The 144,179-nt window shown below is 41.1% G+C and overlaps 1 long non-coding RNA gene across 1 annotated transcript; it reads left to right on the top strand.

The window, feature by feature from the left end:
• Positions 1-41,927: 41,927 nt before the first annotated feature.
• On the top strand, positions 41,928-107,532 carry LOC134351338 (uncharacterized). The gene is made up of 3 exons (XR_010019127.1): positions 41,928-42,007; positions 97,809-97,895; positions 107,437-107,532. It is a non-coding gene; the product is annotated as an uncharacterized LOC134351338 (long non-coding RNA).
• The last annotated feature ends 36,647 nt before the right edge of the window (positions 107,533-144,179 follow it).

Raw genomic sequence — 144,179 nt, 5'->3', positions numbered from 1 at the left:
TATGAAGAAAGACTGGATGAACTGGGCTTGTACTCGTTGGAATTTAGAAGATTGAGGGGGGATCTGATTGAAACGTATAAGATCCTAAAGGGATTGGACAGGCTAGATGCAGGAAGATTGTTCCCGATGTTGGGGAAGTCCAGAACGAGGGGCCACAGTGTGAGGATAGATGGGAAGCCTTTTAGGACCGAGATTAGGAAAAACTTCTTCACACAGAGAGTGGTGAATCTGTGGAATTCTCTGCCACAGGAAACAGTTGAGGCCAGTTCATTGGCTATATTTAAGAGGGAGTTAGATATGGCCCTTGTGGCTACGGGGGTCAGGGGGTATGGAGGGAAGGCTGGGGTGGGGTTCTGAGTTGGATGATCAGCCATGATCATAATAAATGGCGGTGCAGGATCGAAGGGCCGAATGGCCTACTCCTGCACCTATTTTCTATGTTTCTATGTTTCTATGTTCTTCACAACAGTGTCCAGTAAAATTGGTTCCGATTCTTCAGAAATCCCAGAAGATAATACCTTTATTCTAGATTTCATGACATACCATTTCAAGGAGGGATATCAATTTGACAGCAAAGGCTATTTTCATGGCTTCTAAAGTAATTATTTTTGTTTCTCTGACAAAGTTATTGAAGTTGTTAATAATCAAAGGATTTAAGAATGTCAGGTCAGCTGATGTAAAATTACTACACTTGTGAATTATATCGATGACTTGTTAGATTTATTAGAAAAATCAGTAAAACAAATGGCATGAATAAAGGCTTATCACTGGAGTTAGACACAAGCATACTGTATCTGTCTCTCCCAGATTGATTGATGTATATCAATAAAAGCCCAGTCTCCAGGATAGCTTCCATTTCAAGTCCCGTCTTTCAGCTGTTCCCCTTTGTGAAACATGACACCCCATCAGAAAGTCATTATTTTGTGTAATTTTAAATAATGAAAATGCATTCTGTATTTTAATTTATTTTTCTGAGGTTTCCATTTTCCTCTCCCTTTTTCTACATTACCGCCAAAACATGATCTTTTGGCCATCAAGAATGAGTTATTTTTATTTCAGATGAGTTTGTTGCTCTATGTCACATTTTCCCTAAGACTATAGGACAAATGTTATTTGGCCCATAGAGTCTGCTCCTCCCTTCTGCCATTTATTATCCCTCTTTAACCCCATTCTTTTGCCTTTTCCCCGTAACCTTTCACACCTGTACTAATCAAGAACCTATCCCTTCTGTTTTAAATATACATAGTGAATGAGCCCCCACAGCCATCGGCGGCATTGAATTCCACAGATTCACCATCCTTGGCTAAGTAATCTTTTTCCTCATATCTGTTTTAAAGGGATGTCTCTCTATTCTGAAGCTGCGCCCTCTGGTCCTAGACACCCCACTATAGGACACATCCACCCTGTCTAGGCCTTTCAAAATTTGATAGGTTTTAATGAGATCCCCCCCCCTCATTTTTCTAAACTCCAGCAGGTACAGGACCAGAGCCATCAAATGCTTCTTATATGTTAACTCTTTCATTCCTGGAATCATTCTCCTGAACCTCCCCTGGACCCTGTCCAATGCTACCACATCTTTTCTTTGATAAAGGGCCCAAAGCTGATCACAATACTCCAAGTACGGACTTGTCCAGTGCCTCATAAAGCCTCATCATTAAACCTTTGCTTTTGTATTCTAGTCCTCCTGAAATGAATACAAACATTACATTTGCCTTCCTTACCACTGACTCAGCCTGCAAGTTAACTATTAGGGAATCCTGTACAAGGACTCCCAAGTCCTCCTGCACCTCTGATTTTTGAACTTTCTCCACTTTTAGAAAATAGTCCACACCTTTATTCTTTCTACCAAAGTGCATGACCATGCACTTCCCTACATTATATTCCCCCTCATCTTTCTAAACTCCAGTGAGTACAGGTCCAGAGCCATTAAATGCTCCTCATACATTAGTAAACCCTTTCAATCCCTGGGATCATTCTCATGAAACTCCTCTGTATCCTCTCCAATTCCATCACATCCTTTCTTTGATAAGGGGCCCAAAACTGCTCTCAATATTCCAAGTGCAGTTCGACCAATCCTTATAAAGCCTCAGCATTACATTCTTGCTTTTATATTGTAGTTCTCTCAAAATAAATGCTAACCTTCCTTAACACAGCTTCAAATCAAGCAAATGAAAGGAACTGATGTAGCTGTCCTGTGTACGACTCTGACATTTAGGGCAAAATTTATTAATTAACTGAATTGTGGGACACAGATTTTGACCTCATACTTCAAAAACAATTGACATCTGGACATTCCAAGATAACAAGGCAAACGAAGGTTGTCCAACCTGCCTTCACTGTTCAAGACTCACTTGGAAATGAAAATTGATTTCCAAGGGGACTTTGCTTGCTGCCCAGGAGTAAGCACAGGATTAATTCACAGGCTGGGTGTGTGGAAACTTTTGGGCAACAGTTTTAGTTTTTGATGCCCAAGTCAAGAAGGCACAAGAAGAGCTTCCAGATTAGTCTCCAGTTGAAAATCAAATAAAAGAATCGTAAGTTAAGTCACTGATTAAAATTTGGTATAAACACATCTTAAAAACAGTATGAATTCAGACATTACTTTTTAAACAGAACTGATTGGCAGGAACAGAACACGTTTCATTCACTGGCGCTGACCTTCTTGGTATATTTAATATGGAAAAGTTTGTAAGGCAATGAATAAAGAACAGGGAATGGGAATGATGGGATAGTGCTTTCAAAGACCTGGAATAACCGTGATAGGAAGAATGGTTCTTCAATGATTCTATTCTGGGAAACACATTGACACACCTAGTAAAGCTGATGCCTTATATCTCTAGTGACCTAGCTTCAAGACTGACCTCCAGTGCTACATGTGTGGAGTTTACACGTTCTCCCTGTGGATGTGTTTCCGCCAGATGATCTGGTTTCCTCCCACAACCCAAAGATGTGCAGGTTTGTAGACTAATTGCCTCCAGAGTGTGGGTCAGTGGTAGAATCTGGGAGAGTTAATAGGAATGTGGGAAGAAGTATGATTGCTCTGTAAACTGCCATATCCCTGATGACTGGAGGTGGCTCTTCTTTACTTTGTAAGGAAATACTTTGAGGAAACACAGTGCATTGAAACCTAGTGACTTTCCATTCCAACTTGGAGTTCAAATCTTTTTGCCCTATTACAGGAAGGATGTTGAAGCTTTGTAAAAGATACAGAAGAGGTCCACCATGATACTGCCTAGATTAGAGGGAGCAGAGAGGTTAAACAAATTTAGGCTGTTTTCTCTGGAGGGTCATGAGTGAGGAAATACCTGGTGGAAAACTCTGAGAGATATAGTGGTGTAGATAGAATCTTTTGCCCAGGGTAGAAACATCAAATATTAGAGGACATACTTTTATAGAGAGAAGGGAAAGGTTTAAGGGAGAGGTGCAGAGCAAGATGTAAATAAGGTTGAAAGAGTACAAGGAAAATTTACAGCGATATTGCCGGGAATGGAGGACCTGAGTTATAAGGAAAGATTGAATAGGTCAGAACTTTATTCCTTGGAACATAAAGACTGGGGGGAGATTTGATAGAGGTATACAAAATTATGAGGAGTGTGCATGGGGTAAATGCAAGCAGACTTTTTCCACTGAGGTTGGGTGGGTCTACAATGAGAGTTCATGGGTTAAGAGTGAAAGATGAAAAGCTTAAGGGGAACATGAGGGGAAACTTCTTCATTCGGGGGGTCATGAGAGTGTGGAACACACTGCTAATCAAAGTGGTGCATGCAAGCTCAATTTCAACGTTTAAGAGAAGATAGGTAGGTACATGGATGGTAGGGCTATGGAGGGGTGTGGACAAAGTAAATGGCAGGATACTTGGTAGTGTGGAGGAGCAGAGGGATCTCGGGGTACATGTCGATCCCTAAAAGTTGCCTCACAGGTAGAGAGGGTAGTTAAGAAAGCTTATGGGGTGTTAGCTTTCATAAGTCCAGGGATAGAGTTTAAGAGTCGCGATGTAATGATGCAGCTCTATAAAACTCTGGTAAGACCACACTTGGAGTATTGTGTCCAGTTCTGGTCACCTCACTATAGGAAGGATGTGGAAGCATTGGAAAGGGTACAGAGGAGATTTACCAGGATGCTGCCTGGTTTAGAAAGTATGCATTATGATCAGAGATTAAGGGAGCTAGGGCTTTACTCTTTGGAGAGAAGGAGGATGAGAGGAGACATGATAGAGGTGTACAAGATAATAAGAGGAATAGATAGAGTGGATAGCCAGTGCCTCTTCCCCAGGGCACCACTGCTCAATACAAGAGGACATGGCTTTAAGGTAAGGGGTGGGAAGTTCAAGGGGGATATTAGAGGAAGGTTTTTTACTCAGAGAGTGGTTGGTGCGTGGAATGCACTGCCTGAGTCAGTGGTGGAGGCAGATACACTAGTGAAGTTTAAGAGACTACTAGACAGGTATATGGAGAAATCTAAGGTGGGGGCTTATATGGGAGGCAGGGTTTGAGGGTCGGCACAACATTGTGGGCTGAAGGGCCTGTACTGTGCTGTACTATTCTATGTTCTATGTTCTATGTTCTATGACCCAGTGCAGCTTAATAGGAGTAGGCAGTTTAAATGGTTTGGCATGGACTAGATGGGCCAAAAGTCCTGTTTCAGTGACTCTCAATTATTTTACACCGACTTGTAGATGCCTGCAAAGAGCTGTCTGGGGTAGTGGTGGAGGCAGATACAGTAATGGCGTTGAAGAGGATCTTTAGATAGACACACCACACACAAGTATGCAGGGAATGAAGGATCATGGATCACGTGCATGTAAAAGAGATTTAGTTTAATTTGGCATGGTGCTTAGTGCAGTTATTGTGGGCTGAAGGGCATGTTCCAGCTCATACTGTTCTATGTTCTATAATTATTCACTAATTATCAATCAGAATCATCTCTGAAGCTCATTTTTTCCTAGCTTTTCAACTCTGATGGAAGTGTGGCGAAGTACTGGGGAGAATTCCTGAGATATGTATTTTGCAACACTTAACAATCCATATTCTGCTGACACTGATCCTGAAGCTGCATAAATGCAAAACAATAATTCGGTATTCATCGACCATATAGAGAAAGCTCACTGCCTGTAAATGTGTTGTCTGGTGCTCAGTGTTGACATTAAATCTAAATGAGCTGTAAATTGGGGATATTAAAGTGGGGGGAAAAACTCATTTATCACCCTGACAGATCTACATTGTAATTACCATGAAGCTGCCTCCAAATCAGAAAGGACAGCTCCCATGTCACTCACCCAGTCACACACTTGCTTCTATTTATCTAATCATATCTTTCCAGGGTCTCTTCACATGAATATTAATATATCAGCTTGTCACATCTAGTCAGGTGTTAGTTTGAATCCTTTTGAACCTTAAACTATATTACCATTGTGGAATGAATTTACTCCAGGTCAGAGTGCTTTATGCTTTCACTCAGGATTTACTGTCCTTGGGGTCTGTTCTATGTAATTACCAATGCACCACATATACTGCATTTTGATGTGTGGCAGAACAAAAGCAGGAGATTTGATTTCATTTGCATTTGATGCTAATTTCTTGATTCTAAGCTAACTTTAAATTTGATAGAAAAGGGGTGAGAATTTTTAACCCTGGCATTGATTGGAGAAACATGTCTGCTGTGTAATCTTCACAAATTTTCTTGTTGTCGGAACACAGGTGGGAGGATACCCGTGTAGGGGTGTTGTGGTACACCACATGTTGGGATGGAGGGTCAGGCTAAAGGCCCAGAAAGAACATCCTCAGCATGTCAATTGAGGTTAGCACATCTGCTCTGCAACCACTATTGGAAAAAATTGTGGTCCGAGTTAGATAGGTGGTGATTTGATAGATATGGTCCTGTAGGTTTGCACTTCATTTGTCCTCATGTCATTTGTACTGTTTATTGGGGAATTTCTGCTGGAAATTCCTAATTGGCCATCCACAATTCGGCAGGGATTCTATCAAATTTCCTGGAATTAAAGTTCAAATGTGGATGCATGCTTACAGTCATGCATTCAGGGACAGGAATGCACTGGGTAGTAATTGTCTGCCTGCCTCCATCTGCTGAGATCAAAATTTTACAGGAACAAAGAACAAATCAAAGGCATGGCAGATTCTGCTGTGGATTCAGTCAGACCATCTTGTCAGAAGACAGTACACAGGATACACATAGATATTCTGGATTCAGGAGACTCATTGTCCCAAACCATTATGATTCAAAGTACATTTATTATCAAAGTATCTATGCAGTATACAATCCTGAGATTTGTCTTCTCAGAGACAGCCGCAAAACAAAGAAAACCATAGAATTTGTTTAAAGAAAAACATGAAGCCCCTCCCCCATGTGCAAAAAATACAAATTGCGCAAATGGCAAAAAACAAGTGAAAAACACAGAATATAAAGCACAAAATCAAAAGACTCTGGGCATATTCAGTTGAATATAGTTCAGTTCAATCTAGCACTGTGTCGTTCATGATCTGCAGGCTGCCCCGATCAAAATCGCACAAAATAACAACAAAATAAAGGAATGACCAGAAAAGAAACACATCATAACATGAACCACAGAGTCCAATCCACAAACCATGTTGATTAAATCTTCTCCAAGACCCAGGATTCTGGCTCAATCCTCTGACAGCATCAAGGGAGAGAGAAACCATTCGAACACAGGGACCTTTCTCCGGGAGCAGTGAGAGAGAGGGAGAGAGAGACCGTCACAAGCAAACAAATTCCTCCAGCAGCACGAGCGAGAGGCTGGTAGACAGCGCTGAACACCTGCTTATCTTCCGCTTTCACCTCAATGATTTCAATCTTCCTTGATGGTTTAATCGGCAAGGTCGCCAAGAAATGGAATCGATAATGAACGTTCTCACTGCCTCCAGGCTTCTTGTTCTTGAGTTGCACACCGGCTCGAAACCTCATAAAACATCCTCGGAGACAGCTGTGACGAGAATACACATAAAATTAAGATGTTTGCTGGCCTGGGCTAGCATCAGTGGCATCAGCAGTTGGTCTGCCACCTGCCCTCAGGGGAAGGAGAGATAAGGAACAATGGAGCAGCGTCTGGAGATGTGTAATGAAGGGACGTGGGAGAGAGAGCTGTCGGGAGCGGCTTCCCCTTTGAACCCTGAACTGTTTGAAGTGGTGGACAGGCGATGCCCCAGCAGGGGGATAAAAAGGGACAGGTTCACTAAGGCAGAACACACACGACATCCGAGGTAACGAGACCCTGGAAGCGGTACGCCTCTCACGAGTCGGTGAGAAGTACCAGACAACGCACAGGGTGGAAAGGTACGATCAGCGGGAACCCGGTGTGTGTCCGCCCTTGCCTGGGTGCCGGGTTCACCGCAGAGGATCGACCGCATCTGGAGGAGGGGTCACAGTCGGTGACCTCAGGTGACATCACCAAGGACCCGCCCAAAAGCTGCTTGTGAGCCATCTCGCCGGTCTGTGAGTGAAGCAGTGTCTGAATGATCAGTTGTTCCTGTTCTATCTCTCTCTTCCCTCACGTTGTCCATCGCCATGGCAATGATTACTGCGCACTGAGCTACTAAACTGGACTGAACTTTGAGTCACTTTGAAATTTGGTCATTTACCCCTAGACAACGATAGAACTTGATTGATGCTGTGATCTTAATTCTGTGCACATGTGTGACTATCATTGCTGAACTGTTGCATTTATTATCCTTTCGATTACTGTGTTGCTTGTTTCTTTAATAAAACTTTCTTAGTTCTAGTACTCCAGACTCCAACTGAGTGATCCATTTCTGCTGGTTTGGCAACCCAGTTACGGGGTACGTAACACAGCAAAGCGCCAGATCGCTCAATCGGCCTGAAAACACACCACCAAAATGTAGATCTCAAGTTCCAGCAGTAGCAGAACCACATTTGGAAGAAAGGGAAGTTTTAAAAGATGTGAAAGAAGTAGTTTTGTGAACTGTCTGGAGAATGTCACCCTTGGTCATGTTGTTCACTGGCACCATCTTCCCTGAGGACAGGCAATAATTAATGTTTAATAATCATAGAAACATAGAAAACCTACAGCAAAATACAGGCCCTTCGGCCCACAAAGTTGTGCTGAACATGTCCCTACCTTAGAAATTACTAGACTTACCCAGAGCCCTCTATTTTTCTAAGCTCCGTGTACCTATCCAAAAGTCTCTTAAAAGACCCTTTCATATCCACCTCTACCACCATTGCCAGCAGCCCATTCCATGCACTCACTAATCTCTGAGTAAAATCTTACCCCTGACATCTCCTCTGTACCTACTCCCTAACACGTTAAACCTGTGCCCTGTTGTGGCAACCATATCAGCCCTGGGAAAAAGCTTCTGACTATCCACAAGATCAATGCCTCTCATCATCTTCTACACCTCTATCAAGTCACCTCTCATCCTCCGTCGCTCCAATGAGAAAAGGCTGAGTTCACTCAAACTGTTTTCATAAGGCATGCACCCCAATCCAGGCAACATCCTTGTAAATCTCCTCTGCACCCTTTCTATGGCTTCCACATCCTTCCTGTAGTGGGGCGACCAGAACTGAGCACAGTACTCCAAGTGGGGTCTGACCAGGGTCCCATATAGCTGCAACATTACCTCTTGGCTCCTAAGTTCAATTCCATGATTGATGAAGGCCAATACAGCGTATGCCTTCTTAACCACAGAGTCAACCTGCACAGCTGCTTTGAGCATCCTATGGACTCCGACCCCAAGATCCCTCTGATTCTCCACACTACCAAAAGTCTTATCATTAATACTATTAATACCCAATTAATAGCATTAATAAAGTCATATAAAGACATGTTATATTTTCTTCAATCTACTCTGGAATCTAGTTCAGTGATTTCTCAGTAATATTTTTAAAAACTCAATGATAAAAGAAGCAACCAGCTACGTTTGGGAATAACAGTTTAAAATTAACTAAACTTATGACCATCCAAAAGCTGAGTATGGTTTGATTAAAAATGTACAATTAAACTTTTTTTGCTGTTCTCTCCATTTTGTTCTTCTGTTTGTTAATGGTTTTATGAATTTTTCCTTACCATTAAAAGGCATTGTCTCATTCAGTTTGAGTTGTTGCCTACAACCATATTTCCACTGTAGTTTCATTCCAGTTCTGGACACTCATGGATTGCTGCATACACTTCCAGAACTTAAACTGTCCAGCTCACTGGCACTGCACCCAGCAATAACTTCAGGTTTATTGCCATAGGCATACATACCCAGTGTATAAATGCAATGAAAATTAGCTTCTTGCAGCTGCACAGTACTTTACAGACATGACAAATATAAGTTACCTCAAACTAAAATTAATCTAAAATATACATAACATACAATTGAATGGAAGTTTAAAAAACTGTGGATGTCAGATATCTGAAATAATAACAGAAATTGAAAGGACTACTCAGCTGGTTAGCATTGTGGAAGGAGAAACAAATGACATTTCAGATCCAAGATTCTTCACCAGAACTAGGAAGCAGAAAAAAACAAATTGGTTTTCAGACGCAGAGGAAGAGAGGAAAAGGCTGTTTGGAACAAAGGGAGTTTCTCTGACAGAGACAGACCCATTGGATTAATGGAGGCAAGTAGGGCAACAGTTAGCAGCAAGTTTTGCTTCATGCCTCTGCAAGGCTATGGTACACGCCCAGTCGTCCAGACAAAATGCTAGAGAAAGAACTGAGTAAAACTGATGACAAGTGAAAGTGGTTGATTCTGATAGAGACAGAAAGAAAGTTCAAATTTCAAACTACATTTATTACCAATGTACGCACTTTATACAACCCTGAAATTTGTCTCCTTACAGGCAGCCACAAAATAAAGAAACCCAATATTACCCATTAAAAACAAAAGAAGACCATCAAAGCACCCAGTGTGTAGAAAGAGAAAAAAGTACATTGTGCAAACAATAGAAGCAAACAAACAGCGTTCAGAACTGAAGTTGACATCGCCAGGCATCACTGCAGTCGAACCAGACGTCCACTAGTTGCAGGCCACAGCCTCAGTCCAGCACAGGGAAAAGCAAACTTCACAGAGTGGTGAGCTGAACTGGACTGCCCCTTGTCTCTGACTCTGACACCCTGACCATTTCAATCTGGCCCAGTGCTTAAGTCGTTCGGACTCTGGGTCGTTCCCTGCTCTCTGCCATGTCGATACAAACTCAGGCTTGGGCTCACTTTCCACCACTTCAATTTGGTCAGTACTTGATCTTTCTAATTCGGCTCAGCTCTTAAATCGATCAAACTTCGGATCTTTCCTCGACTTCGCCTCGCCTCAGCTCCGCCGCATCACCAGGCATCGAATTACAGTACCTCCAAGTCCTTTTCAGTGACTTTGGCTTGTTACTTAAGTTGGATGATTTAATATAGAGCCCTGAAAGAGGCAACATGCTCAGATGGAAAAAGGGCTGATGCTCCTCCAGCTTGCATTGGGCTCATAACACTGCAGGAGGCCACGGAGATAAAGGCTAGATGGGAGTGTGATGGGAAGATAAGGTGGGAGACACTCCTATGAACTAATTGCAGATGCTCCCTGAACCTTCATGCAATCTGTGTTGCTTAATATTATTGAGAACCTCAGGGAAATCTGGTTAGAAGTTAGATTTCCCCCCGTTTAAATAAATCAGTATTTGTGTTTGGCTGATATCCAGAGGGATCAGCAAAAAATTACAACTGGGAGGATGATTATCTTCCATCCCCAGTGTGTGAAGCGATGTAATATTTCTTTGGAGGAATAGGAAGGTCACTTACTCCTTAGAACCAAATGGGGTGGAAATGGAGTGAACAGAAACCACTAAAAGTGACATAATAATTGAAAGGGACATAAAATGCACCTTTCTGGAGCTAAAGAATAAACAGCAGTATTTTTACAGATATATTGGCACCTTAGTATGTGCAATTTAGTTTCCATTATTCAAGTAGGAGACAAATTATGAAGAAGGGCCAGCAAAACAATTAAGGGGATAGAAAGGTTGAAGAGTCCAAATTTAAGGGGAAACTCGGTTCATATTTAAGGGAGAAAGACAAACAGAGAGAGATAACCAGACAGAATAAGGATCCTGTGACATGTAAACACAGGCAGTGGTTGGTATGGTCCTGTAAGCTCTTTGTAATGCTGTACAATCTCTGAAATCCAGTATTTCATCTGTTATCTGCTTTATTGTTCCATACAGTCTATGCTGATAACCTTTTTGAGATGGCTCTTTCTTGTGCAACAGGATGCAATTCAGCTGTCTGATTAGGTTTTCTTTTTGCTTCCAAAGGTTGCCATATTGCACCATACACTATAAATTATTTTCCTGAAACACAAATAGGTTGATAGTACTTTTATGCTCAAGGAAATTAACGGTTAGTGTGTTCAACCTTCTTCCTTTGTTGATTTTTAGGCCAACAACTATTAATATGTACTGTAAGTTAAATCACTTTTTATTGTCATTTTGACCATAACTGCTGGTACAGTACACAGTAAAAACAAGACGTTTTTCAGAACCATGGTGCTACATGAGATAATACAAAAACTACACTGAACTACGTAAAACAACACAAAAACTATACTAGAATACAGACCTACCCAGGACAGCATTAAGTACACAGAATGGTGCAGGCATTACAATAAATAATAAACAAGACAATAGGCACAGCAGAGGGCAGTAGGTTGGTAGTCCAATGGCTTGGGGGAGAAAACAGCTACATAAATAAACAGCTGAGTCCGGGATTCCATCCGTTTCTGTACTCCCGCCCAGTATTTCGTTGGAATCAGATGCAGTCCAATTAATGTCCATTGGAGAGCAGAACCGGACAGGAGAGCCGGCCGGCTAGGGCTTGCTTTTTTCCTGGCACAGACTCCTGCCCGCTCGCCTCGCTTCCGCTTCCTCGCACACCACTTATGACATCCCCACCTCCGGCCACCGGCATCAGGCGACTCTGAGGACTGCAGGCCCGATTCCCTCAGCAAGCCGAGGTCGTGCAATTTAACCAGCAGATCTTCATGAAGGTTTATTTTTGGGCGATCTAAGGAAATCTGCAGATACTGGAAATCCAAAGCAACGCAGAAAATGCTGAAGGATCTCAGCAGGTCAGGCAGCATCTATGGAAATGAACAAATAGTCAACGTTTCAGGCCTTGACCCTTCTTCAGAACTGAGAAGGAAGGGGGAAGATGACAGAATAAAAAGGTGGAGGGGAGGGGAGGAGGCTAGCTGGAAGGTGATATGTGAAGTCAGGTGGGTGGGGAAAGTCAAGGACTGGAGGAAAAGGAATCTGGTTGGAGAGGAGAGTGGACCATAGGAGAAAGGGAAAAGGGAATGGACCCCTGGGGAAGTAATAGGCAAGTGGGAAGAGGTAAAAGGTCAGAGTGGTGACTGGGGGGAGGGAGGGGAATTTTTTTAACCAGAAGGAGAAATCGATATTCATGCCATCAGGTTGGAGGCTGCCCAGATGGAATATAAGGTGTAGCCCCTCCACCCTGAGCATGGCCTCATCTTGGCACAAGAGGAGGCCATGGACCAACACGTCGTAATGAGGATGGGAATGGGAATTAAATTGATTGGCCACCGGGAAGTTTCACTTTTGGCAGATGGAGCAGAGGTGCTTGATGAAACGGTCCTCCAATTTACAATGGGTCTCTCCAATGTAGATGAGGTCACATTGAGAGCAATGGACAGAATAGATGATCCCAGCAGATACACAAGTGAAGTGTTGCTGTAAGATGCCTAGCTTATTAGAACTGCTCTCAGTTACAGGATGTGAAAAGTTCAAACTAATCCTGCACAGGCTGCCTCACCACATTTGGCCATTGTAGTTTTGAACTGGATATGAGAGTAGAAGAATTAGCTTTGGCTGGGACAAAAATCAGTGTTCCCCCCATGCTCACTCTCACAGCTCCCACTTCCTCTCAGCTGAGAAAGACTGGGCACTGGTTTGAAACTCATAATATATCAATGGTGACACCTGTTTCAGGACTCCAACTCCAGTTGTAGGTTCTGTTCATCTTTACTGGATTGATTAGTTTAAAGTTTAAAGCAAATGCAAGTCAATGAAAATGGTGATCCTTTGTGTCATTCTAATGGGTGTGTGATGTACCTCAACAAAGTTTGAAATAAGGCACAGGGCCCTAAACCAGTCGTGGTACTTAAGGCGGGCAGGCTTAAGAAATTTTAACATAATCCTACTTGGGATTAATATTGAGCAAGTATGATTGCTGGCACCCAGAGTTTGATTTATCTTTGAAGCCCTAAAACACTGTACAGATATGGGATAAAATGCATTGAACAACATTCTGGTGGTAATTTTTGTTGTTTCGTTCCACACCTCGTGGTACATCGGGCGATATTCCTGATTGTTTCTTTAGCATTTTTTGTCTGCTTTTACGAGGCCAAGTTGCTAGCTCAAGGCCCAACCAAGCATGGATGGAAAGCGTGCAAGGAGGCGGCCAGATTCGAACCCAGGACCACTCTCCTCGAAGTCCTGTGCGGATGCCACTACATCACCAGCCGGCTAAACATTCTGCTAATGGTGTTAGAGATTGTTTTGCACATCAGCCAGATATCCCCGTGGATACAGCATTGTTAACAAAATAGCTGCAATGTGGTTGAGTGTAGATGCAACAACGCTCAAGAAACTCACATCATCAAAGCAATTCTCTTGATTGGTACCCAGTCTACCACCCTCTATATCCACACTCTTCATCACAGGTGCATTGTTCATATAGTTTGCACCATATATAAAAATATTCTCGATTTACTTGCCAAGGCTGCTTTCACCACAGCTCAGTATCCCACCTTTACCACCACATAAGATAAGGGCAGTAGACACATACAATTAACTTCAGGTTGGTCTCTATACCATAAGCTATACTGACTTGTAAATACATTGCTGTTTCTTTATTGTTGGTCACTTAAACCTGGAACCCTCCCCCCCCCAAACAGATTTTAAGAGCACCTTCATCAGAAGGACTACAGGGGTTTAGTTTATCATTACCTTCATATGTGTAGGTAGGAATGGACAATAGATGCTTGACCTTGATAGAAATGATTTACCAATAAATAAATAGATAAATAGATAAATAAATAAATAAATAAATAAATAGATAGATAAATAGATAGATAGATAGATAGATAAATAAATAAATAAATAAATAGATAAATAAATAAATAAATAGATAAATAAATAGATAAATAAATAAATAAATAGATAGATAGAGAGATAGATAAATAAATAAATAAATAAATAAATAAATAGATAGATAGATAAATAAATAAATAAATAAATAGATAAATAAATAGATAGATAGATAAATAAATAAATAAACAAATAGATAAATAAATAGATAAATAGATAAATAAATAAATAAATAGATAAATAGATAGATAGATAAATAAATAAATAAATAGATAAATAGATAAATAGATAAATAAATAAATAGATAAATAAATAAATAAATAGGCAGATAAATAAATAAATAAATAAATAGATAGATAGATAGATAGATAGATAGATAGATAGATAGATAGATAGATAGATAGATAGATAGATAGATAGATAGACAAATAAATAAATAAATAGATAGATAGATAGATAGATAAATAAATAAATAAATAAGGTATTGTATCTGGACTCTCTCTGGTTTTCTGAAGACCTGAGTCATGTGTCTTTCTTCCCATTCCCACAACTGTGATCATCAGTCTGGCCTCCAAATCTCTGAAGCCCCCTGGCCAAGGTCAGGTTCACTCACTGTAAAATTCCCAGTACCACTAGTCATAATGCATTTAATTTTCAATTTCAACAGCACATCTGTCATTTTAACTCTCCACCTTTTATTTTCTAATCAATCCACAGGTTTACCAAAATGTTGTCTCCAATCCCACATACTTCACATTTTCAAACAAATGAGTAGCCACTGTTCTTTAAACAAACTTCTACCAAAGAAATTTAAATACTTTCTCCAGAGGTGATGAAGCAATAGAAATAAAAAAAATGAGACTAATCAGCAGAATTTAAAGTCTTAATGATGATAAATAAGAATAATTGTTACATATTTTCAGAAAGTGACTAAAACTCTTAAAATGCATGGCATTGGTATGGGTTTATTATTGACACCTTTACCAAGATGCAGTGAAAAGTTCGTCTAGTGTACTTTTCATACAGATCTGATCATTACACAGTGCATTGAGGTAGTACAATAACAATGCAGAATAAAGTGGAAAGTACAGTCCAGGTAAACAACAAAGTCCAAGATCATTGATTGTGAGGTCAAGAGTCTATCTTATTGTACAAGAAGTCCATGCAAGAGTGTGATAACAGTGGGATAGAGGGTGGTAGGTGCTTTCAGATTTTTATGTCTTCTTTTCAATGGCAGCGGAGAGAAGAGAGAATGTCTGGGGTGAGTGGGGTCTTTGATTTTGCTGGATGCTGTACCAATGCGGTGAGAACATAGACAGTGCAGAGGGAAGCCTGGTTTTTGTGATGTGTTCACAACTCTCTTCAGCTTCTTGCTGCCCTGTACAGAGCAGTTGCCAAACCAAGACCTTATACATCTAATTTAATGTTTTCTATGATACATCAATAAAAATTGGTAAGAACAGGTTCTATGATTAAGGAACCCTTACACCGATATGTTTGTGTTTTCTAGAACAGAATTGCTTCTTATAGAACTTCCATTTTATACTTCAGATTTCAATAATCAAAATGCCCATAATTTAATCAACAGTCATAGTGGATGTCAAATGAGATACTATGACTTATTACTTAAGTTAAAGTAATCCCTGAGAAGAGGTTGAGGAAATAATCCTCAAGAGATTGAGTTTCATTTTAAAATTACTTATCTAAATTGTATGACTTGTTTATTAAATTGAAGTCAATGGAATAAATCTTTTTAAACTGAAAACTTAAGGTGAAACTGAACTCAGTATTAGAAGTATTAAGGACGTGAAATACTTCCAAAGTAGCAAATATTCTGGGAAGTCACTTTTATTGATAAATGAATTTGTGGGCAACATTTTAGAACTATGTTTATGAGAATTAGCTCACAGTTAGTTGGTATCTTTTCTATTTTAACTGAATTCAGCTTAATGTGAATCATATTTTTGATTGCACTAAATGTTATTGTTGCACATAATTCATTCAGCTATCCCTTCATCTTTCCAGGTGACGAGGGACTGAGAGAAGCTGGAGGAGCCCAGTGGAATTGGACCTGGCACACTGAGGAGTATTAGGTCAATTTGGATGGCAGAGTGGAGATATGTGTCTGCCAAAGGAGGTGTAAAACACTCCTTCCCACTGCTAGCCTGCAGGTCACTCTTACGCAAGGTATAGACCTGGTTTCATGTGAAGACATGAAAGCAGGTAGTTGATGGTCATATGAGCAGCTGGTGCATATCACAAGTCCTGGTTATGCATCCACTAATGTCATGCAGACAATCTCTGAAGAGTATTGACAATAGCTGGGGTCACTTGTCTTGTAAAGACACTGTCTAGAAGAAAGCAATAGCAAACTACATCTGTGGAAAAATTTACTAAGAACAACCATGGTTACGGGACCATGATCACTTACATCATAACGACATGGCACATAATGGTGATAATGATTAGGTCAATAGCACTACTGGGGTAGCATTCTGTCTGCCTTCAGGCCAACTCTAGTCATCCTCCTTCATTTTTTCACATTGCTCGTATCGCTTTTTCAGGAAAATCTTCTATATATTCATTGATGAATTGCACAACAAAAGCGGTTTCTTATATTGATACATATCTCATCTTGTCCTCTCTAGGACAGCTGATGTCCTCTTCATGGTGCATTGTTTAAAAATATATTCTCATGTGCACTTTACCTCATACCAAATGCATTTCATTTTCTAATTGATCATGTTGTCATTTACAATATTTGCGCTATCTAGGCCATCTTGACTACTTCCTTGATTTGTATTTTGCTCAGTATTTCTCCACGTGTACATCTGCTGTTAGCTATTCTCCATGGTTTGGATATTGTCGTAGCTTTGTAAGTCTGTGCACACTTTTCATATAGGACCTCTTACTTTGGGCTGGATTCCTGATTTCTGCAGTTTACCTGATCTCTGATGAGTGAGTCCTTTAAATCTGTGAAATTATCTAGCAGCAATTAGGAAGCCATCAAAGAATTCTCCCTGCTTCTGGTTGCGTGTAAAGAACCACAGAAACATTTTTTTCTCACTCCTAGCCAAGTTGCAAAATGCTTGTAATGTATTCTCTAGGGTCTCATTTAACGGCTTTATACTGCAGTACTAACCTCTTCCCCTGTGACCAATGAGTTACAATCATGTTTTTTTTTCATCTGGTTAGGTTTATGTGCCAAAGGCAACACAATACACAACATACACTCTTCCTTCAATGGCTTTATCTTTTAAGCTAGTTGCTTGCTTGGAAAACGAGTGGTTGTGTATCCTTAATTGTTTGATCTACCGTCTTCTGTCTTGAATCACTCCAATTGTAAAAGTCCACATCTCATTTTAACTGAGAAGAATTAAAACAGGATTTAGCATTCCAATAACCGTTAGCTTAAAATTTCAGAGCTTCATCAAGCAACATATCACTAACATCATTATTCAGTATCTTTCTGTGTACTACTGTGTTTTGCACCCTGGTTCAAAAAAAAGATGTCCTGTTTCTATATACATTGTATGGTTATATACATTATATACATGCATATAGTTAAATGACAATAAACTTGACTTCTCCAAGATACTGGAAAATAGCAATTCAAATTGATCACAAGTATTTTTTTAATTACAGCATTAGACAACATCACTTAATCTGTTTTTTAATTTTTGGAGTGGCAGACAAACTCTGAGATGTTCCATATATTAAATGATGTTGCAACAACTGTATATTGCATTATATAATCCTTAAAGTGTTAAAATCTTAAAACTGCAATGAGCTACCATACAAAGGCCACAACATCCAGGACATATGCTTATGTCGCAAAAATGAATTAAAAAGTCGTGCTGCAGAGGAAGAGGCCCTTCTGGACTATCCAGTGATGTCTATCTACACCAATCCCTTTTGGCTTCATAAGCCTGTATACCTTTCATAGCCAAGTACTAGTCCAAATGTCTCTTAAATTTCAAATGTCTTCAGCAGCTTGTTCCAGATAACTACCACCCTCTGCATGAAAAACATACCCAAGATTTCCTTTAAAGTTTTCCCCACATACTGTAAAATAGAACCCTGTAGTTTCAAACTCCCATGGTCTGGGAGAAAGACTCTAACTATCTATCCTACCTATGTCCCTTATAATTTTATGAATTTCCAAAGGTCACCCTTCAGCCTCCTATGTTCCAGTGCAAATAACCCCAAATTATCCAATCTTTCCTTCTAACTACAGCCTGACAATATCTTGGTGAATCTCTTCTGCACTTTCTACCAGGCTTTTAATTCCTAAAGTGCATTACCTCACACTTGCCAGGATTAAGTTCCATCTGCCACTATTCTGCCCAAATTTCCTGCTGTATCTTTTGACAGCTTTCTTTCCTTTCTACAGCTCTGCCAATTTCTGTGTCATCAACAAAATTATCCCCTACATTCTCATCCAATATATCTTGAAAGCAACAGAGTTTCCAGAATTTTACCTTGTCCTTGACAATTTTGCCAACGTTGACACCCTTTGAATTCCAGATAGATGACATCTGATTGTATGGAAGAATCAAAACCAAACTACTACAGAGGTACTATACTCTAGTAAAGAAAAGTTGGAAAATCACAGCAAGTCGGGGAACATCTGTGAGTTTTGATGAAAGATCATTGCTCTACAATGTTAACTCTGGTAATATCTCCACACATGCTACCTGAATTACGTTTCCTGTTTCTAGCTCACTTGGTATGAATTTCACATTATGATGTTTTACTCATCTGGGTGCCTCTTCTAAAATGTGAAGATTGTCTTTCTTGGCTGTAGTGGCAATGAAAGCCCATCCTAGTTACATATGAAATGGTCTTTCTTGTGGGATCTTGCCCATTACTGACTCACTTGGAAATTTTATATAAGAGCAGAGATCCTTATGCTTATTTATGATGAAGTAATTATGACTATCTTTGCTTATATTTAAATGAATGGACACGTGCAACAAAGCTAACTTGGTGAAGAATCTGCCTTAAAGATCTAATAATGTTAGACACTGTGTGCATCATTGATCATCTGATCAGTGCAGACTCTAGCTACCTCATTCACCTTGGTGTTACCATTAATGTTGTGGCTATTCACTTTGACTTGTTTCTACTAGACCATTCTTTGCTTTGTCTAAACCTTCTTCCTCCTGACAGTTTAGTGAATACAATACTGTTTGAAATATATGCCATTTGAAGTTGAAATCAAGCTTGATACATTTTTTTATTTTTTAGAGATACAGCATGGTAACAGGCCCTTCTGGCCCAATGCGCCCACGCCACCTATTTACACCATGTGACCAATTAACCTATTGAACTGAACATGGGATGAAAATGGAGCACCTGGGGAAAACATGAATATGGTCACAGGAAGAATGTGCAAACTTCTTACGGACAGTAGCGTACTCAAACATGGGTCGCTGGCGCAATAATAGTGTTATGATAATCGCCCTGCTACCGTGCCACCAATGCCACAAATGTACCCTTTGTAGCTGGTTATACAAGTATAAGCATCTTTAAAGATTTTTACACTGTACATGTTTATGGAAAGCAACACTCACAACACGCTGAAGGAACTCAGCAGGTCGGGCAGCATCTGTGGAAATGATGAGTTGATGTTTCGGGCCGGAACCCTCTGTCAAGACTGAAGAGGAAAGGGGCACAGGCCCTATGAAGAAGATGGGGGAGGGAGGCCTTATGAAGAAAGTGGGGGAGAGTGGGAAGGCGAAGGCTGGTAGGTTCAGTTGAAAAACCAATAATTTGAAAGACAAAGGGGTGGGGGAGGGGAAGCAGGGAGGTGATAGGCAGGAAAACAATGGGTAGCAGAAGGAGGTGGAACCATGAGGGAGTTGATAGGCAGCTGGGGGATGGGGCAGAGTGAAATAGGGATAGAGGAAGGGAGGGGGAGGGAATTACCGGAAGTTGGAAAGTCTGTTCATAGGGCCTCTGCCCCTTCCCTCTTTAGTCCTGATGAAGGGTTCTGGCCTGAAACATCGACTCTTCGTTTCCACGGATGCTGCCCAACCTGCTGAGTTCCTCCAGCGTGTTGTGAGTGTTGATTTGATCCCAGCATCTGCAGATTATTTTGTATTTACACGTTTATGGAATAGCAATCCAAGCATAAACACATTTCTCCGTTTGACATGGTTTACTCCTGTTCAGAAGACAAAATATGGGTGCTCCTCAAATGTAATTTTAGACGCTGCTTGTGGTACCTTATTGGTACAAGTAGAAAACACCTTTGCTTAGCATAAAAGCAGTGAGTACTCTTCATAATTGCTCCACTGGTTGCAAAAGACGCTGGGATAGTTTGAAGTTATAAAGATGTATCTTGGTATATAATTTGTCAGCAGATTAATGGGTTACTTTTTAATCTGCCTCAGCCTTAGAATCTGCAGTCTGTGCAGAGGCACTCCATCAATTCACCTAGAAAATCTATTGACATCTCAGCTACACTTATACACAACAAGAACACACAGTCAGGGGAATCGTGTATCAGTGGTGCTAATACTCCACACTCAGGCATACCAATAGGGAATAATGTTAAAAATAGGAAAGGATGCAACAGAGTAAATAAATTGTAAGAGTTGTACACAACTTTGATGGCGATACATCCACAATTAACTCCATTGACAAGGATCAGGGGATAATGGAGAGTAACATTTCTCCATGCAGAAGCTACTGCAATGAAAAAGCAATTAGGATGAAGCAAGAATTTGGAATAAGAACATGTTAATTAGGAATGCATGATTGGGGGAGGTTTAATTTTACCTCTTGGGCAGTAAACTGGTAGCTTACCTATCCAATTATCTGTTCCCCAGTCATGGTTGGTAATGAGTGCTGATTAGGCAATCGCAGGTATGCAGATGTCAGTTTTCCATGCTGGAAAACTAAGGGTCATACATTCGCACTTCTTTACACTCAGATATTCCTGGGGTTGAACTGGGTCCACCATGAGCAAATACTTGGACATTTGTAAGTAGGATTACAACTTTGTTTAGCAGGTCCATCTGAAATTCTGAAATATAAAATTTATTTTATGCTTTCATGATGCCTCATGACTTATTCTTCATGTTTGATCTAGATATTTAGCAATTTGACCACAGGGAAGATTTATGTGAACGCACATGCAGCAGAAGTCATTGGACTGCAGTCAGAAAATACTGGTCCTCTCTCAACAAGGAACATGTCAGACTCTCCATTTTTGTTTCAGCCTTAGAAGATCAGCTAACTTAAGATGGGGATAATACTTGGGATGTTGGCTGGATGGTTTGATATTTTATACGCTGTGTCTTTTTCACTCATTTTTTACCATTTGCACAATTTTTTCTATTTTTTGTGTGTTTTTGATGTTTTTCTTTGAACGGGTTCCATGGGTTTTCTTTGTTTCGTGGCTGTCTGCTGGAAGAAGAATCTCATGGTTGTATACTGCATGTGTACTTTGTTAATAAATATACTTTGTATATTTGAATGTTCCTAATTTCTATAATTCCAAGACTTGAGCATAGTAATATCTGCCCAAAAATTGAAAAAGAACTGCTTTGCAACAAAAAATCAGCTTGAAGGAGAAGAACATTATGCCTATTTCTGCGAACTTGACACTCTTCTGGCAGTTTAATTCCTGCCCTATTAGTTGAATTTTTGTTTGAGTGTTCATGAAAGTTGTTGGTGTAAAACATGCCCCAGCATCACCTACAGAAATTCAACACACAAAATTCACCCCAGTGATATTTTCAAACTCACTAACCTTATTTTTTTTACACAGGCTAACTTGAACAGATGGCAAAACGCTCTATACAAGTATTTAAAGAGAATGAGAGTACCCAAAGTCATGGTGACAGAAGAGACTGCAGATGCTGGAAATCTGGAACAACACCCAAAGGAGCCGGAGGAACTCAGTGAGTGAAATGGCATCTATGGAGGAAAATGGACAGTTTACATTTCAGGTTAAGACCCTTCATCTCAACTGGAAAGAAAGGCAGAGAGCAAGGATCAAAAGGTGGAGCAAGAGCTGCCAGATGTTAGGTGGATCGAGGTGATGGAGAATAGGCAGCTGAAGAATGGAGGAATGATGTAAGAACATAGGAGATGATAATTGGGAGTGACTAGTGGCTGAAGGAGATGGAATCTGATGCAGGAGGACAACGGACCAAGGAAGGAAGGTAAGGTGATGGGGAGCGAAATCAGTGGGAGGAATGTATGGGTGATGGGCAGATGGAGAGTGAGGGGAGGGGAAAGATATTGACTGATCGGGGCCAATGGGATCAGGAGGAAGAATAATAAAAAGAGGGGAAGGGATAGAGGAGGGTGATTATAGAAAGTTAGAGAATTCGGTGTTCAGGCCTCGAATCAGCAGTTGACAGATATTTTGGTACGGGAACAGAAAATGGAATTAAAACAGTTGGCCACTATGAGATCCTGGCTGGTGCTGCTGATGGAGAGAAAGTACTTGATGAAATGGTAAGGAGTTGTGAACACAGCTCTGTCTATCAGATAAATCAGCCTCCTCTCCACTGACTCCATCTAGTTTCATATATTTTAAAAACTCATAAGGCAAACATAATAAATTACTGTTAAATAACTGTCTTAAGATGAAATGGAATTCAATTTTTCTAATGGTAGGCTCAGTAGATTTAATTTAAATAAAGGTTGTAAATTGATATTAATTAATGCTATTTACAACATGAAAATTTTTTTGCATTGTTGAAACAGTGTGCTGTGACAACGTCAGGATTTTCTTTTATTACAAGAGAAACAAAACCTCTCACGGAGCCAACTATTGATGGGGCACCGTCAGTACAGATATCAACACAGTTCCTCCAAGACAGACATTTGTTTCCAGACATGAAGACCAAATATTAAATATATCTTGTTTCAGGAAACTCTTTGCAATAGAAAACATTTTCTTGAATTTCACCATCATTTACAAATTTTACAAATGCTACAACATGACATTTATTGGTGAAATCTATTGACTCATCAATCTGGATAGAGAAGCTGTTGCTTTTCAGTTTATCACACAAAACCTCTTCAGCATTATGTGACAGGTCATCAATACATCAACTTATTGTACTGTTCAAGAGTGAAACCCTTTCAATTTCTCGTACTGTTGCAGCTGTATAGGACCCTGGTCAGACCACATTTGGAGTACTGTGCTCAATTCTGGTTGCCTCACTACAGGAAGGATGGGGAAGCCATAGAAAGGGTGCAGAGGAGATTAAAGGATGTTGCCTGGATTGGGGAGCATGCCTTATGAGAATAGATTGAGTGAACTCGGCCTTTTCTCCTTGGAGTGACGGAGGATGAAAGGTGACCTGATAGAGGTGTATAAGATGATGAGAGGCATTGATCGTATGGATAGTCAGAGGCTTTTTCCCAGGGCTGAAATGGTTGCCACAAGAGGACACAGGTTTAAGGTGCTGGGGAGTAGGTACAGAGGAGATGTCAGGAGTAAGTTTTTTAGTCAGAGAGTGGTGAGTGCGTGGAGTGGGCTGCTGGCAACGGTGGTGGAGGCGGATACGGTAGGGTCTTTTAAGAGACTTTTAGATAGATACACGGAACTTAGTAAAATAGAGGGCTATAGGTAAGCCTAGTAATTTCTAAGGTGGGGGCATGTTCGACACAATTATGTGGACTGAAGGACCTGTATTTTACTGTAGGATTTCTATGTTTCTATGTTTCTACTGCATCTTGTCCTAACATTTTACCCACTATAATTTTACATTCTGGCATTATTAGGTTCTCACCAACTGTGTGACTTTTCCTTTTATGGGTAATAAGTTCTGCTACTAAATAAATGGCTCCTGGACTCTTTTTACTGACTGTGACTTCATTAATGAAAGCCTTACTCTGTTTGTTTTGTGATTCCAATAGCCGTTTAAAATAATCAGCACTGTTATAGGTCATATGGTTGTGATTTGTAGTTAAGTGTCTTTTCAATTTTGCTGGAGCCATTGCTGCATTTGTAAGTTGTTTGCCACAGACTAGGCACAATGGAATAGGACAACTTGGATCACCAGTCTGTGTAAAACCCATTGATAAGTAGCTTTCATTGGAAAGACAGACTTTTTTTGTGTCTGTTATTGCATAATACAAACAGCATGATAAATAACTAAATGAGAAAACTGCAAAAAATATGAAAACTTCACGATACAATTCACTTCTAACCTACACAATCCACCTTTTGCAATGTTTACAACAACAACAAAGCGGCAGGCCAGCAGCTAATTTGCGGCATGTAAAAATTCCTTCTTTAGAATAAAAATTTCCCTTTAATTTTCTACTACTCTGGGAGAGTTTGTCTGCTCCCATAAGCCAGTCAGCGGCGCAACAGGGGAAGTTGGGGGAGGTAATTTGGGAGGGAGAGGATGACATCACCGTCGGAGTTGGGTGAGTCTATTCGTGCTCAGGAAACGCACCTCATGCTCCACAACAGCCTACCATCCTCCCCTCTGTGCAGCACCAATTATCAACAGCCTCCCCTATCTTTCATCAAAAATTGAGAATGGACTCAAGCAAATAAACACAGTCCTACTGCACACTGCCACACTGGGCTGAGAGACCTCAAACGAGGTCGCGAGTGGGGCTGCTCGGTTACTGGTTACCACTGCAAACGCTAGCACGGCGCAAAGTTCAAAAAACAATGTTTATTTTTAATCACGATCTCTTGCGGAACCTCTAGCGATCTCTCACGGAACCCCAGTTGAGAAACCCTGGTCCATACTCCTGTTATCAGATTCTATAACAGAACTCTTGTATGATAAATAGAGACTTATGATCTCTCAGTCCTCTTCACCAAGGGCCTTGCACTATGGCCTTGTTCTGTAACTTTAACACTATATATTTTCCTCTCTTGGCACGCAAACAAAAGCTTTTCACTGTAAATGTAAAAATAAGAAACAAATGAGCAATTACCAAGAAAGGAAGCAACTAAAGTAATGTTGATCCCTTAAAGAATGTGCTGGGGAATTAATAATCAGAAATAAGGGAACAGCAGAGAAATTAGCAAATACTTCATACATCTCTGTTAGGATAAACTAAAACAATTTCAATAATTGTTGAAAATCAGTATATAAGAGGGAAAGAGACCTTCAAGCAATCATTACACTGGGCAACAAAGATTTTGCTTCCTGAATACTTTTGGGTGTATCTTACGGATTTGGGGTTGCTAGTCATGAAAATCACAATGAAATATCCCTATCATGCACCATTGTTTTAAAGTCGCCCATATTTGTTATTTCAATTCATAATTCAAGCCAATTAAAATATTGCCAACAATGTAAGCCAGAAAGTTTTCTATGTTGTTCAGGTATGCCTGAGCATGCTTAGGCAGGGTGGATGCTGCTTGGCAGGACAGGTTTTAGCAAAACAGGACACGGAGCCTTTAGAAGGCAGCAAAGATGCCATGATGCACAAGCCAGGATTTACTGGTAATTGTCAGTAAATATAAAGTATCAGGCAAATAAGTGGAACGAAAAGTGGATAAACATCCAGAGCCCAATGATTTGCAATCTACGGTTTAAAGGAAGTCAACGTAAAGACAGCGCATACAGTAGATATGCTCTTCCAAAATTCCCTAGATTTGTTTGTCCAACAAATTGGAAAGTGATGAATGTAACATTTATATTCAAGATCAGAATAAGATAGTCTATTGAAAATCTGTTATTTGGGAAATGCCTGAAACGGGTTAAGGAAATAGGAGTGGCAAATAGAGAAAATCCTAATAACGGCGGTATTTAAAGAGACAGCTACATTCTTCGTCATCCGCACGGTCTCTGGATGCATGTCCCCTCAACTTCATGTGGTGTTTGCTGCTCTGCCCATGGAGGTCCGTGTGAAGATCACCCTCAGCTTCCTAGCCACCGAAACAGTCTGGGGTGCTTTTTCTGATCTCTACTGCCTCACACAGTTTGCTTGACACTGTGAGGAGAGGGGAATACTGTGAATGGTAATAACAGGCAAAACTCTGCTCATGGTAATGAAACACAATCAAACAACTGCCCTGAGCAGGATGATACCAACCAACCGTGGACGCTATCTGAATTATTTAGCAGAACTGCCAAGAAACTAGGCAGGATGTTTAATTTGTCCTGCAATACATTATCTAATCATCCATTAGAATTGACTTAGAATAGACCAAACAGGTGTTCAAACAAATGAATCTCCATCCACAAGCATGGTCTTAGCCAGACTGAGAACAATGCAGTGGGGTGTGGTTTAATCTGTCATCTCAAGCCATTATTACTGTTAAGTGATTATTGTTTGGTCCATGGGGGGGCGGGGTTAAGGAGGAAGTAAGGGTTGGATTGATTTTAGAGCAGGGCAGGTTAAAAGATTGGCACAACACTGTGGGGTGAAGGGTCTGTACTGTGCTGTAATGATCTATGTTCAAGCAGAAGTTACTTAGTTTTCATTTGGTATCGCATTTGGGGCTGACATGTAGGATGAAGGGCCTTTTCTGATGCTGTATTGTTCTGTCCTTCTTTACTCATGTCTGTCTTTTGTTGGAGTCTAGCTCCTGCAATGCTGATCGTCCTTCCACATCTTGTTTCTTGTGATCCTGCTTCATAAATGACTCTAACTGGTGTGTTTTTTTTAAGGCTATTCATCATTGGAGAGTATCACAATGAGGATCAGCCATGCTTCAAGACTATGTTCATGGAAGCATATTTCCCAGAAGGGTAACTAACAGAACTGCACAGCAAGAGCCAAATCTTGTCCAAGAGACACAAATTCAAGAGACATTATTCAGGGAGCTTAGCAAAACTTGGCAAATACTTGAAGGACTAAGTTTCACACTTGTTATGCTTTGGAACTCCAAAACAATAAACTAAATAAAAGAAAGACACAGGAGTTTGAAATGTGAGTCTAACTTTAATCGAGGTGTGCATGTATCAAGTGGAGGTGTCACCACGTATGCAATTTACATATAACCCTTAATGAATTATTTTAAAAAATACTTAATGAACATATTTACAATATTACTCAAATATTACTGCAATATTAAATACACAACAACATTTTGTACCCTTCATTTGAAATTTGAAGGCAAAAACCAAACTTTTGATTTGGATGTAGGAATTGATGACTTTTTAGCCAAGTTTGCAGGCAATATGAAGATAGGTGGAGGAGCAGGTAGTGGTGAGGAACCAAGGTGTCTACAGGAGGACTCAGAAAGATTGGGGAAATGGGAAAAGGAAGTGGTGGATGGAGTATAGTGTAGGGAAATGCATGGTCATGTGCTTTGACAGAAGGAATAAAAGTGAGAAGAAATGGGGAGAAAATTCAAGAATGAGAGGTGCAAAGGAAAGTGTAGATGCTATGATGTGATGTACCATCCCCAACAACACTCCTCACCTAGTGTCACCATCATTTTCATCTAGTTTAAAGCATATAAAGCAGTTTAAAGCTAACAGCATTGTGAAGGACCCCACACACCCTGCATACAAACTCTTCTCCCTCCTGCCATCTGGCAAAACGTACCAAAGCATTCAGGCTCTCACGACCAGACTCCTCAATTCCCGGAGTCTAGTCTGACACCAACCTACACACACACACACACACACACACACACACACACACACACACTCAACTGAACACCACTCCACTCCCTTTGCAATTTTTGCTCATTTTTTTCTCAATTCCTGCTAAAACATTGTTTACATTTACGTCATTTATTATTATATTGTAATTTGTCCTTTACTGGGCCTATTGTCTTGTTTATTAATTATTGTACTGTCTTGCACTGTTTTGTGCACTTTATGTAGTCCCGTGTAGGTCTGAAGTCTAATGTAGTTTTGTGTTGTTTCAGGTAGTGTAGTGTAGTTTTGTGTTGTTTCACGTAGTCTAGTGTAGTTTTGTGTTGTTTCACGTAGTCTAGTGTAGTTTTGTGTTGTTTCAGGTAGCACCATGGTCCTGGAGGATCATTGTTTCATTTTTACTGTGTACTGTACCAGCAGTTATGGTTGAAATGACAATAAAAGCGACTTGACATGACTTGATATAATCAAAAACGTTTTATTGCTAGTTAGTTCTTCAGAGCTTTCTAAATATGTTCAAGATTCCGAGTAAATAATGGTAGTGAGTATAACAGTAAGGAAATTATGAATATTGTTGCGGTGTCTTGGTGATAGAGAATGACTGTTGTTATTGGAAGGTACTTGGACAATCTCCCATAATGATAAGAATAATTCATGATAATACTGACAAAATCAAAGTAAGTGCTGGGAGTTTGACACTCATAAGTGCTACCAAGATCATTTGTATCTGAAGCAGCATTATGGAAAATATGGAAAGGCTTCTGGCTATCGAGATCAAACAACAAAATCTGAGCTATCGGTTCTCTTTATGTGATGTTCATATGTGCAAAAGCTACAAGCTTATATGATACCTTGAAGAAGCTTTGCAGATGGAAACATTTAGTGCTAACAGAGAGTAGATTCAACATTGTAAGAGCTATTGCAAATTGCATCACATCAAAGTGACCAATGTTACTGTCATGGTCTGGTCTGAAGGCCGCATTCCGATTCACGGTCCAGTCCACTGACTCCGGACTCGGGTCTTTCAACTGTCCCTGGTTTCAGTTGGACTTAACCATAAGCACCTGATACTCATCTTGGGGTGGGAATATAAGTGGCCCTGGGATCGAGTGTGGGTGCTGGGTCGTCTTGTCAGTCTCCCCTTGGAGCAACCCACTGGTGGAAGGCTAGTGCAGTCATCGAGATATGGATTTGGCTGCTCCATAGCCTGCTGAGGTTACCGGCCACCTCGAGTCTTGGAGCCACCCCAGACCTAGCTCCCTTCCTGTCCCTTGCCTCTGTCAGGTAAGCCAGGCCGTTTGCTGTTACCCTGCGCTTGGTTCTGTCCCTCGCCTCCATCGGGTAAGCCAGGCCGTTTGCCGTTACCCTACGGTGGGTCCTGTCCCTCCCTGTCCTTGCCTCTGTGGGGTGGAGTCCCATGTCCTGCCCAGGAGTCCTATGTCCTACCCAGGAGTTGCCTCGGAGTACCTTTGCCCTGTCATGTCCTTATGTAGCCTCCAAGAACCGGAGCCTCCAAGAACCCAAGCCGCCTTGTCACGTCTTCGCCTGATTTTGGGGTCCGAGCCGAGTCAAGATCCAGGTTCTGGGTCCTTGTCCAGTCTCTGGCTCGGAGTCCACGCCCAGGCTCCTTGTTCCCAGTCCCTGGTCCTGGTCCTGCTTCCCTAGCCTAGTCTGTGTTCCTGTCCCTACTCCTAGTCTGCGTCCTGTCCCTACTCCTAGTCTGCGTCCTGTCCCGTCATTTAGCTTTGTCTGTTCCTGTTCCTAGTACCTCAGTATCTGTGTCTTGAATTTGGGTCCGCCACCAATGCCCCCTTATGACAGTTACGTGTCCACAGTTTCGTTTTCCTGGGAGTCCATAGTTTCGTTTACTGTGGGCGTCACGAGTCCCCAGTTTCCTTTTACTGGGAGTCCACAGTTTCGTTTCTGTGAGCGTTATCTTATGACGTATGTCGACGGTATAAAAGAAATGTGGTCATAGTGTTGAGGAGGAGTTGAAGGAAAGAGAGAGAGTGAGTGAAGACTGCAGACATCGAGCTATCAAGGAACAGCTCACGATTGAGAAGGGTAAAGTCTAATGCTTAACCATACCCAAAGGATTGGGTTAATCAGTGGCACACTGTGCATTGTGGAGACGTGTCTGTCCTTCATACGATCTATGGGTGTGGATTTCATGACAGTCACTTTGTGAAATTGCTCTTCGTGGACGTCGGAACAGTATTCCTCGGCTGGGATCTTCGGTAACTGTTTCCTCGTTCGCTAGCCGTGGAATCTTTGGAATTCGTCGTGATCATCTCATTGCTGCACTGTGAATCCACAAGACTCTCTTCTCACCTACTTCATGAATTACTGGGACTCTCTGATCGTGATTGAGTAAGATTTGTAAAGGACGGGTTCTAAGTTTGACTGTAAGGGAGCTATAGACACATAACACTATTAACTTCTGTTTAAGAAAGTAGTTTATTTAATTTTCTATGTTTTTGAGTAGATGTAAATAAATATAGTGGTTTTAATACTAAAACCTGACTCAATTTGTCATTTCTTGCTGCTGGTATGTTACGAAATCGTAACACCAACAAGACGGCAGTATTGATTCTCAACTGGCTGTCTGAAGAAAATCATCAAGGAGGATAGCTACTTCCTGAAGCAAGTCTTTCCAGGGCTTTTATGGAGGTTTTATTTCTATTAGGAACAGATATTTTCAAAGATGAAATGATGGTGCCAGAATCTGATCCCACCAAAAGAACCTTAGCTTTCCTGCTTGATAGAAACATTGAGGAGACTGTATGCAAGTCCTTAACATTGGAACATTCGGAGTTAACAAGGACTTAAAGGGCCATCAAAAAGTATGGGTGCATATTATTTGGTAACTGAATAAGAAAGCTTGGATAACTGGAACAATTTCTTAACAATGATTTTTTTCTCTGTACTGGCCCTGCTTGAAAAGAATATCATTGCAAAGAGAATCTTGGCTTCAAGATATTGCATACTTTAGGTAATGCTATAATCATCTTATCAACTTTCATGAATTTTCCTAAAAAATGAAGGCTGTATATTTGCCACTGACTACAGACCATGGATCAAAGTTTAGTAGCAAGACTCAACGCTTATTGTTTACATTGGACCTCTCAGCTCAGATGGTGAAGATAAACCAAAAATTGGGAAATTTCGGTGTCTGTAATACAGTATTCTCAATGAAAATATTCCCAATTCATTGAATAAAGTAAAGATAGCAAGGATGAAAGACATGCAGCAAAATTCATGAACTGAAAGTGTCAATAGTTTCAAACCATTAGATTATGTTGTCCATGAAATTCAATGACAACTTGTCAAGGGAACCAAGCAAGTTGAAAAGATGGAAGAAGCTATTGTAGTGGGATTGCTCAAATTGCACGGAAGATGATCCAAACAGAGAATGCATTTCCAAAGTGAATTCAGTAATCAGTGATGACTTTCAGTGTTAGAAGGATTTTAAGAACAGAAGTTAAAATAAAGTTACACACATCAATGTTGCTGGTGAACACAGCAGGCCAGGCAGCATCTCTAGGAAGAGGTACAGTCGACGTTTCAGGCCGAGACCCTTCGTCAGGACTAACTGAAGGAAGAATTAGTAAGAGATTTGAAAGTGGGAGGGGGAGGGGGAGGTCCAAAATGATAGGAGAAGACAGGAGGGGGAGGGATGGAGCGAAGAGCTGGACAGGTGATAGGCAAAGGGGATATGAGAGGATCATGGGACAGGAGGCCCAGGGAGAAAGACGGGGGGGGCGGGGTGTGGAGAACCCAGAGTATGGGCAAGGGGTATAGTCAAAGGGACAGGGGGAGAAAAAGGAGAGTGAGAGAAAGAATGTGTGTATAAAAATAAATGACGGATGGGGTACGAGGGAGAGGTGGGGCATTAGCGGAAGTTTGAGAAGTCAATGTTCATACCATCAGGTTGGAGGCTACCCAGACGGAATATAAGGTGTTATTCCTCCAACCTGAGTGTGGCTTCATCTTTACAGTAGAGAAGGCCGTGGATAGATATGTCAGAATGGGAATGGGATGTGGAATTAAAATATGTGGCCACTGGGAGATCCTGCTTTCTTTGGCGGACAGAGCATAGATGTTCAGCAAAATGATCTCCCAATCTGCGTCGGGTCTCGCCAATATATAGAAGGCCACATCAGGAGCACCAGACGTAGTATATCACCCCAGCTGACTCACAGGTGAAGTGTCGCCTCACCTGGAAGGACTGTCTGGGGCCCTGAATGGTGGTAAGGGAGGAAGTGTAAGGGCATGTGTAGCACTTGTTCCGCTTACAAGGATAAGTGCCAGGAGGGAGATCAGCAGGGAGGGATGTGGGGGACAAATGGACAAGGGAGTCACGTAGGGAGCGATCCCTGTGGAAAGCAGAGAGAGGGAGGGAGGGAAAGATGTGCTTAGTGGTGGGATCCTGTTGGAGGTGGCGGAAGTTATGGAGAATAATATGTTGGACCCGGAGGCTGGTGGGGTGGTAGGTGAGGACCAGGGGAACCCTATTCCTAGTGGGGTGGCGGGAGGATGGAGTGAGAGCAGATGTACGTGAAGTGGGGGAGATGCGTTTGAGATTGGATGGTGGAGGAAGGGAAGCCCCTTTCTTTAAAAAAAGGAGGACATCTCCCTCGTCCTGGAATGAAAAGCCTCATCCTGAGAGCAGATGCGGCGGAGACGGAGGAATTGTGAGAAGGGGATGGCATTTTTGCAAGAGACAGGGTGAGAAGAGGAATAGTCCAGATCGCTGTGAGAGTCAGTAGGCTTATAGTAGACATCAGTGGATAAGCTGTCTCCAGAGATAGAGACAGAAAGATCTAGAAAGGGGAGGGAGGTGTTGGAAATGGACCAGGTAAACTTGAGGGCAGGGTGAAAGTTGGAGGCAAAGTTAATGGAATCAATGAGCTCAGCATGCGTGCAGGAAGCAGCGTCAATGTAGTTGTCGATGTAGAGAAGGAAAAGTGGGGGACAGATACCAGAATAGGTACGGAACATAGATTGTTCCACAAAGCCAACAAAAAGGCAGGCATAGCTAGGACCCATACGGGTGCCCATAGCTACACCTTTAGTTTGGAGGAAGTGGGAGGACCCAAAGGAGAAATTATTAAGAGTAAGGACTAATTCCGCTAGACGGAGCAGAGTGGTGGTAGAGGGGAACTGATTAGGTCTGGAATCCAAAAAGAAGCGTAGAGCTTTGAGACCTTCCTGATGGGGGATGGAAGTATATAGGGACTGGACATCCATGGTGAAAATAAAGTGGTGGGGGCCAGGGAACTTAAAATCATCGAAAAGTTTAAGAGCTTGAGAAGAGTCACGAACATAGTAGGAAGGTATTGAACAAGGGGGGGTTAAAACCGTGTCGAGGTATGCAGAAACGAGTTTGGTGGGGCAGGAGCAAGCTGAGACAATAGGTCTGCCAGGACAGGCAGGTTTGTGGATCTTGGGTAGGAGGTAGAAACGGGAAGTGCAAGGTGTGGGAACTATAAAGTTGGTAGCAGTGGATGGGAGATCCCCTGAGCAGATAAAGTCGGTGATGGTGTGGGAGACAATGGCCTAGTACTCCTTAGTGGGTTCACGATCGAGGGGTAAATAAGAGGAGGTATCCGCGAGTTGTCGCTGTGCCTCGGCAAGGTAGAGGTCAGTACACCAGACTACAACAGCACCCCACTTATCAGCGGGTTTAATAGTAAGGTTAGGATTAGTGCAGAGGGAGTGGAGAGCAAAGCGTTCAGAAGGAGTGAGGTTGGAATGGGAACAAGATGCAGTGAAGTCGAGACGGTTGATGTCCCGTCGGCAGTTAGCAATAAAGAGATCCAGAGCAGGCAGAAAACCAGAGCGGGGTGTCCATGAAGAAGAGGAGGGTTGAAGACGGGAGCTAGTTCTTGAGTAATTTTTCGAGAGAGGCAGGCAGATTAATTCTGGAAGAAAATGGTACCAGCGAACAAAATAACCAAGGGCAACATCCTCTAGGTGGTTCATGAGTTACTTCGTTCACATCTTTTTCTTTCCAATATGGTTCTGCTACTGTTGGAGCCTGTGACCTACAGTTTGATGATGTGGTTTTGGGCCGATTGAGCGATATGGCACTTTGCTGTCTCTGAGGGGCCAAGGAGCCTGGAGATAGGGCGTGAGCCCGTAATCGACTGCATTTCTTGCCAATCTTACGGATTAAAGCGCTGAGGAAGATAGATCTTACTGAAACGAGTGCGGAAGGTGAGCGAGCATTCAGCACGGTCTACCTGCCTCTTGCGAAGGTGCCTGCGTGTGATGGTCTCCCTTTCCCTCTCTCTTGCTGCTCCCAAAGGAAGGAGTCTGTATTCAAGTAATCTCTCTCTCCCATGAAGCTGTTGGAGGAACTGGGTCTTGGGCAAGGTTTAATCGATGTGGCTTGTGGATTAAGCTCTGTAGTTCATATTAAGATATGTTTTCGGTTTCTGGTTGCTCCTTTTTTAGTTGCTATTTTGGGCGACTTTGAACTGGGGCAGCTCGGTAACGCACACTGAGCTGAACTGAATATGCCTAGACTCTTTCTTTGATTTTGTGTTTTTTCTTCTGTGTCTTTCGCTCATTTTTCACTGTTTGCACAATTAGTGTTTTTTTTGCATGTTGGGAGGTTTGATGTTTTTCGTTGGACAAGTTCCAAGGTTTTCTGTTTTGTGGCTGTCTGTGAGGAAGACAAATTTCAGAGATGTATACCACATGCATAAATTTTCTTTGAATCGTTGATCTTTGAGAACCCAGAAGTGCACAAACTTTCCCCTTTGATCTATCAATTTCACTGCTTGACCCTTCACTCCACCTCTACCTAAAAAGCTCCACAAGCATCTCAGATCAATGTTCATTTACTTAAATCTATATTGCTAGCATCTTTATTATATTATTTTGAAATTTACTTCATTCAGCAATTTATGGTATTGTGCATGTACAATATTTTAACTAAATTGATTACTTTTTCAATGAGAAATGTCCAAGAGAACTTTACTTCAGTTTATACATTAAGTCTAAAGGAAACAATGGATTTATTTAATATCCTTTTGAGTAAAATTCACTTCTGAATAACAAAATTGCAATATTAAAAAGGAAGTACTGTAATGTAAATGACATTGCGATATCGAAACTGGAATGATATTCTGATACTTAAGCTAGACAAGTGACAGATAATCAGTACACTAAAACATAGAGAATAAAACCTTCATCCAGATGGGTTGCATCAAAACACATTAAATGTAATTACGGAAGAGCTAGTAGGAATACTATAATATATTTAATTTAATAATGTAATCTACTACAATAGCTCTAGGGTTGAGGGATTTCAGCTCCAAGTTTTGACTGGAGCAACTGAAGGTGTTCTCAGAGCAAACAAGAAGCAGAGAACCAATTTGATAGTAGTGTAGGATATAAAATCATGACTATATTAGAGAGAGTACATAGAAGGAAGCTGTTTTCATTAGTGTATGGTTCATGGACCAGGGGCTGCATGGTTAATAGTCTGGGCTAAATTTACAAAGTAGGATGTTAGCAGTAAGTTTTTTTAGACAGTTTTTATGAGCTAGAATTCATATCCTGAAACAAGATAAATCAGTGTCTTCAAAAGGGAATTGATAGACATTTGCAGAACCTGGGGATTAACAATACCCTCTGCAACTGAATCTTTAACTTCCTGACCATAAACCATGATTATTAAAGATGGGCAGCAACACCTCTACCATGACTATTCTCCACACTGTGCCCCACAATGTTGTGTCCTTAACCTTTTCCTCTATTCACTGTATACTCACGAATGCATAGCCAGATTGTGCTTTAACTCCATTTACAAGGTATCAGGTGACACCTCCATAGTGGGATGTATCTCAAATATGTCATAAGATGGTGGCTGGGAACGGACCCAAGTGCAAGACACAGACACTGAAGTACTAGGGACAGGACTAGGATACAGGGTGAGGGCTAGGACATGGACACGAAAACCGGGAACCCGGAACAGGACTGGACAAGAGAGCTAGGAGCCAGAGCTTGGACTCTGAGCCAGAGACTGGACAAGGACCCAGAACCTGGGTCTTGCCTCTGGCTCGAACTCCAGATCTATGCAAGGACGTGACTTGGCTGGCAGGCAGGACGAGGCTGGAGTCTTCAGACTTGAGGCGAGGCTGGAGACAAAAGACTTGAGACTAGAGACTTGAGGCGAGGCTTGAGAGTAGAGGCTTGAGGCTTGGCTTGGGGTGAGGCTTGGCTAGAGGCTTGGGGTCTTGAAGCTCCTCCTGGGCAGGGCGCGGATCTCCACCCGACGGAGGCAAGGGACAGGAAGTGACCGAACCCACCACAGGGTAATGGCAACACGGCCTGGCTTACCCAATGGAGGCAAAGGACAGGAAGGGACAGAACCAACTGTAGATAACGGCAAGACGGCCTGGCTTACCCGACGGAGGCAAGGGACAGGATGGGACAGAACCAACCGTAGGGTAACGGCAAGACGGCTTGACTTACCCAGTGGAGGAAAGGGACAGGAAGGGAGCTAGATACTGGATGCCTCCAGGACAAGGCTTCAGGCAATGCAAGGCGAGACAAGAACTTCAGGCAAGGCGAGAATTACTGACAATACAAGGCGAGGCTTCAGGCAGGGGAAGGGATACAAGGAGTAAGGACAAGAACAATCCAGCAGCCACACACTGGTCTCTGGAGGTATTTATGCAGCCAGCCCCAACAAGCATCAGCTGCCTCAATTAGTGCTCAACAGGAACAGAAACAGGGTAGACAGGAAAACCTGGAGCAAGGGTCGATGGACCGGACCGTGAACCGGAATGCGGACTTCACGGACCGGACCATGACAGAATAATGATGAGTCAGTGTACTGGAAGAAGATAGGGAGCAATGTAGTATGACAACATTACCTCCTTCAATGTCAGAAAAACAAATGAGCTGACTATCGACTTCAGGAAGGAGGACAGGGCATACGTCCCTGTTTTTATCAATAGTGCTGAGGTTGCTTGAAAGTTTCAAGTTCTGAGGAGTTAACATTACCGATAGCCTTTCCTAATTGAACCATGTTGATGTCATGGCCAAGAAAGCTCACTAGTGGCTCTAATTTCCTCAGGGGTCTATAGAAATATGGTATGTCCCTTTGACCCTCACCAATTTTGATCAGTGCACCACAGAAAGTGTCCTATCTGGATGAAAAACAGCTTGGTACAGCAACTTTTCTACACACGTGGTGTCCTATCTGGATACCAGTTTGAGATGAGAAAAAATAAATAATAATAAGAACAATGTTAATCATAATAAACTAATAAGTAGTAGGAACCATCACAGACTTTATGGACCAAATTACAATGACCTCTGTTGTAAAAATTCTATGTTTTTGTTTCACAATTTAAAGGCTATTCAGATCACTGTCAAAGTCAAAATTTGTTGATTATTTATACTTGCTCCGGAACTCGTGAGGTAGTTAAACACCAATGATTTTGTTGGATCTGGAGTCATATATATAGGCAGGACAATTAATAATGGCAGATTTCACTTCCCATGCTGCATTAGCGGTAGGGAAGTTCATGGGCATTCAAACAGTGATTCAGCATCACAAATAATATATTTATTTTTTAAGTTTCACATTTATTCAATTACTTGAACTTGCTGTAAATCTCCCAGTTGCCATGGTGGAATTCAAATTCACATCACTGACTGCACAGTAGCTTATCCACGATGCATTATGTGTTTATAAACTCAGAGAAGAGTCCAGTGTTTGAGGACTGACTGATAGCAAATGGGACTCATATAATTACAAATGATTTTAGTCCAGTTTACTGTAGAATATACACATAATAATAAAATCTTTACTGAAAGACATAATAGAGAATCACTTGAAGCCAGAGCATAATAAAAAAGTATAATATTAAAATGGAAGCAAATGCTTTGCGCAAATGTCCTAAATTTATTGAACTGTTATAAGCATATTAGGAATGAAACAAGGTTTCAAAAGATCTTCACCACCTTACGTGACAATTAATACACACATTGGAGAAGTAGGAGAATGGATAGCTAGCTGGATCCAGAACAGAAACTACATTATGGGAACTGACGTCAGACTGGTGGAGAGTGGGAAAAGGTGTACTGTGAGATTGATGTTGCAACCATTGTCATTCTTACTTCGATAAGTGAAGATGTTAGGAGTCAAAAAAATAAGTTCAAAACCCATGGCTGACACCGACCCATTTATTTATAATGACACAGAAGGAGGCCATTTGTCTCATCAGGTCTACAGTGGCTTCCAGCACAGGAGTTTGAGCAGTCACTTCCCCTCTTTTATCATTGTAATCCTGCAACCTATCCTCTCTCTCATTGACATCAACTCCCCTGTGATTCCCTTGTCACTTACCTGCTCCACAGAATAAATTAGAGAGGCCCCTCACCCTTGGAGAATGGATGCATAATTCTCCAATCCAGTTCAATGCAATGGTCAGAAAATATGGACACGGATGGTAACATGGCCCTGTAGTTCTGGAAAATAAGTGTGATGTAGTTGTAAAAGTGTACACGATCATTGACAAGTTATCAAATGAAATGTCTCATTATATAGGGACATCTGCAAAGGAATAAAATTCAGAAAGCGAGAGGTTATGATGAAATTAAAAATAACCTTGGTCAGACAACAGTCCTGGTCCTATGAGACTGAATCTTCCTTGCCCAAATTAGCTGTTTGCAATTGTCACCAGTTTTGGATGGAGTCTGTGTTGCATGCCCGACACCTCCTGGGCTCCAGCAGGACTTTGAACTGTGCTCTCAGAAAGCCCAGACCCTCGGAGCCCTGAAAATCTTGACAAACTCACTGGTGTTCTTTGGGGATATAATAAGCACACTGGATAAAGGGGAACAGATGAAAGTTATTTACTTGGATTTCCAGAAGGCGCTCGATGAGGTGCCACGTAAAAGACTTATACAAAAGATAAGTATGCATGGAGTTGGGGGTAATGTATTAGCATGAATAGAGAAATGGTTAACCAAAAAAAAGCAGAGAGCTGGGATACATGGGTGTTTCTCTGGTTGGCAATCGGTGGTGAGTGGTGTGCCGCAGGGGTCAGTTCTGTTCACAATATACATTAACGATCTGCAAGAGGGGTCCAAGTGTAGTGTATCTAAGTTTACTGATGACACTAAATTGAGTGGAATAGCAAACTGTGCAGAGGATACAGAGAATCTGCAGAGAGGTATAGGTAGGTTAAGTGAGTGGGCAAGGGTCTGGCAGATAGAGTGCACTGCTGGTAAATGCGAGATCATTCACTTCGGAAGGACGAATGGAAAATCGGATTATTATTTAAATGGTAAAAGATTGCAGAAGGACTTAGGAGTGCTTGTGCATGAATCGCAAAAGGTTGGTTTGCAGGTACTGCAGGCTATCAAGAAGACAAATAAAATATTGGCCTTCATTGCTGGAGGGATTGAATTTAAGAGCAGGGAGGTTATGCTGCAACTGTATAGGGTACTGGTGAGGTTACACCTGGAGTTCTGTGTGCAGTTCTAGTCTCCTTACTTGAGAAAGGGTATACTGGCTTTGGAGGCGGTGCAGAGGGCATTCACCAGGTTGATTCCAGCCAGTCTGCCCAGATCAAAATTACACAAAATAGCAATAAAAATAAAGAGTAAGCAGAGACCAGAAACACATCATAACATGAGCTATAGAGTCCAACCACAAACCACATCAATTAGACCTTGCCCAAGAACTAAGACTCTGGCACCATCCACCAGCAGCATCAAGAGAGAGGACGAAAAGGACCATTCAACTGCAGACACCTTCCTCTGGGACCGGCAAGCAAACGCAAGAGTGAGACCAAGCAAATACAGGCACCAGCTTCTGCAATAAGTAATGTCTACATACCTATGTTTTAAATAGCTGGCCCCTTATCTTTAAACTATAATCCATTGTTCATCTGGTGAAATCATCGTAACGTTTGCTCCCTCATGCCTTCTTAAGATCTGATAAATTTCAATAAGGATCATTCTTCTAAACTCCAAAGAACACAAAACAAACCTATTTAGCTTCTCTTGATAGGAAAATTGCTTCATCTCAGGAATTAGTGTAGCAAATTTCTTTTGAACTGCCTTGAATGCTGCCACATTCTTTCTTCCACCTAGATCTCTTTTGACCAACAAAGTGACTGCTGTGGAATTGCCTAGCAGAGCTCTTCAAAGTTATAAAGGAATTTGTTCACACTATTCTGTGTGAGAGAATGCAAAACAAGGAGAAATAAATACACTAGACAGCAACATTTTTCATAAGTATTGCTTCCTCAGAATCTTTTTTTGTTTATGATAGACCGCTTGAAGCTGAACACAAATATAATTTCAGACCTTTTGCGTCATGTAGGACTTTGAAGAAACAAGAAATTAACTTTTACTGAATATCATGCAATTAATTGCATAACAGTGCTGACGCTTTGTAATAGTTCATTTAACCTAAAAATGTTTTGTTGCTGGTTTTCATTTGTACTCAGTGTCTGAGGCCTCTTGTTTATGTGTCCAATAATAATCAGCCAGCATTGATGGATTCCAGTTGCCCTGATATCGTTTCTCCATGACTGCAATGTCCTGGTGAAACCTTTCACCATGCTCATCACTGACAGTGCCAAGATTTGCAGGGAAGAAGTCTAAATGGGAATACAGAAAATGAATCTTAGTGACATGTTGCACTTCATGGTTTTGTTTCTTTGAAGCATGTTGTCAACCAGTTGCACGTAGTTTGGTGCTCTGTCGTTGCCAAGAAAATTTTCAGCAACATCCTTGAATGCTTTCCATGTGATTTTCTCCAGTCCCACTGGAAGTTCTTCATGTTGCCTGCCATGACCTGTTTGATTTGAGGACCAGCAAAAATTCCTTCCTTAATCTTGGCACCAGTTATTCTGATTTGAATTATGAACTTAAATAACAAAAATAGGCAATTTCAAAAAATGGTGCATAATTGGGAAATTTCATGGTTTTTTTCATGATCAGCCCAAAATCCATAATATATCCCCAAAAGAATTCATGAAGCAAAATCTTTGTTGTCCAGTGACATAAGCTAATCACTATAATCCAAAAATGAATTCAGATGAAAGAATAGTTAAAATGTTGAATTAACATGGACAGATGGAGTAACGGAAACAGAGCACAGAACATGGAAAAGTGTAGTACAGGAAAAGGCGCTACGGCCCTCATTTTTATGCTCACCTAATAAAACTGGTAATTAAACACCTCACTAAATACATCCCTTCTGAAAGCACAATGTCTCTGCCCCTCTGCTTATCCACGGCCCTAAGAACCCCATAATTACCTCTATTTTATTGCCTCACTACCACCCCAGCAGCGCATTCCAGAGACCCAGCACTCTCCGTGTAAACAACTTGCCTTGGACGTCTCTGTTGGAGTTACCCCTCTCACCTTAGATGCTGTGCTCTCTAGGATTAGACTTTTCAACCATGGGGAATAATACTAGCTGTCTACTCTGCCTAGGGCTTTCACAGTCTTATCAGGTCTCCCCCCATCAGTCTCCCCACTTTAGTGGAAACAACCCAAAGCAGTCCTACCACTCCCTGTAGAGCACGCTCTCTAATCCAGGCAGTATCCCGCTAAACCTCTCATGCATTCTCCAAATCCTTCACATACTTCCAATAATGGGGTGACTGGGATTGAATGAAATACTCCAGATATGGCTGAACTTGAGTTTTAAGATAATGCAACATAACTCTCTGACTCTTAATCTTAGTGCCTCGACTAATAAAGTCAAGCATGCTGTATGCATTTTTTTACCAACTGATCAAACTGTGCAGCCACTTTCATGGAATATATGCTTGAATCCCAAGATCACTGTAGTGGTAAAAACTCTTCCGAAGTCAAAACAAGTGTCACTAGCCCTCAACTGCCATGGGGTTATTATACTTTCATGATGCATCCTTAGCTCCAATGAAATGATTGTTCCAAAGAGTCGAATTTCTTATTTCAGTCCTTTAGTAGCCATTAGTAAACACACAGTCTTGACGTGATTCAAGATTGTCAGCAAAGATATGATCTCCACCAGTCGCAAGCCACAAACTGCCATGAAATCAGCAAGAATATGTAATTTATTCCCTTCACTTTCACCAATCCCCCTGTGCTGCCTTAAGTCAGTTATTTTATTTGTCATTTAGCACCCTTTGCTGGTAGTTTTGTATAGCAGTCATTTAGGTCATGTGATCTGTGTCTCTAGTTGATGACATCATCAGTAGGTGTCGAGACAGTTCTCCATGTAGAGCTGAGGGACAGCTTGTGCCTTTTCATTCGACATCATCCTGATGTTCAGGTCTTTGAAAGCATCGTCGGTATGTAAAAGTAATCTTTGGGTTTATTATTTATTGATGTATATGCATATTTCCACAAATCAGAGATATTTGAATGGTTTGTGTGCAAATAAAATACAGATGGAATATTCATGCAGGCCACATGTTCTGGCTAACCTGTAGTGAGAAAATGTGCATAAGATACATTGTATGTAGCAATATCTTGCTTACCAGTGGCCTATCTTTATGATATATTTGGTACTTATATGTATACAGTATCTTGTGTATTATTTTGTATCATTTGTGATATACTTAATGCCTGCCTTTTACTTAACCATAATGGGAATTTGGACACCTTTTGATTGTATGTTTTTCTTTCTGTCAGTTTTACCCTACTGCCAGTTGCTATATTAAAGAAAGTCAACTTGGAACGTCTTTGTCAGTGTGATGATTGGGGATGGAGTTTATCTGCCTGTCAATTCATGCAAGGCATGTGAAGAGGACAGGACACCCCCCCCCCCCCCACTAATGTGACTAGTTACCATAATAAACATAATAAATGCGTAATACAGTGTATGTGGCTTCTACAATCCCTTTGCACATTGTTACTGTCAAGGGTTTTGCCGTTGACCATGTACTGTTCTATTACATCTGGGCTCTCAAACTGCAACACCTCACACTTCGTCAGATTAAGCTTCAACAGATAAACCTGCAACAGATTTATATCCTGCTGTATCCTTTGGTCATCTTTTGCACTGTCTGCAATGTCCCAATCTTTGTTTAGAATAGACACAGTTAGGAAGAAGATGAAAAGTACATGGGGGGGGGGGCAAAAGGAATGTAAGGTTATGCTGACAGGATTAGATAAGTTCAAGTGGGAAGAGAATCATATGATGTAAAAACACTGACAAAGATCATTTGGGCCAAACAGCCTGCTTCTGTGCTGCAATTTCCATGAACACTGTGTGATACCTAAAAGCGTACTCTCCAAAAATTCACCTCAACTTCAGTGTAATTAATGGAATGAGAATGAATTTCAGAGGCAGACCACAAAGTGGTGACACTACTCTGTAGCTAGTTTAGAGCTACTGTGTGGGAATGTGTTTCCGGACAACAGTATCATTCTCATATTCAGAACAAACTCACTCTATTACCAGCACACTGACTAGTTAGACTTCACATCAGTATGTTGTGATGAACAACTTAACTTGGCTGACTTGGTAACAATGTTGTGTAATTCAAATTTATCATACAATTTCACTTCCACATGGGGGAGGCGCGGGTGGCTGGGGAAACCTAACTTCTACTAGGAATTTTCAAGTGGTTCTCATTATTTGACTTTGTAAGTCATTGGCCATCACCCTCAATATTGTTACTGGTTCTTAGGAGGAAACCAAGGCGGTCATTTTCCAAATGTGTTAATAGGAGGGAGCTTTGCCAATTATCTGTTCTGTTCTTGAAATCGTCTATGCACAGTGCATGGGAAACCAATTGTGACAAGGCTATGAATGCAGCTCCTCATTTACTTCAATCACAGTGTCAGTGACCTTTTCTTACTCAAGCCCTATGGTTAATTTAATAGCCCCTCAGGTACATTAACCTACCACTTAAGTTAATCGTTTCACTTTGACTTGTATGTTTTCTACCTGATTGATCTAGCCTTTTATTAATGTTTTTACTTGTTCTTCAATTAATGTTGAATAGAAGACTGCATCCAGTGTGTCTTTCTTGCTTTATTGTCATGGTTTTGTTCAAATTTTCTCCGAGCTTTTGAAACTAACAGTCAGTTTCCATTGATAGATCATATCTCCTACATGTCAAAACTACCCTACAGTTGTGTGTAGTCACTGAGTCCTGCGAGACTTGATTTTCTTACTGTCTTTGGTATAGGGAATGCACTACATCATTAGCAAAATGAATGCAGGCTAAAACCAAATCAGCTTTACTTAGATATTGAATACACAAAAGCAGTGTTACTAAATATGCAATACTAGAATAATGCAAGTGTGTCCTGACAAGGATTGAGGTATCCATCTCTGAATATATGTCCTAACATAGCTTGAAAGATTTACTTCATTTCTAAAAAGATTCTTCTTTTGACCTTTACAATGAAAATGGAGCAATTTTTTTACATAAAGTTCAAAGTTCAACATTTATTTTATTATCAAAATACATATACAGTATATGTCACCATATACAACCCTGAGATTCATTTTCTTGTGGGCATACTCAGCAAATCTATAGAATAGTAACTATAACAGGATCGATGAAAGATCATCCCAGAGTGCAGAAGACTACAAAATGTGCAAATGCAAATATAAATAAATAACAATAAATAATGAGACATGAGATAACGCGATAAAGGTCCTTAAATTGAGATCATTGATTGTAGAAACATTTCAATGATGGGGCAAGTGAATGTAGTTATCTCCTTTTATTCAAGAGCTGGATGGTTGAGGTAACTGTTCTTGAACCTGATGTTGCAAGTCCTGAGGCTCTTGTACCTTCTAGCAGATGCCAGCAGCAAGAAGAGAGCATGACCTGGATGGTGGGGATCTCTGATGATGGATGCTGCCTTCTTATGAACACGTTTCATGTAGATGTGCTCAATGGTTGGGAGGGCTTTACCCGTGATGTAGTGGTCCAAATCCACTACCTTTTGTAGGATTTTCTGTTCAAAGGCTTTGGAGTTCTCATACCAAGGTGAACTGAGCAATCAAAGCTATACTTTAATTTCAACCCTTTAGATCCACAGGCATAACTCTTGGAGAGAAAGTTACTAATGTCAGAATGTTACCACATACCTGAAACCGGAGCAGCAATATGGCTCAACGTGACACTGATTGTTCCATGGAAAATCTGAGCAGATGAAAGAAACTCACCTCAAAAACAATTTTAGACATAAAACACATCCTAAAATAAATTATCTCTCAGATGTACTGGAAAAAAAATCAGTATCACATTTAAATATTACAGCCTTCCAATAAAAACTGCTTTCAGTTTGAAAGCAGTTTTAGTTCAGATCTTTAATTTGAGCTACTGCCAAACCTGACACCGTTTTGAAGTGATTCTGCCTTAGTGCCAAAAATATGATGTAACAGAACAGCTGTGAAAAGAACAGTGTGCAATGAATTGTGAGTCACTCTGTCTAATGAAAGAGCTGGATCCACAATGGATGGAAACATCACCACCAACTCAGCTCTGTCACCCCAGTCCTTAGCTTAGGCAGGTCTGAGCTCTCTAGTGCGCTAGAAGTTTGGCTAACAGCATGCAGTGAGATATTTAATGGCTAAAAACGAAAGTGGCACAGAGAGACTGAATAAAGTCATGATAAAAATCAAAATCAGCATTCATGTTTTAACAGGGGAAAGCACCTGCAAGCGAAGCTGGTGGGTATCCTTCCTGAAGTTCTTCATCGAGTGATGGAAAGCTTGCTAGAATATATTCTATCACTTTCAGGAAAAGAGAATGAAGGGGAGGTGGAAGGGAATGTAGCATGAAGGCTGGCAGTGGAAGAAGAGTTTTAATGATGTGGCATCCTAGAATTGAAATAGGTGCTCTAACACCATTACAAAGGAATGGGGATATGCATATTCTGGCAGTATTCTGGACTTAGAGTACATAGCAAAATATTAACTTCAGCAACCAATCTTTAGACCCGAATGTGGATTGTAGATTAAATTTTAAATTCAGTCCTAGATAATAGGTTCCTAGAGCTGTGTACAGCAGTTAATTGGTAAATCGGACAATACTGATAAACATTCATTTTGGGTGTTTGGCTGTGGCTGTGAAAAAGGAGGCGCGAAAATTATATGTAATTCAAAGGAAGCATTGTAGATAAATTGTAAATATAGAATTGTCCTTTGAGCTTTAGTATATAAAACGTCATGAAATATTGGGAATAACATGTCTCTTTCTCTGAAAGAATCTCAATATGATGCCTGCTGCTCATCCTTGTTGAATAAACCACTTCTGTATCCACTAGCTTCTGTATCTCTCTGGTGTCTTAGTTCACATTTCAATAGCATGTAAGCTTATCCTGCTCACAGGTTTGACAGAACCAGATTAACTCTGACTCACTAAACTTCATGGTGAAAAATAGCTGATGTATGAAGGTGGAGGGGGCTGAGGAGGGTCACAGGGACTCCATGATGGTCACCACTGCACTCATTTGGTGATTAGGAGACTGTTACATGAGCCAGGACCTTTCAAAAGCAGCATGGGACTCTGCTCTCTCAGTTAGACCTTATTGCTGAGGGAATGGATAAATTACTGTAACACTTCCACTACGCTGGATGAACTCAGCAGGTCGGGCAGCATCAGTTAGAAACGATGAGCCGACGTTTCGGGCTGGAACCCTTCGTCAGGACTGAAGAATGAAAGATGGGGAAGGATTTGAAGAATGCTTGTAGCTTCAGTTGAAAGACCAGTAATTTGAAAGACAATGGGGTGAGGAAGGGGAAGCATTGACGTCATAGCCCTGAAAACAATGGGTGGTAGAAGAAGGAGGCGGAATTGCATCTGGTGCTTCCGGTGCAGCCTCCTCTACATCGGTGAAACCCGACGCAGATTGGGGGACTGCTTCATTGAACACTTCCACTCCCTCTGCCACAACAGGCAGGATCTCCTGGTAGCCACCCACTTCAACTCTGCTTCCCATTCCCATTCAGATATGTCCATACATGCCCTCCTCTACTGCCATGATGAGGCTAAACTCAGGTTGGAGGAGCAACACCTCATACACCGTCTAGGTAGTCTCTAGCCCCTTGGTATGAACATAGAATTCTCCAACTTGCGGTAATTCCCTCCCCCTCCCTTCCCCATCCCTATTTCACTCTGCCCCCTCCCCCAGTTCCCTCATGGTTCTGCCTCCTTCTTCTACTACCCATGGTTTTCAGGGCTATGATGTCAATGCTTCCCCTTCCCCACCCCTTTGTCTTTCAAATTACTGGCCTTTCAGCTGAAGCTACAAGCATTCTTCAAATCCTTCCCCATCTTTCATTCTTCAGTCCTGACGAAGGGTTCTGGCCCGAAACGTCGACTCATCGTTTCTAACTGATGCTGCCCGACCTGCTGAGTTCATCCAGCGTACTGAAAGTGTTGCTTTGATCACAGCATCTGCAGATTATTTTGTGTTTAGGATAAATTACTGTGGTGGTCAATCCTAAAATGGCAATAAGTAATCTGAAGTTGAATAACAGCTAGCTTATATGTGATCTTATTCTACAGCACTGCAGTTAATTCATAAACATCCCCACCCACAAACCACTGTGTTGTTTCATAACCATGATACTAAATAAAATTATGTATTAGAATTGAATGGACTAGTGAATATTGATTCAGCCTTTGATCCTGGACGTGGTAAAATTGGTCCTAGTCCAGTTGACCTTGCAAATTCCTCACGAACACCTGGAGATCAGGACCAGAATCCGCATCGGATTTAATATTACCATTCAGAGATCTGTTGGTAGAGAGGAAAAGCTGTTCCTGAATCACTGAGTGTGTGCCTTCAGGCCCCTGTACCTTCTCCCTGATGGTAGCAATGAGAAGGGGGCATGTCCTGGGTGATGGAGGTCCTTATTGATGGATGCCACCTTTTTGAGGCATCGCTCCTTGAAGATGTCCAGGATGCTGAGGAGGCTAGTGCTCTTGATGGAGCTGACTGAGTTCACAACTTATTTCCGTCCTGTGCGGTAGCCTCCCCCCATACCGGATGGTGTTGCAGACAGTTAGAGTACCCTCTATGGTACATATGGAGACTGCTGCCCATGTTGCAGAACTCCCACAGACAAGCTTCAGCATTCTTATGTTGTCATTCTTATGGCATCAACTTAGGAACAGACACCTTAATGAAAATTACTGGGTATGTCTTGTCCCTTCAGACCCATCAATGGTTTTGTGTGGTGTTATACAGGCAGAATTGAATGAGTCTGGGAATCCTCAACAATAACTCCAAGCCCCTTTCTTTGTATACAGTGAAACATAGCCAAGGAAATCTCCGTCACTGCCATCTCTCAATGCTCCTCCATTTTGAATGATATCTGAAGAAGCATTACGAGTAACAAGGACACAAAATGTACACTGGGCACAGGACAGCACCTGTGTCCACTGCTACCTGAGTCCAAGAACCTCACTGCAGGTTGTCATTTCATTTTCCTGAACAGAAATATGTCCGGTCCTTCATTGTCATGGAACATTCCTGTACAATAAAAACAAAATTAACTTTATTCCAGTAACTACTTTCCCACTGACTACTCATCAGTTAGATGACTTGTTACTATATGCATCTTAAAATCCCCAAGGTCAGACATTGGCAACAGGCAATAACTAGAAAACAGAAAATCGATGCTCAGATTAGACTTGAGCCATTAACCCAACCTTTAACCCTGACAAATAAAAGACTGCAGACCATAAACTCTGTTTATTACATGCTGTAAGACATAGCCAGCACAAAGCCATTCATTTACCCTGCACAGGTTTTCAGAATAATAGCAGACTGTTATATGTTAAAGTGACACAATCATTTCTGTGATTGCTGACCCATTCATCAGAACACACATTTGTTCTGGAATTTTCATTAGAGAATTAATTAGATTCTAGAATGAATAAAAAAACACCTTGCAAAGTAAATTGGCATGAACACAATACCTCTGTTTGCATTAAAGGTTTTCATTACACCTAATTATTAGTTATTTTCACATTTGGAGTAAAACTATTTTGAAACTTCTGAAATTTCAATCCTCTAAATTTTAAGAAAGGGTAAAGTTGTGAAAACCCCATTTTCAAAATTAAGGTTAAAATCTGACAATTTTTGATGGTTTCACATATTACTCTAAGAATATTTTTCAGGAAATATACATTTCACTTAACACCAAAGGTGTGCTAAAGAAGAAAGATTGATACATATATATGGATAGATAATATATACCAGCAAATTTTAAATTTAAAACACATTGGAGAAGACTTTTGTCTGAGTTCTATAGCTAGTTATCTGGTGGTGTGTATCTCCCAACACTAGAAAATTGGTATTATTTTTATTTCATTATTTCATTGTGCTCCTAGAACTGGGTCCATAGTTGTGGTGCCTGGCAATGTTCTGCAGGGTTTTGAGGCTTGGAGATTCAGGATGAGAATGTCATCCTTGGTCCCATGCTAAAACAGTGATAAGAGCATTAGCCTCCTTAACTATATTCTAACTATCTAACAGCTGTAATGATCAGGGTGATTCATTAAATGACATGGATTCAGTTTCAGAATTCCCCATTCACATCAAGAACTAGTAGATTAGGTGTCCATAAATATGCTACTTCATTTATTTTTAAACCATTTATCCTAGGAGACATGAGCTAACAACTTGAACTGGTGAAGCTCTTCTGGTGTACACATTTCCATAATGCTCTGGGGGGGGGGGGTTCTTCCCAGATTTGGACCAAAACAATGACGAAGGAATGATGATATGTTTAAGTCAGGAAAGAGTGAAACTTGAAGGGGAACATGTTCCCATGCACCTGCTGCCCTTTTCCTTCTTGGTGACAATAGATGTTGGGTTTGGAGGTGTGGTGAAAATAAGGCAGTTGCACGACCACTGTGCAGGTGTAGGTGGCACACGCAGCACGTAGAGACGGACGGAATGAGTGCCTTAAGTTGGTGGCTGGACGCCAGTCATTCTGAAGGGACAGTAGACATAAATGAAAGTTGAATTCTTTCCAGAGATCAAGACTGACATTTGCTTCAAGGAAACCTGAATAATATTTTGAAAAGAGAATGTTTAATATATTATAAGCCCTTCCAATGAGGATCTTAGAATCTTTAAAAGGTAAATGTCACAAATATTTTATTCTGTCATCTAGTCAAATGCTTTTTCACCAGGGGTTGACTTTTCCTGAGTTTTTACTGAAGATAATTTTACATTACATATCTGATTTTGAGGAGTTTTGATAGAACAAAGCCTGTAATCAGAAAGCTCTCAATGACAGAGGGATCTAGAACTGAGACTCAAAATAACAAATCATACCCTTCTGACTAAGACAGGGGTTCCCAACCTGGGGTTCACAAACCTCTTGCTTAATGGTATTGGCAAATGGCATTAAAAAAAGGTTGGGAACCCCTGCACTAAGATCAGGAAGACATTTCTTTCTCTGAGAGGATTGTGAATCTTTGAAATTCCATCAAAATGCACTACTTTCTATTAATCAGAATTGAACTTCATGTCCCAATTAATTTCCTGGAGAGTGCCGAGTCATTGCAATATACTCAAGACAGGAGAGGAAGATTTTTAGACCAGATCAATCAAGATTTGGAAAGTGAGCAAGAATATGGAGTTGAGGTTATGATCTTAATGGAAATGGAGGCGGCTCAAAGGCCAGCATTACCCACTCCCTCTCTTATGTTCTTATGTTTTTAATACCTTTCTCTCTCGCTTTGTGGTATATCATACAAAAACCAATGTCCAAACAAAGATTTATATTTTTAAATTCATTCAATTGAACATTAGCTCTAATTCCCATCCTGTGGAAGACATGTTGCTCTAATTCCCTTCCTTCTGGTTCACTATCTCTCCTTTCTCCATTTTGATTGTCCTTAATGGAAAGGATTGCTAACTGGCATCAGGACTGAGAGTAGAGAGTGGGAATAAAGGTCAGCCCCTTGCACTGGAGTTCAATGCAAATTTAACACAACTTCCATACACTGCAGTTCTACACTTCTAGAAATAAGGTGTTTATGGTCTTTTTGTGATTTGTGCATTTGCTGTCCGAGTTCCTAATGTTGCTCTATCCTATTAGACTCATCGCCTTTTAAGTTATAGTTGGTCTTTCAATTCTTCCTATCCAGATACACGACTCCATTTATCTGTAATGAAAATCATATACCTATAAATCACCTATTCAATGTTTACTAATGTGCTCTTGTAATTTGCTGCAGCCCTATACTTGCTTACTATCCATTATGCTGCTGGCGGCGTTCAAGGCTTCCTTCATCACGTCAGTAGCATCCTCTCAGTTTTCACTACTGTCAGTTGTGCAAATCCCAGGTGGAGATTCAGGAATACCATTACAGTCAGATGTAGAAGGGTTGCTAGCACTGAGCTGAGCCTCCCTCACTCCCCTCCCAAAACCTGGAAGAATGGTAGACCACTCTCAGGCTGGCCTCTGCACTTCGACCTGTTGGGCATGGGTGACCCGACTAAGAGCCAAAGCATAAAGTCCTGACTCCAGCCAACGTCGCTCTCTCGGTCACTGAGGCACACAAGCCTCTAAGCCACGACAAGTTCGTGGTCCTCTTGGAGGTGTAATACCATACAAAGTTGATTATCCCGCTCAGTTCTGAGAACTCATAATTTGAGATAAAATAAGTGAAAGTTTAGAAATTCTTGAGTTAATCAAGAAGAGCCAGCAAGGATTTGTTAAGGACACTATTTAACAAATTTCATTATGTCTTCTTTTGAATAAATGACTAGATGGATATAGAGATTGCAATGGATGTTCTGTAGAGTCATAGAATTTTAGAGCACTACAGTACAGAAACAGGCCATTTGGCCCATCTAGTTCAGTCATGGTTCAATCCATCCAGGCCATGCCAGCCTGGTTTTCTGCCTGCAACTGATTTTCAAAAATATATGTTCCTTGGATCACCACAAGAGGGTTGCTCAATAGATTATGGCAGCACGGGCAGGAAGTTCTTAATAGAAATAAATTCTGGCATGAATGTGTGTTCCTCATATTGAAAAGGTTATAAGTGATGTACCCTCTATCTCAGCATAATCTTCATCACCGTTTCCAGAAAATAGCATGATTGGGACTGAGATATATGAGAGGACAGACTCGATATCTGTCAGCATAATTTGGAAATACGGCAGGTAGCAAAAGATTTAGAAGATTTGGACAGATAAACAAAATGGGTAGACAGATAGAAGTTTCAATTTAATGTAAGTAGTGAGGTTATTGAATTTGTAATAAGCTTCTATGAATAGAATTTTTAATACAGATGTTGGCCTGGTTTAATTGAACACAGATATAATCTGCAATTCTCTACTTAAATTGACAACAGCATTGCTGTTATTAGATAAACTTCCTGCTGTATTCCACAAATTGTTGGTGCAATCATCAGATGCCTATTACCTAATAACATAATGTTTTTTAAAATTCAATTCATACTGATGATGGAATTGGATCACTTATCTCATTTCATTTTATAATCAATAAATGTTTCTTTTTCGTTTTATCTTCGTTCCATTTCACAAGTTTGCAAGAGTCCAATTTGTGCAGCTGTTTTTAAAATTCCTTCTAAAGAAGCTGAATTCAATGCTAACATTCACAGTTGCTTTATTTCACCAGCAGTCTTGCCCAATCTATATCTATTTATTTTGAATTTCTCTTCCTATTTCTTTGTCTAATATACAGTACACCCCATTTTTGACCTTCTTTCTTTTCTCAAATGACATAATAATTAAGTGAGGGCCAAGACACAGAAATCTAGCCAACCATGGTCAAACCTGAGTTTCAACATCTATCCAGTAGATATTGCAAGTGAAAATCATCAATAGTACTCAGGCAAATGAAAGTTTTTCTACCTTCCACTGAGGATAAGACCTGAGCCAAACTGTTCAGTGTCCTAACAGCTCCCGGCACCAACAAACAGAGCAAGGTTTCAGCCCCAAATCAGAGAGTGTGAATACCCATCAAATAACTGGGGACAGCTAGACTCCATTGATTTAACCTGTCACAATGTAACTTGCAGATCACATTCCCTGGAGTTTAACTAATAACAGCAATTAGAATGCTTAATAAAAAGACTTCTCAGTCATGCACTTGACTACCAGAATGTGACGGGTTGCAAGTTTTTCAAAATGCCGAAAGCTGGAATAACTTACAAAGGTTGAGAATCGTTGAAACTGGTTACATCTTTATAATCCTAGATGAAAAAAAACATGTTTTATGGAGAGAGAAAGCTAGTGGGCCATCTGTACTGCTGATCTTTTCTATCTTAATCTTTAAACCCCATCAATTAAATAAGAAAAATACACAAACAGTGTCTTAGTTTTGGAGCAGCTTAAAGTACATACCATAAACACAGCACCCTGGTAACCAGAGCAACTGATTAACTATAAAAAGTAAAAAGATGTTACAGGGAATTCCCTTGATTTATAACCTATGTTTTATTTCTGGTAGCCAGGGTTAGACTGAGCAATGCCTGCAGAAATAAAAGAACAAAAGAAACTCAATTCTGAATCGTAAAAGCAAGCCATAAGTAATGTTAAATCTTATATATCCGGGCATAGGGATTGGGGGATGCAGCAGAGCTGTGGTACCAAGAATAAAGAGAAGCTGCTTCATTTAACAGCAAGATCTGTTCCTGTTTTAACTTGGTTTCCCACCTGGAAAAGGTCAGATTTGCATGTTGACTGGTGATGCCAATTTATCACTGGACAGTTGCTGCACAGAGGAACATCCACAAACTTCTGAAGAACAGAATTCACAGAAGATATATCACTTGGGCACGGTAAGGGTATAAATTCACTCTAAGGAGCACACTGCAGCCAAATGCTCCTTCCAAAAGTTAGTTGAGGAAATATATTCAGTAAAATAGAAGGGTCCCCAGTTTATAGATTGAGCCATTCTTGACTTGTGTAATAGCAACAAAGAGTAAAATGTATCATGCATCAACAGGGTCACCTGTCTCATTGTTGGTCTACACCCTATTAGATACATTCTTGTTTTCTCTCTCCGTTGCTTTCCTTGAACTTAAAACATACTTGATTTTTCTCACTAAGGTCATCAAAAGATCATTGACATGAAACATGAACTCTGTTTTTCCAACTCAACAAGAACTACCCATCCTGGTAACTCAACCAGAAACAAGAGAAAATCTGCAGATGCTGGAAATCCAAGCAATACATGCAAAATGCTGGAGGAACTCAAGAGGCCAGCCAGAATCTATAGGAAAGAATACAGATAACTTTTCGGGCAGAGACCCTTCATTGGGACTGAAGAAAAATATGCCATCCCCTTCTCTCAATTCCTCCATCTCGACTGCATCTGCTTTCAGGATGAGGATTTTCATTCTAGAACAAACAAGATGTCCTTCTTCTTCAAAGAAAGGGGCTTCCCTTCCTCCACCATCAAAACTGTCCTCAACTGCACCTCTTCAATTTCACGCATGTCTGCCCTCACCCCACCCTCCTGTCACTCCACCAGACTCCACATCCAACACACAATTTTTCGTAACCCGCCATCTCCAACGGGATCCCACCACCACCACATCTTGCCCTCTCCCCACCCCTTACTTTCTGCTTTCCATGGGGATCGCTCCCTACATGACTCTATTGTCCATTCATCCCTCCCAATTGATCTCTCTCCTGGCACTTATCCTTGTAAGTGAACAAGTGCTACATCTGCCCCTACACCTCCTCCCTTATTACCATTCAGGGCATCAAAAAATCCTTCCTGGTGAGGTGACACTTCACCTGTGAGTCTATTGTGGTCATCTACTGTATCTGTTGCTCCCATTGTGGCCTCCTATATATTGGTGAGGCCCAACAGAGATTGGGAGACTGCTTCACCGAGCACCTACACTCTGTCTACCAGGAAAAAGTGGGATGTCACAGTGGTCACCCATTTTAATTCCATTTCCCATTCCTATTCTGACATGTCAATCCATGGCCTCCTCTGTCGCGATGAGGCCACACTCAGGTTGCAGAACCCTTATATTCCATCTGAGTAGCCGCTAACCTGATGGCATAAGCATCAATTTCTGGAACTTTCGGTAATGCCCCCCCCCCACCCCTTTTCATTCCATTTTCTCTCTCGTCTTATCTCCTTACCTGCCTATCATCTCCCTCTGGTGCTCCTCTCCCTTTTCTCTCTTCCATGGCCTTCTGTCATCTCCTATTAGATTCCCCGTTCTTCAGCCCTGTATCCCTTTCACCAATCAAATTCCTAGCTCTTTACTTCTCCCTTCTCACCCCCATCCCTGTCTCACCTCTCACTTTGTGTTTCTCTCTCCCCTCCCCCTACCTTCTAACTCTGAGTCCTTATCTTTTTTTCTTCAGTCCTGCTGAAGGGTCTCAGCCCAAAACGTCAACTGTACTCTTTCCCATAGCTACTGCCTGGCCTGCTGAGTTCCTCCAGCATTTTGTGTGTGTTAACCTGACCAGTTTTCTCTGTTTTTATTTTGGATAGATATCTTTCTAATGGTGCACACTGAGGAGAAATAAAATGAAGATGTGTATAACCCAGGGAGAATAAGTACAAAGGACTAGAAGGAGAGATGGTGAGCAAGGGGATGTCAATAATTGGTAGAATGGATAAAGTGGAGCTTTTCTCACCCAGAGACTTAGGAGTCTAGATCTGGCTGCCTGAATGGGAGATAACAGCAGAAATATTGATCACATTTAAAAACCACTTGGATACTCACTGAAAGAGCCATCACCTGCGGTGTCCTGGATCTACGGAGAGCATAGTGGTACCTCCCATCTCCAGTCACCCAGCTTCAGTCCTAACCACTGAGACTGCCTGTGTGGAATCTGTACACTTTCCCTGTGACTTTACTAGTATTCTTCTGGTGCAAAGATGAGCTGGTTGGTAGGCTAAAGGGTTACTGTAAAATGTTGTTATAGCAGGTGGATAGGGAATTGATGGGCATGTGAGATAGTAGAATTTGGAGGGAAATGAGTGGGGTGAATTTAGCCAGTGGGTTTGCACAGAGCCATTGAGCTGAATGGCTTTCTTATGTTGGGTAGAAAACGAGGAGGAGTGCAAGTTGGAAATAGTGCTGGAAGTTGGAACTAGGTTGAGTGACCGCTTTTCAACTGATATGGCTGCAATGGGCTGACTGGATTCCTTCATTTCTTCTGAACGTTCAGGCTTACTGAACATCAGTGATGTGCTGGTTTCTTACTGAGCTGACCTTCTTCATGTGTGAATCCACAGACATAGACAAGTGATCTGGTTATAATGAGACAGCTGAGCAGTGGACACATGTACAGGTTGCTCAAACTTTACAACAGTGTTCACCAGTATTCATTGAAAAGAAAGTACCCTGGATAAATTTATTCACTTCCCAGTCCAGAAACATTGAGATCAATTCCTAGCCAACACTCTGGCATTCACTAAGAAACAGAGAAAAAGAAATCTGTGAACCTTTGATCTTCAGTCTGCCTTGTCACAGCTTCTATACTTTCTCTGTAATTGTTACATGTTATCTCTGAATTCCCTTTTTCTTTGTCTGGAGAGATCTGTCTGGGTGGCATGCAAATTAAGGCTTCTCGCTGTACCATAGATCCAGAGTCATAGAGCACTACAGAACAGAAACAGACCTTTTGCCCTATCTAGGCCATGCTAAACTATTATTCTGCCTAGTTCCACAGACATGCACCTGGACCATAGCTCTCCATACTTCTCCCATCCATATACTTACCCGAACTTGTCTTAAATGTTGAAATCAAACCTGCATCCACCACTTCTGCTGGCAACTCATTCCACACTCTCACCACCCTCTGAATGAAGAAGTTCCCCCTCATATTCCCCTTAAACATCTCGCCTTTCCCCCTTAACCCATGATCTTTAAATCTGGTGGTACATATAACAGTAATAACCTGATTTCAATTCCAAGTATATTCCAAAGTGGATGCCCTTGTATTATCCTGCATTGCCCATTCATCCAGATATTCACTGTCACCTTTTACAATGTCTTGCTCCCAAAGAAATGGGATATGAATAGTGTCACCAACGGGCGTGCATATATTGCTTTCTATTCCTTCCTAAATACCAGCGGTGTAATGGGTAATCAGTAAATATTTCTTATCAGAGTAACAAAATAACAGAAGATGTGACCCAAAAGAATTTTTGTCTTTTCTAGTCATGTCCTGCTAATTTGTGTATAAATTCATTATCCTGACTCTTTGTCTTCTATTCCCTAATGAATACCTTATTACTATTAATAGGTTATCAATAATATCAATAAATGCTCTAATTAATGACCACTTCAGATACTTCCTTGAAGCATTCAATTATTTTTGTTAGACATCACTTTATCTTGAATAATTCATGCTGCTTCTTTGATTTCTTCATACTTGGCCTAATGCTCATTCACTCAAAGTTTGAAACAATTATTTCTTCACATCCTTCTCGGAACATGCTGATTGCTGAATCATCGAGTTTTGGTGAATTTTCTGCATGGGTGACTCTCGATTCTTCAACACTGATTGATTCACTTGTATCACTTCTACTAAATTGCTCCCTTTGTGTTTTTTAATATTTTATATTCCCTTGTATCTCTAGTACTTTGTTCCCTTCCTTCACTGTGAATATTGGTACAAGGTAATTTACTAGTAAGGCTGATTTATAATTACATTATCACTACCGCTCCTTTTCTGGGGCTTACTTTTAGACAACCCCTCATTCTTGTTAGACCTTCAGTGCTGTCATTGGCATCTTCTCAGAATCTTAGTCATCTTTTCCCTTGCAGTTCTGTGTATTTCTTAGAGTAGACAGAGATATAAACTACTTCCATTCAACACAGAAACAGGCTATTCTGCCCACTGGGTCTCTGCAACCCCTCAAGCACCCATTTACAGTAACCCTACATTAATTCCATTTAGTACTACTCACAACCCCACATTCCCATCAATTTCCCCAGACTCTACCTCACCTACCTAGTATAGCAAATTTGCAGCAGTAATCTAGCCTATTACAGCCCATTACATCACAGCTCAGGATGTGGAAGTTAACTGAACCACCTGGAAGAAGTCCATGCGATTATAAAAAAGAACTTGCAAACTACATGCAAACCAAGACAGTCTAAAGAAAACCTGGTCACTGAGTCAATAACAGTTGCAACAATATGCTTAATCTACTGTATCTGTACCAGTCCATGGGATCAGCACTTTTCTTTATGATTTATTTAATTCCTGTCATTTGATTTAATAGCATCTCTCAGTTCCCTTGTTGTCGGTATCGTTAGTTGATAGGTTATTCCTGTGCCACTCGGTTAGCCAATCCCACATGGGAGGAGTTTACATATTGTAGACACAGCATTATCAATAAAGTTCAGTTGAATATCCTGCAAGGTAGGTGTCATGGAGTGCTCTGTGCTACCCTTCAATATTGAGCACAACATGGTGTCAGAAGTGTTTGATCATCGATGAATCAGTGCCACAGACCAAGTGAGATCCCAACAAGAAAGAATTTACAGCAAGACTGTTTTGTTCCGGAGATTTATCGACAAAAACTGCCTATGTTAATTTGCGAGTTGGTATGCATCATAAGGCCAAGCTGAGAACTGGCCAGGGTTGCTAGGCAATGCCTTCTAACTGTACCCAAAAGCGGATACATTGTAATAATCTTTGGGCCACTAGCCTGGGGAAGTACACAGAGACCCAGACACAGCAGAGAAGTCAGAGAAGACAAACTCTCATGGAGTGAAAAGAATACTTCAGTAGTCCAAAGAAATAAAATAATAAATAGACAAACAAACAGGAAAATGGAGCAAATACAGCATCTGCAGTATCTATGTCTACTTACCTAATAAATCCCCCAAATCATTTGATTTCTCTAAGCCACAGGAGTTTGAGAAATGCTTCAGATGCTTTGAGAGATGTTGGGTTGCAAGCAATCTCACTCAGGCTTCGGAAGAGCATCAGATCAGCACACTAATATACTGCATGGGTGACAAAGCAGATGACATCATAAGTGGATTAGGACTGACTGACGCTCAGGAAAGGTTGTACAAAATAGAGTAGGGCAAATTCAAAGAATATTTCAGAGGGAATAAAATTGTGACACATGAGAGGAAACAAGGTGCAGTTAGAAAGACTACTTAAAGAGGAGAAAGTAGAGCTCAGTAAAAAAGAACAAAACAGACAATAAAACAAAGACCAGCTAAAATGTCCAACTGCAGGAGATGTGACAGGTCAAAGATATCTGTCCAGAAAAAGAAGTGAAATGCCAACAATACAACAGAGTTGGCCTTTATGAAAGCCAATGTCACTCAAAAACAATTCTTCACCAGGAGGTCAAAGAAGACCATGATTCAGATGAAGAGAGAGCTTATCTTGCAGTTCTAGATTGAAATTGACAAGGCTGGTGTACTATGGTTCAGTTGCAAAATGAGACAGTGACATTCAAAATGGATACTGGGGCAGATGTCACAACCATCCCCGAATGTCTGTTCACAAAACTGGCAAAGAAAGCAGGTAGTGTGCTAAACCCAACAAAGAAAGTGCTCAAGGGGCTAGGGAAACATAAGCTCAGTGTGAAAGGAATGTTTACTGCTTTAATCCATAAAAATGAAAAACAATTAAAAGGCATGTCTATGTTATTCAGAATCTCTTCTCACCACTAATGGAATGATATGATATCAAGTTGAACCTTATTGCAAGATTGGATTCACTAAACATTGTTCTGTGGCAGGAGAAGAACCTGGAGTTGTTCACAGGCTTGGGGGTACTGAAAGAAGGGTACCTTATCCAACTGAGATCAGGAGTGATACCCTACTCCCTGATTACAGTGAGGCATATACCAGTCCCATTGAAAGTCAGAACTTAAAGTCAGAACTTAAGAGAATGGAGGCACTTAACATCATAACTAGAGTGAATAGACCTACTAACTGGTTTACGAGTATTGTTCCGGTTTCCAAGACAAATGGCACAGTGAGGATTTGTGTGAATCTAATAAAATTGAATAATATGGTGAGGCATGAGAAGTTTATCCTGCTCCGTGTTGAGCACACATTGGGTATGCTGGGTGGAGTAAAGTTCTTCACCAAACTGGATGCAAACTCAGGATTATGGCAGATCCACTTCACTCCTGAGTCACAGAAGCTCACAACCTTTATCACACCATATGGACAATGTCTTCAAAAGATTCCCTTTTGGCATCTCAGCAGCCCCTGAACTATTCCAGATGAGAATGAACCAAATTTTGGAGAGACTGGTAGTCTTCCACATGGATGATATACTCATCTTCGGAGGCTGAAGTGAGGAACATGACAAAAAAGTGGAAGCTGCCATGGAGAATCTGAAATAGGCTGGAATCACGCTGAACAAAAATAAATGCAGATTTGCAAAGTTGGAGAGAAGTTCTTAGGCCACCCACTGTCCTCAGAGGGAGTGCCACCAGATTCAGACAAACTGGCAGGAGCTCAGAACATGGAACAACCTACGAATGTAACAGAGATCTGCTATTTCCTTGGCATGGTAAACCAGATGGGAAAGCTCATTCCAGATTTGGCAGAGAAAACAAAGCCACTACGTGACCTCCTGCCTCAGAGATGGGACGCACCAAAGGAGAAGTCATTCTCATCTCTTAAAGCAGAGTTTCTCACTCTGCCATCTTTGGTGTTCTTTGAGCCAAACAAAGCAACCAAGGTCTCAGTAGGTGCCTTTTCCTTTGCCCCAGGGCAGTGCTCATGAAAACTGCAGTTGTGTATGAAAACCAGTGACATATACATCAAGAACACTGACTCCTACTGAACAGTGTTATGTTGAAAGCAGTTATAATGTTGAACATGTCCCCAGAAAATCTTTCACTGCACCAGACTCTGTCGAGGATGCCATGCAAAAGTGAGTGGATGGAAGCTGAATCCGCCTTCATGGAAGATACCAACATCTACTTAGCTCAGGTACATGAAAGCTTTCCTGCATCACAGTGTAAACTGGACGAAATTCATGCTGAGTTGAAAAAGGACCAACCTACAGCAAGGTTGTGCAATTCTATGAGCATGAATGGCCAGCTGTACCAAAGGGAGCTCACAGACTCAGACCTTACTGGCTTGAAAGAGACACACTCACCATTCTTGTTGGTTTGCTGCTAAAGGGCTCCAAACTTGTCATCCCTGCTTCTGTGCACACCAAGATCATCAGTCAAATCCACCAAGGACATCAAGGCATTGAAAAATGTTGCCTAAGAGCAAGGCAGTTATTGTGGTGACCTGATCGGAGAACACAGCAGGGAGACTATGTAAAGCAATGTGAAGCGTGCAGGAAACTGCACAGAAGTCACTCTGAATGTCTCTGTCCCACAGAATTCCCAGATTTTCCATGGCAAGCTGCAGGCACAGACATTTTCTAAGTGAAAAGAGACACATCTCTTCTCACTATGGACTACTACTCATGGAATGTTGAGATGCTCAAGCTGTCCTCTACATCCTCAGCAGCAGTTATACAGCACCTGAAAGCTGTATTCGCTCACCATGGAATACAAGAGACACGTGTCAGTCAACAGTCCATAATTCAGCTGCTCAGCATTCAATGCCTTTGCTAGGGACTATGAGTTCAAACACCAGATAAACTATCCATAGTATCCACAGAAAAATAGGAAGAGCAGTGCGAACTGTTAAGAGTCTCCTACTGAATGCAAAAGGCCCCAACAAAGTACTCCTAGCTTATCGCTCCTCATCTCTTGAGAATGGCTACAGTCCATCAGAGCTGTGAATGGGCCGGAGACTGAGAACAAGCCTGCCTGTTCTTCCTTCCCTTCTCCTTCCTTACTTACCGGTCTTAGACAAAGTGAGAAATTTTGAGACAACACAACATGCGAAAACGAAGAGCATGCATGATCTCTGACACAGAGCAAAATCTTTGTCGCCACTCAGGAGTGGGGAACCTGTTTGGGTTTCAGACCAATTTGCAACAGGAGCAATACTCCAGCAGCATGCACTATGATCATTTGTGATCAGAACATCATGAGGTGAAATCAAGTGGAACATGTGGACACTCGTGTGCCTTTAAAATCCACAAAAGATCAAGAAAGAAATAAAGTGGCCTGATCCTTATGTAGAGGACCACCTACCTGAGGTGGATGCACCTGTTCAGGAATCTACACCCGCTCCAACACTTCCAGGAACCTATACCAGATCGGTTTATTTATCTGTCCCACCACAATCCATAGTGTAATAGTTTAGGACAAATGATTAAAGAGGCAGAATAATCTTCCCACTTTGTCATAGTGGTCAGGTAGTCTACAGTGACCTCCATTAGATTTGGAGTTTTTTTTTTAAATACGAGTTCTTAAATGTTGAAAACACTTCACAAAATAGACTGCTCTTAAGAAAAGGGAATGGTGATAAAAAGGAGGAGACCATCAAAACAAAATGAAAGACAGTTAAAATGTTGGCAATTTTTTTATGTTTATGTAAGAAATTACATGTTATGGGTAAGGTGAATGGAATTGCTCGATTTCAGTGACTATAATTTCAATGCAGAACCATAAACAAGAAGTGCCTACCTAGTTTTTTGTTTTTTTCCAAGGGGAGATGTATTGGTAGTTAATAGGCTATTCCTGTGCCACTCAGTTAGCCGCTCCATCATGGAAGGAGTTCACAGACTGTACAAGCAGCATTATCAATAAAGTTCAATTGAATATCCTGCAAGGCTGACATGCTGCTGTGCTCTGCACTATCCCTCGATATCAAACATAACATTGTCCAAAGTGTTTTAATTACATAACAAGATTTCTTGATACGGAGATATGCAAATAAGCCTTATGCTTAATGAAATACTGCCAACACCACAATGGTCAGATTTGCCTTGGTTTTCAAGATCAGTTTTACCTATAATTACAATTTTGGTTTATGAATCATTCTTCTTATCAAAAAATATTGAAATCAGTTATCAGACCGTAAGACCATAATGCGTAGGAGCAGAATTAAGCCACTTGGCCCATCAAGACTGGTCTGCCATTTCATCATGGCTAATCTAATCTTCCTCTCAGCCCAAATTTACTGCCTTCCCCCATATCCCTTCATGCCCTGACCAATCAAGAATCTATCAACCCCCACCTTAAATATGCATAAAGACTTGGCCTCCACCATTGGCTGTGGCAATGAATTCCACAGATTCACCACTCTCTGGCTAGAGAAATTCCTCTTCTTTCATGTTCTAAAAGGATGCCCCAGAATTTTGAGGCTGTGCCTTCTGGTCTTAGACTCTCCCACCATAGGAAACCACCTCTCCACGTCTACTCTATCAAGGCCTTTCACTATTCGATAGATTTCAATTGGGACTCCCCTCATTCTTCTGAACATTACATCCTGTTTTTATATTCTAGTCCTCTTGAAATGAATGCTAACATTGCATTTTGTTCCTCACCACAGACTCAACCTGCAAATTAACCTTCAGGGAATCCTATACAAGGACTCCCAGGTCCCTTTGCACCTCAATTTTTTTTTGTATTTTCTCTCCATTTAGAAAATAGTCAACACTTTCATTACTTCTTCCAAAATGCATGACCATACACTTCCTGACCCTGTATTCCATCTGCCACATTTTTGCCCATTCGCCTAATCTGTTTAAGTCCTTCTGTAGCCTCTCTACTTTCTCAAAGCTACCTGCCCCTCATCTTATTTTCATATCACTTGCAAACTTTGCAACAAAACCATAAAGTCCATCATCCAAATCATTGACATATGACGTAAAAAGAATCACTCCTAACACAGACACCTGTGGAACTCTACTAGTCACTGCCAGCCAAGCAGAAACGGCTCTCTTTATGCAAAAAATTTACCTCCTGCCAATCAGCCATTTCTTTATCCATGCTAGAATCAGTCCTGTAATATTGTGGCCTCATAGCTTGTTAAACAGTCTTATGTATTACATCTTGTCAAAGGCCTTCTGAAGATCCAAGTACACAACTTCAACCTATTCTCCTCTGTCTATCCTGCTTGTTATTTCTTCAAGGAATTCCAACAGATTCCTTGAGGAAACCATGCGACTATGGCTTATTGCACCAAGTGCCTCCAAGTACCCTGAGACTTCAGCCTTAATAATCGACTCAACATCTTCCCAACCACTGAGGTCAGACTAGCTAGCCTATAGTTTCCTTTCTTCTGCCTCTCTCCATTTTTGAAGAGTGGAGTGACTTTGCAATTTTCCAGTCTTCTGGAACCATTCCAGAATCTAGTGATTATCAAAAAATTATTACTAATACTTCCACAATCTCTTCTGCCATCTCTTTCAGAAACCTGGGATGTACACTATCTGGTCCATGTGACTTAGTCCGTTTCTGAAAAGATCTCTCTCTAGTAATGGTAACTTCACACACTTCATGCCCTGTGACACCTGGGATTCCCACCATACTGATAGTGTCTTCCACAATGAAGAATGATGCAAAGTACTTATTCAGTTCATTTGCCATTTCCTTGATGCCCATTACTAAATCTCCAGCATCGTTTTCCAGCAGTCCAATATCCACTCTCACCTTTCTCTTACACTTTATGTATCTGAAGAAACTTCTGGTATCATTTTTAATATTATTGGCTAGCTTACATTCATATTCCATCTTTATCTTCTTAATGACTTTTTTAGTTGCCTTCTCTTGGTTTTTAAAAGCTTCCCACTTCTCTAACTTCTCACTAAATTTTGCTCTATTATATGCCCTGTCTTTGGCTTTTATGTTGGCTTTGACTTCTCTTTTAAGCTGCAGTTGTGTCATCTTGCCTTTATAATATTTCTTCCTCTTTGGGATGTATATCCTGTGCCTTCCGAATTGCTTCCAGAAATTCCAGCCATTGCTGCTCTGCCATCATCCCAGCCAGTGTTCTTTTGCAATCAATTCTGGCCAACTCCTCTCTCATGCCTCTAAAAATCCCTTTTACTCCATTGTGATACCGATACATCTGACTTTAGCTTCTCCTTCTCAAATTTTAAGATGAATTCAGTCACATCATGATCACTTGCCCCAAGGGTTCTTTTACCTTAAGCTCTCTAATCAATTCTGGTTCATTGCACAACACCCAATCCAGAATAGCTGATCCCCTTAGTGAGCTCAACCATAAGCTGCTCTAAAAAGCCATATTGTAGGCATTCTAGAAAATCTCCTCTTGGAATTCAGCACTAATCTGATTTTCTCAATCTACCTGCGTATGGAAATCCCCCATGAATATTGTATCCTTGCTCTTTTGGCATGCAGTTAGTATCTCCAGTTGTAATTTGTAGACCAGATCCTTACTACTGTTTGGGGGTTTGTATACAACTCTCATCAGGGTATTTTTACTCTTGCAGTATCTTGGCTCTATCCACAATAATTCTATACCTTCTGACCCTGTCACCTCTTTCTAATGATTGCATTTCATTTTTTACCAACAGAGCAAAGTCATCCCTTCTGCCTTCCTGCCTGTACTTTTGTTACAATGTGTATCCTTAGACTTTAAGCTCCCAGCTATAATCTTCTTTCAGCCATGACTCAGTGATGCTTACAACATCACACATGCCAAACCGTAACTGTGCTACAAGTTCATCTATCTTATTCCATATACTGCATGTATTCAAATATAACAGCGTCAGTCTTGTATTCACCCTTTTTGATTTTGTCCTCCTTTTATATTGCAACTCATCCTTTTGACTGCAGTTTTGCCCTATCAACAGCCCTCACTACACATCACCTCTGTAAACCAGCTACTTCACCTTCAGTACTATCACTCTGGTTTCAATTTCCCTGCCAAATTAATTTAACCCCTTCCAAACAACTCTAGTCAACCTGCCCACAATATTGGACACCTTCGGATTCAGATGTAACCCATTCTTTTTGTACAGGTCTAATTTCCCCAGAAGAGATTCCAATGATCCATAAATCTGAACCCCTGCCCCCTGCAACAGTTTCTCAGCCATGCATTCACCTGCCAAATCATCCTAACCCTACCCTCACTGGCACGTGGCACAGGCAGTAATCCAGAGAATACTGCCCTGAAGGTCCTGTTTCTCCGCTTTCCCTTTCTACCTAGCTCCCTAAAATCTCTCTTTGGGACCTTCTCAACTTGTCTACTTATGTCTTTGGTGCCAATATGTACGAAAACCTCTGGATGCTCACCCTTGCCCTTGAAAATGCTATGACACATCCCTGATCCTGGCACCAGGGAGGCACCATGCCTTCTGGGTGTCTCAGAATCTCATCTCTGTTCCTCTGACTAGGGAATCAACTCTGCCGTCCTCTTCACCACTCTGCTCTTCTGAGCCACAGTACCAGACTCAGTGCCAGAGACCTATTCACTGTGGCCCCGTCCCCCCGGTAGGTCATCCCCCTCAATAGTATCTAAAGTTGTATATTTATTATTGGGCAAACAGCCACAGGTGTACTCTGCACTGGCTGTGTATTTCCCCTCCTTCTCCTGACAGTCACACACTTGTCTCCTGCAATCTAGGGGTGGCTATCTCCCTGTCGCTCCTGTCTATCATCTACTTATTCTCCTGTATGAGTCAAAGGTCATCAAACTGCAGCTCCAGTTCCTTAATACGTTCTCTCAGGAGCTGTAGCTCAGTGCACCTGCTGCAGATGTGTTTATCGGGGTGACCTCCAGTCTCCCAGACTTCCCACATTCCACACACAGTGCAAAACACTGCCCCTGGAGCCATTCTCATTAAACTACTATGCTCTAACAGACAAGGAATGAACAAATAAGAACAGGAAGAGAGAAACCTACCAAATACTTAATCTCACCTGTGCTTGATCTCACCTAAGCCTAATGAGCCAATGCCACTCTAAGCACTGGTACACTCACAGCAATGGCCACTCCGCTTGCACCTGTGCTGTTTTTATTGGCCTTTCCCAATGAATACCTCTTGCTGATTGGCCATTCCTCAACTCAAAGAAACTGCCGCTAAGCTCTGCTTTTAAAATCTTGATCACCGTCGTGTTTGAAAGCCAGCTGTTTGTACGCACTCCCTGACGTCGATTGTCCAACTCAGAGAAACTGCCACGAAGCTCTGCTTATTAAATCTTGAAGCCAGACCTGACAGAGAGGTAGCTCTTTTTATGCACTGCCCTCCTGCTAATCGGTTGCTCCTCAACTCAGAGAAATTGCCGTGAAACTCTGCCTTTAAAATCTCAATCACTGCTCTGATTAAAAGCTAGCTCTTTTTATGCACTCCCTGATGTTTATTATCCAAGTAATTGTCCATTAGCTGTTTCCTTGCTGAGAGATTACTATTGAATTCAGGCTTATTACTGATCACTAAAGCTGATGCGGTATGTACCTTACTGGTTTAAGAACATGTTGTTCCAAGAACATTGCTGAATACATTAAAGAGATGTACAACCTTTCGGAAGGTCAGGGACCGTGATGGATGGAGAGACATGATCGCTCACGCTGAATGGCAAGGCACCTGAGTAAATGATAACCTTTGGGATTTGAACTATTATGTTGCTCCAAGCCTATGCAAAATAAAGGCCTAGAAATGCAAGAGCATCCTGTCAATCCCACTACTTGGTTGTAATAATGCAGCACCAATAGCTATTTCAAATGGATTAGTGCCTAAAGCAGGCAATATTGGGGCTGGACCTTGACTGAGATTTCTGTAGGCAAGATCAAGCTTGAGCACCTGGTGGAATACTGGAGGTTAGCGTCTCTATTATAGGCATTGAATGATTAGTGTGTCAGAAGGAAGGTCACTGAGCTGGGGCTGCGATTGGGATGGTAGTGTTAGGCGTGAGGTCAGTGTGTTGAAGAGGAAGCTAATTGGTCAGGGACTAACTTTATGGATGGAGGAAGAATGGGGTAGTGCTTAATGCCTTGTCATGAGAATAAAGAACTGAAGTTAAAGGGTGACAGATCAGGAAAGAAGAGGAAACATGTGCTTGGAGTAAGAGGAGATAGGGGAGGTACTTAATGAATACTTTGCTTCAGTATTTAACAGTGAGAGGGACCTTGACGTTTGTGAGGACAGCATAAAACAGGCTAATATACTGGAGCAAACAATAGAAAATCTGCAGATGCTGGAAATCCAAGCAACACACACAAAATGCTGGAGGAACTCAGCAGGCCAGACAGCAACTATTGAAAAGAGCACAGTTGACTTTTTGGGCTGAAACTCTTCGACAGGACAGTCCTGCTGAAGGGTCTCAGCCCAAAACATCACTGTACTCTTTTCCATTAATGCTACCTGGCCTGCTGAGCATTACGTGTGTGTTGTTAATATGCTAGAGCATGTCAACATTAAGAAGGAAGATATACTGGAACATTTGAAAAACATTAGGATAGAGAAGCCCTTGGGACTGGATGCAATATACTCCCGGTTGCTATGGGAAGTGAGAGAAAGGACTGCTGTGATTTTGGCGATTACCATTGTAACCCCACTGGCCACAAAAGTAGTACTTGATGATTGGAGGGTGGCAAATGTAATCCCTTTGTTCAAGAAAGGGAGTATTGATGACTCTGAGAATTACAGACATTGAGTCTTATTTTAGTGGTGGGCAAATTATTGGAGAAGATTCTTACAGGCATGATTTATGAGTATTTGTAGAAGCATAATCTAATTAAGAATAGTCAGCATGGATTTATGAGATGCAGGTCCTGCCTCACGAGCCTGATTAAATTATTTTAGGATGTGATAAATCACATTAAGGAAGCTAGCTCCTTTGATGTGGTGTACATGGAATTTACTAAGGCAGGAAATTTAGGCGGTTTAGGATCTAGGGAAACTTGCCTGTATGGATTCAGAATTGGCTTGTCCACAGAAGGCAGAGGGTGGTTGAAGATGGACCATATTCTGCCTGGGCGTTGATGGCCAGTGGTGTTCTGGGACCCATGCTCTTTGCAACTTTTCTAATGGACATGGATGAGGAAGTGAAAAGTGGGTTAGTAAGTTTGTAGATGACACAAAGGTTGGTGATGTCTGGAAGGTTGCTGTAGGTTACAACGGGACATGGACAGGATGCAGAGCTGGACTGTCAAATGGCAGATGGAGTTCAATCCAGAAAAATTGTGAAGGGATCTATTTTGCTAGGCCAAATTGGAAGGCAGAATACAGAGTTATGGTAGAATTCTTAGCAGTGTGGAGGAACAGATGAATCTTGGATTCCATGCCCATAAATCCCTCAAAGTTGCCGCACAAGTTGATACGGTTGTTAAGAAGGTGCATGATATGTACTTTGATAGTAAATTTACTTTGAACTTTGAAATATTACTTTCAGTTCTGGTTGCCCCATTATAGGAAAGATCTTGAGGCTTTGGAGTTGGTGCAGAAGAGGTTTACCAGGATGCTGCCTGGATTAGAGGGCATATGCTATAAAGAGTGGTTGGACAACCTTGAGTTGTTTCCTCTGGAGCATTGGAGGCTAAGGGGAGACCTGATGAAAGTTTATAAGATTACAAGAAGCATTGATAAAGTAGGCATTTAGGATGAAAATATCTAATCCTAGAAGGCATACATTTAAGGCGAGCAGGAGTAAATTCAAAGATGTATGGGACAATTTTTTTCACACATGGGGTGGTGGATGCCTGAAAAGTGCTACCTGTAGTGGTGGTAGAGACAAGTATGATAGAGGTGTTCAAGAGGCTCTTGGATAGGCACGTGGATATGCATGAAATGGAAGGATACAGACATTGTGTAGGCAGAAAGGATTAGTTTAAGGAATTCGATTATTCATTTAATTAGTCCAACACAACACCATGGCCTTTTCCTATGCTGTACTGCTCTATGTTCCAACCTAAAATTATTCGTATTAGATTTAGGAGGGTGTTTATTTACTGTAGGGAGTATAGACAGAGGTTACCTAATAAAAAAAATTAAAACTACTTACTTTCCACATCCCAATTCAACAGAAATATGAACTAATATTTCAATAATATTGGTCAGAGAATAATATTGACTGAACACACCAAAGAAGATGATTACTGGCGTAAGATTTTTAAGTCCACCTAAGTGTTCAGGAAAATGAAAAGGTGGTTTATTATTTCAGCTGAAAGGTGGCTCTTGAATACTGGTATGCAGCCTGTATCCTGGAAAGTACACTTTCATGAGACTTTGACTTTGCGAATGTCACCACTGAGTTTAGCCAAGACTAACACCAAATTTTCTTTATGAGAATCAGCTAAGTTTTTTTATGGGAATTCCTGTCTCAACTGGATACAGTTTACTTACCTTGTTACACCTTTAACTGCCAGCTTTGTTGTGTTAATTTGCAGATGTGAATCAATGCTATCCTCTGTGCTATCCTTTCCTTTTGTTCAACTATGTTGTATCAGTTTCAACAACTATTCTGCATTCACTTCCTCTCTACAGGGGTGAGTATTATGGGAATGAATCACGGTACAGAAAGCATTTGCTAAATGCCCTTTCTTCATTTAGTGTGCACTTTGCATGTATAACGTGCTGATCAAGGAAACTGCAAAATAAAACTACTTTGCCTAAACCATATTACACTGAATCACTTCCTGGACTTTTTCTAGTACACAATTTAAATAAAATAATTGTTGCCAAAATGATAGAGGTAAAAGCAACAGTATTGCCCCAATGAAATTCAGTTTGTATGATATTACAGTCATTGTTTAGCCTGAAGTGTGTGTTACCCACAAGTCTCCCTCAGCCTAACCAGCATAAAAAATGCTGCCTGGCCTGCTGCGTTCACCAGCAACTTTGATGTGTGTTGCTTAAAAAAAATTAAAGTATGATTTGTAGATTGTGAACAAATTGAGACCTAATGTAATATGTATATCAAGAAATTATCTTCAAAATGCAATAATTATTTTGAAGCTTATGGGAACTGTACCTCCCTTAATCACAGGACTCTGCAGAGAATGGTGCGGACAGCCCAGCACATCTGTAGTTGTGAACTTCCCGTGATTCAGGACATTTACAAGGACAGGTGTGTAAAAAGAGCCCGTAGGACCTTTGGGGACTCAAGTCATCCCAACCACAATCTATCCCAACTGGTACTATCCAGGAAGTGGTACCGCAGCATAAAAGCCAGGACCAACAGGCTCCGGGACAGCTTCTTCCACCAGGTCATCAGACTGATGAACTCACGCTGATTTGAGTGTACTCTATATTACATTGATTGTTCTATTTATTATAAATTATTATTAATTACTATGATTGCACATGGCACATTTAGATGGAGACATAACATAAAGATTTTTACTCCTCATTTATGTGAAGGATGTAAGAAATAAAGTCAATTCAATTCAATAATACACTTGCTTATGCTGGTTCAGGGTAGATTATATGCACAGAGCACTGGAAATCAATGGCAATGGCAACTTGTAGAAAAAAAACCCTCAGCGCTCACAGTATTTTTAATGCAGTGATCTTCAGAAAACCCTGATGTTGCCTATTGTGGAAGCTATGGGTTATCTTCTAAAATTAAACACAAACATTTTTAAAAGCCATTCTCATAAACTCAGGTTTCTGTGTTTCAGGATCAGTTGCTTGTTAATTATCTCTATATATCCTGGTTCACTGGCTACCCCAACATATTTGGTCTCTGCACATTTTTGAAAACGAAGATTGCTATCAGGGTTTCCACCAGGCAGCATCTGACCTCCTGCCATGTCATCTGCTTGATTCAGATGCCATTCTGTGCCTTCAGCCTCATGCCAGAGAAGGTCAATGGAAAGTTTCGCTCTGCTGCAGGCTGTAGATCATAAATGGCCAGGTTTGAGAGGTGCTCGGGAGTGGAGGCTGGGGAGTAGCAGGCAATGGATGGATGGGAGAAGGTGTTCTGCAATTTCTTGTCATTGTTCTGATTTAGGATCTCAGCTGTCATGCTCTGGAGGACAGCAGTTCTGATTCTCTTGCACACTTAGGGGAAGGTGCTGGAATGCGGTGCCTATCAATAACTACTCCTCCAAAATACTGTACATCAAAACCTGTGAAACATATTGGGAGATCTAAAAGTTATAAATTTGCTAAATAAGCCCTTTGTTTTTTTCTTTCTAATTATGCTCTTTCCTCCAAAAATATGAATATTTTATGTCTTTCTTGTAAATGCTGCTTATCTGATGCTACAGAAAGTGCATTTGATGCTGCTGCAAGCAAGTTTTTCATTCACCCATGCATACATGACAATAAACTTGACTTTCATTTTGACTATTCTCCCTTAAATATCCCATTTAAGCATTAATGGAACAATGTGCTGGCAGTTGAGGAATGGTCCTAGTTAATTGCAATACACAGATTTCCATCTAGGTGCAGCTGATGGTGATATACTGTACATCTAGGAGAAGCTACCCAGAGATGTGGATTGGCTGCATCATTACAGCACCATTGAATATAATAAAACTTTGAATAAGCCACTACTCATAATTCAGCAGTTTAACTCTTGTGCGGCTCTGTAGAAGCAGTCATTTTAATCTGATCATCCACTAGCTAGAATGCATTGCTAAAAGTAGGATCATAATACAAGATCCCAGGTCTAGCCCACCTGCTAAGGCTGCTTTCATCAAAAGGAAAGTTTATATAATGTTAGCCTCGCAAACATTTGATAGGTTTCAATGAGATCCCCCTCATTCTTCTGAATTCCAGTGAATACAGGCCCAGAACCAGTAAACGCAGCTCAAATGATGAACTGTTCAATCCCTGAATCACTTGCGTAAACTTCTTTTGAATCCTTTCCAATATCAGCACATCCTTTCTCAGACAGGGGGTCCAAAACTGATCACAATACTCCAAGGGATGCTTCACCCATGCCTTATAAAACCTCAACATTACATCCTTGCTTTTATATTTTAGTCCTTTCAAAATGAATATTAACATTACATTTGCCTTCCTCACCATTGACTCAAATTGCAAGCTAACCTTTAGAGAATCCTGCAGGAGGACTCCTGAATCCCTTTGCACCTCAGATTTTTGAATTTTAGAGTATACTTTTATTTCTTCTACCAAAGTGCATGACCATGCACTTCCTGATATTGTATTCCATCTGCTAATTCTTTGCCCATTCTCCTAATCTGTCCAGATGCTTCTGTAGCATCTCTGCTTCCTCAACACTACCTGCCTCTCCACCTATCTTTGTATTGTCCACAAACTTGGCCACAAAGCCATCAATTCTGTCATTCAAATCATTGACATATAATGTAAAAAAAAAGCGGTCCCAACACAGATCCCTGTGGAACACCACAGGTTACAGACAGCCATCCAGAAAAGGCTCACTTCATTCCCACTCTTTGCCTTCTGACAATCTGCCAAAGCTCTATGCATGCTGGTTTCTTTCCTGTAATACCATGGGGTCTTAGCTTATTAAGCAGCCTCATGTGTGACTCTGACCAATGGCTTTCTGAAAATCCAAGGACACAACATCCACCAATTCTCCTTTACCTATTCTATTTGCTATTTCTTCAAACAACTCCAGTAGATTTGTCAGGCAAGACTTTCCCTTGCTGACTATGGCCCATTTTATCATGTGCCTCTGAGTACCTCGAAACCTCATCCCTCATGAGTGACTCCAACATTTTCCCAGCCACTGTCAGACTAACTGGCCCATAATTTCCATTCTTCTGTCTCTTTCCCTTCTTGAAGAGTGGAGTGACATTTGCAATTTTCCAGTCCTCTGTAACCATTCCAGTATCCATTAATTCGTGAAAGATCTTTACTAGCACCTCACAATCTCTTCAGCCACCACTGTCAGATCCTGTGGTGCAGACCATCTGGTCCAGATGATTTATCTACCTTCAGACCTTTCAGTTTCCCAAGCACCTTCTCCCTAGTAATGGCAATTTCATTCATTTCTGCTCCCTGGCAATCTTGAACTTCCTGCACTCTGCTAGTGCCTTCCACAGTGAAGACTGATGCAAAATACATATTTGGTTCATCCGCCATTTCTTTGTACCTCATTACTACCTCTGCAGAATTATTTTCCAGCAGTCCAATATCCACTCTTGCTTATTTACACTTTAAATATTTAAAGGAACTTTTTGGTATCCTCTTTAATATTATTAGCTAGCTTACCTTCGTGTTCCATCTTTTCCTTCTTTATGACTTTGAGGTGTCTTCTATTGGTTTTAAAAGCTTCCCATTCCTCTAACTTCCCACTAATTGTTGCTCTCTTACATGACCTCTCTTGGCTTTGACTTCTCTTGTCAGCCACAGTTCTGTCATCCTGCCATTAGAATACTTCTTTTTCTTTGCAATGTATCTATCCTGTGCCTTCCAAATTTCTCCCAGAAACTCCAGCCATTTTTGCTGTGCTGTCTTCCTTGCTAGCGTTCTTTTCCAATCAACTATGGATAGCTCCTCTCTCATGCCTCTGTAATTCCCTTTACTCCACTATAATACTGAAACATCTGACTTTAGCTTCTCCCTCTCAAATTGCAGGGTGAATTCTATCATATTATGATCACTGGCTTCTAAGGGTTCCTTTACCTTTAGCTCTCTAAGCAATTCCAGTTCATTGAACAGCACTCAATCCAGAAGAGCCGATCCCTGAGTGGACACAACCATGAGCTACTCTTAAAAAGCCATCCCATAGGCATTCTACAAATTCCTCTTTTTGGGATTCAGCACCAACTTAATTTTCCTAATCTGCTTGCATTTGAAATGCCCCATGACTATTGTAACATTGTCCTTTTGACATGCATTTTCTATCTCCTGTTGTAATTTGTAGACCACATCTTTGCTACCATTTGGAGGCCTGTATATAACTCCCATCAGTGTCTTTTTAGCCTTGCAATTTCTTAGCTCCACTCACAACGATTCTACACCTTCTGATCCTATGTCACCTCTTTCTAATGATGATCAATAGAGCCACTCCATCCCGTGTTTACCTAACTGCCCATTTGATACAATGTGTATCCTTGAAGCTCCCAGCTCTAATCTTCTATAATCTTCTTTTAGACACGATTCAGTGATGCTCAAAACATCATACGTGCCAATCTGTAACTGCTACAAGTTCATCTACCTTACTCCATATACTGTATGCAACACCTTCAGTCCTGTATCCATCTGCCTTTTCAATTTTGTCCCCTTTTACATTGCAACTCATCTCATTGACTGGCATTTTGCCCTGTCATCTACCTCCCCTTGCTAGCAGTCTCACTACACACTAGTAGTTCGTAAACCAACTACCCCACCCTCAGCCCTATCACTCTGGTTCCTAATCCCCTTGCCAATCTAGTTACCTGCCTCATGCATCCATGGGTAGCTGGTTGTGACAGCTTTGCAATTTTTCTGGCATTGGATTAGAAGAAAGTGAAGGTGATGTGACTGGGGACAGTAATTTTCACACCCACACCTAACGTGTGTGTCCATAGACGATGCAGCCCAGCAACTACAGTGAGGCCTTCTGTTGGTCAGGGTTGACCATGGATATCTCATCCCAGCTGTCTACGTTTATATGCAGACTAGTACGCAGCCCAGGTCAGTGTAATATGGAGAGCAAGCTGTCGCCCACAGAGCAGGTTGCGCCTCCCCATGTAGCTGATGAATCCAAACGAACGGCAGAGACCAAGATAGTTTGGCACCAGCGATGTCACAGGAGTTGCCATTCAGCGTTGAATGCAAAGTAGGACTGCCCTGGAGACTCCCACTCCATATTTTTCTTTGGCATTTACTCCTGAAGCCTTCCCTATTAGTAGCTATAGCAAACAAAGAGATCAGAATATTCCTTTTCTTAGATGAGATGCCAACCACAGCTAACAAGCCCCATCTCCCCGAAGTTACTGATTTTAAGGCGTCAAACTGCATTTACCCCTTCTCCTGTCAGTAGGAACAGTTTTGCCAGGTTTAGTAGCTAAGCCAGACATGAAGACGAGGAGCCTGACAGATTTTGGAGGCTATTTCAGACACACACTATTGGGAGCATTTAATAGGTAGAGGGAGCTTATCTCTACTACCTCCCCTCGTCCCCCTCCCTGGCTATGATAACATTAAAGAACCAATAATTACTTGTACTATGCAAGTCCATGAAATCCCCTTTTGTAACAAGCACTCTCAACAAGTCATCCCCGCTGAGAACTATAGATATCAGTTGCCACTTCTAAATCAGGCATCCAATTACATTACAGAAACCTGACCAAAGTAGTTAAAATCAGACTCATGTCTCCAGTATTAGGTATTTAGATATCTGCTGTAGTGTACAAAGGCAATGGGTATTAGCATGTTGGCATAGTGGCTTGTTGCTTTGATGGTAGTGACCCCTGAGACTTTGAATTTGGTCTTCTCAGGACCTTGCTAGCTGTGAAGATTATTCCCTCTATCTGAATTACTTGGAGGAAGTGTGAATTTTACTCTTTAATCCCACTCTAATAATAACAGTCTTATAATGTACCTGACTTCCGAGAGTTTGCAAGGAGTTCACAAATCTTAAATTTGAGGGGCAAGTTTGACCATAGGGCATCACCACTGATATCTCCCCTTTGGCCTCACTTGTAAGACTATAGAATTGCCTGTCTGGTCCACAGAGGACTCCCTGGACCAGAGCCTTGCTGGTTTCCAAAATGTTTGGATGTGCAAAGGGAAGGTTTGAAGTGCATGAGGCCTGATCCATTGTGCACAGCAGCTTGGGCCTCATGTGGAGCTGAGCTCACAGAGACAGGTAATCAAACAAAATGTTCGTTGGCACATTACAATCCAGTTACTTAACAGTTTCCAGGAATACAATATTACAAAATAACAAGGCTCCAATCCCAAGAAGAAATGTCTTGGCTTGTAATCTCAACTGAACAGCTTTAAGGTCAATAAGTTCCAACTCTAAAGACAGTATATGACTCAGAAACAAGAAAAGTACAATTTTGAGTCCCATTGAAGGGCCTCGGCCCAAAACATTGACTGTTGGTTTCCCTCCTTAGATGCCGCCTCTCCTGTTGAGTTCCTCCAGCATTTCATGTGTGTTAGTCAAGATTTCCAGCATCTGCAGATTTTCCTGTGCCTCTAAAATACAATTTAAGTTACAAGAAAGACAGTGGCAAGAGTAGGCAGATAATGGGTGATTGTTGATAACTCTCAAGAACTACAGTTGTTGGAGAATCATTAATTTCCTGAAAGAAACATTAGCTCCTTCACACAGTAAATACTCGAAAGGCCCATGGTATCAAAGTGATGTAGAGATCATCGTTCATGATGACTGAGCAATTGAGGGTCTTCTGAGGAAAGGCAGCAATTCGTATCCATGATTACAATTTTCTGTCCTCTCTGTCAAAAGTTACTGAAGGCTGGACTCAGGGGGCCAGTGAAGTGTTCTATTGAATTTAAATGGCTGAGGTGAAGCATGCAATGTCTCTGTGTATCCTACCCAATTACAATGGAAAGCAATTCACCAGTAGATTGTGATTCCGGGTTTTACAGTTATCTGCCCTGTCCTGGACTCAATGTGCATTTGACTAGAGCATAAAACATGGCATTGAAACAGCTCACTTACAACAGGATTAATAGCCTCTTCACTGTGTTTTAGCTGATATGCAAATCTTCAGCAGAGCAATGTTTGGATAATTTCTCTGTTCCTTTGTAGGCAGTGAAAACACAAATATAGCTATTTAATGTTTCCATCAATTGACTGATGGGATTTCATTTAATATTTGCATACTCTTAACATGTCCATGTCTGATAATGCCTCCTTCCTGATGTAATATATCACTTTGTGCCTTTTCTAATGTGCACTTCAATTGTGTTTGAAACAATAAATGCAATAGAAAAGGCTCTTTGGAAAATATTTGTTTTACATGCTTTACCCTGAATAACAGTTTGCAATTTAGAGTCTTCTCAGAGTTTCCAAGCCTACTTAACTGGTCAATGTTATCTGGTGGAAATTATGTGTCTGCTGATGCTTGCTTTACGGAAGAGAAAGTTAATACTACACAACACCAGAGAAATTTTGTTCTTTCAAGTAGTCAGGGAACATTTTAGAAGCAGAAGTTAATAAACCTGATAATACTTGAGGGAATACTGTGTTCCTTCATTCTGAATTTAATGGTAGATAGACTAGTACCTTGGATCTCATTAACTGTAGGAATTAAATGTTCCTCATTTGGTTTAATAGAGCTGTGGCCAAAAGACACAGTACCCTGATGCTGGAGAATAGTATGTTCTCCACTGTATAATTTAAGTGCAAAATTATTATACTAGTTAAAAACTATTACCTAGACTTAACTCCAGTTTAACATAAATCAAAACATATTATCTTACTCCAAAGTATATGAAATTTCTTAATACACTCAAATGTGGGCATCACATCAAATAAATTTACCTTCACAGATGGAGTTGAAGGGGGGTCTTTATAGACAGAGGCACTGAGAGCAAAAATGTCCAAATGATGTCAAATTTGAAATCTTAAAATAATAAGTTTGCTTAATTCCAAATGATTAAATTTGGTAATTCTTTTTGGCCAAAAGATACAAAAGGATTCAAATGCTAAAGGAAGTCCAGAAATCGCAGTGGTGCATTCAATCGTAACATTTCAATCCAGACAATTCATTGCATGCATGTTATGTCTAACATGACACTAGGGCCACACACGTACATCATGGAAATTGTCCCCATTGTTAAAGCAGCACTTCAGTCAAGGATGGTACTTTTCTGCCAAGCTATTATGAGCAGATACATTGGCATCAAACAGACTGCTGCAGTGAAATCACTCAATAGAACCCAAAATTCTGCATGCCAGGGTTTAGCCAGAACTGTCAGCAATGAGAACGTTGAGCCAGCCTTGGCGATGAACATCAAAGTCCCTATCCAGAGTATGTTCAATTCCCTGCCTCTCCAGAAGTAATAAGTATGAGGAAATACCAGTTCATCAGCATATGGAAATAGTTCTTCAGAGCTGCTTAGGCACTTAAACTCTAGGTGATGACTCCTCTCAGAACTGGAAGGTTAAGGGTGAAACAGCAGAAAGAATGCCACATGGTGATCAGATGCATGGACCATGGTATTGGTATTGGTTTATTAATGTCACATGTACCAAGACAGTTGACAACTTGTCTTGCATATGGTTTATACAGATAAAATCAATGCATACTGCATAGAGGTAGAACAAGGTAAAACAATAACTACAGAATAAAGTGTAAAAGTCACAGAGAAAGTACAGTTCAGGTAAACAATAAAGTGCAAGATCATAACGAGGTAGATTGTGAGGTGGTTTCTTAAGGGTGTTATAGCATGCGAAGGGGGTGGGGGGGATGTGGTGGTAATGGAAATAAGTTCCCACTACCTCTTAAATGCTCCTAATGGCGTGCACCTCAAATAGCCTCTGACAACCAAGTCCAGCTCCAGGCCTTAGCTACTAAGCCCAGAGGAATTGTTTTTACTGTTAGGAGAAGGGACAAAGGCAGGTTACTGGTGCCTTAAAACCAGTTGCTTTGGACAGATGAGGCTCATCAGCTGTGGTTGGCAGCTCATCTAGGAAAAGGAAAACTCTGATCTCAAACCTCTGCTCCCTTGTGACTACACCCACTCATGGGGAAGGCTTTGGGAGTAAACCCTGAGGGAAAAATCCAGAGTCCGAGTGCCTAAGGCAGTCCTACTTTGAGTTCAATGCTGACTGGCAACTCCTGCGATGCTGCTAGTACCAAACTGTAACGGTCTCTGCCGTTCCTTTAGGTTCATCAGATGAGTGCAAGGGGGGAGTTTGCTACATGGGCAACAGCTTGCTCTCCATATTGTACTGCCCTGGCTTGCGTATCTAGACAGCTAGGATGCAACATCCATGGTAACTCTGAATGATGGAGGCCTCACTCACTCACCCAGACTGTGAGATCAAAATTCCATCTGAATGATCATATTGTCGACATGTCCTTTAGTTCCAAAAACCATTCTGAGTGGTGGGGAGGAGGTTCTGATAAGTGATGTTCAGGAGATTTGATTGACCACATTTGATCTGATGCTATGAAGCACCAGGGGGTCTGGAATCAATGTGGAGGACTCCCAGAACTACTCTTTCCTGACTGTACAGTCACTTCCTTTGGATCAGGGCGAACTCATGAACGAGATGGCAGAATAATGATGGTGCAACAGAGAGAAAGCTACAAAACCATAATTATAGCAGGCTTTGCTAGAGTAACGACAATCTGGTGGAATAACTCAATGGGTTGAGTAGTGCTATGGGAGGAAAGGAATAGATGATGATTCGGGTTGAAACCCTGCATCAGTACACTAGGGTAGTCTGCAATGTAGCTCTCCCCATATTGACACCACAACTCTCTCCTATGATGCCAGTGAAGAAACAGTTGCAGAATTAACTGGGCTGGATGTGCCCCCATAATGATGTGGATATTGGCATTATTTATTTTTGTAAAGGTTTTGTATAAAAATGTATGAAAATAGCTTACCAAGCCATGTCAGAGAGTGCATAAATGTCAAATGCTTTGTTATTCAAATGCAATCACATCTGAGGCAGATTTCATCCCAAAAGAACAGTTGGAGAAGTACATAGATTAAAAAGGTTGAGGATATTATGGCCCAAGGGCTAGGAAATGGGACAAACTTGGATAGAGCATTCTGGTTGGCATGGACCAGCTGGACCACGGGGCTTGTCTCCGTGCCATTTAACTCTATGAATCTAAATGGACCCATGGGTTTTTACAACAATTCAGTAATCCATTGGTCAGCACTGCTGATATTAGTGTTTCTTTCCATCCCTGTAAATAACCACATTTAAATTCCCTGACCTGCAGAGGTGAAATTTGAACTTACATCTCAATACGAAATGTCCAGGTCTCTTGACTGGTAGGCCAGAAACATACTGTAATTCCATGCTAATGTAACCTAAACATTATGCAGGATTAAGAAATAAGTAAGTTATGACGATGAATTCACTGAGAAGGCAGCAGAGTCTGACTCAAAAGGCACAGCCTCCTTCAGGTCAGTTTGCTGTATCCCAGGGGCTAACAGTAAAGTTTATTGGGCAGCAAGGGAAAATGTGCAATGTATTGCTAATGCTTCAAGTGCAAGGTTCATCATTGCAGGAGATGCAGGCCAACATGATGATGTGCATTCCCTTGGACAGAGTAATGAATGGCAAGGAAAAATGTATGTGATAGTCTTTCATATTCCCACCGATCTCTAAATGGGCACCTTTGTATTTGACAATTATACAATTGATCATAAATAGCACTTTTAAAAGTTCAAAGGTTAATTTTGTCATCAAAGTATGATTGCGGAATATACCTCTGAGATTCATCTTCTCCAGATAGCCATGAAATGCAGAAAAACCATGGAATCATTGAAAGAAAAGGCATCAAACCACCCCCCCTCTCTGCACGAAAAGAAGGAGAAACAAAACTCACAAACCCCAAACCCCCAACCCCTCAAACCCCAACCCAACTCCTCCCTCGCACAATATTGGCTATCCAGTACTCAACCGACCTGCAACGAAATGTACTGCATTTTGTGCACATGATGTGATCTTTTACACTGAAAAAGTCTGTCAGAACTGGGTGACCAAGTTTATAGGAAATTGGCAATCATTCCATGAGTAAAATCCCAAGCTTCAAGTTGCCATTCACCAACCCACTATCACTCTGACCTCTGCCTGTTGCCTCCTGCGTCCTGCACGGATATAAAGAGGGTCAGTGCATACTTGAAGAAAAGCACTTAATCTTCCCTTTGGGCACATTGCAGCCTTTTGGAACCAATATCAAATTCAACAACTTCTTTTTCTGCTTTCTTCAACACTTTCTTCAACTCTTTCTTCTGTTTTTCTTCAACACTTTTTCTGTTTGTATCAGAACTGGCGAGCTGTACTGTAGCTCATCCTCCTGTAGTATTAATTCAGGTTTTTAATCTCCATTAACCCTGCTTATTGGGTATTTCATAAACTTCTGCATATCACAAATCTTATATGTTTCTTTATTCATTGCTCTCTCTCTCTAACTGTCCTTATTGACCTAACAAGCAGAATGTTTTGTAAAATTCTATCGCAGTTTATCACCATTGAAACCACAGCTGCACCATATCAGAGAAATCCCCTTTGTCCTATCCATCCCTACACCCCCTCCCTAAGTCTCTCTTGCTTACTCTTTTTTTCCCTAATTCTGCTGATCTTTTCGATGAACTTCCCCTTCAAATGCTGTTTGACTTATTAATTATGTCCAGCAGTTTTTGTTTTTATTTTAGATTTCCAGCATCTGCTTTGCTTTGCTTTTGGATCACTGGCCAGGCAGCAGTTCCCAAGTTTAAGTCTTTAACTCGAACTAATTTTATCATCTCCTCTTTGCTCTGGATGAGACCAGAGGCCTAGGGACTGATCAGATTGCAGCTGTAGTAATCACCTGTGCTAAAGAACACAGTGCATTAAAGATGCTGAGCCATCAAGGGACTGATTCCAAGTAAGAAAGTAACAGGTTCCTAAGGATTTTATATAGTGTCATTACTTTGTCATAACACATTCATAAAGCTAATTGCAATTACTGTTAGTGCTGTGGTTTGATGAAAGTGAAATCTCTTGGGTAAAGTAATCTTATGGAGATGCTGAGACAACAGGCAATGAGACTGAAGGGAGCCAAAGAAGATCTGTGCAAATTGGAGGATAACAAACACCCTGATAATTGAATGCTCTCCTGAAAACACCTTGTTTCTACAAAATAAACTGGTGGAAACATAAAGGTTTTCTAAGCGAGAAGAAAATACAGCAAGCAATTGATATCTCCCTCCCACACTCTCCCTGCAGTTTAACAAGTTTCCTTTGTCTCCTCAGTTCTGATAAAGGGTCTTCAATCTGAAACATTACCTCTGTTTCTCTTCCCACAGATACAACCTGAGCATATGTGTATGCACTGTCTCCTGAGTATTTTCAATGGTTTCTCTTTTATTTCAAATTTCCAGCCTCTGTAATTTTTATGATTTTTCACTTACTAATTGAAATCTGACATTGTCCAATCCCTGTTGCAACAGAAAATGTTATTCCCTTATTTCTGTGTGATTTTCATGAATTTTCACATCCATAACATAAACAAGCTAAAGAGTGGCATTGAATTCTGAAAGAAATACAGCTAAACCCTGTCCAGTATTAATGGAAAGAGTAATTTCACTTAACAGGGTGTTCAGAAGAGTCCTGAAGTCCATACACACAAGCAAATGAAGTTGCAAACACAATTTGATAAAGCTGTTAAATAGCATATGGAGTCCTTAAATACAAGATAAAGAATGCTAGCTAATCCTTATAAATTCTAGGTTAGCATGTGTAAAATCTCATGGGACTGCTGACTCTTAATGGACCAAAGCAATGATAACATTGTGTGTAGCTTGCTCAAAGAGGCTTGATACTTATTGAAGTTTACATCAACAGGCTTGAATTTGGGTGCAGTATGCAAGAATAGTCTTAATATTGAATGCTGCTTGTATGAATAGTCTCTATCATGGGAAACCTCAGTACTGGGAGAATCCCAATGCCTTCCTTTCAATATTTTCAATGGTTAATGGCTCAGTTTAATGTTAGAGAATGCATAGAGTATACAACCTAAAATCCTTACTCTTCACAGACATCCATGAAACAGAGGGGCAAAAAACAAAGAATGAATGACAGAAAAACATTAGAACCCCAAAACCCCCTTCCCCCTTCCCATGCATAATCAGCAGCAAAGCATCAACCCTCCACCTCCCCCTCCCCCAGTTGTTCCAGCAAAAAGCTTCAGGTCCCCCATCTCCCACAACGCAAGTAATAGCAAGCCCTCAGAGACCGTGATTTAGAGTTCATCAAAGCTACTGTCTATCCCAACACTTTGACCCTTCAACAGGCCTTCTCTCTCTCTAATGAGGGAGAGAGAGAGATATCACTCCTGCCACAGCTGTTTCAATGTTACAGTCTACAGCATCATTTTTTCAAGTTGCTCTGACTCAAGAATTAGCAGACAGAGAGAGTGAGAATGTAAGAATATACCCTGAAGGCACACATCTTTCAAGCTACTCCTGGAGATCCCGAAATGCAAGCTGCTTGACGAGTTCTGAAGCTCGAGAACCCACCATCCGTGAAGAACATAGTTTGAGAGTAGCTGTAGGTCATGGAGTCCAACAAGACCCCAGCCAGCTTCTAAAGGGGTAAAAAAAGACATGAGAACAGAAGACTTAAACTGCTTCATGGATGAACTTGAAGAAGTCACCCAGATCTTTGTGATCTTGAACATAGCAGAGTAAGTGTGGTCTTGGTTTAAATGCACATCTAGCAGGTGTCTCCTGGGACAATGGTACATTGACCTAACAAAATTGAAATAAACTTCTGATTCTCATTCATCCACTAGCCCTTGCCCCATTACAGAATTTGTAAATTTGAGCCCATGTTTAACTTGCAATATTCAGTGGTGTCCCATTGCAGTTCACATTTACTTGAATAAAATGGAATGTTTTGTAGTCAGCTGAGACACTTCTATCCATTCTGCTCCTTTATGGAAGTTGCAGTTTGACTGATGTTTTCATCACCTGTAGGAGCCATGCATCTGCTCTCTGTCTGCATTGTATTCTGTGTTGCACGTTTATTATGGTAACCAGTCAAGTGAGTGGGGGAATGGTAAAAGCAAAGGGAAAATGTAGTGTATTTGTGCTTTGTTCTGGGCAGTTTGGAGCGGGGGTCTGATGGATGTCATATCTTTTGTGAGTGCTTAATTTACATTTAATTAGCTAATATTTCATCGCTTCAGAATGTTATGTTTTATAGTTGCTAATAAAGGATTGAATACATTTCTTCAACTTTGTGGAACATTATTATTGGATTGATTGGAGGGCGCTTCATAGAAGGATAACCAATTGCAGCAACAATTGATAGAATTTGCCACTACATCATTGTGAGGATTAGCAGTCCATTGGCCACTGTGAATTGTCTGCACTGTGTAGGTGGGTAGTAGATTAAAGAGCAATTGATGAGAATGTAGGATTCGTTTACAATGGAGATTGATAATCATCATTGACTCAATGGGCCAAAGGGTCTGTATCCGTGTCCTAGGATGCTATGACAGTTGGATATATTGGAATGGAATTGAGGTGAGTGCAACCTCACAGAGTTAAATGATGATGGAAAGACATTGCAGGAGGGGACGGGCAATCAACCTGTCAAAGGTTACAGGTAACTCTGAGAAGAATGGAAAGGGATAGATGAACTCTGTTTGAAATGGATGGAATGCTAGTAGTGAATGTAGAAGGGACAAAAAGGGAAAGAACATAGAACATAGAATATAGAACATAGAACAGCACAGTACAGGCCCTTCGGCCCACAATGTTGTGCCAACCCTCAAACCCTGCCTCCCATATAAGCCCCCACCTTAAATTCCTCCAAATACCTGTCTAGTAGTCTCTTAAACTTCACTAGTGTATCTGCCTCCACCACTGACTCAGACAGTGCATTCCACGCACCAACCACTCTCTGAGTAAAAAACCTTCCTCTAATATCCCCCTTGAACTTCCCACCCCTTACCTTAAAGCCATTTCCACTTGTATTGAGCAGTGGTGCCCTAGGGAAGAGATGCTGGCTATCCACTCTATCTATTCCTCTTATTATCTTGTACACCTCTATCATGTCTCCTCTCGTCCTCCTTCTCACCAAAGAGTAAAGCCCTAGCTCCCTTAATCTCTGATCATAATGCATACTCTCTAGACCAGGCAGCATCCTGGTAAATCTCCTCTGTACCCTTTCCAATGCTTCCACATCCTTCCTATAGTGAGGTGACCAGAACTGGACACAGTACTCCAAGTGTGCCCTAACCAGAGTTTTATAGAGCTGCATCATTACATCACAATTCTTAAACTCTATCCCTCGACTTATGAAAGCTAACACCCCATAAGCTTTCTTAACTACCCTATCTACCTGTGAGGAAACTTTGAGGGATCTATGGACATGTACCCCCAGATCCCTCTGCTCCTCCACACTACCAAGTATCCTGCCATTTACTTTGTACTCTGCCATGGAGTTTGTCCTTCCAAAGTGTACCACCTCACACTTCTCTGGGTTGAACTCCATCTGCCACTTCTCAGCCCACTTCTGCATCCTATCAATGTCTCTCTGCAATCATTGACAATCCTCTACACTATCTACAACACCACCAACCTTTGTGTCGTCTGCAAACTTGCCAACCCACCCTTCTACCCCTGCATCCAGGTCGTTAATAAAAATCACGAAAAGTAGAGGTCCCAGAACAGATCCCTGTGGGACACGACTAGTCACAATCTTCCAATCTGAATGTACTCCCTTCACCATGACCCTCTGCCTTCTGCAGGCAAGCTAATTCAGAATCCACCTAGCCAAACTTCCCTGTATCTCATGCCCTCTGACTTTCTAAATAAGCCTACCGTGTGGAACCTTGTCAAATGCCTTACTAAAATCCATATAGATCACATCCACTGCACTACCCTCATCTATATGCCTGGTCACCTCCTCAAAGAACTCTTATCAGGCTTGTTAGACTTGATCTGCCCTTCACAAAGCCATGCTGACTGTCCCTGATCAGACCATGATTCTCTAAATGCCCATAGATCCTATCTCTAAGAATCTTTTCCAACAGCTTTCCCACCACAGACGTAAGAATGGTTAGTAGTTTTGGTAATAGGAAAGGTGTGTGAAAGGATCTTGTTTCAAAGGTTAGGAAGTAAAATCAATCTGTACAGGTCTCTCTCCCACTTCATTACTTTCTTTTCCCGAGTTAACTATGTCTTGCAATCATGTATTTGATAAAGTGGGAAATTCTCTGATCTAACATAAACACAGATATCAAAATCTTCTTCATCTTATCGTGTCCATGGAGAGTCTATACATGGCCCAGCTAGAACTGGACACATTTTTGCGCTTTGTTGTTGAATTCGGCAAGACGCAACAGTACAGGGTTTCTCTAGCGATGGGCATTCCAGGAGATGTTGCATAGTTTGTGGCTCAGTTCCACATTCACAAGTTGTCTGTTGACTGTTATATCTACTAACGTTGAAGGATATCAAAATGCACAATGCTCAGGGTGGCTGATAATGAGCGAAAGCTTATTTACCAGTAAGTGTTTAATAACTCTGACATTTTCTGGATTATTCTTCCAGAACCTACTGTGTTGATGATATTTTTAAACCTTATCATTTGAGATACCTGTATATAGCAATATAGAACACAGAAAATGGCCATTCTACCCAAATGGACAGACTCATTGTCGGCTGTGGTCGGCTGCTTCCAAGGCATCGGCAAGTTGATGGTGCCTGGAGGTTTATGGTAGGGAGTTTCTCCCTTTTGCCACCTGCTATCGGGGACTTGGAAGTCAATCGACTCGGGGACTTTGAGACTTTTTTTTACCTTGCCCATGGTTTGTTCTTCATCAAATTACGGTATTGCTTTGCACTACTGTAACCATGTTATAATTATGTGGTTCTGTCAGTGTTAGTCTTTGGTTTGTCCTGTTTTTCTGTGTTATCATTCCGGAGAAACATTGTATTATTTCTTAATGCATGTATGCATTTCTAAATGACAATAAAAGAGGACTGAGTGTTCTCATAATCTAAAAAAAATCTAAACAAAATTGTTTCAACTAGTACTGTACTTACTTTCAACCTCAGTGTCTGCAATCAGTCTGTTCTTTCACTGTACGCTATCAGGATAAATTCCTATTGCCTTGTCTTGCATCACTGGCTGGAACTTCAGATGGCCATGGACCAGCTGAGTGCACCTGTTGCTTGCCCTTACTGCACGTTCCAGTGTGGCCCTGGCTGCAGTTATCCTCACGGTAATTATTTCTTCCTATGGACTTCATAGACTTTCTGATCTTGTGCTGAAAGTCCACTGGTCTTGGGCTGGGTCTAACCTGGGACAGGCTGAGTGGGCAGATTTCCCAGCCAATGTCTGTGAAACTATTACCAGCTGAGTAAAGTGGGCCAGGATTTGCATTTATCTGAAGCAAGAGGTAAGATTTCAGTTGGCATTCAGAAGTCCTGCTGGAGGATATGCTGCCATTCAACTTGAAGTTTGGGGACAAAATCTTTTTAAAGTTCAAAGAAAAAAATTATTATCAGAGAACATACATGTCACTATATACGACTTGAAATGGCAGCTGTAAACAGGATCAATGAACAACAAACTGTGTCAGTATAGATAATAAGTAATGAGAGCATGAAATAACAAGATAAAGAGTCTTTAAAGTGAGATCATTGCTTGTGAGAACAGCAGTAATAGAATAATTGTAGTTATCCCCTTTCGTTCAAGAGCCTGATGGTTGAGGGGTAGTAACTGGTCTTGAACCTGATGCTATGAGTCCTGAGGCACTTGTACCTTCTACCTGATTAGTGTTGAGGGGATGATGGTATTAAATGCTGAGCTGTAATTGATAAAGAGCATCCTGATGTATGCATCTTTGCTGTTCAGATGCTCCAGGATTGTGTGAAGAGCCAACTGAGATAAGGTAAGATCCCACATAGGAGGTTAGTGTGCAGAATTAGATCAAATAGTATTGGGGGTAGGGTACTAACATGGATAGAAAATTGGTTGGCAGACAGGAAACAAAAAGTAGGGATTAATGGGTCCTTTTCAGAATGGCAGACAGTGACTAGTGGGGTACTGCAAGCCTCGGTGCTGGAACGCCAGCTACTTACAATATACATTAATGATTTAGAAGAAGGAATTAAAAGTAACATTAGCAAATTTGCAGATGACACAAAGCTGGGTGGCAGTGTGAAATGTGAGGAGGATGTTATGAGAATGCAGGGTGACTTGGACAAGTTGGGTGAGTGGGCAGATGCATGGCAGATGCAGTTTAATGTGGATAAATGTGAGGTTATCCACTTTGGTGGCAAGAACAGGAAGGCAGATTACTATCTGAATGGTGTCAAGTTAGGAAAAGGGGAAGTACAACGAGATCTAGGTGTCCTTGTTCATCAGTCACTGAAAGTAAGCATGCAGGTACAGCAGGCAGTGAAGAAAGCTAATGGCATGTTGGCCTTCATAACAAGGGGAGTTGAGTATAGGAGCAAAGAGGTCCTTCTGCAGTTATACAGGGCCCTGGTGAGACCACACCTGGAGTATTGTGCACAGTTTTGGTCTCCAAATTTGAGGAAGGACATTATTGCTATTGAGGGAGTGCAGTGTATGTTCACGAGGTTAATTCCGGGGATGGCGGGACTATCATATGTTGAAAGATTGGAGCGACTGGGGTTGTATACACTGGAATTTAGAAGGATGAGAGGGGATCTGATTGAAACATATAAGATTATTAAGGGAATGGACACGATAGAGGCAGGAAACATGTTCCCGATGTTGGGGGAGTCCAGAACCAGAGGCCACAGTTTAAGAATAAGGGGTAGACAATCTAGAACGGAGTTGAGGAAAAACTTTTTCACACAGAGGGTTGTGGTTCTGTGGAATGCTGTGCCTCAGAAGGCAATGGAGGCCAATTCTCTGGATGCTTTCAAAAAAGAGTTAGATAGAACTCTTAAAGATAGTGGAGTGAAGGGATATGGGGAGACGGCAGGAAAAGGGTACTGATTGTGGATGATCAGCCATGATCACGGTGAATGGTGGTGCTGGCTCGAAGGGTTGAATGGCCTACTCCTGCACTTATTGTCTATTGTCTATTGTCTATTGAGATGGCGTCTGCTGTGAACCTATTGCTTCAGTAGGCAAGTGGCAGCAGATCCAAGTCACCATTCATACAGTAGCTGATATGTTTCAACACCAGCCTCTCTACACAATTCATCGCTATGGATGTAAGTACCACTGGGCAATAGTCATTTAGACAGGTTACCACGCTCTTCTTGGACACTGATATGATTGAAGCCTGCTTGAAGCAGTACATACCACACTCTACCAATGTGAGAGGTTGAAGATATCTGTGAATGCACTGGTCTTCAGTATTCGGCCAGGTACTCTGTCTGGGCCTGATGCTTTCCTTGGATTCATTCTCTTCAAGGCAGCTCGCATGTCCTCTTTCAGACACTGAGACCAAAGGATCATCAGCAGACATGGGGGTGCACGATGATTCCTCCCTGTTCTGTAGTCAAAGTGAGCATAGAAGGCCCTGAACTTATCTGAAAGCTCTGCTGTCCTCCATGTCACTAGATTTAACTTTATAGGAGGTTATGGCATTCAAATCCTGCCACAGCTGTCGAACATCCTTTGTTGATTCCAGCCTAGTCCGTAGTCCCCACTTCGTCCATGAGCTGACTTTCTGAAGATCATATCTGCACCTCTTGTGGCATTCTTGATCTCCGGACTTGAATGCCTCTGATCTGGCCTTCAGCAAATTCCTGATTTCATGGTTAATCCAGGGCTTCTGAATGGGATAAACCCTGAACAAGTTCGTGGGGACACACTCATCTACAGCTGTTTTAATGAAGTCTGTTACAACCCTGGTGTATTCATTCAGATCTTCAGATGAATGCATGAACATGGCCCAGTCCGCTGACTCAAAGCAATCCTGTACCTGTTCCTCTGTTTCCAGCGACTACCACTTAGTTGTGCTGATCTCTGGAGCCTCGGTTTTCAGCCTCTGTCTGTATGCAGGCAGTGGGAGTACAGCCAAATGGTCAGCTTCGCCAAAATATGGTCTAGGAAAGGAATGATAGGCATTCCTGATCATAGTGTAGCAGTGGTCTAGAGTGTTGGGAGCTCTGGTGCAACAGATTACATGCTGATGTAATTGGGCAGGGTTTTCATCAATCAGACTTGGTTGAAGTCACCGACTATAATTTGAAATATGTTGGGATGGGCTGTATCTTGCCTGCAGTCAACATTGTGCATTTTCGCGAGAGCTGGCTTATAATCAGTCACTGGTGGTATTTAAACTGTGGTCAAGATCATGGATGAGAACTCCTAAGGCAAATAGAATGGTCTACATTTGATCGTTAGGTGTTCTAAGTCAGGGGAACAAGAGGTCGACATAACCCCAACGTCCGAACACCAAAGAGAATTAACTAAAAATCACATATCACCACCTTTTTTCCTTACCAGAGTTTACGGTTCAATCCATTCTGAAAATCATAAAACCTTCCGGTCTGACTGCCACATCTAGGATGTCCACTGATAGCCAAGTCTCGGTGCAACAAAAAAATGAGATCTGCCTCTGATACAGCAGCCTTGCCCTGAGATAGTCAGTCTTATTTTCCAGCGACTTCACATTCACAAACAAGATGCTAGGTAGAGGAGGCCCCATCCCTCTGCGGTTCAAAATGCTGGTGGAACACAGCAGGCCAGGCAGCATCTATAGGAAGAAGTACAGTCGACATTTTGGGCCGAGACCCTTCGTCAGGCCCGAAATGTTGACTGTACTTCTTCCTATAGATGCTGCCTGGCCTGCTGCGTTCCACCAGCATTTTGTGTGTGTTGCTTGAATTTCCAGCATCTGTAGATTTTCTCGTGTTTGCCTCTGCGCTTCAACCTGGTTTGAATTTCATCTCTTCTGTCATGTTTCCGGCCATACCGTTGATGCTTAAATGCACTGCACTTAACTGCTCTGCATTTAACGATCAATTGTGAGATCTGAAGATCCTGATGTAATTTCGTAGCTCATTGTAAAGACTAAACTTATTTACTGCAGGTTGTAGCGAAAGTAATTCAAAAAAAGTATAGGAAAACTGGAACAATGTTCTGCAGTCCACAGAGAGTCATTGATGTATGCCAGCGTCTTCTTGATAACTAGCAAGCACAACTAGAGTTGATTGCAGTCATTTTTACATCTTGGGCGATTTGTACATTTTCTTCGATATTAATTTAAAAGAACATAGAGATTTGCCAAACTTTGGTGAACATAAAAACAAACATAAATTACAAAACAAAATTTCTTATTCATTTTTGTTTTGAATATATTCATATCCTACAATAATTTGAATCATTATCAAAGCAACCATGCAGAAGATCCTTCTTCATCTACCTTTGTCTGTCTAACCTTCTATTTCTTTGGCTTATCCTTCCTTCTTCTTAAATATCAAAAGCAATGGTTGGACCTTCCACTGGGCACAGGCCAGCTAGGTTTGGTGGCTTCTTGTGCTTGTTTCCTTGTCATGGTCTTACACCTTATCGCCTGCCTGTACTTCACTTTCTCTGTAACTGTAATACTAACCCTGAACTTTCAGTTAAGATGGCACTACTGAATGCGTGCAACAGTACTCAGGTAGTTAAAAAGTTGAGAAGTCAAACTAAAAACATCAGTAAAAATACCTTTTCTGAGGTAAATTGTGCTAAATTACTGGCGCAAACAGTGAAGGGATGAGTGATGGCTAGGTGAGTTCGGGTGATGAGCCGCGATGGTCTGTGGCAGAATCATGCAGATGGAGTTGCATTTTGGATCGCTCTGGGTGCCGAGCTGATTTGAAGACCTTGAGAACTGCTTCTGGCTGGGTGGCAAAAACCAGGCCTGGAATGAGTCGCTGGGTGGCGTGTTCTAGGCCCTGAGCCTTTCACTGTAGCCGGATCCTAGTGTGAGGTGTGATCCGCTGTCTAGACAATTTAACGCTGGCCCAGACTGTAAAGACGGGGTGTCAGGATCCTGGGTGAGAGCTGAATTTGCTCGTTCTCTGCGATGGACTCACCTCTCTCCATGGCGCAGAGGCTATGAAGACTGCCCTGGATGTTGTGCTCCATGCCTGCCAATATGATGAACTAATAAGCCAGGTTTCGGGCCTACTCCATGCTGCTCCAGTGTTCGGATCTGAGGACTCAATTTTGGTTCGGAATGTTGCATTTCGCTTCAATTTGCTTGTATGATTTGTGTTTTTTTCTTTCTCTTGCAGGGTGTTTGTCTTTTATTTTTATTTTTATTTTCTTTAATTGGGTTATTTTGGATTTCTTGCTTTGTGGCTATCTGTGAGCAAACAAATCTCAAGGTCGTATAATTCATATGTACATTCTTAGATAATAAATGTACTTAGATTCTTTGAATCTTTTGAATACTCTGCTTTCAGTTATTGCCTTTCCTTGATACTACCTCTATGTACAGATGTGCTGGACTGATCTGTATGCATAGCATGCAAGACAAGTTTTTACATTATACCTCAGTACATGTGAAAATAATAAACCAACTTATCAATTTGTTTGACCTTGCCCACAATAATGGATGCAGAAAGAGATACAGCAAAGAAACAATCAATTCCACATTGACCCATTTTACACTAATCATACACTACCTTTATTTTTCTCATTGTTTAGTCCACCCCAGACATTCTACCATTTAGTTGTACACTAGGATTCATTTACAGTCACCAATTAACCTGTCAACACAATGATCCCTGGGAAGAGGAAGAAAACTTGGAGTGCAGATCACCATAGGGAGAACATTCAAACTCCACACAGACAGCACTCAAGGTGGGGATTGAACCCAGTTCTCTGGCACTGTAAGGCACCAACTCTACCAGCCGCATCACTGCCACACTTCAGTCTTTATATTGCATCTACAACTCCAGTGGCAATTCAACATTAGCAGCTGTGGTAAACCATATATATATATATGTTGTAACTGGGTTACCTGTCTGGACATGCCCCTCTGCTAACTGCTTCTGTGGCTCCTCCCACAGACCCCTGATTAAAGGCGATTGTGCCATTAATCCTCCTCCTCAGTTCAGGGGCAGATACTCAGCATGATGGAGGTCACATTTTACTGCTAGTAAAAGCCTTTCCGTATTTACTCTACTTCCAGTCTTTTGGAGTTATTGATGGTACATCAGCAGCTCCAAATCTGGCAAAAATTTCATTTGAATTTTGCTTCATAATCGGTAACATTATATTTTCACATTCTTGAGTGGATAATGCTTTAACATTGATGGTGAACAAAATGCATGCTTGATCTCATTTTCTTGAAAATTGTCATATATAAAGTATGTGAAAGTGTTTCTATGCACACTTATACACTTACTTCACCGCTAGGTAAACAAACTCATTAGGATTGAGCAATTTGGCGCTTTGCTGTCTCCGAGAGGGTGCCGTAAGGCTTTGAAAGAAATGAACAGCCCCGAGACCAAGAAGCCTGGAGATGGCGTGCGAGCCCATGATCGACTCCATTTCTCGCCGATCTCACCGATTAAAGCGACGAGAGAGATTGAGTCAGGAGCAGAAGGCGAGTGGGCGTTCAGCGCCGTCTACCATCCTCTTGCTCGCTGCTCCTGGATGACGGTCCCTGTGTTTGAATGGTCTCTCCTTTCTGCTCGAAGCTGCCGGAGGATTGTGCTGCAGCCCTGGAGTTTCGGCAAGGTTCAATTGACGTGATATGTGGATTGGACTCTGTCGTACACGTTATGATGTGTTTCTGGTTTCTGGTTCCTCCATTTTTTGTTCCTATTTTGGGCGATTTTGATTGGGGAATAGCAAATGATACAGATAGCAAATGACACAGCATTAGATTAAACTCAACTGACCTGAACTCTATATGCTTGGACTCTTTTGATTTTGTGTTTCATATTCTGCGTCTTTCACTCTTTTTTTTGCCACTTGCGCGATTTGTGTTTTGTGCATTGGGGGGGGGGGCGTGTGGTGGTTGATGTTTTTCTTTGACCAGGTTCCAAGGTTTTCTTTGTTTCATGGCTGTCTGTGGGGAAGGCAAATCTCAGCGTTGTATACTGCATACATAGTTTGATAATAAATGTGCTTGGAACTTTGGACTTTGATGGCATTTACTTCTTTAGAGCAAAAGTTAGCTGAATGTCATGCTTTCTTTTCCATCAGTGTTATAATGGAAGAATGAGAGCCATGCACTGACTAGAATAAACAAAATTTAGTACAAATTCATGTGACAGCCTATTAATCAGCTTGGTTATAATGTGACGTGTTTTTCAAGTTCACAAAAATGAATAATTATTGGAAGGTGCAATTCTTTATTTAGAATAAAGAATTCCATCAGCATGTTGTTTTTAAAACATAGATTTCTAATCAAGTGTGAATCCAATAATAAGAAATAAAAGTCATTTCATTTCTCTGGTTGTTAGGGTGTTAGAAACTTCTTCGAAAGGTGCAATTTATGATGTAATTTTGAGAGAGAATAAGGATGCCAGTATAGGAGGTTTTATACAGCAAACATAGTGTGGAAATATTTCCAACATTGCCACCTCAAAGCTTCAGTAAGTAAAACTTGCGTAATAGAATTTCTGTTCGCAGCATGTTCATTTTCATTACAAAAGGTGATGGCAATCATACAAAGTCCTGCTGCTTTAGAATAAAGAATGAGTATAAACTATGTAGAAGTTTTTGCAAACATTCCGCTGTTGTGGAACTTTGTGTGGACTGGAGTTTTTGTTGAAGTTTAAACAATAGAAATGTTACCTCAGGGAGCACTGTCACTAATTATCATACTAAGTATGTGAGAATTCAGCCTGCGCATTATATTGCAGTCTAGCCTTCGTTTTAATAGACTTAAAGGAGTACTTACCTTAAATCTAGGAAGAGCTGCTACTTGATGCACACAATTAAATGAAAAATTGAGCAATTTACTTTTTATAAACCAAAGCTCGCTATCTTGGCCTTTCCATTCACAAGCCAATAATTGACAATACACATGCAACAGTGCATTGCACGTCATTATAATTAATCTAACTCTTGAATTCTTTCCCACAAAGTTGAAACTGGATGTCATGGTGCTATCTAGTGAGACAATGGAATGTCATCAACCACATCCTGTCAGTAATAAGCAAACTGCCAGGCATATAAGATCAGGTCTGCAGACCCCTTCATGACAGCATCTTCATCATCATTAGCAATCTAATATTATTATTGTTTTCCAAGGTCCACTTTGCAATTAACCTTTATTGTAATGATGACTGATAGCCATCCTGACAGCATTCTGCATGAATTAATGTTTAAAGTAAAATGAATGAGGAATAACCGAGATGTGAATAGGCTAATTAAAGGGGAACACATTATAATGCTCTCATAAATTCAAGAAAGCCCCAGTGAAGAAAAAATTATATTGAAGATAGATAGTATCACACTTTTTCAATGCAGAAATATATTAAAACTTTTAAGTTATGAAGTTTATCTTTTCTGTTGGATTCATCCCTGCTCTGGCCTCTTGACACCTCATGAATCCTCCTCCTTACTGGAAAGGCTGGATGTTTCCATGGATACCATCAATGCCACAAAATGATTGGCTGTCCGACCAGAGTCATTCGTATAGGATGAAATAAGCCTTGCTTGTCAAACAGCCTTCTCTGCTATCTCCACTGAGTTCTTTAACTCATTTTTCCCTGAAACACTGCCTACAACTTATAAAATAGATTTGAATAAACAAAGCATTGTCTTGGGAAACAGAGTCGAGAGGCTTTGAATTGATTGCCTCAAATAAGTATAGAGCTGTGTTACAGGAGGCATAACAATGTGTTCAGTTTGAGATCTGGAATAAATGTTGAATTGAAACAAACCAAAATTACTTGGGTTGCTCCTTGAATTTTTATTTGGGACTTGCAGCCATAACATTGATTCATCATGAATGTTTGATTGCCAGATTGTGTTAATTTAGTTTCCTCTTCCAAAGCAAAGATTAGAATAGTTGCTAAAGATGTTTGTGTTTCTAGACGAGGCAAGGGGGAAGGATCAACTGCATTTCAGATCTAATAGCTGACAGGGAGGAACTGGAGCCTGATACCACTTCTCAGGCTTTGTGCCATTGGACTGAGCCATTGTATTGTCATGATCTCATTACAGTTACTATGCAATACTTAGCCCATATCCAAAGAATTTATGCTCAAGTACAATAACTTTTATTCCTCCAAACAGAAGAGAAAGTGCACTATCGTACCTATGAAGAAGTAAATGTTTTTCGATAACTCTATGTCACATGTTACACATATCAACTGAGAAATGGGAGTCCACTGTGTGATGTTAGATTATATGTATATTAGGTTTGTGCTAGTGCTCAAATAAACAAAACTGCAGTGTGATCTTTGGCTATTATGTGACTATAGCAAAGCTGATGGTCAGGATCCAATTTTAAAGACAGGGCAAAGGAAGAGCTACCTGAGCTCTGGAGCAGGTAGTGCTTGGTACCTTGGTTTCAATGGATATTTCAGCTCAAATGTTTTTGTAAATCCAATCTGAATCTGACAGAATTTGTCAGCATGCATATGGGGGAAGGAAATTCAGGTATGAAAAGACTGCCAGAGGCACAAGAGGCCACAGATACTGGGATCTGAAGCTGGAGCAAGTCAGCAGGTTGGGCTCCAGTCTAGCCCAGTCCACCACTCTTCTTCCATGTGAGAGGAGTTAAGTCTAGGATGTTCTGCCACTGTCCAGGATTTGCCACTAAAATTGAAGGTACTTCGTCCAAGAAGTTCACAACATGGCTACAAAATAAGCAAGCAAGATCTGAATATGGACCAGTGTACTTCTGAACATAGAATCCATAACCATTCCTTCCCTTCAAATCACTATTAAAAACGTTCACAATTTTATCATTTTACTGCTCTCAGGAGAGCATTCTCAGTTTCTTCTATCGCAATTTCTTTCTAAAGTGCCCTTTGGCTCATCAAGTCAGTGCTAGCTCTCAGAGAAGTTCCATTCTCCACTTGTTTCACTGTAACATATCCCCTCACATGTGCCAATTCTGCTTTATTTAGTTTACCTTTGATGTTGGACTAGGTAAATACAATTTTGAATAATAGCGGAAGATGAGAATTATTGGATTAAATATCCGTTGTACCTCTTCACATGGATTAATGACAATCCAATGCCAATTCTAATATAGGCCTTCCCCCAAAATCAAACTCACCCCCACTTTTTCCCTTCCATGGAAAATAAACAAAATAAGATTTTAAAGTCTAACTGATTGAAATATGTGACTTAAAAATTCTGGCAAGATGATGAACGTGTTTAATGAGGGTTTTATACAAATCTAATAATCAGTTAGAATTTGCTTTCAATTAAACAGTGAGGGTAATGATGCTTACCATTATTAATGTGTAAATGCCACATTAACTTCAGGCAGGGACAGATGTATCGTTGAATCCGGAAAACAAGAAGATCCTATCCCAGATGTGTCATACAGTTGATTGCTTTGCAGAAATAAAATCTCACTGTCTAACTAACCATTGAAATATGTTGGGTTGCATTTTCCAATTATGTATCTGCCCATGATGCCTCATGGTTTGTGGTGGCAATGTGGTCCACTCACCATTTACTAATAAGTCTGACAGACTCCTAAACAAATTCAGCAGACTGACCCTGCAATATATGCTGTGATAGTCATCATCTATTGGAGTGTAGTAGTGGTCATGTGATATCCTGTGCTGATGATATAACTTCCTTCATGGAAGATCTTGATGATGTCTCCTGGTTTTCTCTTTGTGTAGAAAGAAATACTCTTTTTAATGCCTGTAATCCCAAAGACGAACATCTGGAGAATGCCATTGGGACTTCTGGAATATGGAAGGAAGCAGGTATTTGCAAAGTTGAAAGAAAAATTACATATAAGAATTAAATAAAATTACCATCTTAAATCTTTATTTAATAGTGTAGATAAATTACATTTTCTGAGTCATAGCTATATAATGCCAAAAGATTTTTCTGCTGATTATTTTATGCAAAATATCAAGTACTGCCAAAAATAATCCAATCTTCCAGCAGCTGGTCCTATTATCTTCTATCCTTTCAAAACTCATTTTCTTATTGGTTGGTATTCCTGACAAAAAACAAGATTGGTATTTAGTAAACATTGTCAGCAAACAATTATCCATGCAAAGTTAAGCTTATTCGCTTCTCAGGGATGTGCGCTTAGCCCACTGGTCTACAATTGCTGATGACACAATTATTTTTGGCAGAATTTTTGATGGTGCTGAGAGAGTGTACAAGAGTGAGGTATATCAGCTAGTTGAGTGGTGTCGCAGCAACAATCTTGCACTCAATGTCAGTAAGACCAAAGAACTGATTGTGGATTTCAGAAAGGGCAAAACAAGGGAACACACACCAGCACTCATAGAGGAATCAGAAGTAGAAAGGAAGACCGATTTTAAGTTCCTTGGTGTCAATATCATTGAGGATCTATCCTGGGCCCAACATATCAATGCAACTGCAATGAAAGCATGACAGCAGCTATATTTCGTTGAGTTTGAGGAAATTTGGTATATCACCAAAGACATGCGTAAACTTTTACAGATGTACCGTGGACAGCATTCTAACTGGGTGCATCATTATCTGGTACTGCACAAGATTGAAGTAAGCTGCAGAGAGTTGTAAACTTAGTCAGCTCTATCATGGGCACTAGCCTCCGTAGTTTCCAGGACATCTGCTTTATTTGTTAAGTAGGGGCTGTGCATGATCCAGATTTGATGGAGACAGACATGAGAAGCACGGAGGAACATCCGAAGAAACTTCTGAAATGCCTGCTTCGCTGCCGCTGCTACTGTACGATCGAGAATCTCCGGAGGGGAAGGCCCCAAATCCTCGGCTTTGCCTATTGCCTGTTGCCGGGGCTGGGGTCAAAGCGCTTGGGAGAGATGGTGCTCGGTGCTCAGTGTCAGAGGGCTGGTCGGAGGCTCGAAGTTTTCAGACGGACTCAAGAGTCGACTGTGGTCGGGTGCTTCCAGGGTGCTGCATCGGCAAGTTTGCGGGCTGGAATTTCATGGCAGGAAGAGTTTTTCTTCCTTCTACTGTCTGTGTGAGATGATGGGACTTTCGAGAGACTTTGAGTTTTTTTTTACCGTGCCCACGGTCTGTTCTTTATCAAATTACAGTATTGCTTTGCACTGTTGTAACTATATGTTATAATTATGTGGTTTTTGTCAGTTTTTTTTAGTCTTGGTTTGTGTTGTGTTTCTGTGATATCATTCTGGAGCAACATTGTATCATGACAATAAAAGAGGACTGCGTGTTCTCATAATCTAATCTAATCTAATCTTCAAGGAGTGATGCCTCAAAAAGATGGCACCCATCATTAAGGACCTCCCATCACCCAGGAATGCCTTGTTCTCATTACTACCATCAGGAAGGGGCAAGAGCCTGAAGTTACACACTCAACAATTCAGGAACAGATTCTTCCCCTCTGCCCTCTGATTTCTGAATGGATATTGAACCCATGAACACTACCTCACAAAGTTTTTGTTTTTACTTTTGCACTACTTATTTAATTTAACTGTTTAATGCATATATACTAACTCTATTTCACATTTTTCCTATTACAATGTATTGCATTGTACTGCTGCCATAATGGCAACAGATTTCATGACATATGCCCGTGATATTAAACCTAATCTGATTCCGATTCCCAGATTGCTGAACCTTCTGGGAAAAGCTGTGTTCTCTCACAGACAGGGAACTCTCACTATTCAGTCATCCAGTTGAAATAAAGAATCTCAGTGCAGCTGGACCGCTGAATAATCTGGGGTCCCTGGCAATGTAAAGGAAGGAAGACTGTGCCTCCTAATGTGTTATGTTTTGCAAACAAAAATTAAATTTGGTTCAAAGAAATGCACAGGGAGTCCAAAAATGCAGGTGTAACTTTGAGTTTACTTTCAGCGAGGTGTGTACATATCACGTGGTAGTGTGATGACGTAGGCAGTTAACGTATTTTTACATATAACTAATAGTTAATTATTTAAATGAATGCTTAATCAATCTACATATACTGCATATCTGTGTGTGTGTGTATATATATATATATATATACACACACACAAGATTACTAAAATATTATTGAAATATTAAATACATAGCACAACGGTATAGTGGAGGACTAGTATCTTAAGTAAGGAGGCATCTAGAAGGTGGTTATCTGAATAATCAGCAAGATCATCTGCTAATCGCTTCACTTTCAGGCCAGGTTAGTACCAATATTTACACCATTAACTGCTGGTCCATAGGTCAAATAATCCTGCTCATTAATTATTGTACATTAAAAAGCAGTTTTTTTTTGCTTTTCCTTATATTCACGCTATATATTCTCTATTAATCCATTCTTTCTTCTTCTCCCTTCACTCATCATAATTTTCAGCTTCTATTAATGGTTGCACAATCTGTTTCACCTCCTTACTTAAGTCAAGCCTATTGATTGTGACTGGACTGACCTATTCATGTTTCTACCATATAAGCATGCAAAACATTTTAGCACCAAACATTGCAAGGACAGAATTTGCCTCTGGATTAACTTCTAGGGTGAAATGTGATCCTGTTCACACTGAGCACCCTGTGTAAATCCAACAGCACCATTGATATCACAAAATTATTCAGCAGTTCAATCTGTGTCCATGAAGAGAAAAATGGAATGTCTCAGTGAAGGTATAAAGCTCAGGCATTGTTTTGGTCATGGGAACCAATCAAGATTTCAGCGCTCTTGAATTCACGATCCTACCTTTTCACTGCTTTACACCGTTCTCCAAGGCAGTGCGAAAAGTACAAAAAAGTATGACTTCAAGTAAAACTCACTGGCATGTTATAACCTAAAAGCAAGCAACAGAATCAAAAATGGCCATACCTGCCAATAATTTCAATGGAAAACGAGCTGTCTTAGAGTCATAGAGTAATAGAGCAATAGGCCATTCAGCCCAATCAGACCGTGCTGACCATTGTCCCCACACAGCTGTTTTTCCAATTTCCTTCATTTGGCCCATATCCATCAAAGCCCTGGGACTCCATGCACCTATTCAAGTGCTTCTTAAATAATACTGAAACATGAGTGAGAAAAGACTACCTATAGCATGATAAACTGGAATTATACCATGGTTGGGAATAGGAAAATTCTGTGAAAGGAAAGCATGTAAAACCTCAAAAAATAAACAGACCAAGCTTAAAGAATACAACTGGTCTAGAGACCAAAATTCTATTGGACAAATTTGAATCAAAGATTGAATGGTGTTTTATTTCATAAGACACAGGAAGAAAAATAATGATTAGTTACCCACAATGCATTTGTCATAAGGTTAATATTCAGTGATTTATGAAGCAACAAAAATCGCTGCTATTAGTAGGTTATTACAGGAAAGTCATTAAGACCATAATTGTTATTAAAATATAGATCTGGGCTATTGTTATAAAACACTATATGGTAAAGTACTCTTTTTTTTCTTTTGTTTTTTTACCAACTAGCTTTGTCTTGGTAGTGGGGGTAGATTTTTTTTTAATAATATAATTAACCATATTATTTTTATTTCATAATTCAATTTATTTTATTTGATTGATCATGAATATGGGATAACATGATTGTATCAGTGTGATTTATATATAGTGCATTTTGTGCTACCTTATTTTGATTTATAATAAGCATCCTTATGAATTCTGTATTTGTGTACATGAAATTTAATAAAAATATTGGAAAAAGAAAGAAAAAAGAAAAGACCGTAAGATATAGGAGCAGAATTAGGCTATTTGGCCCATCGAGTCTGCTCCACCATTTCATCGTGGCTGATCCAATTTTCCTCTTAGCCCTAATCTTCTGCCTTCTCCTTGTATCTCCTGACCAAACAAGAATCTATCAAACTCTGCCTTAAAGACTTGACCTCCACCGATGCCTGTGGCAAAGAATTCCACAGTTTCATCACTCTCTGGCTAAAGTAATTCCACCCCATCTTCATTCTAAAAAGACACGCCACTATTCTGAGACTTTGTCCTCAGGTCTCAGACTCTCCCACCATAGGAAACATCCTCTCCACATCCACATCCACTCTATCAAGGCCTTTCATCATTCGATAGGTTTCAATCAGGTCGCCTTTCATTCTTCTGAACTCTAGTGAATACAGACTCAGAGCCATCAAAAGCTCTTCATATGACAAACCATTCAATCCTCAAATCATTTTCATGAACCACCTTTGAATCCTTCCTTGTTTCAGTACATCCTTTCTAAGATAAAGGGCCCAAAACTGCTCTCAGTACTCCAAGTGAGACCTCACCAATGCTTTACAAAGTCTCAACATTACATCCTTGATTTTAAATTCTAGTCCTCTCAAAATGAATGTTAACATTGAATTTGCCTTCCTCACCACCAACTCAAACTGAAATCTAACCTTTAGGGAATCCCACAGTCCTTTTGCATCTCAGATTTTTGAATTTTTTCTCCATTTAGGAAATTGTGCACATTTTCATTTCTTCTACCAAACTGCATGACAGTAACTTCCCAAGACTGTATTCCATCTGCCATTTCTTTGCCCATTCTCCTAATCTGTCTATGTATTGTAACCTCTCTGCTGCCTCAACACTACCTGCCCCTTCACATATCTTTGTATCATCTGAAATTTTGGCCACAAAGCCATCAATTCTATCATTCAAATCATTGGCATACAGTATAATGTAAAAAGAAGCAGTCCCAACACAGATCCCTGTGGAACACCACAGGTCACAGGCAGCCATCCAGAAAAGGCTCCCTTTATTCCCACTTTTTGCCTCCTGCCAAGCTGCCAATGCTCTATGCACGCTGGTTTCTTTCCTGTAATACCATGGGCTCTGAATTTGTTTGGCAGTCTCATGTATAACTCCTATCAAAGGCCTTCTGAAAATCCAAGTACACAACATCCACCAATTCTCCTTTGTCTATCCTGCTTGTTACTTCCTCAAAGGATTCTAGCAGATTTGTCAAGCAAGATTTTCCCTATTTAATCATGTGCCTCCAAGTACTCCGAAACCACGTTCTTAACAATCAACTCCAACATCTACCCAACCACTGAAGACAGAGTAACTGGCCAATAATTTCTTTTCTACTGTCTCTTCCCCTTCTTGAAGAGTGGAGTGATATTTGCAAATTTCCATTCCTCCAGGACCATTCCAGAATCTAGTTCTTGAAAGATTATTACTAATCCCTCCACAATCTCTTCAGCCTCCCTTTTCAAAACCCTGGGGTGTACACCATCTGGTCCAGGTGATTTCTCTATCTTCAGACCTTTCAGTTTCCCAAGAACTGTCTATCTAGTAATGATAACTTCACGCACTTCATGACCCCTGAGACCTGCAGCTTCCACCATACTGCTAGAGTCTTCCACCCTGAAGACTGATGCAAAATACTTATTCAGTTGGTCTGCCATTTTGTTGCTCCCATTACTACCTCTCCTGCATCATTTTCCAGCGGTCTCTTCCTCTTTGGGTTGTACATAACCTGTGCCTTCCGAATTGCTTCCAGAAATTCTCACTTCTCTTTTACACTTTGTGTATCTGAAGAAACTTTTGGTATTCTGTTTAATATTATTGGGCAGTTTACTTTTATATTCTATCTTTACCTTCTTATTAACTTTTTAGTTGCCCTCTGTTGATTTTTAAAAACTTCCAAATCCTATTACTTAACACAATTTTTTGCTCTATTTGCTCTATTCCTCCCTTTGGCTTTTATGTTGGCTTTGACTTCTCTTGTTAGCCATGGTTGTGACATTTTGCCTTTAGAATACTTCTTCCTCTTTGGGTTGTACATATCCTACGCCTTCCAAATTGCTTCCAGAAATTCCAGCCATTGCAGTTCTGCCATTATCTCTGCCAGTTTTCTTTTACAATCAATTCTGGCCAACTCCTCACTCATGCCCCCGTAATTCCCTGTACTCCACTGTAATACTGATCCATATGGCTTTAGCTTCTCCTTCTCAAACTTCAGGGTGAATTTGATCATATTTACCTTAAGCTCTCTAATGAATTCTGGTTGCACAGCACCCAATCCAGAATAGCTGATCTCCTGGTGGGCTCAACAATGAGCTGCTCTAAAAAGCCATCTCATAGGCAGTCTAGAAGTTCCGGTCGTCTGGAATCCAGCACCAACCTGATTTTCCCAATTTATCTGTACATTGAAAATCCCCATGAGTATTGTAACATTGCCCTTTTGACATGTATTTTCTATCTCCCATTGCAATTTGTAGACCACGTCCTTACATATTAAACTGTATAATCTTCCTAGTTCTGGCCTCATGAGCAGATGGCACGAGTAGCAATCCTGAGATCACAACCATGGTGGTTCTGTCCTTTATCTTAGCACCTAACTCCCTGAACACTTTATGCAGAACCTCTATACTTGTCCTATCCATGTCATTGGTACCTACTTGGACCACGACTTCTAACCGTTCACGTTTCCACTTATGAATGCTGAGGACTCGATCCAAGATATCCCGGACCCTGGCACCCGGGAGGCAAGGTACCACCCAGGGATCTTGTTCTCACCCACAGAATCTCCTGTCCATCCCTCTAACTAATGATTCTCACATCATCACAGCATGTCTCTTCCCCCCACTTCCCTTCTAAGTTGCTGAGCCAGACTCAATGCCAGAGACCCAACCGCTGAGACTTCTTCTATTCGGTTAACTGTTGTGTTCTTTACACGTACCATGGATTACTAAGAACAAACCATATTCTGGAAGAATTAAAACTAGACATTTATTTACAGCAGCAAACAGCAAGCACGTTTTTAACATACAGTTTCTAGATCATTCTCGCATTTCACTTCCACGAGGTGAGGGAAGAGATTGCTGAGCCTCTGGCTAGGATCTTTATGTCCTCGTTGTCCAGGGAAATGGTACCGGAGGATTGGAAGGAGGCGAATGTTGTCCCCGTGTTCAAAAAAGTTAGTAAGGATAGTCTGGGTAATTATAGACCAGTGAGCCTTCCATCTGTGGTGAGAAAGCTGTTGGAAAAGATTCTTAGAGATAGGATCTATGGGCATGTAGAGAATTATGGTCTGATTAGGGACAGTCAGCATGACTTTGTGAAGGGCAGATCGTGTCTAACAAGCCTGATAGAGTTCTTTGAGGAGGCGTCCAGGCATATATAGATGAGGGTAGTGCAGTGGATGTGATCTACTTGGATTTTAGTAAGGCATTTGACAGGGCTCCACACGGTAGGCTTATTTAGAAATTCAGAAGGCATGGGATCCAGGGAAGTTTGGCCAAATGGATTTAGAATTGGTTTGCCTGCAGAAAGCAGAGGGTCATGGTGCAGGGAGTACATTCAGATTGGAGGGTTGTGACTAGTGGCGTCCCACAAGGATCAGTTCTGGGACTTCTACTTTTCTTGATTTTTATTAATGACCTGGATGTGGGGGTAGAAGGGTGGGTTGGCAAGTTTGCAGATGACACAAATGTTGGTGGTGTTGTAGATAGTGTAGAGGATTGTCGAAGATTGCAGAGAGACATTGATAGGATGCAGAAGTGGGCCGAGAAGTGGCAGATGGAGTTCAACCCGGAGAAGTGTGAGGTGCTACACTTTGCAAGGACAAACTCCAAGGCAGAGTACAAAGTAAATGGCAGGATACTTGGAAGTGTGGAGGAGCAGAGGGATCTGGGGGTACATGTACACAGATCCCTGAAAGTTGCCTCACAGGTAGATAGGGTAGTTAAGAAAGCTTATGGAGTGTTAGCTTTCATAAGTTGAGGTATAGAGTTTAAGAGTCATGGGGTAATGATGCAGCTGTATGAAACTCTGGTTAGGCCACACTTGGAGTACTGTGTCCAGCTCTGGTCGCCTCACTATAGGAAGGATGTGGAAGCATTGGAAAGGGTACAGAGGAGATTTACCAGGATGCTGCCTGGTTTAGAGAGTATGGATTATGATCAGAGATTAAGGGAGCTAGGGCTTTACTCTCTGAAGAGAAGGAGAATGAGAGGAGACATGATAGAGGTGTACAAGATATTAAGAGGAATAGATAGAGTGGACAGCCAGTGCCTCTTCCGCAAGGCACCACTGCTCAATACAAGAGGACATTGCTTTAAGGTAAGGGGTGAGAAGTTCGAGGCGGATATTAGAAGAAGGTTTTTAAGTCAGAGAGTGGTTGGTGCCTGGAATGCACTGCCTGATCAGTGGTGGAAGCAGATAGACTAATGAAATTTAAGAGACTACTAGACAGGTATATGGAGGAAGTTAAATTGGGGGGGGGGCAGTTATATAGGAGGCAGAGTTTAAGGGTTGGCACAACATTGTGGGCCGAAGGGCTTGTATTGTGCTGTACTGTTCTATGTTCTATTTCTGCGCATGCTCTGAACACTGTCCAATCACATTCTTAAAAGTGACACGTGATATCACCACAAAAGAAAAACAATAAGCAACATTAACCAGAACAAATGCATAATTTAACATGTCTCTATCAGTCTCTCTGGGGGTTTACGAACATGAGTAGACCTTCTAAGTGGTTCACACAATTCTTGTGTTTTGTTGTTATTTCCTTGTTTCGTCTGGTCTGCATCAGTTAGCTGAAACTCTGAAGTTGGCTCTTTCTTGAGGTCTTTGAGAAGAAATCACAATTCATTCATTAATTCTGTAATTTTTTTTATGCTGAGACTTCATCATTTGAATAAAACTTCTCAATTCCTTTACTTGTGCTTTTACTTCTTCGGTTGGATCCTGATTCTTGTCACTCCTTGGCTTCAGATCCGTATTGTACTGTACCGGCAAGTTTGACCTCTATCCACTGTATTCTGACTCTGTATCACTGTCCAGGACTAAAGCTCTTTTTACCAAATTCAGTCTCTCACAGGCAGATAAACCCAGTATTGACTGTACATTTTTTGGCACTGCCACAAATGAAAGTATGTGCTCAATATTTTTGTGTGATACTTTTGCCACACATGTTCCTTTAACTGGAATGTCTGCACCTGAATACTCAGTCACTTTTATATTTGTCTGATGTAACTTTCGTCTTGGCTTTAATGCATTAAACTCTGATTCTGCAAGAACATTTACTTGTGCTCCAGTATCCAAATTAAACAGAATAATGTTTTGATTCACTTGCAATGGCATACTCCAGCCATTCTTACTTTGTTTGTTTTCACAAAGCACATCTGTATAAAACTCCTTGCATTCATTTTCAAGCACTGCATTTACATGTTTTATTTCCTTTCTACTTCTGCAACAGCATGAAAAATGATTACTCTTATTGCAGGTGTTGCACATTTTCCGATACGCTGGACACTTTTTTAGATGATGTTGCCATCCACAGTGATCACAAAATTTTTTTTCTTTCAGATAATGTCTTGCTCTCTCTTGGTTTCATTGTCGCTGCATTATTTTTTCTAATATGTTCGTGCTTTACAGTGTCTATGCAGCCATTCTCGATAAAAAGCTCTTTAGCCTGCGACATCATGGTCTCAGAAGCTTTGCAGAGTGCCGCAGCTTTTTCCAAATTCGAATCTTGTTCCGATGTCTGGATTGGTCACTCGTCAAAGGTTCAAGGTTCAAGGTTCAAGGTACATTTATTCTCAAAGCATCTATGCAGCATATAACTCTGAGTTTTGTCATCTCCAGACAGCCATGAATCAAAGTCAACTATGGAAGCTGTTCAAAGAAAATTATCAACACCGACCACACCACCCCTCGCCCCGTACACTAAAACTGAATGCACAAAAGCAAAAATTGAACTGGATGAAAAATTAGCTGTTTGGGAATGAAGATAATTGTCACTCTCTTAGGAGGGTGCCTCAGGTGGTAATTGGGATTGGACTATCTAACCTGAGCAGGAGATCAGAGAATGGGTGTGGGGACACAATCAACTCCATTTCTCACTAATCGAAGCCTGGAGGTGAATGCGGAGGAAGGTGGATCGGCGATCGCTCTCCGCGGGAGGCCATGTCAGGCCCGGTTGGAAGGCCACAGGTTGGCAGTCACTCCCCATGGAGGGACTGAGTTCAAGATCTCGCTCTCCTTGATGCTGACAGAGAGTGTTTTCGAAATTCTGAGACATATGTGTTTATCCCAGTTTATATTGGTCTCCTTCAGTTTTTAAGTATTTTCTTTCTTGTTGCCAATTGGTGGGTGGGCGATATGTTACTTTTCTTGGTCAAGGGAGGGGTTGGGGATTTGGGGTCCGATGTTCTTGTAGTGCTATGAGTGAGCCTCTCAGTGCACTTGATTATGTCACAATTCCTGGATTTTATTTTCAATGCTTTGTCATTATCCACAGCATCTCTTCATGAAAGTCCAACCCACTAAACATATAAATCCACACTGAAACTCAAACAACTATATAATACTCCTTGTGGAATGCAGTGACAGTTATAAAACCAACACAAAGAAGAAAACTACCACCCTGAAAACACCAGGAATCAGTGCCAGCAAATAAGATGTTGACCTGAACCCACTATGCATGTCAGTAATCTAGATTATAGTGACAAGAGTGGCAGCTTTGATTTTTCTCACACTAGAAACCAAAATGATGAAAGGACATGTACATTTCATATGAAAGAGAACTCAATAAATAGAATTTCATTTGAAGAACATTACCCAGTTATGGATCCATCACTTTTGTTTGTTCAAGTAAACAGTTACTAAAATGCAAGCAAGAAAGAATACCAAAGTATCTAGTAATGGGCAGCCACCTAATTGGCTGATTGGAGAGGGTGAACAGCCAGTGATAATGATGTATAAAAGTACCAATGACGTAGGCAGGAGCAGTGATGAGGTCCTGCAAAATGATTTTAGGGACCTAGGTGGAAAGTTAAAAAACAGGATTTCCAGGATTATAATCTCATGATTACTGTGCTAGTAAAATGCAAAATAGATACATAGTGCAGTTCAATACATGGTTAAGGATATGCAGGAAGGAGTGCTTCAGATTTATTTATCACTGGGTCCAGGGCAGGAGGGAGCTGTTTTTGCATCTGAACTGATAAATACTGCCTGCCATGCCGCTAGCATTTAGGGCAGCAATAAAGGTCCTCTATCTCTGGCGGTATTCAGGCCGTCTTTCATTGTGTCAGTAGCGCGGTTTTCACACTCAGATGTAGGATTGTTCGTTGCTGTTTCCATTTTGATTTTGATTTACCAGTCAGGTTTGTTAGTTCTGAGCTGAGCACCCAGACCTGCAGGACTGTTGAACTTCTCTTTGTCTGGGCTCTACCCTTTGACCTGTTGGGCAAGGGTGACCCGATCAAGAGCATTAAGCCTTGACTCCAGCAAACCTAGCTCTCTGGGTCATTGAGGACCACAATCACATCCTTAACCATGTATTGAACTGTACTATGTATCTATTTTGCACTTCATTAGCACAGTAATTATGAGATTACAATGCTGGAAATCCTGCTTTTTAATTTTCCACCGAGCTCTGAAACACAAGAAGATTGTGATCCTCTTGGAGGACCTGAACTGATGAAGAACCAATATCCTCACTGGGAGGTTTGCTAGTGCTGCCTGGGAGGGTTTAAATAAGAATAGCCAGGGTTAGGAGCCACAGCAGCAGGAGAACAGGTGGTAGGGTTGAGAGCAAGAAATGGTGTTATGTGAAGTAAGATTGAAAGGAAGGACAACTAAGAACAGGTTAATAAACATGATGGGAATGATGGGCTGAAATGTGTTTATTTAAGCACAGAATGTTATGGGTAAGGGCAATGAACTTAGAGCTTAGGTCCAAACATGGAATTATGATGTTGCTATTACAAGGACATGCATGCATGAGGGGGACAAGACTGGCTGCTCAGCATTCCTGGGTTTTGTATTTTAGATGTAATAGAGTGTGGGCAGGAGTAAAAGAGGAGGGAAGTTGCACAACTGATAAGCTGGAGATACTGAAGGGTTTATCCACAGAGGCAATTTGGCTCAGAAATAGGTGAGATGTGAACTACAGTGATGAATGTATATTATAGGCCTCGCAATGGTCACTGAGAGGTGGAGGAACAGATATTGAAAAACCAAAGCCCTAGAATGAAAAATCTTACAGAAAATGGAGGATACAGCCCAGTCCATCACAATAAAACTCTTTTCCACCATTAAGCACATTTACAAAGAGTGCTACCACAAGAAACCAGCATCTATCATCAAGAACCCACATCATCCAGGCTATGCTCTCTTCTCACTGCTGTCACAGGGAAGGAGATACAGGAGTCTTAGTTCCCACACCACTTGGTTCAGTTATCACCCTTCAAAACTATGATTTCACACACTATGGACCCACTTTCAAAGACTCTACAACTCATGTTCTCTGGGTGATGATAATAATAAATAGTAAAAAGAAAAGCAAAAATGGCTGGCTACATCAGAAAGATAAGGATGTTTGATTGCACAACGAATAACTGGGTGATGTATACTGAATGAATTGAGCAGTATTTTGAATCAAATGAAGTAATCAATGAAAGCAAGTTCCTGACTGGAATAGGTGGGAAAGCATGCAGCTTGCTGAGAAGTTTATTGCATGTGATGTGGCATGCAAATGGTGATGGATATCCAATCAAGTTGTAGTTGTCTCAGCCAATCACGGCCCCATAATGCTCGCCATCCTGATTTTGCCACATACAAGCCCAATGTGGCTTGTTTGCTGTTGTATTTCACTGTTATGAATGTCATTCCCACAAGAGTTATCTTTTCTCCAGTACAAGTTCTTGGTTGGATATCAGCAGGCTTCATTTCAGTATCCTTGAAGTACCATTCAAACTCATTCTGTGGAATGATTGAAACAGCTAAGCCAGTGTTCAATTCCGTTTTAAATAATTTGCTATTCACTTCTGGTGTAAGCCATGTTGCTTGTCTCTTGATAGTTTCCACATGTAAATCTCAAGGATAATCAGTCCTGTGTCACTCTCATCATTACCAGATTTTTCATCAAAAGCATACAGATTAGTGCTCTTTTTGAAACTGCAGCTTGCTGCTATCCTTTTCTCTTCCCTGTGTAGTCCACTTATTTCTGTCTGCCCGGCATGCTTTTTGTATATGTCCTACTTTGATGCATTTTCTGAACCAGCTGAAGTGAGTTTTGCTGATATCATGAATGCAATAAAGGAACATTTAGAACTGAAACCATTGTTAATTGCAGAATGCTTCAGGTTTCAGAAGCAGAATCAAAAGGAAAGGGAATCCATTTCACCTCAGGGTGCTGAATTGAAGAAGTTGTCTGAGTATTGTCAGTTCAGAGATGGGCTTAAGAATACACTGAGAGATTGTTCAGTTTGTGGAATCTTACAGGAAAGCAATCAGAGATGGCTTCAAACTGAAACAAATAATTAAAAAGGCAGTTGAAATCACTGTATCAATAGAATCAGCAGCCAGAGATGCAAGTTAGTTGTAATCAGGAATGAAAATGAGCATGAACAAATTTGCAATTCTAAACAGAAACCTGCTAGGCTGAAAAAAGATGTGTTATCATTGTGACAGGGATTCACAGACACCAGGCCAATGCAAGTTTAAAGGCAAAACTTTCTAATGGTTAGAGACTTGTACCATTCAAGCTGAGAGCTAAATTATTAGAGGAGCTACATGCCAGTCATTTAAGCATGGTCAACAACACACGCAGCTTATGGCAAGGTCTGCACACCATCACAGACTTCAAAGTTAAACGCAGTGGTGTTTCCAGCATTACTTCCTCTCTTCCAGATGACCTAAATAATTTTTATGCTCGATTCAGTGTTGCCGACATTGAGCCCCTGAGGAGAGCTGCCAAAAAGACTTGCACCTTAGTCATCTCCAAGGCTGAAGTACGCAGGTGTTTCCAGTGAGTGGACAGTCGTAAAGCTGCAGGACCGGACGGCATCCCAGTGCAGGTACTCAGGATGTGCGCAGCACAACTAGCAGGTGTGTTTACAGACATTTCTCCCAGTGTTGAGTGCCCTCCTACTTCAAAACATCCACCTTTGTTCCTGTACTTAAAAAGACCAAGGTAACTTTCTGAACAACTGGCGTCCTGTCACACTCATCTCAATAACAAGCAAATGCTTTAAGAGGCTGGTCAAGGACTACATCTACAGCATGCTGCCACCCATACTGTGCCGCCTACAGTTTGCCTACTGACACAAATGATTGACAGATGACACAATAGCCAGAGCACTACACACCGTCCTTACACATCTAGAGAAGAAGGATGCTTATGTGAGAATGCTGTTTTGGACTACAGCTCACCATTCAACACCATAGTTCCCTCCAGGCTCGACAGGGAGCTCCGAGACCTCAGCCTTCACCCTGCCTTGTGTAGCTGGGTCCTGAATTTCCTGTCAGATCGCCGGCAGGTGGTAAGAGCGGGCTCCCTCACCATTGCCACTCTGACCCTCAACACAGGTGCCCCTCAGGGCTGTGTCCTAAGCCCCCTCCTTTACTCTCTGTATACCCATGGCTGTGTTGCCAACCACAGCTCCAATCTGCTAACTAAATTTGCTGAAGATACTACATTGATTGGCCTAATCTCAAACAATAAAAAGGTAGCCTACAGAGAAGAAGTCGTCACCCTGACACAATGGTGTCAAGAAAACAATCTCTCCCTCAATGTAACAAAAACAAAGAAGCTGGTTGTGGACTACAGGAGGAATGGAGACCAGCTAACCCCTATTGACATCAATGGACCTGGGGTTGAGAGGGTGAACAGCTTTAAGTTCCTCAGCATAAACATCATCGAAGATCTTACATGGTCTGTACATATGGCTGTGTAGTGAAAAAGGCACAACAGCACCTCTTTCACCTCAGATGGTTGAAGAAGTTTGGTATGGGCCCCAAATCCTAAGAACTTTCTACAGGGGCACAACTGAGAGCATCCTGACTGGCTGCATCACTGCCTAGTATGGGAACTGTACTTCCCTCAATCGCAGGACTCTGCAGAGAATGGTGCGGACAGCCCAGCACATCTGTAGTTGTGAACTTCCCACTATTCAGAACATTTACAAAGACAGGTGTGTAAAAAGGGCCGGAAGGATCATTGGGGACCCGAGCCACCCCAACCACAATCTGTTCCAGCTGCGACCATCCAGGAATCAGTACCGCAGCATAAAAGCCAGGACCGACAGGCTCCGGGACGGCTTCTTCCACCAGGCCATCAGACTGATTAATTCATGCTGATACCATTGTATTTCTATGTTATATTTACTGTCCTATTGTACATAGATAGATAGATATACTTTATTGATCCCGAGGGAAATTGGGTTTTTTACAGCTGCTCAACCAAGAACGAGCATAAATATAGCAATACAAAAACCACAAACAATCAAACAATAAAATGCAAACTATGCAAGATGGAAAATAAGTCCAGGACCAGCCTATTGGCTCAGGGTGTCTGACCCTCCACAGAAGGAGCTGCAAGTTCGATGGCCACAGGCAGGAATGACCTCCCGTGCCGCCCAGTGTTGTATCTGGGTGGAATATGGCCGAAGTCCAACAGCAAAAAGTTCAATATCCGGTCTATAAACACGTTCCTCGATCGTAATATGACCCGGATTGCACCATCTGTTGTTAACCAGAACAGTAAGCACCCCACTCCTTTATGCTTACCACTCTCAGTGCACTTCCAGTCAGCCCGAACAGTCTGGAAGCCGTCCATGGAGAAGTTTTGATCGGGTATGTCCTTGTGCAGCCCCGTACCAGTGAAACACATAACACTGCACTCCCGAAATGTGTATAAGTAATAATACTATTTATTATAAATTACTATAAATTGCACATAGCACATTTAAACGGAGACGTAATGTAAAGATCCTTACTCCTCATGTATATGAAGGATGTAAGTAATAAAGTCAATTCAAAATGAAAGCATTGGCTTAAAGATTTATCTGGTGGTCTGGGATAGATCAGCAGATCGAGTAGCTTGCTGTGCACTGTTTGGAATGCCAACATGTCCAGAAAATACCAAGAGCAATGCCTCTCCGTCCCTGGGAATGGCCTGCATTGCCCTGGCAGATGAATCATGGGGATTTTGTCAGATCATTCATGGGCACAAATTTCTTGGTAGTAGTGAATGCAGCTACAAAGTAGCCAGAAGTGTTCCCAAAAGCCTCCACTACAATTGCATACACTTTTGTTATGTTGAGAAGCCTCTTCTCAAGGACTGGTGTTCCAGAACACGGTGACAATGGGCCACAGTTTGTTTTAGAGCAGTTTCAGTCATTTCTAAACATGAATGGAGTAAGACATATTACGTGTGCAGTATACCACCCAGCTGCAAATAGCATGGTGGAAAAGTTTGTTCTAAAGAAAATACTGTGAACAATGTCAGCAGAACACACTACACTGGCACTCAATCAAAAGATCACCAAATTCCTCCTTGCATATTGCAATGCAGCACACTACACATCCAACAACTGTGCTGCTCCTGCGTCATTCCTTGCATTCACACTTGTATCTCCTCAAATCCAACCTCAGAAAGAGTGTGCAGGACAAACAGCCGAGGCAAATTTGGGGCTCCTCGAACAAGGAGCTTTGATGTTTCACTCCTGGACGAACAGCCCTCACGAGGGACTACAGAGGTGTTCAAAAGTGGCTACTTGGAAAGGTTAAGAACGCAGTGGAGATTACTTCGGACGTCATCTGGAGACAGCATATTGGTCAATTGAGGAGAGCAGAGTCAATTGTTAGAGAAGAAAGGTGTCCAGAGCCATCAGAACCAGTTCTTGTAGTCCCAGAGTCAATTCCTACAACTACTATCGAGTGTCCCCAGAACCTGAGATTGTTTCTTAGCCATAAGTTTCCGCTACCAAGCAGAGTGACCACCACCCCTCCTGTCAGGAATAGGCAAGTGAGGGGAAGTGAAAGGCCAGAGTGGGGATCGTGCCACGATGAGGCCACCTTCAGGGTGGAGGAGCAACACCTTATATTCTGTCTGGGTACCCTCCAGAATGATGGCATAAATAATGATTTCTCCTCTGGTAATCAAGTTTCTCCCTCCCCCACACCCCCCCCCAGCTTCCTCTATCCTCCACTCTGACCTTTCTTTCACCTGCCTAATATTTTCCCCTGGTTCCTTCCCTTTCTCCTATGGTCCACTCCACTCTCCTATCAGATTCTTTATTATCAAGCCCATGACCTTTCACGCCCACCTGGTTTCACTTATCACCTTCCAGCTAGCCTCTTTCCCATCCCCACATTTTTATACTGGCATCTTCCCTCTTGCTTCTCAGTCCTGAAAAAGGATCGCGGTCCAAAACGTCGACTGTTTTGTTCTTTTCCATAGATGCTGCCTAGCCTGCTGAGTTCCTCCAGCATTTTGTGAGTGAGGTAAAGAAACCTTAGATGACTAAGAGGTCTTAAGTTTCATCTTATAGTAAAAGGAAGCATACCTACATAAGGTTTAGGAAGCTGAAATCAGACTGGACCAATGTAGAATATAAAGAAAAATGCTGAAGCTGATGATTAGGAAGGCTAAACGTGTCCTTTGCAAACAGAGTCAAAAAGAATTCCAAGACAATTTATACTTGTATGAAGAAAAAGAGAATAACTCTGGCAATGCCAGCTCAACACAACAATAAAGGAGGGAATTTGTGCTTGGAGTCAGAGCAAGTGGCTGAGGTACTGAATGAGTACTTTGTGTCAGATTTTCATTGGAGAAGAAACTAGAGGATAGTGAAAAAAGAGTGAGACATATTCATGTGCTGGGACATTTTGAGATTAATGAAGAGGTAGTGCTGACTGGGCCTTACAAAAAGAATTAGGTTGTTAAGTCCATAGGCTTGAGTGTATATGTATATCCCAGAATATTGAAAGAAGCAAGTGAGGGCTTTGACAGGAGCTTTGTGTCCTCACTGGCAACAGTTGAGTGTAAAGAGTTCATGCAACAGCTACATATATAACACTTTAGGCAGTCCACACTTGGAGTTTTGTGTGCAGTTCTGGCTACCCCATAATAGGTAGGAGATAGTGGAAAAAGTGCAGAAGTTTCCCAGGGTGATGCTAGGTAAAGAGTATGAGCAACAAGGACAGGTTGAACAAACTTGGTTTGTTCTCCGTAAAGCGTCAGAAGCCGAGGGAAGACAAAGTCGAGGTTTTTAAAGTAATGAGAGTCAAAGATAGGGTAGACAGTCAGAATCTGTTTCCCAGGGCAAACATGTTAAACACCAGAGGAGGTTAAAGGGAAGAAGTTTAAAGGTGACACAGAAGTCAAGTTATTTTACACAGAGAGTAGTGGGTGCCTGGAATGTGTTACGAGGGATAGTTGTGAAAGCATGTCACTCGTTTGCGTTTAAGAGGCTTTTAGGCAGACACATGAATATGAAGGTTAGGGAAGGCTCTGATTTATAAACAGAAGGAGGACGTTTAGTATAAATCGGCATCAAGATTGGCAGAACGTTGTGGAGCTGAGTGACCTGTCCAGAGCTGTACTTTTCTATTTTCTGTGTTCTATGTTCTGTTAATTTCTCAAGACATACTATAACAAAATGCTAGAATGATAACAAGGTTAGGTCCCTTATCATAGTTATTGTTTTAGTTTTTTCCCTTGCTTGGCAATTTAAAGAAGCTAACATTTTAAAATGGAAGGCTATCTGTTGAAATATTTTCCTTGACTTTTCTGGAGCATTGCCCATTGGAGCCATTTAATCATACGTGCTGAGTTTAACATTTTTGGTACCCCAAACTATGAACTGATGATGGTGGGGGAGAACAGCAGAGACAAAACCTGTCTTCTTAACAAATAAATTTCAGGACCTGAGAGGATGGTGAATTAAAGTAGGTAAATTCAACATCAAGTTAGACAGGCGATCTTGAGGCCAGGCAAGAAAGAGGACAGGGGTCATCGACCTTTAGGAAAAGGGGGATTTGTTTATCGGAAAGACCATCACATGTATCGCATGATGGGCTGAAGTCATAGGTCTGAAAATAAAATGAGATTCAGATCTAATGAAGTGTGAAGATCTGCATCTCATATCCACAATATTTAAGTGGCTGGCCCATTTGAATTCTGATCAGTAGTTTATGTATCAGGATGTCTATGATGGTGGATATATCTATTGAATGTCATAGCTAGTACTCCACATGTGGTCTTGATGTCAGTCCAGTATTTAAGACCCTCTCAGCTCTCATCTGAAATTTAGCTCTTTGGTCCAGACCAAGTATTTGATGAGATCTGGAATCAAATGCTCCTGATAAAACTCAAACTGGGGCATTAGTGAGTGGCTTATTATGTAAGTGTCATTTGATAGCACTGTCAATGTCACCTTCCATCACTTTGATTGATTATTGAGAGTGGATTGACAGGCAGTAATCAGATAGATCAGATTAGGTCTACCTTCTGTGAATAGGCTATACATTGCAGGGTAGATGCTATTGCTGTAACTGTACTGGAACAGCTTAGCTAGAGATACAGCTCTTCAGCACTACAACTGGGACATTGTCTGGTTCTGTGGCCTTCACCATCATCATCATTATCATCATCAGATGCCAGGCCCAGTTTGAGCTCTGAATGCCATGGCTCACACACTCCTGTTTCGGGTCAAGCAGATCAATTCATTGGTATTCATTTCCAGTTCTCTGGCTGCTGTCTCCATCATCATTTGTCTTTGTCTTCCTCTTGCTTTCTTCCCTTCAATCTTTCCCATAATTACCGTGCACTCTAACTCCTCTTTCCTAATCACATGCCCAACCAAGTTACGTTGACTTTTCATGATCTCATACATTATTTCTCTTTTTATGTTCACTCTGTTCATGACATCCTCATTAGATATTTGCTTCATCCATGATATTCTTTTCATCCTCCTCAAAAACCATATCTCTGCTGCTTCAATTCGTTTCCTCATGTTACTAGATATTGTCCAACATTCTGAGCCATATAACATAACTGGATAAACGTAACATTTCAGTACTCTGAGGCAGGTTGTCATGCCTAGTTTAGTATTGGTCAATGTACTCTTCATTCTCGTAAAGGTGTCTTTTGCCATCCCTATTCTTCTTTTGATGTCTATGTCACACCTGCCATCGGATGTCACCCAGCTTCCGAAGTAGCAAAAGTTCTGTACTTGTTTTATGTCTTCCCCGTTTATTCTCAGCCTGCAGATAGGATTCTCCTTCTTCTTGGATATCACCATACATTCTGTCTTTTTGCAATTGATAGATAGACCCATTTTTGCACTTTCTTCAACAATTGTATCAATTAAGTTTTGTAGTTCTTCTTCCGTACTTGCAATTAATACAGTGTCATCTGCATATCTGAAATTATTGATGTTTTCACGGCCAACTTTGATTCCCAAGGTGTCTCTTATTTTTTGTAATATTGTTTCATTGTACACATTAAATAAATCGGGGAGAAAACACACCCTTGTCTAACACCTCTCTTGATTTTCGTAAACTGACTCACTTCTCCATCAATTCTTACAGCGGCAGTTTGTTCCCAGTACAGATTTCTGATTAGGCGGAGGTCTTTCGAATCTAGATCTAGAGTTTCCTGTAATATTTCAAATAACTTATTGTGCTTCACTTTATCAAATGCTTTTGTGTAGTCGATAAAACAAACAAACAAATCTTTTTGCACTTGAATAGCTCATTCTGATAGTATTCTTAACATCAATATTGCGTTTCTTGTACCTTCACAAAACCACATTGTTCTTTACCTATTTCAGCTTGTATCTTACTTTTAGCTCTTGTCATCAAAATTCTTAGAAGTATCTTGGTGATGTGACTCATTAAACTTATGGTTCTATGTAATCCACATTCTATTGCTCCAGGTTTCTTAGGAAGAGTGATAAATACTGATTTTTTTTCATCTCATCTGGTATTATTCCAGTCCCAAAAATGTCATTGATTAAATCAGTATTTTCAATTCCATAATCTCCTAGGGTGATAATTTGTTCTATTACCAATTCATCAGGACCTGCTGCCTTTGACCCTCACTATATCCAACTATTTTGTTGATAACATGTTAAGCAAATTAAAATGGTTGAAAATTGGCTTCAATGATCTTGGTGCCTTAGATGTGAACCAAAACAGATTATTCATTTGGCACATCTGGTTAAACTTGGATGAATGCTTTAGACTTGAACTTTTATGCTGCACCCACACCATCAATTGTAGGAATACATAAAGGTTGCTTCTTCCATGTCTGCTCCGTGCTGCGCATCTGGTCCTGGTGTTGGCTACATTCCACCTTAAAAACACAGGCTGCTACTTAAAATCTAGACAGAAAAGTCTCACGATAAACAACATGTATAATGCAAATTAACTGGGCAGGTTTAGAGTTGAGTTTAATACTATCATTAATCAAACTCCAGGAACTGAACAAGAAAACCTTGCAGGAATACTGCATGCAAGGAGACCATTTGACTGACAGTACCTGTATTCGCTCATTTATTTACCTATTTGGCTCCACCCCCCCTCCCTATTCGTTCTGAACCACCTGTTTCGTAGCATTTATCCAAATCATTTTGACAAGTGACTTCCAGTGACCTTCTGGAGAGTGTGTTCCACATCAAAATAACTTGAAACGTCTTTTCTTCATCATAATGGGCCATATTGGTTAGCACAACATTTTACAGTATAGGTGACCCCGATTCAATTCCCACCACTGTCTGTAAAGAGTTTGTGCGTTCTCCCCCGTGACTGCGTGGGTTTCCTCCGGGTGATTCAGTTTTCTCCCACAGTCCAAAGGTGTACCAGTTGGTAGGTTAATTGATCATTGTAAATTGTCCCGTGTTTAGGCTGGGATTAAATCAGAGGATGGCTGGGTGGCATGGCTTGAAGGGGCACAAGGGCCTATTCTGTACTCGATCTCAATAAATAAATAAATTACAATTTTCATGGTTCTTTTACCATATATTTAAATCCTCTCCACTCTGCTTACTAGTCCACTGTCAATGGAAACAGCTTTTTTTGTTTATTATATCAAAATGTCCCATGATTTTGAACACTTTCAACTTAATCTTCTAGAACTCAATATATAAGTTTGCTGATGACACAAAAATGGTAGGCCGTATCTCGGGTAATGATGAGTTTGAGTACAGAGAGGAAATTAAGAACTTGGTAGCATGGTGCGAAGACAATAACCTATCCCTCAATGTCAGCAAGACGAAGGAATTGGTTGTTGACTTCAGAAGGAGTAGCGGACCACATGACGCAATTTACATCGGTGGTGCGCAAGTGGAACAGGTCAAAAGCTTTAAGTTCCTTGGGGTCAATACCACAAGTGACCTGACTTGGTCCAACCAAGCAGAGTCCACTGCCAAGAAGGCCCACCAGTGCCTTTACTTCCTGAGGAAACTAAAGAAATTTGGCCTGTCCCCTAAAACCCTCACTAATTTTTATAGATGTAACATAGAAAGCATTCTTCTAGGGTGCATCACAACCTGGCATGGAAGTTGTCCTGTCCAAGACCGGAAGAAGCTGCAGAAAAATCGTGAACACAGCCCAGCACATCACACAAACCAATCTTCTGTCCTTGGACTCATTTTACACCGCACGCTGTCGGAGCAGTGCTGCCAGGATAATCAAGGACACGACCCACCCAGCCAACACACTTTTCATCCCTCTTCTCTCCGGGAGAAGGCTCAGGAACTTGAAGACTCGTACGGCCAGATTTGGGAACAGCTTCTTTCCAACTGTGATAAGAGTGCTGAACAGATCCTGACCTAGATCTGGGCCGTACCCTCCAAATATCTGGACCTGCCTCTCGGTTTTTTTGCACTACTTTACTTTCCATTTTTCTATTTTCTATTTATGATTTATAATTTAAGTTTTTAATATTTACTATCAATTTGTAATCCAAGGAGCAGGAAGCGCAGAATCAAATATTGCTATGATGATTGTACGTTCTAGTATCAATTGTTTGGCGACAATAAAGTATAAAGTATAAAGTAAAGTAGTCTCCTGAAAGGGCAGTTCCAATTTATCTGGTCTCATTGGGAAACTAAAGTACTTCATTTTTTCTCTTGAATTTTCTAAGAAATTTCTCTAAGATCTTTGTGTGGCACAGTAGAGCCACTGCTTTACGATTCCAGAAACCTGGGTTTAGTCCTGACCTCCAGTGCTGTCTGTGTGCTGGTTCTCCCTGATTCTCGCTGGGCACACTGATTTATTTCCCTATCCAAAGGCATGCGAGTTTGTAGGTTAATTTGCCATTGAGAATGATCCTTTAGGGTGTGGATGAATGGTGGAATCTAGAGGGGTTGGGGAGAATGTGTGGGAAAATAAAATGACATTAGTGTAGGAGTATAGCGTGTTTGATAATCAACGTGGGCTTGACAGATCAACAGGCAGTTTTCCCTATGGTATGCCTTCATGACTCTGTAGTTTTGACATTAGTCTTAAAGTGTGGTGTTAATAGTTGGGGCCGATCCAGCCTAGCAAGATTAGCATACTTTCTAGTCATCAAGTTATGGGACAGATTTAGAGACCCAGGTCAGGGTGCAAATAAAAACGAGATATAAATGACAGTAGAGGTGCAAGATTATATCTACTTGCAAAGACTGTCCAGTGCTCAGGGGGACTTACTCTATGTGCAGGGGGTAAGAGACAGGTTCTTTGAAATGAATATTCCTGAAGTTATAGTGGGTTATGTCCAGATAATAATATAAAATATAGGAGAGAAACACACGAATAAGTCATAGAGTCCCTCAAGCCTGCTCCATTATTCAACGGGATCCTAGATGATCATGTCCTCAAGCCCAGCTTATTCACTATTTCATTATGTCGAAAAATCTATCGATATTGGCCTTCAAAATACTTAGCAACCAGATATCCACAGCCCTACAGGGTAGAGATTTGTTGCTGAAGCATACAGTAAGCAATGATTAGTGCGCTGGGATTCAAACGCACATTTTTCCCAAGCCTGTGCCAAGCCAATTAAATTCACTAGGCACCAAAAAAGAAAGCAGAAAGTTCTGGAGAAATTCTCCAGGCCAGGCACAGCGAGAGAGAGAGAGAGAGAGAAAGAATTTTGAATCGCTGACCCATTAGTGTCAGTCTGGTGTCAGCTTTGTGAAAATGGAACTTTGCCCTTAAACACCCCAAATTCATGAAGCTGCTGCCTTTGCATATTAATTGCCTATTAAGATTGCCAATTAAAGCTTAAGTACCATTTCCAAGATGTAATAATTATTAATGACTACCTATCGATGTCTTTCACATGGACGATGAATAATTGTGTGGAGAATCTCCTTCCTTCAGATTATGAATTGCTTTGTGAGATTTGAAGAACATAGGATTTTAAGCTTCATTGCTCTGCCCCACTTATTTGTCCTTTTGTGCCAAATTTGGTATCAAATACGTCCACTCAAATTCACTGTCTGTTTTGCTCTCTCCTCTCATTGAAACCTCTGACTTCCAGTGTGGAACACTGATAGTTGACTTAACCAATTCTTCATCTAATGTTCTGCTAAGATCTCTACTCATCCTCAAGACCCAAAATTGCCATTTAGCAGGTCATACCTACCCATACAGAGCAAACATCATCGAACCTAATGAATTCCATGTGTAACTCTATCAAGGCTGAAAGGCCATTTTTTATCCTTCATATCAGAAGAAAGCTCCAGTGATGTTTCATGGGAATGAAGTGCATAGCCCAATATCTTAGCTTAATTGAAACATTGTCCATACACATATAAGTCCTGCGTGAGAGAAGATTACTAAAGTGGACACTCCAAAGTTTATATCTGATTTTGTCTGCACGGTAATAAAGCAAAGCATCAGGAGTATGTCCTAAATTCCTTGGAGAATGCTTTGCTATTCATTAAGAGCACAGATTAACTCGCTCCTCAAGACCACACTATTATCGGATTACCAAATCCTTGAAATCCTTGTACGTATATCTCAAATTGATAATTAATTGTACTCTGAAGGATGAAGAAGCCCAAAGATCTATACTTCAGTGAACAAAGAAATTTCTCCTAATCTTAATCTATGTTGGCTCACCATTTAATTCTGAGAACCTGCTTGCTAGTTCTGCCTACCAAGTAAAAGGAGTCTCTCAGCATCCAATCCTTCTATCCCTCTCAATTCTTTGCAGATAGGCTTGCCGCTCATTCACCTGAACATCATTAATTTCACAGTGAGGCCTCAGGAGACAGATAAGTGGGTAACAGTCAGGAGACAGAAGGGCAAGAGCCAGATACTAGAGAGTCTCCCTGTGGCTGTCCTTCTTAACAATAAGTACCTCCTGTTTGAGTACTATTGGGGGGGGGGGAATGGCCTACCTGGGGGAAGCAACAGTGGCCGCGCCTCTGGCACAGAGTCTGGTAGTTTGCCTCCCAGGTGCTAGGGTCCGGGATGTTTCTGATCACGTCCACGATATCCTGAAATGGGAAGGTGAACAGCCAGAGGTCGTGGTACATATTGGTACCAACGACATAGGTAGAGAAAGGGAGGAGGTCCTGAAAACAGACTACAGGACGTTAGAAAAGAAGTTGAGAAGCAGGACCTCAAAGGTAGTAATCTCAGGATTACTGCCTGTGCCACGCGACAGGAAGTATAGGAATTGAGAGTGGTGGAGGATAAATGCGTGGCTGAGGGATTGGAGCAGAGGGCAGGGATTCAGATTTCTGGATCATTGGGACATTTTTTGGGGCAGGCATGACCTGTACAAAAAGACAGGTTGCACTTGAATCTGAGGGGTACCAATATCCTGGCAGGGAGGTTTGCTCAGGCTATTGAGAAGAGTTTAAATTAGAATTGCTGGGGATGGGAACCAAACTGAAGAGTCGGAGGAAGGAGTGGTTGGCTCACAAATAGAGAAAGCTTGTAAGCAGTGTGAGATGGAGGATAGGCAGGAGATAGAGAAGGGATGCGCTCATACTGATGGTTTGAGATGTGTCTATTTTGAGATGCAAGAAGCATCATGAACAAAGCAGATGTGCTTAGAGCGTGGATCAGTACATGCAGCTATGATATTGTGGCCATTACAGAGACTTGGATGGCTCAGGGGCACGAATGGCTACTTAGAGTGCCAAGCTTTAGATGTTTCAGAAAGGACAGGGAGGAAGGCAAAAGAGCTGGAAGCGTGGCACTGCTGATCAGAGATAGTGTCATGGCCGCAGAAAAGGAGCAAGACATGGAGGGATTGTTTACGGAGTCTCTGTGGGTGGAAGTTAGGAACAGGAAGGAGTCAATAACTCTACTGGGTGTTTTTATAGACTATCCAATAGTAACAGGGACATTGAGGAGCAGGTAGGGAGACAGATTCTAGAAAGGTGTAACAATAACAGGATTGTCGTGGTGGGAGATTTTAATTTCCCCAATGTTGATTGGCATCTCCGTAGAGCGAGGGGTTTAGATGGGGTGGAGTTTGTTAGGCATGTTCACGAAGGTTTCCTGACACAGTACGTGGATAAGCCTACAAGAGGAGAGGCTGTACTTGATCTGGTATTGGGAAATGAAACTGGTCAGGTGTCAGTTCTCTCAGTGGGAGAGCATTTTGAAGATAGTGATCACAATTCTATCTATAGCCTATCCCTTTTGTCCAGCTCTTGGTTCCATCCCTCCCCCTCCTGTCTTCTCCTATCATTTTGGATCTCCCCCTCCCCCTCCAACTTTCAAATCCCTTACTCACTCTTCCTTCAGTTAGTCCTGACGAAGGGTCTCGGCCTGAAACGTCGACTGTACCTCTTCCTAGAGATGCTGCCTGGCCTGCTGCGTTCACCAGCAACTTTTATGTGTGTTGCTTTAGAAATTACCTCGGGTTACCTCGGGTTACCCATAGACCTCTATTTGTCTAAGCTCCATGTACCTATCTAGAAGTCTCTTAAAAGACCCTATTGTATCCGCCTCCTGCGGAATGCAGAGAGACGGGGGGAGGGAAAGATGTGCTTAGTAGTGGGATCCCGTTGGAGGTGGCGGAAGTTACGGAGAATAAAATGTTGGACTCGGAGGCTGGTGGGGTGGTAGGTGAGGACCAGGAGAACCCTATTCCTAGTGGGGTGGCGGGAGGATGGAGTGAGAGCAGATGTACGTGAAATGGGGGAGATGCGTTTAAGAGCAGAGTTGATAGTGGAGGAAGGGAATCCCCTTTCTTTAAAAAAGGAAGACATCTCCCTCGTCCTAGAATGAAAAGCCTCATCCTGAGAGTAAATGCGGCGGAGACGGAGGAATTGCGAGAAGGGTGTGCTCCCGATGTGGCCTTTTATATATTGGTGAGACCCGACGCAGACTGGGAGACCGCTTTGCTGAACACCTATGCTCTGTCCACCAGAGAAAGCAGGATCTCCCAGTGGCCACACATTTTAATTCCACATCCAATTCCCATTCTGACATGTCTATCCACGGCCTCCTCTACTGTAAAGATGAAGCCACACTCAGGTTGGAGGAACAACACCTTATATCCCGTCTGGGTAGCCTCCAACCTGATGGCATGAACATCGACTTCTCTAACTTCCGCTAATGCCCCACCTCCCCCTCGTACCCCATCTGTTACTTATTTTTATACACACATTCTTCTCTCACCCTCCTTTTTCTCCCTCTGTCCCTCTGAATATACCCCTTGCCCATCCTCTGGGTCCCCCCCCTCCTTGTCTTTCTTCCCGGACCTCCTGTCCCATGATCATCTCGTATCCCTTTTGCCTATCACCTGTCCAGCTCTTGGCTCCATTCCTCCCCCTCCTGTCTTCTCCTATCATTTTGGATCTCCCCCTCCTCCTCCAACTTTCAAATCCCTTACTCACTCTTCCTTCAGTTAGTCCTGACGAAGGGTCTCGGCCTGAAACGTCGACTGTACCGCTTCCTAGAGATGCTGCCTGGCCTGCTGCGTTCACCAGCAACTTTTATGTGTGTTGCTTGAATTTCCAGCATCTGCAGAATTCCTGTTATTTGTGTAATTTCTAAAGTAAGTACATGTTCAGCGCAGCATTGTGGGCTAAAAGGCCTGTATTGTGCTGTAGGTTTTCTATGTCTGTATGTTTCTAATATCTAGGCCTGGGCTGATTGACGGTAAGTAACATTCATGCCATACATGCGCCAGGCAATGATGACATCCAGCAAGAGAAAATCCAGCTATATCCCCCTCCCCCCAACATTCAATGGAATTACATCACTGAATCCTCAACTAGAAACATCTTAGGGTTACCATTGACTAGAAAATGAACTCGAGGAGCCATATACACCTGTTGATATCTTTTCTAGCTTTTTACCCCTGTGTTCTTTTTTCTGATACTTCAGACCTCCTCATGCTGCTATTTGTCTTTCATTTGTTGTTAGTATAAATTATAAACAGTTGAAGGCCTGAGGTTAATTGTCGCAGCTCTACACTAGAAGCAGTATATCTTCCTGACACCATCTCAGAGGAGAATAGGGTCAATAGCACTACTCTCCTTCCTCTCTACTGGAGGGCAGCTTAATGTATTTTATGATTCTTTATTTGAACATCAATTATCCTTTTAACCTGGTAATCATACTGGTTTCTAAGATCCACATATATTCAAGGTCTGTCCAGATAGATTTGATAGCTACTTCCACTGCAGAGGTGACCACAGATGATAATCTATTAACGTTCAGGTTGGTCTCCTCTAACCTTTCAATAATGGAAAACGGATGGCCGCCATATTCCTGGATATGTTCTGTTCAAACAAACATTGTTTCATTGAAGGCCCACAAGATTCAGCCTTCTGTCTTTGGCTGAAGAGGGCTTGTAGAGGGTTGTGCCTTCCAATGGAATTTCATAGCTTGCGCCATCTTTTTGCCAATAGATGAGATGAAAGAATTTACAGGGGGAGTGCATAGTAACTTCTCAAGTCGCATTTCATCACTATTGCTTTCCACTAATATTTTCAGAGACCATCCTGACATCCACCCCAGGGTCAGGAGAGGAACTATAGCTTTGATGGTTCATTTTCTGGACAATCAATCCTTATGGTTAGATATCTATTGGATAGATGTTGGTTTTAGGCCACACTCAAAATGACCATTCGCTGTGTCAAAGGTCGTTAATTAATCCAGTTCTTAGGAATGATCTTTAACAAATTTCCATAAAAGTTTAATCCACAAAAACTAAAAATGCAATAGATCAAAACTTTTCTTTTCTCATTAACTGCAAGACATTTCCACATTCCCACAAAATCAGCATTTCTTGTCTCTTGTGATGGCGTTTTCAATATAGTGGTGCAGTATTATGAAATTATCTTCATGAAACTACTATTTACAAATCATCTTTAAAATATTAAAATTGCTGTATAACATTTTATCTGGTAAATAATCCAACAGGAGTCACCTTGGTGATGACGCAAAGAGAAAGCAGTTAATTTCTAATGAATGAAGCCAGGCTCTTGTAACACTTCATGCAGAAAATTTCCATTACTCCTGCCTGGACTACATACATTTGTCTGTGGAAGGAACTTGACAATTGATTAAAACCAGGATAACTAAAATGATGGCCCAGAATCAGAATCAGGTTTAATATTACCAGCATATGTCATGAAATTTGTTAACTTTGTGGCAACAGTACAATGGAATACATGATAAGTATAGAAAAAAAATTAATTACTGTAGGTATATATGCATATTAAGTAGTTAAATTAAAAGTAGTGCAAAAACAGAAACAATAAAAAAGTGAAGTAGTGTTGATGGGTTCATTGTCCATTTAGAAATTGGATGGCAGAGGGGAAGAAGCTGTTCCTGAATCGCTGAGTGTGTGCCTTTGGATTTCTATACCTCCTTCTTGATAGTAAAAATGAGAAGAGGGCATGTCCTGGGTGATGGGAGTCTTTAATGATGGACGCTGCCTTTCTGAGGTACTGCTCCTTGAAGATGTCTTGGATTCTACAGAGGCTAGTACCCAAGACTACTTTTAAAACTTCCTGTAGCTTCTTTCGATCCTGTGCAGTAGTCCCCCACCCCCCTCCCCCATACCAGACAGTGATGCAGCCTGTCAGAATGCTCTCCATGGTACATCTGCAGATGTTTTTGAGTGTTTTAGGTGATAGAACAAATCTCCTCAAATTCCTAGTAAAATATAGCCACTGTCTTGCCTTCTTTATAGTTGCATCAATATGTTCGGACCAGTTTAGATCCTCAAGACACTTGGGAACTCGAAATTGCTCACTCTCTCCACTTCTGATCCCTCTATGAGGATTGGTTCGTGTTCCCTCGTCATACCCTTTTAGAAGTCCACAATCAGCTCTTTGGTCTTACTGATGTTGAGCGCATGGATGTTGCTGTGACACCACTCAACTAGCTGGTATACCTCACTCGTGCACAGCCCCTCATCTCCATCTGCCAACAATACTGAGAGATCAGTTCTACCTTAAATTTAGACTGGAATACGTTAAACTATATTGAGTTTGTTGAAGACACCTGAACAGCTTTGAGCATTACTAATGTGAGTGAGAAGCCAAAGTAAGTACCACCTAAACCAAAGTAAGATAAAAATTTCCACCTACGTCCAAACCTCGGTGCCTGGTGGAATCAGCAGAAAAACATTCCTATCATTGAATTGTTCATTGCCAAGTACTAATTTCTATGGGGTTTTAGGATAAATTAATGTGACAGGCTTGACACTAATGATCAGCATCAACCATGTTGCTATCTAAGTGATTTACAGATAATCCTTTTATTCTTACTGTACCAGGATGTAATTCCGGGATCACGTCGTTTCACAAGTTAAGTGGAATGCACAAGTGAAGTCTGAAAAACACACTCTGATCTTTGATTAATATATCATCTGGATCCTTATTGTACGTATATTTGTACTTCTACTGATAGAATCATATGGTACGGAACACAGCACTGTGCAGGGTTATGTGCTGTACATTGAGCCTGATTATGCTTGCATTTTGCTGGGGGTTGTATGGGGAGCAGCCAGTTATCTCTTGCTCGCTGATCACCTCAGATACTGTATTACTTTAGTGCAGGTATGTTGAAATGTGCAAGTTGGGAAATGGAGGACGTGCCAATCCCTCTCTCTTTTAGTCTAGCTGACATAAAGAGGAGTGTCAGATGCACTTTACATCCAGATCCTAAACTTTGCATGTGGGAGGGCTGATGTAAGAAATCCAATCCCACTTTTGAGGAAAAAGCCAAGATAAAGTAAGTATTTCCTTAATTCTTATCAGAATAAGTAAACCACTCACCTTCCTTAATTATTTTCTAGAATTTTGAGGTGTTTTCACTTAAATGTAACTATATTTTTACTAAATTTTATTATTATTATTTACATAAACTTTAATCATTTTAAAATGTGCTGGACAGCAGACACCTTAAATCAGTTACTAAGTTCTTTGACACAGGTTACATGGCAAAGGCCTTTAGATGTTGGGGGTTGTATTGAGTACAAGGTTTCACTGAAGCTACTTGCATCTTCAGACTTGCGAGACGCCTCAGAGATTAGTACAGTATAGGCAGGCAAGGATCTGTTTGTATAATAGTTTGCATCTAAGTCCTAATGGCCCATCATGATGATCGAGATGTGTTCAGCTGCATTCTAAACAGTGTCATAATGCTGAAACTCAGCTTTCCCATGAGACAGCAATAGGTAGACAGGGCATAAAATCTTCATGGACATTCGATTTTGCTAATTGAACAGGTCATCAGTAAATTCTAAACAGAATATGTCTTATGGAGGATAATGAATAAAACAATGTCCAAAATAAGTATGTGTGAAAGGTCTTCACTCTGAATATGATTGCAAGGGTCTCACGCTCTGTAAATAATTGGTCCTAGAGGATATTTCAGGAAGTAAATGTCATTGAAACATAAAAACATAGAAAACCTACAGCACAATACAGGCCTTTTGGCCCACAATGCTGTGCCGAACATATCCCTACCTTAGAACTACCTAGGCTTACCCATAGCCCTCTATTTTTCTAAGATCCATGTACCTATCCAGGAGTCTCTTAAAAGACCCTATCCTTTCCGCCTCCACCTCCGCTACCGGCGGCCCATTCCACACACTCACCACTCTCTGTGTAAAAGAACTTACCCCTGACATCTCCTTTGTACCTACTTCCTAGCACCTTAAGACTATGCCCTCTCGTGCTAACCATTTCAGCCCTGGGAAAAAGCCTCTGACTTTCCACACAATCAATGCCTCTCATCGTTATCTTGTACACCTCTATCAGGTCACCTCTCATCCTCCGTGGTTCCAAGGAGAAAAGGCTGAGTTCACTCAACCTATTCTCATAATGTATGCTCCCCAATCCAGGCAACATCCTTGTAAATCTCCTCTTCACCCTTTCTATGGTTTCTACGTCTTTCCTGTAGTGAGGCGACCAGAACCGAGCACAGTACTCTGTCATTTGGCAAGAAATCACAGCTCCAATGCCTGCTTGTAACACGTTAACTAAAAAAAGCTGCTGTAAACTGGAATCCAAGGCCCTAACTTTAATGGTCCCCCAGCCAGGCAAAGGTAGGTAGAGTGGGATAGTGACTGATCTAGAATATCATTTATCTGCCGGCTATTTGCCCTGTTTTAATCTACTCCTTAGAGCAGGATTGTGGTAGGAACTTCACATGTCCTGCGCTAAATGTATAGGTTATGTGCACTTCAGTCTTTGGCGTCTTCAGTCTCTGTTCTATGTGACCACAATTTAATTCATAGGAGTGTCTAAAAGTGCGTGCAAAACTTGGAATTATGTCTGACACATCTGTCGAACGCTTTTTAATGTAGACAGCATATTAACGACTGCTTTCTCTGCTGCCTGTCCATTTGGAGTTGTAAGGTGTAGTAAATGTCCAAATGAAATCATTTCATTTTCAGCTTTCACATGCAACTTGCCAAATTTAGTGCAAAAAACAATCTGATGGAAGAACTCAGCAGGCCAGGCAGCATCTCTAGGAAGAGGTACAGTTGACATTTCAGGCCAAGACCCTTCGTCAGGACTAACTGAAAGAAGGGTCTCGGCCTGAAACGTTGACTGTACCTCTTCCTAGAGATGCTGCCTGGCCTGCTGCGTTCAGCAGCAACTTGATGTGTGTTGCTTGAATTTTCAGCATCTGCAGAATTCCTGTTGAGATGGAAGAACTCATTGGGTCAAGTAGCAAACATAAAGATTCTGCAGATGCTAGAAATCCTGATGTAGGATCTCGGCCTGAAATATTGACTGCTCCTCTCCATAGATGCTGCCAGACCTGCAGAGTTCCCCCAGCACTTTGTGTGTGTTGCTCTGGGTAAAATGGCATCTATATGGGGAAAGGAATCTGTGGGGGTCAAATCCAAGGGCCAACCCTGACTGGCTGGGCATTTCCAGCACTTCCGATTTTTATTTGAGATGTCCAGCATTAGCAATCATCTGTTTGAAGCCATGTGAAAAGTCACAAGTCTGATAAAATTAGATAAAAATGATTGAGGGTGGCTGTATCTTTGCCATTCACTGGTAGGATGTGGCATCAGGTGCAGGCAGTAGCAGATTTAGTCCCAGCAAGCTGGAGGTGACTGCCAGCACTTTGTTGGTCATCCTGGATGTCTGGAGACACTCAAACTGTGAGAAAGCTTAACTTCTCCTGCAGACTCTATGTACTGGAGATGACCTCCTATAGGTGACCATCTACATCTGAGAAAATTGTGGGCTGAATTGTCACAGAGTCATAGAGCACTGAAGTAGGCCCTCCTGCCCAACTGGTCCAGGTTGACCAAAATGCCCATCTAAACCTATCTACCTGCATTTGGCCCATAACCCTCTCAACAATTCCTATCCATGAACCTGACCAATTGTCTTTTAAATGTTGTTAATGTACCTGGCTCAACCACTTCCTCAGGCAGCTCATTACATGCATGGAACATCTTCTGGGTGAAAAAAATAGCCCCACAGGTTCCTATTAAATCTCTCCCCATTCACTGTAAACTTATGCCCTCTGGTTCTTGAGACCTCAACCCTGGGGAAAAAACTGTGCACTCACCCTGTCTATACCCCTCATGATGATTGTGCACGGAAGTCTATGGGTCTTGAACCGTGTGAGGGTTTAAATTTAGCAAAACTAATTATGCATGGAAAAATTAGTTCTAACTTTCCTGATTCAGGTTTGACAGTACACTGTCAGGCTGGAGGGAATAACCCCTTTGGGCAAGAGCAGTTGCCTCTTTACTAAGATTAATCACTCAATCTGAGTGATTTGTGAACAAGGGTTCTCTAGGCTTCTTTGAACTAACTACTGTGGCAATGTGAGTGGAATGCCAAAGGAAAGGACTGAAGTTGTATCAAGGATGTCCTCCTGTCACTGCTCTCAGCCAGATGCTCATGCTGTTGTTGTTGCTGATCAAATCTGTCCTCCTCTGAGGTTCTATACAATGCAGTGTAAGCTACCATGTTGATCTGGCAGATTGAAACTATGGATCTCCTAAATATGGATGTCACATACATGGTGTACAATGTAACTTCACAACGCATATTGGAGGGAGGAGAAGATAGCAGCGCGTTGCAGCGCATGGGGCCACTCCGAAATGGTATTGTATTTGTTAAGTAGGTACCGTGCACAATCCTGATTTGATGGAGACAGACGTGAGAAGCACAGAGGAACATCTGGAGAAACTTCTGAAATGCCTGCTTCGCTGCCACTGCTACTGTGTGATCAAGAATCTCCGGAGGGGAAGGCCCCAAATCCTCGGCTTTGCCTATTGCCTGTTGCCGGGGCTGGGGTCGAAGCACTCGGCAGAGATGGTGCTCGGTGCTCGGTGTCAGAGGGCTGGTCGGAGGCTCGAAGTTTTCAGACGGACTCAAGAGTCGGCTGTGGTCGGGTGCTTCCAGGGTGTTGCATCGGCAAGTTTGCGGCGCTGGAAGCTCATGGCAGGAAGAGAGTTTCTCTTCTTTCTACTGTCTGCGTGAGATGATGGGACTTTCCAGAGACTTTGAGACTTTTTTTTTAACCATGCCCATGGTCTGTTCTTTATCCAATTATGGTATTGCTTTGCACTGTTGTAACTATATGTTATAATTATGTGGTTTTTGTCAGTTTTTCAGTCTTGGTTTGTCTTGTGTTTCTGTGATATCATTCTGGAGGAACATTGTATCATTTCTTAATGCATGCATTACTAAATGACAATAAAAGAGGACTGCATGTCCTCATAATCTAATATTGCATTGCAGGAACAAATACTCTCCCACAAACAGGTGAGAAAGAATTCTTCTGGACAGGATATGCATTGGCACCCTTTCCTGTCATTACCAATTACTTCCTCAGTTCAGAAACAATTAGGGACAAACAATAGATGTCAGAATTGCCATCAACATCTGCTCATGTGAATGAACAAAATGGATAGGTACATCTGGATTTATGTCAGACATAAACATGCAATAATTGCACAACGTCCTCTTATGACTTACCGACATATAATCTTTAACAATGTCATGCTTCATGCTTTTCCCGGATTTCCAGGATCCAGAATCAGTTGAATGTTTGAAATATTTGGAGGTGTGTGAAATGTGGTCACATCAATATGAAATTGAAACCAGTAGTTTAGTCTGCAGGACCAATATTCTGGACAGGCAGGGTGAAGGTCAGTTTGTATACATCACCTTTATGATAGAATGAAGTTCATTCTGCTTGTTTCTAAGTGTTCTGCTTTGCCGGTGGGATGAATCCGCCCCCCCCCCCCGGCAACAGGTCCCTTAAGACTGCCAGGAGAGCCCTGCTCTCTGTTTAGTGGGCCTCCCAAGAGGTGACCACAGCTCAGCCAGCCCTAATGATGGGAAGCTTGCTGAGGTCAGAGTGCTCCAGAGGTGTTTAATCATCATAAGGGTGTCAAGCAAAATTCAAGGCTTAACACTGATACAGGTGCCTTTCTGCAGTAAGTGATGCAATATTAAAATACAGAAGTGTTTAAAATTAATGAATATTTTTCTTCTAGGTTCAGAAATTTCTCCTAATTTGATTTAAAAAATGGGCGATAGCCCATAGAGTCATACAATAGGGAAAATGGCCCACTGGCCCACAGTCCATGCCAACTCTCATTCATATTAATCTCACTTTATGATTCCTTATTCCCATCCGCTCTCCACAAACTCTTCATTCATCTACACGAGGTGCAGTTTACATTGGCCGTTTATCCTGCCACCCTTTGGGTATTGGGAAGCAAACTGGAGCTCCAGTGAAAATCCAGGCAGTCATTATGAGAGCATGCAAACTCCACGAAGACCCAGAGGTCAGGACAGAAGCTGGGTCACTGGATCTGTGAGGCAGCAGCTCTGTCAGCTGCATCCCTGAGCCCACCCAATGCGAATCGAGACATTACAATAAGTTATCCAAATATACAAATACTTAACCAGACATTCATGAATGAAAATTAACCAGAAGTATAATTGATACATAGTGCATAAACAACAAAACATTATTGTAGAGGATTACAGTTTTTATATTACATATTAAATATTATTGTACTGTATATTTATACTATGTATAAGCAGCAAAATATTATTGTAGAGGATTACAGCTACATATTAAAGTTAAATTGGGATGCAGGTTTCTAAACTGATTGCTAGCATATTAACTCCACAATGATAAACATATAATAAAGCTGCTGCAGTCTATAATGGTAATTATTTAGACATTAAAAGTACTATGTTGGCAAACATGTGGCAGGTGGTATTCCTTACTGTTGGATGATAATGATCCAGATTCACAAACATCGGATTTGTTTGCCTTTATTTTTCTTTGACTTGCAAAGGTCTGAAATAGATTTGATGCTCCATCTCCCTATATCCCATCCCAGGAGAGTGTAAAGCTCTGTACTCTGGTGTGCAATTAAAAACACAGCACCTGTTGACAGAAGTAAGATCTATGCTTTGCCAGCTGATCTCAGTCCTAAACAAATGCTGCGATTGGGAAGATAATTGTTCAATTTTTGGAGACACATGTTACCTTCGCCTTCCTATCCACCAACTTTCAGGAACCTGATAATCCTAGTAATATCCGGTCATCCAGCAGGGACCTCTGGCGAGTATTAAGTTGAGCTGAGTTCTGCTGTGAAAGAGTGCCCATGGCTCGGGACAAATTGATCATGCAGAGGGGGCCATTAACCTCCTTACTTGCATGTATAAAAAAGTCTGAAACATCGGTATTTAAGTGGTAGACCACATGCCTCCTTGATCCTGCTGTGTCATTCAACAATGCTCATAGTTGATCTGATCTTTTGTAGGATGTCCGAATTCTTGCTTCTCCAATAGTCCAAAGGTCTATCTCTGTCAATAATTTCAGTGATTGTAGCCATGGCTCTTTGTAGTACAGATGAACAGATTCACAACATCCTCAGAGAACAAAATTCTCCTCAACTCGGTCTTATTGGACAACTCTTTATTGTGAAGTTATGGCTTCATGCTCTGAACTCACTCACTGGAGGAATCACCCACACAGAAAATGTCTTACCAATTCCCAACAAAATCTTACATGTTTTAAAATAATCTCTCGTTGTTCTAAATTCCTTTGGCTGCAGGTCCACTCAGCTGAATTCTCCTCAAGAAAACAACCTTTTTATCCAAGGAATGGTATCTCTCTATGCTGGCTTCAGGATGGATACATGCTCCCTTAAATAAGAAAATGTTACGTTCTACTCTAGGTATGATCGAAACAAGGTTTCCTAACTTCTGTATTCCATTCCTCTTACAACAGAGGCCAGTATTATATTTGTCTTCCTCGTAATTCTCTGTACCTTCATGCTCACTTTCTGTCTTTCTTGTATGAGGACATCCAGATCTCTCTCTGGACAACAGTATTCAATAATCTCAAAACCACTGCAATAGTATTCAGCTTTTCCATCTACCTGACCGATCGGACCATCCCTGATTTATTGGCCTGTACCAATATATGTGGCTGGTAATGACATTATTGACTACAATACTGGAGAGCTGAAAGTTCATTTAGCATCTAAGTGACACATGACCATAACTATAGGTGAATTATTTCAGGTCAGATTCAGTATTATTATGTACAACCTTTCCCTCCCCTGAGACCACGGGCCAGCCTTGGGACTTTGATAACACTGGACAACAATTTTTTTCCAAAACAGTTGCTTCTTCAGAATTTTTTTTTGTTTATGATAGACCACTTGAAGCTGAACACAAATATAATTTCAGACAAGAAATGAACTTCTATTGAATAAAATGTGTTGAATTGGATAACAGTGCTGATGCTTTGCAATAGTTCAATGAGGCTAAAAACGTTTGCATTTGTACTCAGTGTCTGAGGCGTCTTGCTTTAGTGTCCAACAATAATCAGCCAACATCCAGTTGCCCTGCTACCATTACTCGATGGCTGCAATGTCCTCATGAAACCTTTCACCATGCTTATCACTGACAGTGCTAAGATTTGCAGGGAAGAAATCCAAGTGGGAATACAGCAAATTAATCTCCAGTGACATGGAGCACTTCATGGTTTTGTATGCTTGAAGCATGTTGTCAACTAGCTGCACATAGTTTGGTGCTCTGTAGTTGCCAAAAAAATTTTCATCAACATCTTTGAAAGCCCTCCATGTGATTTTCTCTGATCCCATTAGAAGTGCTTTGAATTGCCTGTCATTGATAACCTGTTTGGTTTGTGGACCAACAAAAATGTCTTCCTTAATCTTGGCATCAGTTATTCTGAATTAAAATAACAAATACAGGCAACTTAAAAAAATGGTGTGTGATGGGGAAATATCATGGTGATGTTCATGATCAGTAGCCCAAAATCCATAAGATGCAACAACCAAAAAGTATTCAAGAAGCAAAATCTTTGTGGTAATCAACAACATTGAGAACCACTTTGAAACTGTTTAACAATGTATTGATAAAAAATAACATCAATTGTTAAAAAAGTTAAAAGGCTAAAAAAGAAGCAAACATGCATTAACAATAATTAAAACCATTTAAATAAATATAATTCAGTTATGAACAATTAGTTCTTTGGCCTGCTCTTCAATATCTGAAAGGGACTGCCAAACTGGTTTAGCAGACAAATTGACAGCCTGGAAGGCATGGCGGTCTTTGGGAATCGGTGTGAGTTTCTGTCTACCTGAAATCATAACTATGTTTCTATCTCTTCCTGGATTCTATCTGACCTGCTGAGTATCTCCAGCTTCATCTGACTTTATTCCGAATTTCCAGGATCTGCTATGTTTTGCTTTTTTTTGCATTATTACTTTTATTCATCATTATCCTGTCATCTAGAAATTCATTGCTGCTCGATAGGGTAATTGTATTTTATTGTGGAGCAGGGGTGCTATATTAATTGTTAAGACTACTAAACAGCATATTATCTGTAATACACAGACTGGCAAAATTATTTTCTCAGTAATGGTTTTATTGCCAGATTCACTCAGGTAGTATATACTTCAGTCTGAATTAAAAGTTATGAATACATGTTTTATTTCAGTAGTTGACTATTAAACATAATTCTGTATGTTAACCAGAGGTGCCATGCTTTGAAAAAGATGGAAACCGAATCTGTAAATAGTGATCTCACTGCTTTAGGTGTGAATTAAAAATATTAGGATCCAATTTGAAGTGCATGAATTTCTCCCCTGGACTACATCACAGAAAGCGTTAACCCACCTTTCAGTTTGTGAGTTCCAGATCATAACAATTCTCTGTGGAAAATAATAATTCTTCATTTCTTTCTTGTATTGTTTACACTTTGTGTCTTCTATCTTTGAAGCAGTATCCAATGTGTACAGGTATCCTTTATCAACCTGCCTAAATTAATCATGACCTTTCACACCTCTACAAATCTCCTGTTTGCCTTCTTTGCTCCAAAGAGAATGACATCAGGTTTTCCAGTCCAACTTATTCATCCCTGCAACCAACCTTGGAAATCTTCTTTGCACCCCTTCCACGTCCTTCACATCCTTCATCTAGTATGCAGACCAGGTGGAATACTTTGCTCCAGTGTTTTAAACACACCCAACATAACTTCCTGGATTTTGTGCAATATGCATTATACATGAATCAAAAATCTCATCTAATTTAATAACTATTCTCTCAATGTCCCCTCCACCCTCAAGGAAACTTGTACCAGTACACCCAGGTTGTTCTGTTCCTGCATCCTTCTTCCAATTAGTCCAAATTGTCTCTCATACTATCTGTTGAAGGATATCACTTAAGACCTCTCTTATTAATTTTCACCTCTTTACCTATTTTGCCAGCCTATCTTTGTCTTCTTGTCACCTATTCCTAACTTTCCCTCTGTTTACTATTCTTTGTGCCATCTGCAAACTTGGAAATTTTACCTGCCTATCTCTGAATAAGTCATTAATATTTATCAAAAAAAAAGTGAGAGTGGATTAAGGCAGGATGTGAGCATGCAGGCAGCAGCTGTGAATCTGGAGCACACCTGGATGAGGATCTTTTAATAGATGCATTCTGATAGAGTGGCTGCACTACGGCTGACAAACACTGCTGGGTGATCAATGGATGCTCTAATTGCCATCTGTGAATTCGCTGTGGCATTGTGCCTGTGGGAAGCCAGTTACAGCTGCAAACTCAAGCACCCGTTTATTCCAACTGATAACATAACATAATTACTGGCCATTAGTCATCCAACTTGTGTGTGTGTGTGCATGTAAGCACACACGTGTATATATGTGTGCCAGTGAGAAAGATCCTGCATGTGTCTCAGGATGAGCCCTGGAAGCGCCCTAAGGTTAAGTACATGGCTTTGATCGCTCTGACAACCATTAGGAAGAGTCCAGTAAGGGCAGGTCTTTTTTGGAGAGATGCACTTATCCAAGTACCTGCCACTACTTGACAGAAGACCACCGGTCCTTGAGGCAATAGTTTCAACCACTGAGAAAGTTAAGAACCATATGTGTTACATGTCGCTTCCTGAATTACACTTCTCAGCTGATCTCCTCATTCCTGCTACAGGTCCTACTGCTTCTGTTGTTGCTGGTGTTACTTTGGTCTTGGGCTGAAATCTCATGTAGTACTGCCTAGGTCACCTCATGCTGACCTGATCAGGTGGAACTCCATAGTGTAGATCTTCAAAGTGAAAGTTACACCTCCAAGATATGTAAAAGACAAAGCAATGTGTCAAACAAATATAGTAATCACTTTTGCTAAAACAGGCAGCAGTGAATTCTCAGTACATACTAATATTTTTCTCTAGCATAGTCATAATGTTGTCACTGATGAGGTCAAGGAAGCCCAACAAAAACTTGAAGTTACAATGAAGTGTCCCATATTAATATTGTGGTAGTTGAGCAATTAACCCATTGGAAATGACAGCCCATCTCTCCCAAGCACATTGCTCTCCTATTAAATGCATAAGTCAAAGGTCAGTACTTGTAGTTTCTCTGGACTTCACTCCACACCTGTTCCCAAAATCATACACTCACCATTAAAATCCATAAACCCACCCTCAGTGGAGAGTCTCTTCACTTTTATGGGAAGTCAGGCAACTTGGGCAACAATGACAAGAGCGTATTGCATAGCCATTGAAGTTCAGTGGCAATGTAGAGGTGCCTTCAAGAATATATCAAATATATCAAAGAATAAATGGCAAGCCTTGTTCAATTCATTCCTGGTATAAATGTTGGAGTTCCACAGGTGCACGGACCCAGCACATAACCAAATAATTTCCAGTTCAATATAGTCACAATGTGTGATCAAAGAGCATATTTCAGAAGTTAACCATGCTCTGTGCCACCAGAGATGAAGCAAAGTGACGGCTATATAGACAGGCTGCATAAGACATGAGCCTCTTGTGTGTATTTTGTTCCAATTGATATTCTACTCCTATTGCTGATGAAAGTGACATCTTCTCTGAAGAGCATAGCCAGACCATTCATGAACATTTCTAATGTACAGGAGAAGACTAATAGGGTAAAGGAACTGAATAAATAGGAAGGGTAAATATTCATTTCTTGGAAGTGAATCCAGAGTGGCACTTTGCTTCCTTGGCATCTAGTCAAAGATGTAAAGGATGTATACAAAGGATTCTGAGGGTGTTGTGGAAAGCTATTGTGGGGGTGGGGGAAAGTTCATTTTTGTAAGTATTAATTTATTAGTTTTCATCAGGGATTGCTTTCTTTGAAACAAAAATGGTGTGGGGAGATTTAGGTGAGATTCATAAAATTATTAATAAATCTAGATGGTCAAGTTAGGACCTATTTCCTTACTTATTAGATATTGAAACCTGCAGACCTTCCTTAGAGTTATAGAGCCATAATGCACTACAGCATCGAAACAGGCCCTTCAGCTCATCCAGACTGTGAATATTCACATGCCAGCTAATTATTATTTCATTGTGATGGTATTTAACTCCATTCTTTCTGTTGTAGTGCTTGTCGAGACAAAGACAGCACAGCAACATTTCACTGCCTGTTTGCATTTGGCCTTGCCTGAGAAATGGGACTGTCAAGTCAACTGACTCTGAAGACTAGCGGTATTCATTTTATATTTAGTTATTCCTTTCAGCTGCAGTGTAGGCTTCGCTTTCCACTTGAGAGTTTTAGTTAATGGCCCTGTTTGGCTAGCGTTCATTGTTTTCTTTTCCCTCTAACTCTGTTTGCATTAAAGTCTGTGAACTATCGACCCGCTTTAGTGTCCCTCGCTCCACACTTGGGACATATCCGAACCTGGTAACAACTCATCATTATCACCTGGTGCCATGCCCAGTTTGAGCTTTGACTGCCATGGCCCACACACTCCTATTTCGGGTCAAGTGGATCAATTCATTGGTATTCATTTCCAGTTCTCTGGCGCTGTCTCCATCATCATTTGCCTTTGTCTTCCTCTTGCTTTCTTCCCTTCCATCTTTCCCATAATTACCGTGCATTCTAACTCCTCTTTCCTAATCACATGTCCAATGAAGTTACGTTGCCTTTTCATGATCTCATACATTATTTCTCTTTTTGTGTTTGCTCTGTTCATGACATCCTCGTTAGATATTCGTTTCGTCCATGATATTCTTTGCATCCTCCTCAAAAACCACATCTCAGCTGCTTCAATTCGTTTCCTCATGTTACTAGATATTATCCAACATTCTGAGCCATATAACATAACTGGATAAATGTAACATTTCAGTACTCTGAGGCGGGTTGTCATGCCTAGTTTAGTATTGGTCAGTATACTCTTCATTCTCGTAAAGGTGTCTTTTGCCATCCCTATTCTTTTTTTGATGTTCATGTCGCACCTGCCATCTGATGTCACCCAGCTTCCGAAGTAGCAAAAGTTCTGTACTTGTTTTATGTCTTCCCCGTTTATTCTCAGCCTGCAGATAGGATTCTCCTTCTTTTTGGATATCACCATACATTCTGTCTTTTTGCAATTGATAGATAGACCCATTTTTACACTTTCTTCAACAACTATATCAATTAAGTTTTGTAGTTCTTCCTCCATACTTACAATTAACACAGTGTCATCTGCATATCTGAAATTATTGATGTTTTCACTGCCAACTTTGATTCCCAAGATGTCTCTTATTTTTTGTAATATTGTTTCACTGTACACATTAAATAAATCAGGGGAGAAAACACACCCTTGTCCAACGCCTCTCTTGATTTTCATAAACTGACTCACTTCTCCATCTATTCTTACAGCGGCAGTTTGTTCCCAGTACAGATTTCTGATTAGGTAGAGGTCTTTCGAATTTAGATCTAGATAATCTAGGTAACAACTACTTGTAGGAATGGTGGTGGAAGACATTTTAACACATTTAGATGTGGATATACGCTTGAACTTCTGTAAGCTTCTTGGCTATACCTAATGCTGGAAAGCAGATTACTTTGCATAGCTCTTCTTCAACCAGCAAGGACATAAAATCTTTTTGTGACAAGTATTTCTTTGACAATATAATTCTGTTATCATCTGTACTCCTTAGCTGTCTCTGTAATCTATATCTTCAACAAGAAACATTAGTCTAATATACATTCAGTGTTTATAACTGCATTAAAAAATCAAGTTTCAATTAATTTTGCCACTGAATCTCTGATATCTTCTAGCCTACACGGCAAACCTTTATGTCTAATGAAAAACCTTGTCCATTTTCCATCTATTACTAACCACCTCTTGGGCTGCTCATGTACTGATTTACAAGCTGTCATTGCCAGGTGTGGAACCCAGTGGAATTAATCAGTGTTAATTAACCCCTGTTGGATCTATTTAATCATTTACTTTTTCAAACCCTTGTGGTCAGCTGTATATTTAAGAACAGGTGGCACAGTGAGTGCTTGCTCATACTATAACCCCCCTACGTTCTTGCTACAAAACATTTTGTGTTTGAGATTCTCTAAAATATTTTAAAAATGGCCTGCATTAGCATTTTCCAAAGCATTTTCTTCTTTTTTAAAAGGAGGGCATTTTTATCCTATTTTTCATCCTGGGCAGCTCTTCAGAATTGAAAACGATTTGATGCTACTTCGGTTTTGTACATTCTAATACATTATATAGAATGGGGCTAATACACTATGTAGCAGTGGCTACCTTGTGCACACTGCTCAGATTTAATCCAAAGCATCTTTTAAAAACCTTTTGAAGGAAGTCACACTGAATTCTTAACAGAGATAGTTGTCAGTCCTTCAGTCTAGAGTTTACTCATTTCTTTTTGTTTGGTGTGAATCTAAATCAGAAACAAGGAAACCAGGGGATAGGCAGTGTTATAATTTGTTGATACCTAATTTTGTTTTCCAGAACTGATGCAGCCACAAAGCATGCTGTGAACTTGTTCTACCTCTATGAGTAGGAATAGGGTCACCTGTGGGATAATGTATTTTTGCTCTCTAGTCCAGAAGGAATGCTGTTGTTTTCATGATCCACCAATTAACCTTCTAAACAATAGTGACAAGAAATTGTCAAAGTCAAGATTATTGTTATAATTATGATCACATGTGTGCACAGGTACAATGAAAAGCTTATCTGCTGCAGCATCACAGACACATAGATTCATAAAAACAGCATTCAGAAGAAAAACATTAATTAAGCATATATTATACACTTTTTTTTACAAGAGAACACAATTGGAACAAAAGAAGTCCACATTAGGATAACATTGTGAAAGTGTTCTTCAGCCATCAGGCAAATCCCTACTCTGGTGAAGAGGGTTTACCATTTGGTTGAAGAACTGAATGGTTGAAGGGAAGCAGTTGTATTTGAATCTGGTGGTGTGGCACTTCAGGCTTCTGTACCTCTTAGAGTCATAGAAAAGTGCAGCACAGAAACAGGCCCTTCGGCCCATCTAGTCCATGCCAAAACCCTTTAAACTGCCTACTCCCATTGACTTGCATCGGGACTATAACCTTTCATACCCCTACCATCTGTGTACCTAACCAAACTTCTCTTAAACGTTGAAATCGAGCTTGCATGCACCACTTGAGCTGGCAGTTCATTCCACACTCCCACAACCCTCTGAGTAAAGAAATTTCCCCTCATGTTCCTGTTAAACTTTTCACCTTTCACCGTTAACACATGTAGTACACCTAAGCTCAGGGGGGAAAAAAAACCTGCTTGCATTTACCCTATCTTTACCTCTTATAATTTTATATACTTCTATCAAATTTCCTCTCAATCTTCTATGTTCTAAGGAATGAAGTCTAACTTATTCAATCTTTCCTTGTAAATCTGGTCCTCCAGTCCTGGAAATGTCTTTGTAAATTTTCTCTGTACTTTTTTAACCCTTCTGTACATCTTTCCTGTAGGTAGGTGAGCAAAACTACGCACAATACTCCAAATTAGGCCTCACCAATGCCTGAATCAACTTCAACGTAACGTCCCATTTCCAGTGCTCAATACTGTGATTTATGAAGGCTAATGTGCAAAAGCTTTGTTTACGACCCTATCTACCTTTGACACCACTTTTGATGAATTATGGACCTGTATTCCCAGATCCCCTTGTTCCACTGCTCTCCTCAGTGCCCTACCGTTCACTGTGTAAGACCTACCCTGGTTGGTCCAACTGAAGAGCAACTTGTCTGCCTAAATTCCATCTGCCAATTTTCAGTCCATTTTCCTTCTGATCCAGATTTCTCTTCAAACCATGATAGCTTTCCTCACTACCCACAACACACCCAATCTGGTTGTCATCTGCAAATTTGCTGATCCAGTTAACCACATCATCACCCAGATCATTAATACAGACGGCAAACGACAATGGTCCCAACACCGAACCGGGCAGCACTCCAGTCGTCATGGGCCTCCAGTCCTCCCACAAAGCCAATGGCAAATCCAATTTGCTACCTCACCTTGAATGCCGAACAACTGAACCTTCTTGACCAACCTCCCATGTGAGACCTTGTCAAAGGCCTTGCTAAAATCCATGCAGACAGCATCCACTGCCCTGTCTTCATCCACTTTCCTGGTAAT

The sequence above is a fragment of the Mobula hypostoma genome, chromosome 9 (assembly GCF_963921235.1).
Source record: "Mobula hypostoma chromosome 9, sMobHyp1.1, whole genome shotgun sequence".
Classification (NCBI taxonomy): domain Eukaryota; kingdom Metazoa; phylum Chordata; class Chondrichthyes; order Myliobatiformes; family Myliobatidae; genus Mobula; species Mobula hypostoma.
This window is presented reverse-complemented; position numbering and strand designations above follow the sequence as displayed.